A 144,179-nucleotide genomic window follows, 5' to 3' on the forward strand; every position below is an offset into this window, starting at 1 on the left:
TTTATAAAGAAGCCAGCCCTGTACCTTCCCAGGAGTCACCGGGCCTCCTGGAGCAGGATCGGAGGAGGAGGGAGTAGCGTGCAGTTTCAACGGAAGTTAGAAACTTGGACAAATGGGACTAATTGTTGAAATGAGACTGTGTTTTGTAATTTAAAGGAACCCCGGGACTTCTGGTACCAAACCGTGTGTGTGTAGCCAACCAGAACATTCAGGCCTATTGGCATTTTCCTCCAGGATCATGGGAAGAACTTTCCCCACTGAGTGCATTTAAAGGAACCTTCCCCAAAGAACAAAATTTTTAAAGTTTGCTATGTAGTTGATACGTTCCTGTTCAAATTATCAGTCACGTTGCATTGAAAACAAAAGTCACAATCTCCACCACCTTCCATGAACAATTGGAGATCTATTACTCTTAAACAAAAAGATGTTTGTTCCAGGGGCACAATGTTGGCAGTGATGTCTGCCAGCTCGTGATGGCTTCAGCAGACTGCCCTGTCCACCACACATGGCCTTGCCTCCCTGGTTTCACTGGACCTCACTTCCAATCACCATCTACTCACTTTCTGCATAGAGAACAGCTTAAATGTTTTTTTTTTTTAAAGTTTATTTATTTTTGAGAGAGACAGAGACAGCATGAGCAGGAGAGAGGCAGAGAGAGGATCCCAAGCAGGCTCCACGCTGCCAGCTCAGAACCCGACATGGGGCTCGATCTCACAAAATCATGAGATTGTGACCTGAGCTGAAACCAAGAGTAGGACGCTTAACCAACTGAGCCACCCAGGCACTCCAGCCATTTCTTATTTTATAAGCTTCTGACTTCCATACTCACAGAATAAGTCACTTTTCCTACAATGAGTGATAAAACGTTCCTTCTCTAAAAGTAATTCTGGCATCAACTGAAGGGACACTGTGGTTTTCATCCTGTACCCACTTGATGGCAACCAAAAGTGAGTCATGCGTTTATAAAAAATAACCCACTTTGTGCCTTTATAAGGATAATTTTTCCTTTTCAGTAAAAATTACATAGCTGTCAAAACCATGAAACTCACATATATGGGGAGACCGTGCTTGACTACAGTTCAGTGCTTTTGGTTCCTAGCAGTTTTTAGTGTGTTATATAAACTTCCTATTCACTCACAACTTCTGAATCCCTGTTCTTAAAACCTACTCCATCCAGCTGCAGGATTGACTAAAGTAAGTACTGCCATATTAATGACCAGGTTACCAAAAACGAGTAGCTAACATTTCCCACAGAACAAGGATCTGGATCTTATAAAACTGGGAAGCTTTCTACTATTTAAAACTATTCACCTGAAGAATGATCCATTAGTAAGTCAGAGATGATTGACAGGATTATTTTTATAACTCAAATGATCTTAGATTATGAAGAATGACATATCATTTGCAGCTGGCAAGGTAGTTACCACAGGGGGAGAAATTCTTGCCGAAGCTCCTTCTAGCTCTGGTTGTAACATCCCAGAATATTTCAGATTTCCTCGATGATTACTATAACATTGCAAAATATTTTCTCAGCAGATCTTTTTTACTTCCATTTTTTAAATATGCATGGAACATTTGTAACCATAAAGTAGGTTGTATGACTTAACTTTTTAACAATCCATACCAGATGCATTCAGATCAGTGCCAGGCCTCTAAGTTACCTCGGGAGACTCGAGTGATTACACTAACATTGCTCAAAGCATCTATGGAACTCTTCTTTGGAAACTTTTTTTTTACATATAATTTTTTTTTTTTTTGGTGTTTATTTATCTTTGAGAGAGAAAGAGTGTGAGCAGGGAAGGGGCAGAGAGAGGGGGAGACACAGAATCTGATGTGGAGCTCACACTCACAAACTGTGAGATCAAGACCTGAGCCAAAGTTGGACGCTCAACCGACTGAGACACTGAGACACCTCTGGAAACTGTTTTTAAAGTTAGTCTATGACTCTTAAAAACTGAGAATAAACTGAGGGTTGATGGGGGTGGGAGGGAGGGGAAAGTGGGTGATGGGCATTGAGGAGGGCACCTCTGAGCACTGGGTGTTGTATGGAAACCAATTTGACAATAAATTTCATATTTAAAAAAAAGAAGTTAGAAAAAACAAGCCATAATAAATCTAAAAAGTAGACACAAAGGACAAAAAAAAAAGGTCTATGAACTAGACCAAAAAACAAACAAACAAACAAACAAAAAAAAACCAAAAACATTAAATAGGTGCATCTTTCCACTGGTCTATTTTATATTTGTTATTTTATTTTATTTTATTTTATTTTATTTTATTTTATTAAGTTTATTTATTTTGAGGGAGAGAGAGAGAGAGAGAGCATGAGCAGGGAGGGGCAGAGAGAGAGGGAGAGAAAATCCCAACCAGGCTCTGTGCTGTCAGCACAGAGCCCAATGTGGGGCTCAATCTCACAAATGGTGAGATCTTCATGACCTGAGCTGAAACCAAGAGTCTGATGCTTAACCAACTTAACTGATCCACCCAGGCATCCCTTATATTTGTTTTTAAAAAGAATTCAGCAGGGGAAAACTAGCCCTACCAGACATTACAGCATATTAAAAAGCCTTTATATTAAAAGAATGAATTAGGATGCAAAAATAGACAAATAGACCAGTGGGATAATCTACAACAGGGGTCAGAAAACTATGGCTGTTTTCGCATAGACAATGTTATGGCATTGTCTATGGCTGGTTTTGCCCTAAAACAGCAGAGACTTAAGGGCCTACAAGCCTAAATACCTACTATGTAGCACTTGAAGAAAAAGTTTGATGACACCTAGACTAGAAGGTCCTGAAATAGTTTCAGATGCATATGAAATTTAGTATATAATAAAGTTGGCATCTTAAATTACTGAGGCAAAGATGGATTTTTAAATAAATGCTGCTGTGACAATTAATTAGCCAATTGGAAAGAGATAAAATTATATCCATACCTCTCATCATACATAGGAATAAATTCCAAATGGATTAAGAGTCTAAATAAAATAAAAATTAAACCATGCATGTATTACACAAAAATGTGGGTGAATATCTCTTCATACTCCAAGCAGGGAAAAGCTTTCCTTTTTTTAAAAGAATATTTCTTTTTTTTTAAGTTTATTTATTTATTTTGAGAGACAGCAAGCAAGGGAGGGAGAGAGAGAGTCCCAAGCAGGCTCTGCACTGTTAGCACAGAGCCCAAAGTGGGGCTCTATCTCATGAACAGTGAGATCTTCATGACCTCAGCTGAAATCAAGAGTTGGGCACTCAACCGACTGAGCCACCCAGGCACCCCAGGGAAGGGCTTTCTAATGATTCAAAATCTAGAGGCAATTAAAGAAAATATTGATAAATTTCACTACATAAAAATAAAAAACTTGGCATGGCAAACCCACCATAAACAAAGACAAAAGACAACTGCAAAACTGGGAGAAATATTTGCAACATATTTCATAGACAAAGGGCCAATAGCCTCACAGATAAAGAACTAAAATTTGAGGGACAAATGACCGTATATCTGATAGAAAATTGGGGAAAAGATGCGAACAGACAATTCATATATCTTTATATCAAAAGATATAAAAACGGCACTTACACATAAAAAAGATATTCAAAGTCAATCATACTTAAAGAAATGCAAATTCTGTATAACACTTCTCATGTATATATCTGTAAAATATCATGGGAAATTAAAAGTTATGACAGCACATTCTGTGATAAGGCTCTAGTGAGTCTCATACACTGCTGATGAGAATGCAGATCCTTTTGGAGCATAATATGGCAATATCTAACAAAACTAGATATGCACTTATCTTTTGATCCAACAATCCTAGGAATTTACTTCAGGAGACACCTCCAACAATATAAAAATACATATGTACAAGGCTGTATGTTGTGGCACATTAGCAGTTGTTTGTATTTGCAAAATACTAGAAACAACCTAAATGCCTATTCACAGAGAGTGGTTGAATAAATTACAGAACGTCCATCTAGTGGAGTAGTAACCGGCTGTAAAAAAAGAATGAGGAAGATCTTTATGAACTGATACATGGTGATTTCCAGGATATAACATCAAATGAAAAAAGCAAAGTTCAGAAAAATATCTACAGTACACTAGTTTTCATGTAAAAAAAGAAGAGTATGTAAGAATATTCATGTATCGTCGCATTTGTGCAAAAAGAAACACAGGAAATGTAATCCAGAAACTAGTCATTGACTGGTTATGTACAGGGCATAGGTGGGAAAGGAGGGGAAAGAGTGAGGGATGGAAAATGCAGTATGCCTGAGTATGCCTTTGTGTGTAATTTTGTCTGGAGAAGCAGTTGCCTCCCACCCTGCTGACTCCCCTGGAGTTTTCATCCTGCCGCTGACACCCCTGCTGCTAAGCTTTCTGCACCAACTCCTGGCCTGCCGGACCCAAGGGTATTACTCATTTCTCATCTCACTTTGCTTTCCCGTCTGCCACAACACCCATATGTGATTCTAAATAAATTAGGAATTATTTTGGTTGCAAGTAACAGAAAAGCAGCTCCCAAGTAAGGATTAACAAGTGTTAGACAAGTAAGGTTTTCATCTACTCGTATAACAAGAAACCTGGAGGTAAGTGGTGGCCTGTGTTCATTCAGCGGCTCAGCTCTGCGACATGGGGACCAGCGCTCTGCAGTTCTCTTAGCTTCTCCCTCAGGGGGCAGGAAGATGGTCCAGCTTCAGACACCTGGCTCAGTCAGTTGAGTGTCCCTCTCTTGATTTTGGCTCAGGTCGTGATCCCAGGGTTGTCGGATGGAGCCCCTTGTTGGGCTGTGGAGCTTACTTAAGATTCTCTCTCTCTTGGGGTGCCTGGGTGGCTCATTAGGTTAAGCATCCAACTTCGGCTCAGTGATCTTGAGGTTCGGTTTGTGCGTTCAAGCCCGCGTTGGGCTCTGTGCTGACAGCTCAGAGCCTGTGTCTCCCTCTCTCTCTGCCTCTGCCCTGCTCACACTCTCTCTCTCTCCCTCTCAAAATAAATAAATAAACTTAAAAAAAAAGAAAAGAAAAGAAAAAAGAAAAAAAGGGAGGAAGGGGCAGTGCCAGTCATGGCTGTCTCTTTTACCAGGAAAGAAAAGTTTTTCCAGAAACTCCTCAACATTCTTATATGCTGTCTTCTTAGCCAAGGGGGCCGGGATGGACCCTAATAGCCTTTCCAATATAAATTATTATTTAAAAATACATGTACATACAGTGATTTGAAAGAAGGCTATTTATGAACGAGACATCTTCTGGACTTCTGATGAAAAAAACTAAATAATGAAACCAATTTTGTTTCTTACAAGAAAACTCTGAACATTTAAATTTGAAGGAGTTGGAAATACAAAGCAAAGTCAGCATCGGTCCCTGCTTGAACTGGATTTATACGTGCTGTCCCGTGTGAGAACCATTTTGAATGTTACTGAAATGTTCTCATCTTTGTTAGCAACCAGCCCCGAACTGTGAGCCAGTGAGCCGAGGGCCATGTGGTGCCACAAGGTGACACAGCCATCAGGAAGGGCGGTCTGTGTGCCCACACGGCAGCAGCCATCACAAGTGTCAGTCAGAAGCTTGTTAAAATAAACTTGTTACAAAACAGGTTAGTTCAGTTCCGTGTCAAACACACACGTGCAAGGTACTCCTCTGCACCCGCTGAGTATCGACACAGCAAACTTAAACTTTATTTCCGTTTTCATCTTTATGTGATAAAGCTGTTTTACCCTTTTTCCTGTTTCAAGTGAGAAAATAATCTCCAGGATCAGGAGACGGTCAAAGACTCAAGTATGAAATAAAATCGGCTTTTTAAAAATATTTTCTGATTGCAAAAGTAATGAAACTCCCCATTTTTAAAAAATCATTGGTACAGAAATGAAGAAAGTAGAAAACGTAATAATCCTACCCTTTAGAGTGACCACTGGTTATAGTATGAGATGTATAGAAATCTTCTTACATGGCAACATTCACAAATAGGGGGGAAATGGACTCAGAGTGGAAGCCTCACTGTCTCTCCCAGGCACCAAAAGATGCAGTGAGTGGAGACTTGCAGAGTGCACTTAACATACTTAAGGACTTTGTGAACAGGTCATATATATATATATATATATATATATATAAAGTCAAGTTGGCTAACATACAGTGTATACAGTGTGCTCTTGGTTTTGGGGGTAGATTCCCATGATTCGTGGCTTACTTACAACACCCAGTGCTTATCCCAACAAGTGCCCTCCTCAGTGCCCATCACCCATTCCCCCTCTCCCCGGCCCCTGTCCGTTGAGTTTTAAAGTGCAATTCCTGGGGCGCCTGAGTAGCTTAGTCAGTTAATCATCCAACTCTTGATTTCAGCTCAGGACATGATCTCACAATTCATGAGTTTGAGACCCACATCAGGCTCTGTGCTGACAGCACGGAGCCTGCTTGGGATTCTCTTCTCCTCTCTCTCTGTCTTTCCCCCTCTCAGTCCCTCAATCCCCCCCCCCAAAAAAATAAATAAATAAACTTTTTTTTTTAAACTGCAATTCCTTTAAACTACCTCCCACCCTCAATTTCCAACACCTGGGAAAATTCTCAAGGTTCCTCAAGATTTCTGAAAACTGCCATGCATTTAGCTTTAAGTCCCCTTGTCCCCATGGGTGATGTCTCTATTTCACCTCCCATGTCGTCCTAGAAGGCAGAGCTCAACCCCACTTCTGGTTTGCACAAGAAATCTCTTCACCCAACGAATGTTATGTTTGAAAGTCCTTACCAGGGTTTGGAGGACGGCATCGTACAGTACCCAGCATTCTGCCACTTCCTTTGCCTCCCTCTGCTCTCATTTCCTCCTGAACCTCCCTTCCCCAAATTCTTCCCCCTCAGTTATTCAGGCAATCTCCTGTTTCTTGTAAGCCAATGGTTCCCAAAATTTGGGGAGGCCAAACTGTTCCCTCCAAGCTCTTAAATAGAGTTCACTGCTTTGCAAGCCATTAGAGGTTGGTCCTGGTGCTGCACCACCCCCACTGCTCTGTGGGCCCAGCTAGACAGTGGTCCTCAGTGCTGCATAGAAATGAGGCCCCATCTCCAGCCCTGTGCCCCTTAGATCCCAACGTCTCACAAGGCCCCTTATCATCCAGTCCTGCAGCTTCTACCTGAATCTCTCAGGGTCAGCAGCATCAGTACCACCCAAGAATGTGTTAGAAATGCAAACTCTCAGGCCCTATCCCTGATCTACCACATCAGAAACTCTGGGAGCAGGAACTGACAATCTGTTTTAACAAGCCCTCCAGGGGGGTCGATGCATGCTAAAGTTTTAAGCATTTCTGCATTCACATCCAGGGTTTTAAGGCTACCCCATATATGCCTGTAAAATTATTTTGTGAATAAAGGAACACCCACCCCCCACCAAAAGAGGAATTTTCACACCAGCTACTGAGAGAATAAGAATGTCCCCGTCTCGGGGCGCCTGGGTGGCTTAGTCGGTTAAGCGTCCGACTTCAGCTCAGGTCACGATCTCGCGGTCCGAGAGTTCTAGCCCCGCGTCGGGCTCTGGGCTGACAGCTCAGAGCCTGGAGCCTGCTTCTGATTCTGTGTCTCCCTCTCTCTCTGCCCCTCCCCCGTTCATGCTCTGTCTCTCTCTGTCTCAAAAATAAAAATAAATGTTAAAAAAAAATTAAAAAAAAAAAAAGAATGTCCCCGTGTCACTATATTCCACATCCATCATAATACATTTGCTTCTTGCTTGTCTCAATCTTCCCCTCTGATCAGATACCTTCTCTGCTTTCTGGAGGGAGGCGGAACCTGAGACCAGCCGTCCCTTTGACCTTTGAGCACAGCCTGATTCACCGAGTGGCCAAGCCACTCCAGAGTAACCTGGGTGGATCCAGCCCGTGGGTGTGTGACAGGCAGGGGATTCACAATAGGACACTTAGGTGAGGGCAAGGTGTGCATAGAATTAACCAGCAAACACCAAACTTTAAGATGCGAGGTTGAAAGGCTAATATAAATTAGGAGCACTCCCCCTAGCTAACAGGTAATTAACTTAAAGGCTTTGAGTTATTTTGGAGGAGCAGAGGAGAAATGGGAAGGGAAGAGCAGCCCCTCCCCCACCCCATCCTGCCCAGAAGCTTACAGACCAGGTCATAAATAAATTCCCCCAAGAGGTGGGGGACACCCTATTCTGCACAGACTGATGGTCTTTCCAGAGAATGGAAAGAGGCCTGAACTTCTCTGGGCCATCGCCTCCTAAGAAACCCAGCTGTTCTTTATGAGATCCGAATTTGCTTTCTCATTCCCACCTCCCAGTCTGCCTCTTCACCCCTCAAGTCCTGATTATCTTTGGTTGCTTCCATCTCTCATCAGACCTCCTCTTATGCATATTCAACACCTTATTCTTCTGGTCCTTCTTTCCCGACCTAATTTTCTACCATTCCACTCCCTCCAGAACTTTCCTTTCCCCTGTGACTTCTGGAACTTCTGTTTCCAGGAAAACAAACTCTCCTATAAACTCCTCTTTTCCACTAAAAGTTCTTTCCGGGCGCCTGGGTGGCGCAGTCGGTTAAGCGTCCGACTTCAGCCAGGTCACGATCTCGCGGTCCGTGAGTTCGAGCCCCGCGTCAGGCTCTGGGCAGATGGCTCGGAGCCTGTTTCCGATTCTGTGTCTCCCTCTCTCTCTGCCCCTCCCCCGTTCATGCTCTGTCTCTCTCTGTCCCAAAAATAAATAAACGTTAAAAAAAAAATAAAAATAAAAAAATAAAAGTTCTTTCCATTTCTGAAACTGGCTATTCTCAGAGGAGCCATGTCTCCTGCAGTTCCCTCCGAGAACTCTGCTCTCTCCCACGCCCAGGTACCCGGGCCCCCTCTCACCAGCCGTGGACACAGATGAGAACACTTTTTGTGCTTGCTCCTTCGTTCCCCAACAACAGCAAACCCTCAGCTTCCAAAGCTTCCCCAGTGATGTGCTGTGGCCTCAGAGGGGTCATTCACATGTACTCTTGCTGTTCCATCCGAGCTCTTACGTAGAGTTCACTGCTTTTCAGGCCATTAGAGGCTGGTCCTCATGCTGCCCCTTACCCACCCCCACACACACTGCCTGCTGGTCTCTGGGCCCAGCCGGCGGTCTTCTGTGCTGCATAGAAGTGAGGCCCCATCTGCAAACCCCAAAGTCTCACAGGCCCCTCATCATCCGTCCTACAGCTTCTACCTAAACCTCTAAGGGTCTCCATTTTCTTCATCTTTCTCCATCTCCCACACACCCAGACAACAGTATCTTTTTCCTACGTTTTATTGTTCTGTTTTTTTCTCCAGCTTTATTGAGATATAATTGACAAATAGCATTGTGTAAATGTAAGGTGTATGAAGTGATGATTTGATATATGTATATATTGCATGATGACCACAAAAAGGCTGGTTAACAACATACATCACCTTACATAATACATTTTTTTCTTTTTTCCTCTTTTAGACAAAAAAAAAGTTAAAACCATCCATGCATATTGAGATACAAATGGATTCCAGGGGGTGGGGGTTATTTACAGCCCCAAATGGCAAGTTTTACAGTATTTTACACCCTTAAGCATCTCTATCTTCTAGAAAGTATCTCAGTTTCGTCTTTCAGCATACCACGTGCTTTGATTTAACTCCTCCTCTCTGGCCGTGTCTTCTCTTTTGGGAGTCCTTTTCTGTGCCCATGTCTACAGGTCCACGTTCCCTTCTTGAGCCCCCCTTTCCTTGCGCTCCACACATTTCTCTCTGCCAGCCACACTTATTGTCCCAGCTTCCATTACCACAGGTAGGCTGCACAGCTGCATATTTTCCTGCTCATTGGACATCTATCTCTTCTTGGATGCCTTCCAGATACCTTATCATTAACATGTCCTAACTCACAGCCCTTCCCCACGCAGTAGCTTTTTGCCTTTGTTCCCCATCCCTGCACATGGCCCCATTTGGTTGCCCTGATTCCTACTTTCTGCTTTACGACCATGAATTACAAAGTCAGGAATCAAATCCTGACCTCATGGTTCAGGTCAATATGATTCCCTCTTGGATTTCCTATGTAATGGGGCTCCCCACCTAGAGTTTTGCTCTCCTCCAAGGCCATTCTTTCCAATCCATTTCTCATCAAGGACTCATGGAAAATGACAACTTCTGTATAGCATACTGGGATAACTATTTGAGGCTTCTTGAAGAAACCACCAGGTTTTGCCTATTGTCCCCAAAGCTAAAAGGTTCATAATCTGGGCTCTCTTTAATGTGATTCCTGCCACACTGGGAAGCTCTGGGCTAATCTAAAATTTCCTCCTAATGATTATTTTCATTTCTATAGTTCTTTCGCTTTTACAGTGGTATTTCACCTTCACTCACATTCGCTTCTTGAACATTTTCCTAATACATCGAATAGAGCAGTAGGCAGGACTTGAGATTTGGGGGTGGGACCTGAGAATGAGATCAGGCAGAACAGTACAGGAGGGAAGGAAGTGCAAGTTAAAATGTGTTCCTGCTTCAGCCAGTTATCATTTCACAATATGTGTCCCTGCAGATAAGATGATTTTTCTTCTGGCTTTAGAGTGAGGGGTGCCAGGGTTGTTTCGATAAGCCCGCCTCGCGAGGGTGGCTGCTTGCAGGAGGATGGGCCCAGAGCTCTGTTTTCTAGGAGGTAGGGGCATCAGTCCCCTGGGCTTCAAGGGTTAGAACTGACCGCCCTAGAGGGAATGGGAACAGTGGTCTGGGTCCCCCGGGGTGAGTGCCAGAACACAGCTTCCAGTGCAGGGAATGTCCCCCATGGGTCCTACAGACATGAAAGCTCGGGACTGGCACCTGGGAGCTATCCCCAAGTGAGGCCCTTCCTTGGCTAAGCCTAGTGCCGAGGGAAGGAGTGTCCTGCTTCAAAGGGTCACTTAGCCTTGTGGCCCACCTGGGTTCATGGGGCACAATCACTCAGAGGCCAACAGTAATAGTCTATGCTAATGCAGGACCAGCCTCAAAAAATGACACTAAATACCAGTGAGACACTATAGCAGCAATGGCTGTCTGGATTGAGGGACATGAGTGCTTTCCCAGCTTGAGGGGGCTGACACCCCTTCAAACAGGGCAAGCGCTTCTGCAGTCAGAGTGGCCTTCTAATGCACAGACTTTACCAGGTCACTGTCCTGCTCAGAATCCTTCTGTGATTCCATCAGCTCACGTAGCTCTTCACGATCTGTCTCTGCCTCCTTCTCTAGCCTCCTCCCTTGTTTTCTCCTCATCCCCTTCCTTGTGTTCCAGTTGATGACATTAAGAAATTTTGGGTTCAGAGTGAACAGCTAAGAAATAATTCTTCAGATGTTTTGGATGCAAAAAGGTGATTTTTTTATTATAGCACAGGGACAGGACCCCTGGGCAGAAAGAGCTGCACTGGGGTTGTAAGGAGTGACTGATTATATACTTTTTAATTAGTGGGGGTTAGGGATAGCATAAGTGCCTAAGGAATTTGGAAGCAAGGCTTGCAGGACCTTGAGGAGCTAACTGCTGTGAAGACAAGTTTACTTTTAGTCGTTAATAAAACATAAACATTAAAGCACTAAGGTAGCCATGTCCCTGAGGAAGGTCACGCTCCGCCTGTCTCAGGCGTGTATCTGTGGGCTGCAAGCTGTTAGGTAATTTAATTTAAGCTACATTTCTCTTGCCTCTGTTTCCCTCATCACAATCACACCAAAATTACTTGCAGCTCCTGGCCTCTCCCGTAACACCCTGTACTCCCCTAAGGCTGGCACTTGCTGCCGTCCAGCAAGGAAATTCATGGAGGGCAGGAACTATGCCCACAACTGTGCCTGACACCCAGTGAGAACCTAAACACTTCCCGAAGCGTGTGAGTGAATGCATGAGTCTGCTTTTGTGATAAAGCACCAAACCAGAGAGGAGAAACTTGGGTCCCTGCTGTGCCTCTGACCCACTACACCACCCTAGATACCTCCGTCTGGGCCTCAGTCTTCTCATCCATCAAGCGAGAGGACTGGTCTCTGAATTCCTTCCCAGCTTCAAAGGCCTGTGCTCCCCAAGGGCTCTCCGATCCCAGCTGTTCTACAAAACTGCCTAACTCTTGACCCTTACAAATAATGGAGGTTTAAATTTGTAACAATTGCTACAAATTTCCTCACCAGCAGAAACTGGAAAGTAACTAGATGTAAACAGTATATTTTTATAATATATAATACTTTTTAAAAATTCCACATTTGGGGTAAGTCAGCAATACCTGGCTTCCCCACCTGCCCCCCCACCCCCACCCCCACCGCACCAAACTCCTAGTGTTTGGGGTTTAGCTTGAGGACATAAGGTTGTGACTGTGGAGGAGAGAGGGTGTCAGAGTCTCTGTGCCTCCTCTCTTCCTGCTTTCATTCGCTTCCCCTCACTCCTCTGCCCAGTTCATTTGGTTGGAGGAAAGAATAGATACGCTATCGGTCTCAACGCTGACTGTGAAGTAAGATCCAAGTGAAGGAGGTGAAAAGGTAAGTAACACAAGGTCAGGGGCAGGCTCTTCTGTAAGTCCTTTCAAGATTATACTGATCTTCTCAGACCATAGTCACCAAACAAAAAGCTTTAGTCATCAGGAGGAAAATGGGTCACATTCATGCTACACTTTGTATTGGGCAGTGACTCTAAATTGAAAATGAAGCTAATAAATGACCCAACTCAAGAAGAAAAGAAAGGTCAGTTTTGCAAGGGAAGAGAAAATCGGCCATTTAAAAAGAATTTTTTTTAAGTTTACTTATTTATTGTGAGAGAGAAAGAGAAAGAGCACAAGTAGGGGAGAAACAGAGAGAGGAAGAGAGAGAATCCTAAGCAGGCTCTACACTATCAGCACAGAGCCCGATGAAAGGCTTGAAGTCACAAACTGCAAGATCATGACCGGAGCTGAAATGAAGAGTCAGATGTTTGGGGCATCTGGGTGGCTCAGTCGTTTAAGTGTCCGACTCTTGATTTAGGCTCAGGTCATGATCCCATGGTTTATGAATCTGAGCCCCACACTGGGCTCTGTGCTGACAGTGCAGAGTCTGCTTGGGATTCTCTCTCTCTCCCTCTGACTGCCCCTCCCTCTCTCTCTCTTTCTCTCTCAAAATAAATAAATAAACATTAAGAAAAAAAGAGTCAGATGCTTAACCAGTGAGCCATCCAGGCACCCCAGAAACTTGGCCGCTTTTAAGGACCTTTCATCCAGAAATTCTCTTAGTGTGTTTAAGACGAAAATTAAGTCTTAAAGTGATTGCTCCCATTAGGGTTTCTGCCAGGTAGAAATTTTATAATTGAAAGACCTTGCTAATAACCGCTAATCAAAATAATATTGACCATCAAATACTAAAGCATTGAGTTATTGTATCTATTGTGGTCAGGCTGAAGTCTGTGCTAGGGTGCATTCTTGTTCCTCTATATATTTGTTTCCTATATATTTTGTTTTGTTTGAGAGAAACTAGTGCTATACTAATAACTTAGGCACACACCCACACACACATACATGCATGTACATAACTAGTCCTCCGGAATATAATCTAAATTTTCCTCCTAACGATTATTTTCATTTCTATAGTTCTTTCGCTTTTACAGTGGTATTTCACCTTCACTCACATTCGCTTCTTGAACATTTTCCTAATACATCGAATAGAGCAGTAGGCAGGACTTGAGATTTGGGGGTGGGACCTGAGAATGAGATCAGGCAGAACAGTACAGGAGGGAAGGAAGTGCAAGTTAAAATGTGTTCCTGCTTCAGCCAGTTATCATTTCACAATATGTGTCCCTGCAGATAAGATGATTTTTCTTCTGGCTTTAGAGTGAGGGGTGCCAGGGTTGTTTCGATAAGCCCGCCTCGCGAGGGTGGCTGCTTGCAGGAGGATGGGCCCAGAGCTCTGTTTTCCAGGAGGTAGGGGCATCAGTCCCCTGGGCTTCAAGGGTTAGAACTGACCGCCCTAGAGGGAATGGGAACAGTGGTCTGGGTCCCCCGGGGTGAGTGCCAGAACACAGCTTCCAGTGCAGGGAATGTCCCCCATGGGTCCTACAGACATGAAAGCTCGGGACTGGCACCTGGGAGCTATCCCCAAGTGAGGCCCTTCCTTGGCTAAGCCTAGTGCCGAGGGAAGGAGTGTCCTGCTTCAAAGGGTCACTTAGCCTTGTGGCCCACCTGGGTTCATGGGGCACAATCACTCAGAGGCCAACAGTAATAGTCTATGCTAATGCAGGACCAGCCTCAAAAAATGACACTAAATACCAGTGAGACACTATAGCAGCAATGGCTGTCTGGATTGAGGGACATGAGTGCTTTCCCAGCTTGAGGGGGCTGACACCCCTTTAAACAGGGCAAGCCCTGAGGTTTTTAGCAAATTGTATGCTTTGCAATTCTTTCAGTCTGTGTGAAAGCCCATCTTCAAGTATTGAGAGAGTTCTTTTAAGGTCTCAGTTACTCTTGCTTGTTACACTATAAACAACCTATTTGAACAGAAAAACTCTGTGACAATTCTTACAGTAAGGCAGGAAGTAAAGGTGACATTGGAGTGGAAGCAGTCTGGAATTTACCAGATACCGCATTTTATCACAGGTAAATACCATTCTCTCTTTCTCTCAAACCGCCCCCCCCCATCTCTCTGTTTAAAAGAGGGAAAAGGACAGGAACCCTGGAGAGAACACTGTGGCCACCTGAACACTAGTTGGGGTCACTTAGAGGCCTTCACCTTTTCATCCTCTGGTGAGCTCTTCTCCATGCATCCAGTGATTAAATCTCAACGAAACCACTCACTCCAACAAAGACAGAAACATTGTAAACAAAAAACATTGCCCTGAATTTCTGCTTGTTCTCTCTTCCTTAACTTTCTTTTGGAGGGGGTGATGGATCAATTATTATAATTTACTTTGAAGGTAAGGAATTGTAATAAAAATTTTAAACAAAAAGTTTTAAAAGTCACAATGAAAAAAAGTATCCCAAAAAGTCATAACGGGGTACTTGGTACTATAGCTCTGAGCTCTGATGACTAAAGGTATATTAAGATAAATAAGAATATGAGTTCTTTGAATGTAGGGAGAAAATTCTTGACTTCCAGATTGGCATATTTCAGGTGTTTTTAAATGTTTGGAAGTCAAAATGTGTTTTCCTATGGGTATGGCAGGAAGTAGACAAATGAAGGAAGAAACATCATTTAAAAAAAAAAAAGTGGGTCTCTACGTATTAGAACAGAACCAGTTGGGATTAACAACTTCCTGCTAGGGAATTTGAGGGAAAGAAAGGAAAGAGTGGAAGGGTGGGGGCAATTCTCAGAGCAGGTCACGAAGCACAGAACCGCTTGATTGCTCTCCAGAATAATGGTTTACACAGGTAGCCACTTTCTTCATCTGTTGTCATACAAAGGTCTTTTATAAGTCACATTACTGTCCTTTGGCCATCACTGCATGGGCCGTCCAAAATCCCCATTCTAATCTCCAGTGTGGTTAAACTTGATACAGAATCTCTTCTCTAGTCTCATACATTGCCCAGAATCTTCATCTATGAACAAACCCCTCATTTATCTTTGGCACAATCACCCTTCTCCTTTAGGGTACAACAGAAATCTCACTTTTATAGAAAGAACCTTTCTGACTCAGGCTACAGGAACATCTCTACCACCATATTTTGACTCTACCTAGAGAGAGGTAATCTCTATTTTTGTACATATTGCTTAGGTACTTATGTTTCTTCTTTTATTTTTATTTTTTATTTTAGAGAGAGTGTGTGAGTAGAGGAGGGAGAGAGAGAGGGAGAGGGAGAGAGAGAGAGAGAAAAAAAATCTTAAGCAGGCTCCATGCTCCAAGTGGAGCCTCGTGCAGGGCTCAATCCCCCGACCCTGGGATTGTGACCTGGGCCAAAATCAAGAATTGGAGGCTCAACTGACTGAGCCAATCAGGCACTCCTCCTTGTGCTTCCTCTAATCTATATGGCTTCACAGTACTCTTGGAAAGCTTTTTTGCATCCTAGAGCCACTTAAGTTAGGTGAGCTTTCAAAGAATAGAGGATTTTTTTAATAGAACCATTTCTATATTAATTTTTTTTCTAAAATGAACTTTATTTCAAAGGCAAGTATTAAAAGTTGTTAAGTGTTTTATAAACTATCATTAATTATTTATTTATGATTAAAAACTAATCTTTTAGGCCAAATACACAGTGGAAGGGGTAGATAGATCCTTCTAAGGCTACTATGAATAGATAACAATTATTACAAATTATAGGAACAGCATTTAGAAAAAACAAACAACCATGCTAGTCATCACACTAGTTATTTAATGGCAACACATTGGCTTATTTAACGCCTAATGGTTTCTTCATATTCCATCACACAAAAGTACAAAAGCATGTAAGTATATGTAGTGAGTGGACTCCTCATTAAATTGAATCCAAGGAGTCATTAGGGAATCACTATATGTAATTTTATTTGTAGGAAAAAATCAAATTAGTAACCCCATCACTCCTGTTTGGGATTATTGAAGAAGATGAAAATTACATAAATATTTTAAAATGTACGTTAGTTTTAGTAATAAATAGCTGCTGACTTAATTTTGGATAAACCAAATCTTAGTTGGTGCTAAAGGACCAAGGCCAGTGGGTTGACATCTACTTGATGCTCATTACTCAGAGATTTTTTTTTTTAATAGCCATTGTCCCTCTGAATTATTCCCTCAGAAGTATGTGCCTGTGGTCAAGGGAAGCTAGCAGTGAAAAGCATGAAGGTGACTGAGAAATAACTCCAAGTATCCATCTTGAATGAATAGTCTTTGGTGCCTCCATATATGAAGAACATGTCATTTTGATTTTTGCATTTATATGGACATCCCATCTCATTTCCCAAAGGGTTTAAGGCAAACCACCATTCTTAATCCACAATTTTAAAACTGATACTTGAGGCAGTCATTAGACATGAGGGAAATATGAAAACAATTTTAAAAGTTGGAGTGTCTAGTATTCAACTGTCTGGGGTTCACCCTTGTGTATGATTGCTTCCCTCCCCTGAGTATGGGTGGGACCTGTGATTTGCTTTTTTTTTTTTTTTTTTTTAACACATTCATTTTTTTTTTTTTCAACGTTTATTTATTTTTGGGACAGAGAGAGACAGAGCATGAACGAGGGAGGGGCAGAGAGAGAGGGAGACACAGAATCGGAAACAGGCTCCAGGCTCTGAGCCATCAGCCCAGAGCCTGACGCGGGGCTCGAACTCACAGACCGTGAGATCGTGACCTGGCTGAAGTCGGACGCTTAACCGACTGCGCCACCCAGGCGCCCCAACACATTCATTTTTTTGAGAGACAGAACATGAGCAGGGGAGGGGCAGAAAGAAAAGGAAACACAGAATGTGAAGCAGGCTCCAAACTCTGAGCTGTTAGCACAGAGCCCGACGCAGGACCCAAACTCATGAACTGTGAGATCACGACTTGAGCCAAAGTTGGACACTCAATTGACTGAGCCACCCAGGTGCCCTGATTGCTTCTAATCAAGACTATGGCAAAGGGGATGGGATGGCACTCCTGTGATTACATTATGTTTCTAAGATTCCAACTTGCTGGCAGGCTTGTTCTCCATCTCCTGCTGGCTTTGAAGAAGCCAAGTTATGAACTGTCCGTGAAGGGGCCCACATGGCAAGGATCTGCAGATAGCTTGTAGGAGGCCTGACAGCTTCAAGGAACTGAGTGATCCTCGAGGTGGACCCTTTCCCAGTCAAACTTCAAGATGAGATTATAGCCCAGCCAACACATTAGTTGAGTCTGGTGAGACCCCAAAGCAGAGAACCCAGTTAAACCACACTTGGACTCTTGACCTACAGAAACTGTGTATGTTGTTTTAAGCTGGAAAAAAAAAAAGTGAAACTAAATAGGAATATTTTCATTTTCAGCAACTCTATATGCAGAAGGATTTTTAAGTTCCATAATTCTATCCTGTCCAATTTCCTAAAAACCTTCAGGCCTATGCTAAGAGAAGAAGAAGAAAGAAGGGAAATCAAAATGGCAAATATAGAAGGTAAGCTTAGCAATAATATTTAAGACATAAAGGAGACAGAACTAAGAGGGATTCTGTGAGATGACTAACCATGGTCATTCTTGGTAGCCACTTTTCACTATGTTTTTTTCTTTTTCCTTTTTCTCTTCCTCCTCCTATGTTCCAGAGAGGATGCTTGGCACTTTCATATATTACCTCATTGAATCCTACCATGAGATAGAACACATGTATTTTTCTCAGATTAACAAATTGAGGCTTGGATAGATTAAGTAGTTTTTCTTGTCTAGTACGTAAAGCAGAGGTAGGATTCAGGCCTGCTGAACACAGATGCCCATGTTCTTCCCACTGCACTAAGGTCTAAGCAAGGAATCAGAAAGTCTTAGTGTCTGAAAATACACAGGGTTTGGTAGACCGTCTCTACTTCCATAGAAGCTACCTCTTTCTTTTTTTCTTCCTCCCTTCCTTCCTTCCTTCCTTTTTCTTTCTTTCTTTCTTTCTTTCTTTCTTTCTTTCTTTCTTTCTTTCTTTCTTTCTTTTCTTTCTTTCTTTCTTTCTTCTTTCCTTCTTTCTCTACCTATAGCACTTTGTAATGATTCTGCCTTCAGACCAAGAGTGTGTTGGAATAAGGACTGTCGAATGCAAAAGTTGCTTCAAAAGGAGTTCACGTAAGAATACATATTTATACTTAAAACAATATTTTCAAAATGACTAATATGCATTATACCTTGCTTTGTGAATATATGACCATTAGAGTTAGCCCTGGACATCCATTTGCCTGGAAGAGAAATTAGGAATATTATTGGTAATATTAGCTTCTGACATTCAAAAATAAAATTCTGAAACAAGAGAATAGCCTTGTAAGACATGCTACACTATAGTCTTGAGAGAAACAAAGCATCTACAAATCTTTTATCTCCCCCATTAGCATATCAAGGATCAGACTTGGCCAGCTTTATGAGTGGGATGTCCAGAGAGGAAGAGGAAGGACCACAAAGTAGACTCTTTCTCATTTCAGTGTTAAAAGAAAATGTATCTGTGATGCATTAATTTGTGTAGCATCTTGCGGGCCATGAGATATCCAGATATCTAGTTAAACATTATTTCTGAGTGTGTCTGTGAGGATGTTTCCAGGAGAGATTAGCATCTGAATCAGTAGACAGAGTGAAGCAGATTGCTCTCTCTAATGTCGGTGGGCCTCATCCAATCCACTGGGGGCCTGAATAGAAAGAACAAAAGGGGGGGAGGAAGGAAGAATTTACCCTGTCTAATTGCTTGAGTTGGAACATCAGTCTTCTGTGCTCAGACAGGGATTTATACAATTGGCTCCTGGTCTCAGGATTCAGGCTTGGACTAGAGCTATACCATGGGTTTTCCAGGACCTCCAGCTTGCAAACAGTAGATCATGGGACTTATCAGCCTCCATAATCTACTGAGCCAATTCCTCATAATAAATCTTGCTCTCTACATATATGTATGTGTGTGTGTCTGTACATATATATGTATTTATGTGTATACACACACAGACACACATACATTCTCTCTCTCTTTCTCTCTCTCTATTGGTTCTGTTTTTTTGGAGGACCCTAATATAGTATCCTATAACTTGGATATGCAGAGAAAATGTACCTTCTTTATTTTAATCTCTAGCTGATCTAGCAGATCTGGTGATCTTCCCAATGAGCTTCCACCCACCTGTTACAAACGTAATATTTTTATTAAAATTTTTTAAAATATTTATTCATTTTTGAAAGAGAGAGAGAGAAACAGAGAATGAGCAGGGAAGGGGCAGAGAGAGAGGGAGACAGAAAAATCAAAGCAGGCTCCAGGCTCCGAGCTGTCAGCACAGAGCCCTACGCAGGGCCCTAACCCACGATCCACAAGATTATGACCTGAGCCAAGGTTGGACGCTCAACTGACTGAGCCACCCAGGTGCCCCACAAGAACAATATTTTTAAATAAAATTCCAATTTGAAGTTTAGTTCAATCTTGTCATTTAAAAAGTCTCTTTAGGTAGTGTTTGGTCTTGGAGAAACAATTGCTGAGGCTCCTTCTCTCTTTAAGGTGGGTCTGGATGATAAGGAGAGAAGTATTCCTTTGTAACTTTGTGCAGTCGGTTGGGGGAAGAGGCAAGGTCCTTAGAAACGTGTTCAGGTTTTGCTTTTGTACCTGGAGGCTCTGCAAAATCCATCATCTACTCAGTCCCTCTCTGTGCAGCTGGACTTCGTGGCTGAAGTCTGAGGCTGGTGTGAGTGGGGACTGGGCTCTCTCAGTGTAGGCAGTGCTCCCCCGGCTCCCCTAGCTGCCTGGCTTTCCCAGACCTTTCCCTGGCCTGCAGACCCCAGAGTCTGCCATATTCACTCTCCAGTCTTCTAGCCTTGTTCTCCACCCCAGGCTCTGGATGAGGGTGAGTCACCTTGCTCTGCCTCGCTGGGACTCAGTGTAGACCTGCAGCTCCTGCTTCCTTGTCTGTCCTGCGTGGGAGTGGAGAGTGGCAGCTAACCTGCTTCCGTCCAGCTGTGCTGGTCACTGCACTGACATGGAAGTTCCCTTGTGGGTATAGGCAGCCTGAGGCGGGGGTACCTTCCATGAGTCTGAACTAAGTTGTGTGTCCATCTTCCTCCCTCCCTATTTCCTTTTTGTTTCCACTTGAAGGATTTGAGGGAAAGCAGAAGTAATAAAGACCATCCAGTGTACCCAGGAGACTCTGTCCGTGTTCTCAGTAGTTGCTAAACAACTTTTAGGAAAACTGCTAGGGACCATGTTAAGGAGCCTTCATTAGGTTTTCAAAATCAAACTCAAGACACCACAGGATTTGACTGAGTAATCAAAATAGTCATTGGAAAAATCGCAGTTGGGCATCTGACTCTTGATTTCCGCTCAGGTCGTGATCTCAGGGCATGTAGGATCCAGCCCCACCCCCACCCGCATTGGGCCCTGCACTGACAGTGCAGAGCCTGCTTGGGATTCTCTCTCCCTCTGCTCCTTCCCAACTCACACACACGCTCTCTCTCTCAATATAAATAAACTTAGAGAGAGAGAAAAAAAAAGGAAGTGCAGCTCTCTAAGGAAAGGCCTGCAGGAAGAAGATGGAACAGTAGGAGAGGTGAGCAGGTGGACCTGAGGTGGTGCTATTCTTCATGTTACCCCCTTGATGTTTATGGCAAGTTTAGAACGGCGGGAGGCCCATAGCTGCCAGTGTAAACAATGGCCCTATGCTGACCCTGTTAACCTCTTCCTCAGACCCTTCACACTCTTTGGCTTGGATTTAGAGTTGCAACTGCAATGCCTAATAGTTAATATATCTGATATAGAGCTCATCCGGCTTTGCTCCCAGGCTGCACCTGCCGGCTCGCAGGCCTCACCAAAGGGTGCACGTGCTGGTTGGCTGGGCACCTTGGGCCCTGAGCCCAGCCCCCTCCACCACCTCCGGCTCTGCTCTGAGGAAGGGGCAGCGAGATGCAGCCCCCCCATCGCACCCACCCTTGGCCACTCCCTCTGCCCCCCCCCCCGACCCTGGCACCCCTCCCCCCCCCATTATAAGGTCAGGAGAGGAAGACAGAACACATCTTCTTTTTTAAAACTTAATTTGTAACATTTAAATAATTAGACATAAGTAATATTGATTCAAGTTTGTACTTTTCTTCCAGGCCTGACCAGAAAGAAAGGGAAGGGGCAGAGGAACTGGTGGGGAATGAGATCAGCACATCAAGGAGAAAGGCTAGCAGAGAGCTCCACCGTGAGTGGCCCAAGCGTATCTCTCATAGCGCTCCGGAAAACAGATGGTAGATGGGTGCTACTTTTCAACGAATAAGAGAAGCCCTTACCTGAACTTGTATACACAGAAGTTGATAAATCGTAAGTTCATATGGTTTATGGTGATTCCGTGGGCTGTTTGCTTTCCTTTCAATAAATTCCTTGTTGCTTAAATCAAACAGAGTACATTTCTGAACTGCAATGAATGACAAAGGCTAGGGATGACATGGTCTATAATAACAGATTAAAAAACAAACAAATCTGGGGCCAAGCAAAATGCCCCAAAACAGAATTTATAAGTAAATTATGGTCTATCCATACACTGCAATACTATGTAGCCATTAAAAATCATGGAGTAGAAAATTTTGTGACTTGAGAAACTGGTCATGATGTAAGTGAAAAAAGCAGGATATAAAACGACATGGTATATTATCAAGTATACTTTTAAAAAATACACCATATGCATACTGAAGAGACTAAAAAGAAATACATCATAATGGTAACAGTAATTATTTGTTTGGTGGATAATAGAAATTTATTTTCCCATATTTCCAAATTTTAGAGGTTGAGTATGTATTATAGTTATAAACTGTTATAAACACATATACACACACACACGTACATATGAGATCTGGGGAAAGGAAATAAAAGGCAACACTACGAGTTATCACCAGAAAATTCCATTTCAATATGGTGATGAAATGTGTATTTTCTGCATTTCCATGTGGGAAACTGTTGAAATGAAAATGTAGGAGCACATAAAGGAATAAACCCTTAGCAGTAAGGAGATTAGGTGAAGGAGTAAATCAATAGATGAGAGGTATCAAGTGATTTCAGGGAAAAAAAAAAAGTAGATAGGAGCAGGTTGGTCAGAATGGAAGTTGCTCATAAGTCTGGAGACTGGAGTGCAGATGGGGATTGACCTGGAAAGCTGAAGGAAGAGGCTCCAGGCCAAGAGTGGGCTGGTAGATAGATGAAGAAGGGGTCTGAAAACAAGGATAAACTGAAGGTTGACCTTTGGCCCCTTAAACTCCCCTCCCTACCCTTATGTGCAAGTAAAACAATTGACATTTATCTTGAGGGCAAAAAAAAAAAAAAAAAAGGAAAAGCAAAACAAGTGGGCTCTTAGCCAAAGAAAACGATCTGCTTAGGAAGAACTTTGGCTTCCTCTGTTTTCCTCCCCTTCCAACCTGGGCCCTGATCCCACGACCCTGGGATCGTGACCTGAGCTGAAATCAAGAGTGGAATGCTCAACCTACTGAGCCACCCAGGCGTCCCTTATTCTATCCCTTTTCTACAATATTTCTTAACCCCCTGATATGTAAGAAGAGTATTATCACTTCCACTCTTCACCTCTGTGCCCTTCTTCCACCTCACAACTTTTATTAGCTTTACTTAAAAAAAAATCTTGATTGATATATAATTTGCATGCCATAAACTCTACACATTTAAAATGTACAATTCAATGTTTTCTTTTTAAGTTTTATTTATTTTTTGAGACAGAGAGAGAGCGCGCGAGCGAGCATACACGCGCACAAGTAGGGGAGAGGCAGAGAGAGGAGGACTGAGGAGGAATCAGGCTCTGTGCTGACAGTCTCAGGCTGATAGCAGTGAGCTCAGTGTGCGGCTCGAACTCCAAACTGCAAGATCACGACCTGAGCCAAGGTCGTAAACAGTTGTGCAAGTATCACCATAGTGTAATTTTAGAACATTTTCATTACTCCCATACGCATTTGCAACCACTCCAGACTTACACAACCACTGATCTGCTTTCTGCCTTTATAGATTTACTTACTCTAGGCACTTCATATAAATGGAATCATACAATATATGGTCTTCTGTGACCAACTTTTTAAACTTAGCATAATGTTTCTGAGGGCCATCCATGTTTTAGCATGTATCAGTATTTCATTCCTTTTTATTGCTGAATAGTAAACTGTTGTAAGGATATACCACATTTTGTTGGTCTGTCTCAGTTGATAGACATTTTGGTTGTACCCACATTTTTTTTGCTCTTACGAATAATGTTGCCATAAACTTAGATTTATTTTTCATTTTATTCTGTAGCCATAATTGCTTTATCTGCCTTGATTATGGATTGATTCTAAAAGTTGAAAAATAACAAATAAGGTTACATTATTGTGGACATGTTGCTTACTATAGAGCAAAATAATTTGCTAAGATTTTATTTACTTCTCTATAAAACTAACCTCATAATCACCTTTTTTCCCCTGAGGCATCCCTTCCAGAGCCTTCCACCATCTGCTATAATGTAGACTCATTGCAAGTGGTAATCCAGGAATTGATCAATTCCTTCATGGATCCCATCTTTCTCTTTCTTGTTTATTCCTTTAGTTTTATATTCAAGTAGCTTCCTCAGAAATGGCTCATAAATTTTTGAAGTCTTTGTGTGTCTGAAAATATCTTTATTTTACCTTCACATTAATTTGATCAAATATAGAATTCTGCATTCAAATCTAGAATTCCCAAAGCCTTGAAGAAGTTACTTCACTGTCTTTTGGCACCTAGTATTACTGATGATAATTTTTATGACAATTGATTCTCATTCTTTTATTGGTAGTCTATTTATCCTTTCCTCTTTGAGCCTTTTAATGATCTCTTTATATTTGGCATTCTGAAACTTTATGATGATATATCTAGCGTGGATCTTGCTTCTTTTATCATATTTGGCAGAGTCATGTTTTTCTTTAGATATTAGAAATGTTTGTTATTTTCTCGATAATTTCTTCTCCATTTACTCTGGTCTCTTTTTTTGGAACATACATGCTAAACCTTGGATGCTACTTATCATCCCCCCCCCCTTTTTTTTTTTGCTTAACATTCTAGGAAGTTGGTTTGTTGTTTTTTTTTTACTTTATCCACAGGTCCTTTTATTAATTTCTTTTTTTACTTTGGCAATCACATGTATATTTCATTTTCAGTAGCTTAATTTGTGTTTCTGAATGTTTCTTCTTCCTTACATTCTATTCTTGTTTTATGGGTTACTGGCTTCTTACACCTCTCTAAATATTAATTTGAAGATTATTTCCTCCTCTTTTCCTGAATCATATTGTTTTGTTTTGTTTTTTTCTGTGATCGGGTGTCTTGCTTATATTGACCCTTATCTTTCTTGCCACTGGTCTTCATGTGGGTAGTGGTCTTTCATTTTCTCTTCATCTTTAAGAATGGAGGGTCAGACTGGTTGTGCCAGGTAGCTAGTGTGAGTTTTCTCTGCTGTTGCATTGTAGGTCCTTTTCCCCAAGAGGCTTTCCTTTTTTTTTTGATTTTTTGAAGACAATGTGGTTTTACTTGATCAGTGGAATGTGGTTCTTCTTTTTTTTAATATATGAAATTTATTGTCAAATTGGTTTCCATACAACATCCAGTGCTCATCCCAAAAGGTGCCCTCCTCAAGAGGCTTTCCTTAAGCTGCCAAGATGCAGAATTCTGCATGCTTTGGCTAGTTCTTGTCGACTGCAGACTTTGCCTTAGGGTATGTGGACAGGACGCTGATCCTCAGTCTGACATCGGCAACATTTCAGATTGAAATGCTTGGGATTCTCTTTCTCTGTGCCTCTCCCCCAATCTCGCTAAAATGAAATTTAAAAAAATTAAAAAAAAAAAGAAAATGGATAGAACTAGAAATGGAGATTTAATGAACAACTTAAAGCATAAAGATAACCATTAGAAGAATTCAAAAATAATGTATCAAAATTGGGAGGAGAGAGAGAGAATAAAAGTGTAAGGTGTTAGTGAGCTACGTCTTTGTCTTTCATATTACAAGGAGCATGTACTATTTAAAGTTGATAAAACTAGAGAGATGTGTATTATTGAAATAATACTATAGACTATTGTTATAAAATTAGGGGAATGAAGGGACAGTATTCACCATAGCTCCCCAAATATGCTATTTTGTATGAAAAACAAATTTTAGATATTTTCAATCCTCAATTGGATCCCTGAAAATTACAGGCCAAATGAAAACATTTCTGTCCTGAGACTAATTTAAAAATACTGCGTTCTTCCATAAAGCCATTAACACTGCCACCTTGTGGCAGGAAACGTGAAACTTTATGTAAAAATTATTTTTGTTTATATTATCCATGTGGTTGAAAATTCAAAAAATATATTTTAAAACATCATGAAATGAAAAGTGTCTCTCCAACACTGTCCTTTGGAAACTGGGTTTTTCTCCACAGAGGATCCAATGTTAATAGTTTCTTATGAATATTTTTCCACAGAGATTTTAAGCATATTCAAGCAAATGTGTATCTGTAGTTATATTTTTAACACAAATAATAGAATACTATATACATTTTGCATTTTCAGTCTTTTAATATTTGGGGGATTTTTCTATATCAATACACAAAGAGACTTCCTTAATTTTTTAGTAGGTGTATGATGTTCCCTTTATATGTATGTTGATTGATTGATTTAAACCAGCACCCTCTTGATGGTTAATTCCAGTCTCTCGATTTTTCAAATGACATTGAAATAAATACATTTGTAGGTATGCCATTTCTCACATTTTGGGAAGGCTATGTGTATTTATAATTTTGAAAGAATTGGTCAAAGTCCCCCCTACAGAGTTTGTATTAGTTTGTACTCCAAACAGCAAGGCAAACTAATGACAACACATTTTGTCATCCGGATTCTTGGTCTTTAACAATCAGGTAGACTGCAAATGGCTTCTTGCAGTTTTAATTTCACTTATGGTGAGGGTGGGGATGCTGAGTATATTTTCATATGTTTAAGAGCCTGTGTTAGTTTGCAAGTGCTGCTGTAGCCCAGTATTGCCAAGTGGGTGCCTTAAACAACAGAGATTGATTGTCTCACAGCTCTGGAGGCCAGAAGTCTGAGATCAAGGTGTTGGCAAGGTTGGTTCCTTCTAAGGGCCGTGAGGAAGGATCTATGCCTCTTCCTTAGCTGCTGGTGAGTTGTGGGCAATCCTTGGTGTTCTTTGGCTTGGAAAAGCATCTTTCTGATTGTTGCCTTCATTTTCACATGGTGTTCTTTCTTTGTGCAGGTCTGTGTCCATGTTTCCTCTTTGAAAAAGTTTTTTTTTTTTTTTTAATGTTTATTTTTGAGAGAGACAGAGTGTGAAATGGGGGAGGGGCAGAGAGAGAGAGGGAGACACAGAATCCAAAGCAGGATCCAGGCTCTGAGCTGTCAGCACAGAGGCCCACGTGGGGCTCGAACTCAGTGAGATCATGACATGAGCCAAAGTCGGATGCTTAACCTACTGAGCCACCCAGGCGCCCCCATATTTTCTCTTTTTATGTGGACACTGGTTATATTGGATTAGAGCTAATTTGATTATGTTTTAAAAAATGCTTTCTCCAAATGAGGTCATGTTCTGAGGTACTAAAGGTGAGGGCTTCAACATAGAAATTTTAGAGGAACACAGTTCAACTCAAAACAAAGTCATTTATATTTTCTTAAACTGTCTGTTCATATGCTTTATCCATTTTTCCATGGAGTCTTTAAAAGTTGATTTGTAGGACGTTTCATATGTTAGAATAATCGGCCCTTTGTCAAGAATGATTAGAATTATCTTTTTAGTTGTTTTTCTTTTGAAGTTTTCTTATGAAGATTTTCCTGCACAGATAATGATCTTTTATGTAAGTAAATTTATCAGTTTCTTGTTTATGGTGCTTCTGAAAGTTTGTATTATATCCAGAAAAATCTTCCTCTCTTTACAGTTAAATTTTTTTCTTTTAAAAGGTCAACTTTGGGGGGCTCCAGGGGGGCTCAGTGGGTTGAGCATCCAGTTTTGGCCCAGGTCATGATCTCGTGGTTCATGAGTTCCAGCCCCACATCAGGCTCTGTGCTGACAACTCAGAGCCTGGAGCCTGCTTTGGATTCTGTGTCTTCCTTTCTCTCTGTGCCCCTACCCCACTCATACTCTCTCTCTCTCAAAAATAAACATTTAAAAAAAGTTAAAAAAAATGATAACTTTTAATTAAATGTTTGTGTTCAACTACAGCGTTTTTTAAAAGTTTTTATTTATTAATTTAAGTAATCTCTACATCCAATGTAGATGTATGTGGATACATATCCAATGTGGATGTATGTGGATGTATGTGGATACATCCAATCCCATAACCCCAAGATTAAGAGTCACACACCCCTTTGACTAAGCCAGCCAGGCACTCCCAACCATAGCATTTTTTAAAAAGTGAGATATAATTTACCTACAGTAAATTTCATCCTACTTAGTGGGCAGTTCTATGAATTTTGACAAATGAATATAGTTGTGTAATCACCACTACACTAAGGATACAGCACTTCTCCGATCACTCTCAAAATGTCTCTTGTGCCCTTTTATAGTCATATTTTCTCCTCCCTAGGCCTGGGCAACCCACTAATCAATGTTTTATCCTTATAGTTTTGCCTATTCCAGATTATCATATGATTGGAATCAAACAGTGTTTGAATTTGGCTTCCTTAAGTGTAGCAGAACGCATCTGAAAATTCATTCATGTTGTGTGTATCCATTTATTTATTTTTATCGATGGATAATAATCTATTAGATGGATGAGCCAGTTTATCCATTTGTCAGGTGAAGGAACTTTAGGGTTGTTTATAGTTTTGGGTGATTACAAATAATGCAGCTATACACATTCATGTGCAGGTTTTTGTGTGAATGAAGTTTTCATTTCACTTGAGTAAATAAATACCTAAGAGCAGGGGTGCTAGTTGTAGGGTAAAGTCTAGGTTTGGCTTTAAAAGACACTGCAAACTGTTTTCCACAGTGACCGGCCTACATCGCATTCCCACCGGGAATGTAAGACAGCCAGTTGCTCGGCATCCTTATCAGTCCTTGGCAGTCTGTTTTTTGTTTGTTTTTGCTTTTGTTTTAACTTTTGCTACTCTAATATAGGTACTAGTACTTCATAGTTTTTACTTACATTTTCCCCATGATTAATGACGTTGAGCATCTTTTCATGTGTTTATTTGCCATGCATGTATCATCTTTCATGAAGTGTCTACAAATTTGTGCTCATTTTAAACTGGGTTATTTTCTTACTGTTTTGAGAGCTTACGTATTTTGAAATTACACTGATTTCCTGCGTTAATATTTTAAGTTCTCTTCACCTTAATCTGGTACATTTATTATAAAATTTATTCCTTGGATAAAATAGTTACTGTGAATCTAGTTTTATTATATACTCTATATACACACACACAATGCCATGGAAGAGGCCTGTTGGAGCTGCTCTAAAAGCAGCTGCCATGTTGAGAGAGCATGGCCTGAAGGCACAGCAGGAGCTGGCCCCTGGTCACCGGGCTCCAGGGGTAAATCATAAACACGGACAACTGGCATCCAGAAGTGTCTTCTTCCCACAATTGTTCTGTGGTGTCACTCCAGTGCTCTCTATTGACAAAGCCTAACATTGTGCCAGCTGGTAATGGAAAAATATTTATGGTCCAGCTCCAGTGTCACAAAGTAGTGCAAAGACGGGTGGATTTGGAGCTGAGAGACAAGTAATAATGGATAGGCTTCTAAATATTTTTTAGGCCATTCCTTCTTTTCTATTTCTACGATGCACTGCCCTGTTCAAGACCTCCTTATCTCGTGCTCAATTGCTCTAAAACTTTTCTAATTGGTCTTCCTGGCTCTATTCTTATCTTCCTAAAATCCACATTCAACAAAGTTGACAGTGATTTATTTAAAAATCTGAAAAGGACCCTCTCCCTCTTAAAAACGCCAAGTCTCTCTCCCTAAATAAAACATATTATATGTTGCTTGTTCTCATCCCTTCCCACCACTCCCTGATGTGAACTTTTAGAGTAAAAATGATTATAGGTATACCTTGAAGATACTGGTTTAATTCCAACCACCTCAATAAAGTGAATATCACAATAAAGTGAGTTGCATGAATTTTGTGGTTTCCCAAAGCACATCAAAGTTATGTTTACACTATACTGAAGTCTGTTAAGGGTGCAATAGCATTATGTCTAAAATGTAGATACTTTAATTAAAAAATACTCTATTACTAAAAAAATGCTAACCATTATCTGAGCTTCGGCTAGTCCTAATCCTTTTGCTGGTGGAGGGTCTTGCCTCAATGTTGATGGCTGCTGACTGCTCAGGGCGGTGGTTGCTGAAGGCTGGGGTGGCTGTGGCAATTTCTTAAAATAAGACAACACTAAAGTTTGATGCATTGACTGACTGTTCCTTTCACGAATGACTTTTCTGTGGCATGTGATGCTGTTTGACATCAATTTACCCACAATAGAACTTTCATAATTGGAGTCAATCCTCTCAAACCCTGTCACTGCTTTATCAACTAAGTTTATGTAATATTCTAATAAATCCTTTGTTGCCATTTCAACAACCTTTACAGTATCTTCACCAGGAGGAGATTCCAGCCCAAGAAACCACTTTCTTTACTCATCCATAAGAAGCAACTCTTTAGGTGCCTGGGTGGCTCAGTCGGTTAAGCGTCCAACTTCAGCTCAGGTCATTATCTCACAGTCTGTGAGTTTAAGCCCCGCGTCGGGCTCTGTGCTGACAGCTCAGAGCCTGGAGCCTACTTCAGATTCTGTCTCCCTCTCTCTCTGCCCCTCCCCTGCTCATGCTCTGTCTCTGTCTCAAAAATAAATAAAAATAAATAATAAATAAAATAAAAAAAGAAGCAACTCCTCATCCCTTAAAGTTTTCTCATGAGATTGCAGCAATTCAGTCACACCTTTGGGCTCCCCTTCTAGTTCTCTTGCTGTTTCCACCACATCTGCAGTTACTTCCTCCACTGGTCTTGAACCCCTAAAAATCATCCATGAGGGTTAGAGTCAGCTTCTTCCAAACTTCTGTTCATGTTGATATTTTGACCTTTTCCCATAAATCATGAATGGTCTTAATGGTATCTAGAATGGTGAATCCTTTCCAGAAAGTTTTCAGTTTACTTTGCCCAGATCCATCAGAGGAATCACCATCTATAGCAGCTACAGCCTTACAAAATGTATTTCTTAAATTATAAGACTTAAAAGTTGAAATTACTCCTTGATCCATGAGCTGAAGGACTGATGTTGTGTTCACAGGCATGAAAACAACATTAATCTCATTTTACATCTCCATCAACTCTTGGGTGCTCTGTCAATGGGCAGACATATTTTGAAAGGAACCTTTTTTACTGAGCAGTATATCTCAAAAATGAAGCAGCAGAAAGTGAAATTAAGAAAACAATCCCATTTAGAACTGCATCCAAAATAATAAAATATCTAGGAATAAACTTAACCAAAGAAGTGAAAGACCTGTACTTTGAAAACTTAAATACTGATGAAAGAAATTCAAAATGATACAAAGAAATGAAGAGACATTCCATGCTTATGGATTGGAAGAACAAATGTTGTGGGCTTAAAATATTCAGTAAACCATGTTGTAACCAGATGTTTGGTCATCTAGGCTTTGTTTTCCCATTTATAGAGCACAAGCAGAGTAGATTTAACTGGATCCTTAAGGGCCCCAGGATTTTCGGAATCGCCAATGAACACTAGCTTAAACTTAAAGTCACCAGCTGCATTAGCCCCTAACAAGAGAGTCAGCCTGTCCGTTGAAGTTTTGAAGCCAGGCATTGACTTCTTTCTAGCAATGAAAGTCCTAGATCACATCTTCTTTCCATAGAAGGCTATTTCATCTGTATTGAAAATCTGTTGTTCACTGTCGCCACTTTTACTACTGACCTTAGTTAGCTAGATCTTCTGGATAATAGGCTGCAGCTTCTACATCAGCACTTCCTGCTTCATCTTGCGCTTTTATGTAGTGGAGATGCTTCTTTCCTTAACACTCATGAGCCAGCCTTTGTTAGCATAAGCTTTTCTTCTGCAGCTTCCTCATTTCTCTCAGCCTTCAGGGCACTAAAGGGAGTTAGGGTCTTGCTCTGGATAGGTTTTGACTTAAGAGAATGCTGTGGCTGGTTTGATCTTATACCAGATGACTAAAACTTTCTCCATCTCAAAATAAGGCTGTTTTGCTTTCTTATCATTTGTGCATTCACTAGAGTAGCACTTTCAATTTCCTTCAAGAACTTTTCCTTTGCATTCACACCTTGACTAACTGTTTGATGCAAGGACCTTGAACGAGAATATTATGAAAAATTACATGCCAACAAACTGGACAACCTAGAAGAAATGGATAAATTCCTAGAAACATATAACCTACCACAAATTAAGCAAGAAGAAATAGAAAATTTGAACACACTGATTATCAGCAATAAATTGAATCAATAATGAAAAAACCCCCAACAAACAAAAAGTCCAGAAGCAGACAGCTTCACAGGTAAATTCTACCAAACATTTAAAGAGTTAATGCCTATTCTCAAACTATTCCAAAAAACAGAAGAAGGAAAAGTTCCGAATTTACTCCATAAGGCCGGTATCATACTGATACCAAAACCAAAGACACCATAAAAAGAGAGAGAGAGAGAGAGAGAGAGAGAGAGAGAGAGAGAGAGAGAATTACAGGCAATATCTCTGATGAACATAGATGCAAAAATCCTCAAGAAAATACCAAGAAAGCGAATCCAACAATACATTAAAAAATCATTCACCACAATCAAGTGGGAGTTATCCTTGGGATGCAAGGGTATTTTTTGTTTTGCTTTGTTTTACAAGGGTGGTTTAATATTCACAAATCAATGAGTATGGGGGCACCTGGGTAGCTCAGTTGGTTAAATGCCCAGCTCTTAGTTCTAGCTCAGGTCATGATTTCAGGGCTTTGTGGGTTCGAGCCCCACTTGGGCTCTGTGCTGACAGTGCAGAGCCTGCTTGGGATTCTTGCTCTCCCTTCCTCTTTGCCCCTCCTCCACTTGCATGGTCTCTGTCTCTCTCAAATAAATATATAAACTAAAACAAACAAATCAATGAGTATGATGCATCACATCAATAAGAGAAAGGATAAAACCATGTGATTATTTCAATAGATGTGGAATAAGCATTTGACAAAGTACAACATCCATTCGTGATAAAAACCCACAACAAAGTTAGATCTAGAGGGAACATAACTCAACATAATAAAGTCCATATATGAAAAATCCATAGCAAACATCACACTCAATGGGGAAAAACTGAGAGGTTTTCCCCCTAAGTTCAGGAACAAGACAAGGATGTACACTCTCACAACTTTTATTCAACATAGTACTGGAATCCTAGCCACAGCAATCAGACAAGAAGAAGAAGTAAAAGACATTCAAATTGGTAGGGAAGAAGGAAAACTTTCACTATTTGCAGATGACATATTATATATAGAAAACCTCCACCCCAAAACTATTAGAACTGATAAATGAATTCAGTAAAGTTGCAGATACAAAATCAATGTGAAAAAATTTGTTGCATTCCTATACGCTAATAATGAAGCAGCAGAAAATGAAATTGAGAAAACAATTCCATTTAGAATTGCACCCAAAATAATAAAATAATCTAGGAATAAACTTAACCAAAGTGAAAAACCTGTACTCTGAAAACTATAAAACAATGATGAAAGAAATTCAAGATGATACAAAGAAATGAAAAGACATTCCATGCTTATGGATTGGAAGAATAAATATTGTTAAAATATCTATACTACCCAAAGCAATCTACATATTTAGTGCAATCCCTATCAAAATACCAACAGCATTTTTCACAGAACTAGAACAAACAATCCTAAAATTTGTATGGAACCAAAGAAGAACCCAAAAGGCTAAAGCAATCTTGAAAAAGAAAAACAAAACTGGAGGTATCACTACTCCAGACTTCAACTTATATTACAAAGCTGTAGTAATCAAAACAGTATGGTATTGGCTGGCATGAAAATATACACACATACATCAATGGAATAGAATAGAAAACCCAGAAATGAACCACAATTATATGGTCAATCAACCTTCGACAAAGGAGAAAAGACTACACAATGGGAACAAGGAGGCAGTATGGAGATTTCAGAGAAAGTGGATGCTAACTTGAGGATTAGTGGCATGTCACTCACAGATGATGGTTTAAGTGTGACCATTTTGACAGATTAAGGGGAGTTTAATGTGAGAAAAGAATTTGGGTCAAGAATGAACTCTTTAAACATTTAATTACCAGGAAGAAGAATGTGTTAGAAAGGAGACAAAATGCTGGGTAGGCGTCTGGGGTGACATGAGAAAAGGAGGTGGCAATGACCAAAGAAGAAAAACAATGAGATATTGTGAGATTTAGTGGTCAAGTGTCTAATGTTTCTGAGCCAAGATAAAGAGAAAAAATTGTTCATTTAATTTAGTGAAATGTCGGCACTGGCGATTTTTCAAGGGCTTTATAGAGTGATGGGGCAAACAAGATTGTAATGGGTTGAGAAGTGAATGAGACTTGAGCAATTGGAGGGAGCAAGCAAACTCCTCAAGACAGAACTTTGGTTCTGATGGTAAGGAGAGGATGGGGTGGGAGCTGGAAGGGGAGTGCTTCACTTGCATTTTAAGATAGGAAGTAATTGAGCATGTTCAAATGTTAATAGAATCACACTGAAGGGGAATAGTTGAATAGAAAAAAGAGAAAAGCCTTAATGCGTAGTGTGGCATTCCTGAGAAGTAGTAAGAAATAGAATTTAAGACAATAGGACTGCCACGGTTATGAGGAAAGATATCTTCTTAAATGGAGCACAAAGGAGTGGATGAGTTACATATGTGGATTTCTAAGCTGGAAGTGAGCTGAGCAGTTCCTCCTCCCATACAGTTCTCTTTGCCATCTCTCCCCACCGAAATAGGAAAAGACATCTACTAAGAATGAGGAAGTGGGGATTGAGGGTTTGCAAAAAAATTAAGTCTGAATAGGTAAAGAAAGTCTGAAGTTGGAGATACTGAATCTAGAGATACTAAGCCTAAATTTTTTGTGTGCTCCATCCAACACTCTGATACTGTCCCAAAGCAGTGGGGTCTAACAAAAGTATCATGTACATCTATCATTGTACTTACTTTTTATCTGGTTATGACTGTCTCTCTCCCCATAAACCCTGAACAAGTGCTACATTTTAATTGGCTTTGTATCTCTAGCTCCTGATTTAAGGCCTAATCCAATGTGGGCTCCCAGATATTTGTCAAATATAAAAATGAATAAAGCTTCTGCCTTTATTTGAAGTAAAACTTGAAGGAAATTTTCCCTAGCTGCTATGAGTACCTATTATTTATTTACCTAGAATATTCTAAGTGCTTTACATACATTAACTCCTTCAGGCTATAAAATAACCCACTGAGGTAGGCATTAGGATTACTTTCCATTTTTCAGATGAATAGGAACATAGAGATAAGTTTGCAAGGTCCCACAAAAATTCAGAGGCAGAGCCGGGATTTGAAGCCAGATTATCAAATGTGCCAAGGTCTGAATTTGTACCAAAGGCCTCTACAATAGCAGTAAAAAAACGATTAAAAACCAGGGATTATCAGACTTGTTTAGATTAAGATTGGGATTAGACAAAATTGAGGGAGTTCCTTGTGCTTGCTCCTAATTATTTCTAGCAACCAAAATTTGTGTAATTGCTATTCAGGCAGAAGAAAGCCTATGTAATTATTTTAATCAATGAGCAGCGCAACAACCAAAAAAGCATTTTAATAATTTTGTACTACAGATCGACTAAGATAGCAATCACTTACCTTTATGATTTGGATAGTTTCTTTGTAAAACACCTACTGATATGATGCAAAGTTATTTCAACAAAATACATGTTTAAAAACATTAATTGCATCAATAGTATTAGATAGTAGGTTGCCTCTGCTTCATAGTACGTAAAACTGTTATTTGAAAACCCCATGAAGATCCATTTCACTATCTTATGAGTGTCAGATATCCAGATCTGATATTGGGTATAACATCAAAAATGAAGAAAAGGAAATTTTAAAATGACCATTCATCTAGCAAGGGATGAAATATCTTTCCTTCTGATAGGAAGCATTCTAAACCTCTGGTGCAATGAGGCAAATTTTTAAATTCTAATCGAAGACTGATTTTTGGAAGTAGTCCCTACAATCATTTTATCAGGGAGGATGCATCATTATTACTGCAAACCTTTATTGAGTCCCCATAGAACTCATGACACTTTCATAGGGTTTACAGAGCTTTGTTTATATGCAGACCTCCCCCTTAAGAAACTTACAATCTAGTGGAAAGAAAGATGGAGAAATGCAGATGTGATAAGAGCAATGACTGATAGTCTATACAGACTGAAAAATTACCATAAATGTAAGGCACATAACTGCAAAATAAGTTGATGGAGATGGCAAGGGTAGTAGATGGTACTGGACATACTTGGCTTCCTGAAGAAGACAGAGATCTGGAAAATTCAAGATACAAAGAGTGGAGTTGAGAAAACCAGGATGCAAACAAGACACTTCCTACCTGCTGCCTCTCTGCAGCTGGGCAAAATTGCAAAATGAGGAATATGGGGATAGAGAGAACAGGAAAACAGACTTTTCAGTTCTCTTAGCACTTCTGAGCACTACTTGACTCAGACTGGAATGAAGTTACTAAATCTAAGTATCTTAACAGCTGTCCTAACCATTTTAAATAGGTTCAAAGTGGGGGGAAAGGAAGTAAAAACCAGTTCCAGTGCACCTGGGTGGCTCAGATTGTTGAGCGTCTCTGACTCTTGGTTTTGGTTCAGGTCATGATCTCGCCTTTCATGGGTTTGAGCCCCACGATGAGCTCCACACTGACAGTATGGAGCCTGCTTGGGATTCTCTCCCTTTCTCTCTGACCCTTTTTCACATTCTTTCTCAAAAAATAAACTTAGAAAAATAATAAAAACCAGTTTTTCTGCACCAGTTATATAGTCACAAAGGTGACTGCACTGGGAGCTACTTGATTTGAGGCAGAGTGTTAACTGTTTATGGAGGAGCACAGTGGCAAGTACAAAGGGAACTAGAGGTAGAAAATACCTACAATAGGTAAGTTTTGTGTTAATGTGTTGAACAGGGGATGACTTGTAAAAAACAAGAGAAGTGTGGTAATACAGCAAGTCAAAATAAGCCTATGTTGATTCCTTCCCAATCCCACAATTATGAGCCAAGATGGGGAGGGTTTTTTTGTTTTTGTTTTTTAAGAAAAATCCTCCTGAGTCCAAGAGTTGGATATTTAGCATTGATAGTACGTCAAAAGAGCGAAAAGGTAACTATGTACAAAGGGTGGGGGAAAGATGGCTCACAAGGCTCAGAAACAGAGGAATGGAATGGAGAAGACAGGATGTTGAATTACTTATCTGGAGGGCAGGGCAGGTAACTGGAGATTAACAGCATCACAAAAAGGGTAATACAGGTTTAAGCAGACTATTAGACATTTTTAACAGTTGTTTGGAGAAAAAATAGATGGGAAATCTCAGGTAAAGTTAGAGAGTAACAAAGAATCCATCAGCTACACAAAACAGAAGACATGGGTAGGGAAAGTAAGATTCATGCTTTGAAGAATAACAGAAAGAAAAACTAAAGTGGAAAATGTTGTAAAAAATGTCTTCATGAAGAATAAAACTGGAAGAATGGATAGTCTGGAAAAGCTAAATAACCTGGAATAAGGACCATATTTAGAACTGAAGAATAAAAAATTCACGGAGAGAAGGGAGAAACTGGGGTAAAAATACAAGCAATGATAAGGGACTAGTGCAGTCCTCTGGTGAGAGGCAGATCAGAAAGAATTTGTAGGGCAGTAATTTTCACATTCTGCTGCCCTTATTCACAAGTTAGCAGCTGTCAGTTTTATAAACAGTACAACTTAACATGGACATTCTGAACCAAAATTGTCACCTAAGGGGCCTGAATTTAAAGGGAGTATTAAAAATTAATGGAAATGCTAGGTTAGGTCTTAGGGAAAAAATACTAAATCTATCTTCTCTGTCATTGTTGATACTTGACACGATAGTCAGCCCACAGTTGCTTCTTGTCACACTGGAATACAGACTTGACAAATCTTATTTTCATCTTCCTTCAATTTAGGAATTTGGATTTTAAGGCTGTCAACGTGCACCTTAATTTTGCTTAAAGGCATCTAAACATAACTTTTTTACTGTACTTATATTAAAAAACATTTTACTAATGTGTTTTAAAAAAGGTTTGTAGGTAAACTTTTAAATTTTTTAAAGTATGGGTCTTTTATGTAAAAAAAAATTTCTTAATGTTTATTTATTCTTGAGAGACAGAGCACAAGTGGGGTAGGGGCAGAGACAGAGGGAGACAGAATCTGAAAGAGGCTCCAGGTTCTGAGCTGTCAGCACAGAGCCAGATGCAGGGTTCAAACCCACGACCTGAGCAGAAGTCACTCAACCGACTGAACCACCCAGGCACCCCTCTTTTATTGCTAAGTAATCTCTACACCCAATGTGGGGCCTGAACTCATGACCTCAAGATCAAGAGCTGTACTCCACCAACTGAACCAGTTAGGTGGCCCAATGTGCTTATTAAAAGGAAGTTTTCTCCTTTAAATGTTCAAAATATCAAGTTGGCTAGGTATGGATTTGCTAGTTTGGGAATACTGAAACAAACATCTGGGCAAATTTTTCTTTCCTAGTCAGTATTAAATTACTGGCTCATATTTAATGGATTTTGCCAATTAGTAAAATAATCAAGAAGAGGTACAAAAATGTACCAGATTCCCTGACCTTCAAAATAGTCAATTCAACCTTTATACTTATGATGTTAACTTTTATACTTAGGTGAATAATTCACCAAACCTCAAAAGTTACTTGTGACTGCCTTTGATTCAAGCTAGGTTGGCCTGTTTCTAGTTCACCTCCTTAATATCTACAATGGAAAATTGTTTTGAAAACTCAAAATAATTTCAAAATTCATACTCAAGCTTTTACAAGTGTTACCATTCCTCAAAAGTTAGATCATTCATTTATACTCTGAAATTCATGGACTCCTACAGATTCCCTAAAAAGCTGTTAGCTTCTGCATTTGGGAGTAAGCTGGTCCAGAGTTTTCATTTAATTCCAATAGGTGGTCCCAAACCAAACTTGCAATATATTAGGGGGATCACTTCCAAATTGTTCCAGGGTCTAAAGACTGATAGTCCTTTGTGGTAGGCAGAACTCTAAGGTGGCTCCCAAGATTCCCTGGTGCACATACTTTATAATCACCTTCCTTCAAGTGGGGCAGAATCTGTGAGTATGATGGATGTTACAGGTTGCGGCATAGAGCAAAAGGGAGATTACCCCGGATGAGCCTGACTTAATCAGGTGAACCCTCTAAAAGGGGGGTTAGGGCCTGCTCTGAAATCCGATTCTCCCGCAGACCTTGAAGTAGCAAGCTGCTGAGTTCTACAGCTGAAATGAAATGGATTCTGCCATATAAGCATGGAACAGGATCCCCAACCTTGAGGCTGTGGCTCTGGCTGACACTTTGCAGCCTCGTAAAGCCTTGAGCACAGGATCTAGCTAAGCTGTACCTGGGCTCTTGGCATGTGGAAACTGTGAAATAATAAATACATGTTGGTTGAAGCCAGAAATGTGTAATAATTTGTTATAGAGCAACAGAATATATATATCACTTCTCTTAAAATACAAAGCTTAATTTCTCCTTTTTCTTGAGGGAAATGAGGCAATGGAGAATGCAAATAGGGTGTTCCACAAATTACATTGATGTTACAATTAACCCCATCATTTTACAATGCAAGGATACCTTTAAAGAAACAGAAACCCTATGAAATGCAGTTACCAGGTAAGCCTAAACTAAAAGTTAAAAGGTCTTCCAGAGTATTTTTAATCATTAGTCAATAATTTTAGTTATACAAAATGTCTGGTTTTGGTTCAGAGTAATGTGGAAAGTACTAATTCCATCAGAACACAAAACAGAAAGGAAAAAATATCTTTAAAGATATATTTTAGACTAGGGCTACTCACACTTCTGTAATAGAATATTCTTATTTTATGAGATGGGCTCAATGCTCCAAAAGGCAGTTTAAGATGTGAAAAGTCAAGAACATTAGGGCTTAGTCCATTAGTCCATTTTTTCCCCTCACCATAAATAATGCTGTATGTTAAAAAGGAATCAGTTTCTTTATCAGTAGAGAATAAAACAAAGAGTTGTGTTTACTTTTTTTTAATGTTTATTTATTTTTGAGAGCGCAAGCAGGGGAGAGGCAGAGAGAAAGGGGGACAGAGGAGCTAAAGCAGGCTCTGTGATGACAGCTGAGAGCCTGATGAGGGGCTTGAACTCATGAACCGTGAGATGATGACCTGAGCCAAAGTTAGATGCTTAACCAACTGAGCCACCCAGGCGCCCCAAAGAGTTGTGTTTAAATTCATAAACTGTGGTGAACTGTTAACTGTGCTGAAACAAATTTCAGACCCTGAAAAATCCTTCCAAGAATTCTATTAGAAAATCAATGTCCTATATGAGACCATAGGTAGAAATGAAATATTTAGGTCATCAGGTAGCCCTTGTATTCAGATGTTGATATCATCCACAACTAGGAGGTATTATAGAAATAACTATTTTATAAAATCATTTGGCTTCTTATAACTTTACTGGCTTACTCTGAGCCAGATTTTTGCTCACTAAGAAACAGGGATGATACACAATACCGTTATGTTCACCTTTTGTTCATTTAAGCCTTCTGTAAAAAACAAGCTTTGTATGTAATCTGCCATTTGGAGCCATGTGTTGAAGTTGAGTATTATGTAAAATATAGTTCAAGCTGTCTTTCTCAGTCCATTTTGCTGGAAGAATGAAGAAAGGTCAAAATCTTGGGTTGGACAGCAGAAGCAAAGATAGTGTCACCTGAACAAATCCAGCGGGTTAGAATATTACTAAGTCTGTACTAAAAGACATTTCTTCTGTTATTCTGGTTCTAGGTCAAAAGCTTACGGACAATCTAAAACAAGCCAATCAGTTATACTCTTAACTTTACATTAATATATATGTAATATAAAAAATCCAAACAGCACACACACACACCCCATGTAAAACATTGCTTTAAGTTTTAATGTTTATTTCCCCAAGACAGCCTAGCCTGCATTCTACTTGGATAAATTTTACAAGCTAGTTTTCTGCTGCTTCTAGTTTTAAACTTTAACCATGTTTCTGATGACAAGGAATGCTGCAAAAATACTCTAGTTCAACAAAGAGTTATGATCACAAAATAATTTTTATCCATTCTACAGTGTTTCAGAATTACCAGTTGATTTTTAAACACAAAGTAGATATAGATGCTAATGGTGGCTAATCTGGTATGTTTCTTATAGCAAACTGTTGTTCATGCAACACTTGTGCTCAAAGGGGAAGGCACAGGATTTCCTACAATGAGCCACCTTATAAAGAGTTCTTTTTGTACAAATTAATTTATGTCACATTTAATTTAGTGTGCATAACCTCAAAACTGAGGTATTATTCCAATTTATAAAAACCACTTGCATAACTTTTATGCAAGTTTTAAAAATACAAAGTTTTCTCCCTAAAGTGGCTCAAAATAGATTGTTCATGGCTGCCTACATCTAAGATAAAAAGATTCTAAAACAATTGAACAGATTAGGCATATTATTAAAGGTGTTCAAACCATTACTTGATTTGTACATCTACTCAAACCTCTTCATCGGTCTTTATTCAGCAGTACATATGCACCAAATTCCATTTTAGAAGTTTCCATATCATTTTCATAGAAAACAAAGTTTGAAAACAAGTAACATTTAAACACAGCACGGTATTCTACCACAACTGAAACTTTTTTCTTCTTCTTCTTTACAGGACTCAACAAAATCTAAAAATGAACTATGCTGTAGATTTACCTCATGCAAAGATCTTTATGTTGTCTCTGAAAATGAAAAGGATGGCTTTTTAAAGCACGTTTTACTGTTTTATACTATTATGGTAACTTGTGTACTGCAACACAGTCTATTTTGAGGGAAATTTATGATTTTTTTTCATGCAAAAATCTACACAAATTAGTTTTGATGATATGGAAAGCTTTTCATAGCATCAAACATTCATCTGGTGCAAATGCACAGGGAAACCTTCCTGAAAAGTTTTCTGACTTGAGAAGCAACTAAAAAGCCATACTAGGTAAAGTAAATAAAAACTAAAAAGAAAAAAAAAGGAGGGTGGGTGGGAAAAGGGAAGAGGGGGAATAGAAAACACAGGCTGCAGAGTAAACCAATGTCTGCTGCTAAACCGGTCTTTGTTTTCATGTCCAGTGTACATTAACACTTATGATCTCACTTTGATGATTTACTAGGTTTGTTATCAGCCCCCTGAAGGCGAATCAAGCTTGCATGCGTTCACATACAGCACCACAACCATACTCTCGTACACAGTCACTCCAGGACTAGGAGTCTGCTTCATGAGTGAAGAGCCCTAGATTTGAAAGATGAACCTGACTCCCTATCACTGAGCCAGACATTCATTCAACATTGTCCATTCACACATTGCTTCATAGCAAGGCCTGGGCTCGTTTTCCTTTGACTTATATGGGCATCATATCCTCTTTTATGCTTACAAGGCTTGAAGATGACAGTACTGCACTTTCCCCTCAATTGATACAGAGTAAGTCAATGTTCCTTCTCAGGCACGGAAGATCTGTGACCTGTAGCCCTTTTTACTTTGAACAACCTAAATAAGCATTCATGTAAAGTTTTCGTTACATTTTGCCACTCATTCTCACTCGCACCCACTCGCCATCTTGACCTCATTTGGGCATTTTCTGTGATTCCAAATGAAATCTTCACATTTTCTTTCCCGATTTAATGCAGCAGCAGATCCCATGAGCCAAGCTTGATGGATCAAACCTTTTTATATATATGTATATATATATATATATCTCAGTGCTGCATTGTACCTAACTTCCACAACATCTTTCTAAAACTGGAACCCTTCTGTTGGTACATTGGCAGATGAATTGAAACCAAATGTTCCACCTTGTATTGCCTCTGGAACAAGGCTAGGATCTTCATCAATCTAAAGGAAAAGAGAAAAAGCAAGTGATAATTAGTTTTAAAGGCTATATAAATAGCATTATAGAAATATTCTCATTTCCCATAAAAAAAAGTATGAGAAAGATGAGGAGAGTGAACACTGTCCTACCATCTCTTTAGAAAGCTGAAACATTCTGGGGTGTTTGGGTGGCTCAGTCAGTTGAGCGCCCAACTCTTGATTTCAGCTCAGGTCATGATCTCACGGTTCGTGGGATCGAAACCTGTTTGGAATTCTCTCTGCCCCTCCCCTGCACACACACTCTCTCTCAAGATAAATAAACTTAAAAAAAGAAAAAAAAAGGAAAAGAAAGTGAATATTTTGTCCCTTTTTCTTAAGGGACATCAAAATGAGAGGGAACTTAAGAGAATATGCAAGATAGGTATCTTCCAAAAGAGTGAAATATAAGAAATTAGAGATGGTCTTTTATATCTCAAACTGAGATGTATAGTTTCTCTTTTACCTGGGCAAATAGATAAAAGTTGATGACTTAATTAAAAAAATTAGGGGAACCTGGATGGTTAAGTGTCCCAACTTCAGCTCAGGTCATGATCTCACAGTTTGTGAGCCTGGAGCCTGCTTCGCATTCTGTGTCTCCCTCTCTCTCTCTGCCCTCCCCCTACTCACGCTCTGTCTCTCTGCTTCGCTCTCAAAAATAAACAAACATTAAATAAAAAATTAAAAAAAGAGAAATTAATGCTGTCACTTTTGCAGAGTAAATGTAATCTTTAGATACTTTTCTACTAGCAATTGGAGACAAATGACCTTTGGGCTTAAAACAGTAAAATAATAGCTATGCTATAATGAATAAATAATATTCTATATGCTCTATAGCTAAAGGTTCTTTTCTGAAATACCACAAAATCACTGATTTACAGCGCAGTTCCTATAAATACGCATTTGATTTGAATTATTCTTTTCACAATGTAAGAGAGTAACAAATAACTTCATGTTGAGGTATTAGAAATCATAAGGTCTTGTGTGTATCTATTTGCAAATTAGGACTTCCAAAAATCCAATTCTAAGACATGTGATACAAGATACCCTTAAGAGAGTATGTTTTTCTGGATTTTAGTTCTGATTTATTTAAATGGCATTACATTCTAAACAGAACTTAGCTTGATCATCTGTAGGTAAATAGTCTATAAATTTTTTTTCCAGTATTGTTATTGTCAGGTTAATGTTCAAACCATATATACTTAACAAAATGTTTCATTAACACTGAATTTTTTTTTTTTTTTTTTTGGATAATGTGGAAAGGTTGGGGGTATTATGACTTATTCTTTGAAAAGTTGAGAATCATCAAAAAAAAACAATCCACTGGTGGCTGTATCTAATTAAAATTTTCTTTTCTTAAAAATTTTATTTATTTTTTTTATTTATTATTTTTAATATTTATTTTTGGGAGACAGAGAGACAGAGTGCAAGCAGGGGAGGGGCAGAGAGAGGGAGACACAGAATCTGAAGCAGGCTCCAGGCTGTCAGCACAGAGCTCGACATGGGGCTGGAACCCATGAAGTGCGGGGATCATGATCTAGGCCGAAGTCAGATGCCTAACCGACTGAGCCACTCAGGTGCCCCTAATTAAAATTTTTAAAGGAATAACTGCTTTTAGGTTTATTTTTCCAAAGAGGCAATACTGAAAATAAGTTAATACTTTAATTTCAACTACCACATACTGACAAAATGAAGATACTTTTGTATACTACACCTTACATTATACAGTAACTTAACTTTCTTAATGATTTATTGTTTCCATTTTATCTATCCTCATATTTATTTCTGGTCTCCTACTAAAAATAATAGTGACAATATCTTTAAGTATGGGTTAACTAATTCCTGTCATAAACATTATAGAATATACTAGTGTCACTGCTCTGTTTACAAACATGTTATGCTATTAACTATAAGGATGTCAAGTGAAAATAAATTCTGACTTGTTCAGTGTTAAAAAAAAAAATCCTTATCATAACTCAATAGCAAAAAGACAACCCAATTAAAAAATGGGCAAAAGACCTGAGCAGACATTTCTCCAAAAGAAATATAAAAGGTACACACATACATGAAAAGATGCTCAATATCACTCGTAATTAGGGTAATGCAAATTAAAACCACAATGAGATATTACCTCACAGACGTTAAAATAGCCATCACAAAAAAGACAAGAGTTAACAAATGCTGGTGTGGATATGGAAAAAGGGAAACCTTGTGCATTGCTGGTGGGACTGTAAACTGGTACAGCCACTATGGAAAACAATATGGAGGATTCCCTCCCCCCAAAATTAAAAATAAAACTACCATATGATTCAGCAATTCCACTTCTAGGAATATATTCAAAGAAAACAAAAACACTAACTCAAAAAGACATCTCCACCCCCATGTTCATAGCACATTATCTACAACAGCCAAGGCATGGAAATAATCTAAATGTCCATCAACAGATGACTGGAAAAAGAAAATGTGGTATATATACACAACAGAGTATTATTCAGACTAAAAGGAAACCCTGCTATTTGCAGCAACATGTATCAACACTGAGGGAATTTAATGCTAAGTTAAATAAATCAGACAGTGAAAGACAAATACCGTATGCTCTAACTTATATGTGGAATCTAACAAAACAAAAAACAAGCTCATAGGAAAGATCAAACTTGTGGTTACCATAGGTGGGGGGAGGAGGAAGAAAAAAGTGGAGGAAGGTAGTCAAAAGGTACAAACTTCCAGTTATTAGATTAAAAAAAAACAACAACAAAGATACTTTACAAGCAAACCTTTCAGCGTCACTGCAAAATAAGAACATTTCATTCTATTTTTAACTATTAATGTCAATAAATTTGTAAAAAATAAAAAAAAATTCCTTATCTTTTTTTGCCCTTAGAACTAGTACTACATTTTAATGCCCTGAGGGACTTAAAAATTTTTTATTTTTCTTTATTTTTTTTCTTGAAGGAGAGAGAGACAGAGCACGAGTGGGGGAGGAGCAGAGAGAGAGGGAGACACAGAATTTGAAGCAGGCTCCAGACTCTATGCTGTCAGCACAGAGCCGAATGCGGGGCTCAAACCCACGAACCCCAAGTTCATGACCTGAGCCGAAGTCGGACGCTCAACCGACTGAGCCACCCAGGCGCCCCTGAGGGACTTCAAAATACTAAAATATTTATGTTTCTGGAGGTGACCTTACTACTACATACTTAATTCCATTCCAAAAAAATATATACATGTATGACCTTACTATATTTCTAGATTTATGTTTATACATAAAACTAAGAAAACTATAAAATTATTAAATACATCATCTGAAGAGAAGAACTGGTCAATGATCTCATAGGCCAACTTGTAGATGTCTTCATTTTCATGATTTTGAAGCTGTTCAATTTTCTCCAGTCCTGCAAGAAATTTTATGAAGTGAAACAATGGTAATATTTAAAATTCAGTAACAACAACAACAAAAAAATTACATTACTCTTGGGACCACATAATCTCAATTTTTGGATTGCAAATCTGTGATTTTTAAGGAATCTATTCTAAAGGTGAATCTTAAAAATAAAAAGGTTTTATGCACAAAGATGCAGCATATTTATCTTAAAAAGTTAACAACTTGAGTGTTTAAACGCATGTAAATGTTCAAGCAAGCAAAGGGGCACCTCTATTCAGAATACTACATAACCAATGTTTATAAGGAATAACAACATGGACTGCTTTTGTTACAAGTTAAAAGCAGATTCTCTCTACTTTCTAACCTCTGTCAAGTTTTTATAATGACCATGTATAAAAACAATGAAAATACTGGTGATTAATAAATATGAATGTTAAGACATCTGTTAAGCATTATAGAAAATGATCAAGATGAACTACAGTATTTAAGGAGAATCTTCCCTATAAACATTAATGAGTTTTTTAAATCATAGGCAGAAAAGAATATATAAAAAGTGATATGCAAATTGGATCTTGTTTTGTTTGACAGGAGTAATAATTTTAAGGCTTCTGAAATAAAGTGAAATTGCCCTTTCATGAGTGTTCTTCCTTTAATGCTTACAAGGGAGAAATTGTTACGGGCTCATTTCTCACTCTACACACACTTTGTGGGCCTGCACTTCCAAGTGAAAAGAATTTAGCTAGGAGGCCTGGCTAGCTCAGTCAGTACAGCATGTGACTCTCGACCCCAGGGTTGTGGGTTCAAGCCTCATGTTGAGTATGGGGATTGCTTATGTATAAAAGCTTAAAAAATAAATAAAATCTGAAAAAAATTTAGCTACTAAGATAGGTGAGGACCTGCAAATCTACAACTTCATTTCTTTTCTGAGCTTTAGATGCATAGAATTAAAACACCTGTATGATAATTCCACCAGACGTTTCATGGGTACTTGAAACTTAAAATGTCCAAAACACAATTTATTTGCCTCTCCTCAATTGAATTGTTCGATCTACTGTATTCTTACTTGGTGATAACAAACAACGTGAAATCTGAGAGAAAGCCCAAGTACCCCTTTCCCTCCATACTCTATCATCAAATCTCAAAACCTCAAAGTCTATCCATTTCTTGATGTCATCATTTATTATGGCCCAACCGCTGTATACTTTCCTAACTGGCTTCCTGCCTCTTGTCTCCAAAGGTACCAATCTCCCTGCTATCCATGCTCTATTTAAATATACCAATCCCCCAGGTAAAATCTTTCAATGGCTTGTAATACCCTGGGGCAGAATCCAATGGAGAAGCTTAAAAATACAGATTCCTGGCCTTACGTCTGTCTAGTGATGGAGGCAAGGCTCTGATCTACATTTTAATATATAAAAATACAACTTTTAATAATTATAATGTTTACATGGTAAAAAAAAAAGTAGTAAAAAATTTTTTAACTATGTTTAATTTTTCTGGTACTCAACTTCCTAATTAGGTTCCCTAACACTATTCTCCCTCTTCTGTTTCTAACTTGATAGTTAGGCATTATTTTTCTGTTGCTCTAATTGTCACGTTAGTAACTTTAAACATGCTTTTCTTATTAAATTGACTTTCAAGCCTCTGAACTCCACACCAAGCAAACTGAAGATTTGGTTCTCCTACTCTTATAGTTACTTCTCCTTTCATTTACTTCTCCACTTGTCAGAAATCCCTTTCCTTTTATGCTCATCCACGTTGGTAACATTTACATTTTGTTCCACGGCTACACTTGAGACTTCCATGTTCTATCTAAATGGCAATTCTAAGAGTTGAAAGCTAAGACATGCTGTTTACATTCTGGGTGGCTCTGGCACACAGTCACGTTTGGGAACCACTGACCTATAGAATAAAGAATCTGCTGTGCTACAAAACTTCTGTAAGACTGCAGACGCCTGGTGATTGGCTGTATCTACAGCCTCCTCTTTAAGCAGCCATCTACCCCGTACTTTGTGATTCAGCAACAGTGAACTACTTATTATTTGCTGAATGCTAGGTCTCACCTCAGACTTTGCTCATGGTGTTATCTCTGCCTGGAACACCTTTCATCCCTTTTTACTTTATTAATCCTTATTCATCTCTCAAAATCCAGCTCAGGTGTCACTTCCTGCTTCTTCCAGGATGGATAAGGTATTTCATTTTGTTGTACATTTCTATTAGGGTAATTAGCACATTAAATCAGTTCATATTTATCTCCATGACTAGACTACATGCCTTGAGGGCAAGGGCTGTGTCTTGTTTACCACTGTTTTCCCAGTACCTTAGCACAGTGCCTGTTCAATGCATGGCAGCAATTCAATTACCTAAGCATATTCAAGAAGCTGAGCAGGACTGTACATATAGAATATAGTATTTACTTTATTCTGTTACTTGATTATCTGAGAAAAATACAGAAGTGCTACATTAGTCAGAAAATAAAAGTAGTTACAAAAAGAACATTAAAATGTGAAATAATAGCCTATAACTTACCTCCACATTCTTCTATAAGATTGGCTATGGTTTCTGCCTCATCTTCAGCCATTTTTAATATATTACTTAGTCCATCAAGTACTACTTGCACAACTTGTGCATCTTTTACAGTCAGCAAGTTGCAAAAAGGTGGAATAACATTTTGTTGGATTAGATAGGCCACCTGAAGAATAAAAACACCATGACATAATAACTGAACTTTGTGTACCAAATGATCTCACTGAAATAATTTTGACTTTAAAATTTTGAGTAGGAAACATGACCTCATCTTTCAGGTTATGTTAGACTACATTAGACTATTTTATGACTTTATTGTTAGATGGTTTTATTATTAGATTCCTTCTCTTTTAAATGTAGTGTTTACTTTTCTTGAACTTAGAAAAAAAGTGAAAATGAAGGAATCACTCAGCTTCATATGAAACATATGCCATAAAGAGTACTTTCTTCAAAGATCCTTTCCTCCCCTTTAAGATTAAGAAATAATGAAATCTGTTAAAAGGCTGGATTTTTTTAAAGCTACAATTGTTCGTTGTTGGAGTATTCAATGTGAGAGTGCTACAACATTTAGTGCCCTCATAGCCACCTTCAATTCACTATTCAATTGGTTCAATTCAATTTTCATAATATTTTTCAATCATTTTATATTTTGTTATGCTGTTATTACCATGTACTATTACTTATATTCTGCTCTGGATTCCTTGCTCACCACCAGTCTACAGCTCACTTGTGACAATTACCAGCTTATTGTGTATCAGCTCTAAATTCACCCTTTTTACCTATCTGTAAAATTTATCTGAAATCTTTAAAACTCATTTTATTCTTCTAGTTTGGCACAATGTTAACCTCTGTCACCCACACAACTCTAGAATGAGTGCCTCTTTAAATTTTACAACCTAGGCACCTCACATTCCTTTCCCTAATTTCTAGTCTCAGCTTTTTGGTTTTGGTTAGTTCCCTGCCTTCCTTGCTTTGTCTGCTGCTGATAAATTTTTCTTGTTGTTTGCTTTCTTTTTATTGTTGATGTTCACTTGTTAGGAGAATCTGTGAAGTTGTTTCAGTCTGCCCTATTAACCTAAAAAGTCCTATTTTTCCCTAATACTGTTTAAAAATAAAAAACCAAAATCTCGACTACATGTGCTTTGATCTTACCATGGATTAGAAAATTCTTAGAGGCTAAGATGGTATAAAGAGAACACTTCTCATCTATGAAATATAACTAAAGGAAGTCAAGGTGACACTTTTATATGGGGCGAAAAAAATTACAGAATGCCTGTTACCTTGCTATTATTTTAAATTAGGATTTAACTGAAATCTAAATCTTAGAATTATCTGTACTGTTTTATTTTTACCAGTTTTGAGAAATAAATAAGAGCTGAACTTACTTGATCTTTCCTCCCACTAATTGTTAAGTTACTTATGGCCCAAGCAGCTTCTTTCTGAGTGCCAAAATCCCCCTGTAAAATCAAAGGATACAAACTTCAATTTAGGATATTGGGAAAAAATGTTGTCTGAAATTATTTTCAACTGTTTATTTCCCCAGGTTTTCCTCTAGCCTTTCTATATGCATATATAACTTTTAAAAGAACTTTTTAATGTCTATTTCTGAGAGAGAGAGAGTACATGCACAAGCAGGGGAGGGGCAGAGAGAGAAGGGTACAGAGGATCCAAAGCAGGCTCCAATGCTGACAGCAGAGGAGCCAATGAGGGGCTTGAACTCATGAACCAGGAGATCATGAACTGAACCAAAGGTGGGTGCTTAAGTGACTGAGCAACCCAGGTGCCCCCATCATTTTCATTTAAGAAAAGCTTTTCAACTCAATTTGCCCTAAACAAATGTAGACTCCCTTCTGCAGTCTCTCCTAGCAACAAACTGACTTGATTTTACTGTTCAATTAGATTAAATGAAGTCAATGATAAAAGGGAGGGGAATGTGCATTTCACTTTAATCAAAGAAATGTCAAGTTAAATTATCCTTTTAAACATAGTTTTAAAAATGATAATGTCCACCATTAAAATATATTTAAAAATCATTTAACAAGTCATACATATGATTTAGCAATATACTTAGTAATACTTAATAATATGAAGTTCTCATAGGTGAGAACCTTTGAGAATTTACCAAGAAAATAATTTAAAACCAAGTAATACTATGTATCTTTCTATATATATATTGTATTAGAAGCACACACTAGTCAAAAAGTAAAAGCCACTAAAATTCTCAACAGTGAAATAACTAATTACAATAAATCTAAATGGAATAATAACCAGTTATTAAACATAAAGAAGACTAGCGGGGCAGCCGGGTGGCTCATTTGGTTATGCGTCTGACTTCGGCTCAGGTCATGATCTTGCAGTTCCTAAGTTCCAGCCACTTGTGAGTTTGAGCCCCTATTGGGTTCTGCGCTGACAGCTCAGAGCCTAGAGCCTGCTTCAGATTCTGTGTCTTTCTCTGCCCCTCTGCCACTTAAACTCTCTTTCTCAAAAATAAACGTTAAAAAAAAAAAAAAAAGAACTAGCAATCTGGAAAAATGCTTGTAATTAAGAAAAAACTTATGTAAATATGAGGAATAAAAATTAAAGTTGCAGTGGGCATCTATTTTTATACATCAGACCGATAAAATCCAAGTATCTGTCAGCGGTAGGAGTGTAAAACAGTACAACCTTTACAGACAGGGATGAATATTACACAGCAAAATTTACATATATGTCTATCTGTAATTCTAGTATTCCCTAGTAAAATACTGAAAAAAAAAAACCTTAATCTTAGAAACATCTCAAATATCATAAAATAGTTAAGGTGATTGAATACATTATAGTACATCCATATAATGGAGTATCATACGTAGGTATAAAAAAGGATTAAAGAAGCTCTCTATATAATGCTATGGGAATGATCTCTGGGATACACATTTTTTAACAAAAAAAGCAATACCAGCTGTGTAAGAAAGGGTGGAATAAGCAAATACATAAGCATTTGCTGATATTTAAAAAGAAACAATAGAATAACCCAAAAACTAATAAAGACGATTATCTGTAAAGGAAGGAAGAGTATGTGAAAGAAATGGAAATTAGATCTTTGTGTATGTACTTTTAAAATAAGGCATACATTTTTTACCTGGAAACTATATAACCATTTGCTTTATATAACCAAAAAAACCCTAAACAAAGAAAAGTAACAATCCAGTGAAGAAATGGGCAAAAAACATGAACAGATGATTTTCCAAAAACATACAGATAGATAACAAGACACATGAAAAGATGCTCATCATGACTCATCATCAGGGAAATACAAATTAGAACCACAATGAGATACTGCCTCACATCTGTCAGAATGGCTAAAATTAACAACTCAGGAAACAATAGATGTCAAGGATGTGGATAAAGAGGAACACTTTTGCACTGCTGGTGGGAATGCAAACTGGTGCAGTCACTCTGGAAAACAGTACGGAGATTCCTCAAAAAAATTAAAAATAGAACTACCCTACGACCCAGCAATTGCACTACTAGGAATTTATCCAAAGGATACAAGAATAGCGATTTGAAGGGGCACATGCACCCCAGTGTTTATAGCAGCACTATCAACAATAGCCAAAGTATGGAAAGAGCACAAATGTCCAGTGCTTGACAAATGGATAAAGATGTGGCATATATATACAATGGAGTATTACTTGGCTATCAAAAAGAATGAGATCTTGCCATTTGCAAGAACACAGATGGAACTACAGTTTATTATGCTAAGCAAAGTAAGTCAGGCAGAGAAGGATAAATATATGATTCCACTCATATGTGGAATTTAAAAAATAAAACAGATGAACACAGGGGAAGGGAAGAAAAAGTAAGATAAAAACAAAGAGGGTGGCAAACCATAACAGACTCTTCAATACAGAGAACAACAACAACAACAAAAAAGAACAAAATAAAAAAAGAACAAAAAATACAGAAAACAAACTGACAGTTGCTGAAGGGGGAGTGTGTGGGTTTAAATGGGTGATGGACATTCAGGAGGGCACTTGTTGGGATGAGCATTGGGTGTTAAATGTAAGTGATAATCACTAAATTCTATTCCTAAAATCATCATTATACTGTATGTTAACTAACTTGGATTTAAAACAAATAAAATAAACTGAGTCTTGACCCACTCTGCAAACAAAAGAAAACAGAAATAATCTAATTGTATTTCATGTTGGTGACTTAGCCACACATGCAAAAAATCATTTCAAGTGATATATTACTTTTAAGTACATCATTGATGGAAAATATCCTAAAGACAAAAAACCGTCAAGGAAATCTTAAAAGTGGAGTAGTCATGTTGTTAGTGGCAATGTGATTTTGTTATTTTGATAAATTTTATATGTCTCAATATATATTGCAATCTTTTTATAAAGATTCCAGCATAAAAGAGATAAAAATATAAAATCGAAGAGAAAATAAAAACACTGTTTACCCTAAATACCCAGTAACAGCTGATAGTTTCCTTTCATTCATGATTCGTTTCTTATGAATTCTCATGTTCACAAAAATACTATATATTTTCTTTTCTTTTTTTTTTTTAAAGTAGGCTCGACGCCCAATGTAGGGCTTAAACTCACAACCCTCATATCAAGAATCGCATGCTCCACTGACTGAACCACTCAGGCACCCCTATCTTCTACTTAAAAACAACAACAACAACAAAGAAACACCCCTGATCACCTATTTCGTTCACTCAGGCCTAAAAACAATGACAACCTCATAACAATGGTCATCTTTAGGACCTGAACTATGGTCCTTAAATACTACCTGCTACCTAAAAGGGCATCCTGGAGAGTCTACATCAGAAAATACACAAAATAAGCTTGAGAATCATGTCATATTCAAAGGGTAGGAAGCTCTCATAAACTACTGAGGAGATGTAGAAAAGACACAGGCACTAAATTTAAGAGGTTCCCATTGGTCAGGGACAATTTGAGTGTTAAAAAAAATAACTACAAAATATAAATTCGTAATTTCCTAAGGACACTAAAAACTCCACCTTAGTCAACTTTTGACGTTGTTAGGGAACCATGTTATTCTAAAAACTGAGTGATAATGAGAATTTATCTTGTCTTTCTCATATGAAACATATTTTAGAGTAAACCAATAGCTGATAGTTTCTTATTGAAAAATCACAGGTAATACATAAAGTATGATAGAATTAGAATGTCACCATTTTGCAGTTCCTTGTAAAATAAGGGATCCATGCAATGATCAACACTGACTGATTACCTAAAAACCCCTAGGCAAAAGATTGGTGGATAGGTTTATAACAATCAATTGCAGTAGGCTGAGAACACCTGAGCTCACTCATCAATCTGAACAGGAGATCTAGGACATCTGGAGATACAGGACAAACAGTATGTGTCTTCTGATGTGAATCATCAGGAAATACAGAGTAGTGCATTAAGCCTTGCCTAAAAGACTGAACCTGATCTACCAGTCTACAGGAAACTAAGCCTTTACTATCAGCTTGTAGAAAATATGGAGGGAAAGAAGACAGAGGTATCTTCTTTAATTACAGATCAGTGTTCAGAAAAAAACCCTCAGGCTTTTATTTTCTCAAAAAAAGTATGAGAGATGATATAGGATCCAATTAAATAGCACACTTACTTGCTGTTTGATTTTGGGCAAATTTATTGGTCTATACCATAGTTTGGAGCTACAGTATTAAATGAAGTAATATATGTAGAGTGATGAGAATATGTAAGCATTTATAATCAGTAATAATTATGACCATGAACATTATCATCAGTAGTAATAATAATGTATTTTTAATAAATCCCAGGACGATGGTAATTTTGGTAAAAGAATGATACAGAAGAAGGGTCAGGGGTTCCTAAAAAATGTCTTTTATACATAAAAATCAATGGGTTCAAAGTTTTCATGTTAATACTACTTAACTATACTATTCATGCCACTGTATAGGTTCTAATTAAACAAACAGAAGAGTGTATTTGTTAAATTTAAACCCTTTTCTTCTTACCCAGATGCATGTAAGAGGATTTTCTTACCTTATCCAAAAGATGTATTATCATTGGTACAAGATTGGCATCAATTACTGCTTGAACCTGCTGCTGATTTCCTGCAGTTATGTTAGAGAGGAACCACACTGCTTCCTGCAGAACAAGACTCCGTCAATATTTCTCATTAAAAATTAAAATCTGCATCTGACCTAAATTCAGTATGTTTGCTACAATGTCCAAATGATTTTATTATGGACTGAGTTCCATAATAAAAATTTTAGGAATCTCAACTCCTCTATCCCCTCCTATATTTTCTTTGGACAAATTGTTTATGGCCCTGATCCAAGTCATAATGAACTAACCCTTCTGAAGAATTCTTAAGCAATGTTCCCAAACATAGGACTCGAAAGAAGCTTGGCTGAACAAATACTAAGGAATTGATGAGCTGTAATACAGATACAAATCCTGAAACTACTGTAAATGAGACTCAGCATCCCCCTCACATAATGTGCTTTATTCTCTATTCTATTGTGATCGAGAGTGCTCGCCAAAGTTGGGAAATCTCAATTATCCATGATGATGGAGACACAAAAGCTGAAAGAGTGGGTTGTTTTAGTATACTTATTTGTAAGTCATTCACTGTGCTATTTCTCTCAAGAGCTAACGTGGCACCAAATGTTTGATTGCTTCATTGGCCCACCTTAATGATCTTTGTGTGCTACCCTTTACACTACAGTGCTGCTACTTTTGCCAAGATGATGGTGGTCAGGTGTTTCACAAGTTAATACATAATACTTACATACTAAAACCAGTTAGCACGAAATAAGACACAAAGTATCTACCTACCTACCCTACATAGCATATTATAAAAATTATGGTAATTTATCAAACTTAATAAATTTATTATATTTATCAATGTAAAGGGAAACATTTTCTCTGTTAAAAAATTAGGAAACAAGTTTTACTCCACAAACTATTAGTATTAGCTAGTGTGAGGTAGGCTCTTTTGGATCAGATCACAGGGCCATGTTTGATGAACCTGTTAGAGATTTTAGGGTGCTAGGCTACTTAGGTGAGCTGTTCTTGGGTTATAATCATCGGCAACGTTGTAATCAACAATCCATGTATTTTTACAACAGCCTCAGATGCACTCCAATATCAGCATCACCAGTCAGTGCCCCCTTTCAATAGCCTCCATGAGTGCACGCACACACACACACACAAATGGCACACACACACACACACACTCTATTATCTATAAAATATTAAGCTTAATTACTTAACTTACATATCAAAAGTTTCCAATCACACAACATTCAACACCCAATTATCTCTATTTCATCATTTCCAAGAGAGCCAAATCTGCACTGTTTACTATCGGTTTTATATACAGAAAATCATAAAGATCCATGATATAAAGAGAAAAATATTGTATCTTCTCTGGATATCTAGCTGATGGTTTATATTAGTAATCATTATAGACACTTCTGAATCCCTAATTTTATAAATGAAAACTGCTGATACTTTATACATTATTATTATTAAGTAGTATTTAAAAATACTTACTTTATTAATTTTCTCTTTGGGATGTGTCAGAAGTGCTGGGAAGTGTGAAAGAGCATCACAGTTCAAAACTACTTGTGTTTGCTCATCAGTTCCAGTAACAATGTTGCCCACAGCTCTAAGTGCGGCAGTCTGCAACAAAAGATTTAATGAGATGTTCTATTATGAAAGATACATTCTTTCATTCACGCCAACTATGCTTTTTGAGCAAGTTGTGTCTGATACAGATTTAGGAACAGAGGAGTGATTAGGACAGCCAGGATTAGGGAATTTACATTCTTGTAGAAGACAGTCAACAAACAAATAAGGATAATTTTGGATAGTAAATTAGGGCCATAAAGACAGGAAGACAGTACTTTATATTTTTGATTCAGTGTTTCAATAAATTACAAAACAAAAACACAGTGCTCTTCTGAAGGAAAGCTGCTTACTACGAGATTTCAGTATTGTACGAATTTGAATTATCAATTATTTTTCTGTTGTTGTATTACACCATTTTCTGTCAAGTTACAGTTTTCTCGGGGGGGGGCAGGAGGAGCTAATTTTAATATTTACAAGACAAATGACTCTGTTTTCAACCCTCAATTGAGATATAATTCGTATTAACATAAAATTTACCCTTTCACAATGTACAATTCAGTGGTTCTTACACATTCAGAGTTGTACAACCATAATATAGAATTCCAGAACATTTTTATACCAAAAAGGAGTATCTGTACCCACTGGTAGTCACTCTCATTTCCCTCACCCCCTCAGGGGGTCCTGACAGCCACTATAGTATGCCTGAGACATCTCTGTTGATTTGCCTATTTCAGACATTTCATATAATTAAAATCGACAGTGGGTGGCCTTTCTGGTCTGACTTCCTTCACTTAACATCATACTTTCAAGGTCCATTCATGTTGTAGCATGTATCGATGCCTCATTCCTCTTCGTGGCCAAATAATATTCCACTGTATGGATATGTCATACCACCATTTCCACCTTTTATTTAACCATGCATTAGCTGATGAACATTTGGATTGTTTTCACTGTTTGGCTATGGCAAATAATAGTGCCATAAGCATTTGTGTGCAAGTTTTTGGGTGAACAGGTGTTTTCAGTTCTCTTGGGCATCTACCAGTGAATGGAAAATGCTGGGTCATATGGTAACTCTATATCTAACTTTTTGAGGTACTATTCAAACCGTATTCCAAAGAGGCTGTACCATTTTACGTGTTTATAGCAGGGTATATGGATTCCACTTTCTCTACATCCTTGATGAAACTTGTGACTGTCTTTTTGATTATACCACCCTGGTGCATACAAAGTGGTATTTCATTGCAGTTGTTTTTTTTTTAAGGTTTATTTTTGAGATAAAGAGAGCACAAGCAGGTGGTGGGGACGACAGAGGATCCAAAGCAGGCTCTGCGCTAACAGCAGTGAGCCTGATGTGGGGCTCCAACTCACGAACCATGAGATCATGACCTGAGCAGAAGTCGGACACTCAACTGACTGAGCCACCCAGGTGCCCCTTCACTGCAGCTTTGATTTACATTTCCTTCATAACTAATAATGTTGAACATCTTCTCATGTGCTTATTGATCACTTGTAGATCTTTCTGAATAACTATTTAAATGTTCAATATTTAATGGGGTTATTTGTCTTTTTATTGTTGAGTTGTATAAGTTCTTTATGTATTTTAGATAGAAGTCACTTTTCAGATATATGATTTGCGAATATTCCTTTCCATTCTTTGGGTTGTCTTTTCATTTCTTGATGGTGTCCTTAGAAGAAGTTTTTAATTTTGGGGTGCCTGGGTAGCTCAGTCAGTTGAGTGTCCAACTTCAACTCAGGTCATGATCTCGCAGTTCGTGAGTTCCACCCCGCGTCCGGCTCCATGCTGACAGCTCAGAGCCTGGAGTCTGCTTCAGCTTCTGTGTTTCCCTCTCTCTCTGCCCCTCCCCCACTCACACTCTCAAAAATAAATAAACATTAAAAAAAATTTTTTTTAAGTTTTTAATTTTGGTGAAGTCCAATTTATCTACTTTTCTCTTTGATTGCTTATGCTTGTGGTATCATATGTAAAAAATTGCTGCATAATGGATTATCACGAAAACCTATGCTTATGTTTTCTTCTAAGAGGTTTACACTTTTAGCTCTTACATTTAGGTGTTTATTCTGAGCTAATTTTTATATACAGGAGTCTAATTTCATTTGTTTATAGGTATATATTTAGTAAGTCTCAGCTACATTGTACAAATGTAGTTGAATCACTACTTCCTGAAAACACTATTCTTTGCTAAGTGAATTTTCTTGGCACCTTTGTTAAAAATCAACCGATCATAAATGTATGGGGTTTTCTGGACTCTTGATTCTATTTCACTGATCTATATGTCTACCCTTATGCTGGTATCACAAAGTCTTTTTCACTGAAACTATGCAGTAAGTTCTGAAAGTGAGAAGTCCCCAACTGTCCTTTTTTAAAGCTTGTTTCTGCTATTTCTAGGACTTTTGTATTTTCATATGGATTTTAATATTAGCTTGTAAGTTTCTACAAAAAGGCACGTGGGATTTTAACAGAAATTGAATTTAATCTGTAGGTAAATTTGGGGAGCACTATCATTCTAACAATACTGTCTTCTACTCCACAAATGTGGATGTCTTTCCATTTATTTAGTTAAGTCTTTAATTTGTTTTAAAAATGTTTCTAGTCAGGTGGCTGGGTGGCTCAGTCGGTTAAGCATTTGACTCTTGGTTTCAGCTCAGGTCATGATCTCACGGTTCATGGGTTCAAGCCCTGTGTCAGGCTTTAAGCAGACAGCGCAGACCCTCCTTGGGATTCTTTCTCTCCCTCTCTCTCTCTGCCCTTCAGCTGCTCATGTTCACATTCTCTCTCTCTCTCAAAATGAATAAACAAAGTTTCATAGTGACCCAGCTTCTTTAACAAATAAATTTAAGAGGGGAAAGAAAAATAAAACTGTAGAGTAACAGGAACATAAAAACAAAGCTACCAAATGCAATGTCAACCTTGTTTTGATATAGATTTCATCAAAGTGTGGAAAAAAAAAATGAAGCAATCAGTAAAATTTGGATACTGATTGGATTCTAATATTAACTTTCTTTTTAAGTTTATTTATTTGAAAGAGACAGAAACAGTGCAAGTGGGGGGGGGGGGGGCTGAGAGAGAGAATCCCAAGCAGGTTCCACACTGCCAGTGCAGAGCCCCATATGGGGCTCGAACCCACAAAGCTATGAGAACATGACCTGAGCTGAAACCAAGAGTCATACATTTAACTTACTGAGCTACCCATGTGCCCCGGATTTTACTAAGATTTAAAAGATACTCTAACAGTACTGTGATTATATAAAAACATACAGCCTTATTTTTTAAGAAAAGCTGATGAAATTATATACTATCTGGGACGTGTCAAAATAATTTGATGGGGGAAGTAGGAATATAGAGGAAACCTACATGGAGGTTCATTACAAGTATTACAACATTAACTTTGAAAGATGGCTAAAGAAAAATTCCAGCCCTATTTCTGAATGAAGTCCAATATTAAAACTAAAGATGCATTCTGAAAAAAAGAAAACAAAAAACAGACCAAACACCCATACCGAGATATAAGTATTGCACTTAAGAAATGCAAACTCAAGGGTACCTGGGTGGCTCAGTTTGTTGAGCGTTACCTTTGGCTCAGGTCATCATCTTGTGGTTCGTGAGTTTGAGTCCCACATCAGGCTCACTGCTGTCAGTGTAGAGCCTGCTTCGGATCCTCTGTCCCCCTCTGTCCCTCCCTCACTTGTGCTCTCTCAAAAATAAACAAACATCAAAAAAAAGTTCAAGAAAAAAAAATGCAAGCTTAATAATAGATATGTATATGAATATTTATTTTTTAAAGTTTATTTTTAGTAATCTCTATACCAGACATAGGGCTCAAACTCACAACTCTGAGATCAAGAGTCACATGCTTTTCTGAATGGGCCAGCTAGGTGCCCTAGTAAGAATACTTTAGTGAACCACAAATAACCCTAAATGGCAAACTACTCTATTAATTTCTTCTGAATTCAGCTCAGTGTTCCCTTTTTCTTTAAAGTGCTTTACATTTTAAGATAGTGTATCTCCATTCTAACTGTACATGAGAAACATCTGAAGAGCTTTTTTTTTTTTTTTTTAAATTTTTTTTTTTCAACATTTATTTATTTTTGGGACAGAGAGAGACAGAGCATGAACGGGGGAGGGGCAGAGAGAGAGGGAGACACAGAATCGGAAACAGGCTCCAGGCTCTGAGCCATCTGCCCAGAGCCCGACGCGGGGCTCGAACTCACGGACCGCGAGATCGTGACCTGGCTGAAGTCGGACGCTTAACCGACTGCGCCACCCAGGCGCCCCTGAAGAGCTTTTTAAAGCCCAGGTTTCTAGGAAATATCCCAGATTTACTAAAACAGAATCACCAAGGGTCAAGCAAGGGAAATAAAAAAAAAAAATTTTTTTCTTTAAGCTTCACAGTTGATCTTAATGTCCACCCAGGGTTGAGAAATAGTGCATTAGGTTAACGGTTTTCCTTATGCTATTATTGACCAGACTGTAAGTCATCATAAGATGAAAGCATTCTATTTACATCAGAAGGGTAGGGAGAGAGCTTGCTGTATCTCCCTTTACCACTGCAGTTTGACAGTTACTGCTCATAATATTTGTGTGAACTTCTCACCCTCTCTTTTTTTGGCTCTTTCTAGATGGCTTGGGATAAATATTTATATGGAAGGATTTAAAAATAATAAAAGGATAAAAAGTTAAGAAGATTTTAGGGGTGCCTAGGTGGCTCAGTTGGTTAAGCTTAACTATCCAGCTTCAGCTTAGGTCATGATCTCGTGAATCATGAATTTGAGTCCCACATTGGGCTCTCTGCTGTCAGCTCAGAGCCAGCTTTGGATCCTCTGCCTCCCTCTCGCTCTCTGCCCCTCCCCCGCTCTCTCAGAAATAAATAGAAACATTACAAAGAAAACAAAAATTTGAAATAATTAAAAGGAAACAATTTAGGAAGCTCCTGAGCAGCGTATTTCAGTACAAAGCCTTTATCACAGTGCCAATGAAGTTAAGCATTAATTAAACTTGCCAGGTGTAGTATGGCAGTTAAATAAAAAGGGGAAAAAAAGGAGTAGAGTAGGCAAAAAGAAACAGGACAAAAAGAAAAAATTAAAATATCAGTACTTATTTCAGATGCCACCATGTTATCACATAAAATTTCCTAAGAAATTCTTAGAAATCAGTAATTAACAAAGGAGTTGACCTGGGATGGGGTTTTTGGTGGGGTGGGAATAGGGGGACAGGGAAAGATTCTTGTTGACTTGTAGTAATCTTACCTCATTTTCTCCCTCTTTTTAAAAATTTTAGAAATTATTAAGTAGACTCCATGCCCCACATGGGACTTGAACTCATGACCCTGAGATCAAGAGTCCCATGCTAATGTACCTAGGTACCCCTCATTTTCTTCATCTTTAAAATGGGGATATAATTGGGGTGCATGGGTGGCTCAGTTGGTTAAGCACCTGACTTTGGCTCAGGTCATGCTCTCATAGCCTGTGAGTTCGAGCCCCACGTCGGGGTCTCTGCTGTCAGCGTGGAGCCTGCTTCACATCCTCTGTCTCCCTCTCTCTCTCTGGCCCTCCCCTGCTCACATTCTCTCTCTCTCTCTCAAAAATAATATACATTTTTTAAATATGGGGATAAAATTAATACCTCACTCCTTTCAAAGATATGTTCTTACTTTATTCCAAAAAGATATCTGCACCCCTATATTTATTGCAGTGTTATTTATAATAACCCAGATATGAAAGCAACCCAAGAGTCCATCGATAGATGAATGGATAAAGACATGGTATATACATAAAATGGAATATTAGTCATAAAAAGATGAGATCTTGCCATTTACAACCACATCGATGGACCCAGAGATCATGCTAAGTGAAATAAGTCAAAGACAAAATACCTTATGATCTCAATTATATGTGGAATTTAAAAAACAAAATGAACAAACAAACAAAACTCAAAAACAGATCCATAAACACAGAACAAATTGATGGTTGCCAGAGGGAAGGGAGGTGGGGTGATGGGCAAAATGGGTGAAGGGGAGTGGGAGAAACAGACTTCCAGTAACTGGATGAATAAGTCATAGAATACAGAGCACAGCATAGGGAATACAGTTAATGGTATTTTAATAGCATTGTATGGTGACAGATGGTAGCTACACTTGTGGTGAGCACAGCATAACATATAGAGAAGTTGAATCACTATGTTGTACACCTGAAACTAATGTAACCCTGTGTCAACTATACTTCAATAAAAAAATAGATTAAAATAAAGATGTGTTATCAGGCTAGAAATATACTTTGAACTAATGAAACTGGCCATTTTTAAATGCCATGCTTAAAGCAAATTAGTGGTAAAAAGCAGAACAAAACAAAAATACTGTATTATTAACAACAAACTCACCTGAACTTTGACTTCCTGGTGGCTGAGTAGAGGAACCAAGTGAGGGACTATTCCAGAGTCTATTACCATCTGTATCTGTTCATTGCCAGCATCAGTAAGGTAAGAGAGGGCCCAGACTGTATCTACCAATATCTAAGGGATAAAATGAAAATTCAAATAGCCTTTGAATATTTTCTAACTTTAATAATTCTTAACCATACAGACTAATCTATGATTGTTCCACTGCCTTTTTTCTTCTTCTCTCAATTCACTGAAATCTTAATCTCTATTATACTAAACAACATCATCTATCAATGTCTGTTATCAAGTATGTGAATCCTTTAGCCATATTCAGTATGCTTCAGTTAATTATAATCCTGACCACAGGTTGGTAGCTAATCTTAATTCACTAAGATACACAGTACACCATACAGGATATAGGAGAAAAAGACATTCTCTTTCTCAAATACTCACACTGACGCAGAACAAGTCCAAAGATATTGTAGTAAATACACAGAGTTGGAAAGACTATTAAGTATCCAACATACACAGCGATTCAAAACATCTGGGCTAGATGTAGATGTTCAAGTGTTCTCTAGTATCACCGGCATCATGTTGGTATGTCACGAGCCAGTACTTAAGTATTAGGAGTTAATAGCAATTTCATCTTTTCCAACCAGTTTGCTTTGCCTTATAAAATTGGAGGCAACTTCTCTAATAATGAAGTGTCCCACAGCTGCACATCGAGACATTAAAAACAACCATAGGTCAATCTGTGTGATCTATAATCAAAAACATTTTAGTAAAAAAAGAAAATGCATAATTTACAGCATGTGCCAAAACTACCTATTAAAAAAAAAAAACCCTCTGTAGCTAAATTATACTATAATTTAACCTATAATTTTTAATGTTATATTCTGAAGTTCAGAAGCCCATTGTGTTTCATCTTTCTTTTGTATTAAGTCTAATTAGTAGTTACGTCCAAAAGGAAGTAGGGCAACTGTTGAACTGCTGCATAAATAATACAGTTATTGACAAAGACACAGGAAAAGTAATTGTGCCTGGAACTTTACTTCCGAAGCCTTTCTGGAATATGAACTCTGTGTCAAAAGACAAGCCAGGAACATTTGAAACCTTTTAAATTCTAAACCAACATTATGTTTGAAACATCTGAGAATCTCCTGGTAGGAGAAAACAACACTTTGCTATTGTTTCTTTCAAAAACTAAAGAGAGCTCTTTGGTTATTTTTAATGTAAAAAGAAGACTCCAAATCAAAGAATTCACACACATAAGGTGGTATTGAAATACGTGAAAGAACTAAATTTCAACTTACAAATGTAAATCTTTTTTCTAGAGTTCCAACATATGCCAAAATTGGTTGATAAAGGCAAAGAATTTCAAGTTACTTGTCCATGACTGTACAGTTTTTTTAAAAAGGCCCAACACTAAATGTCATTAATATGCTCACATCAAAATCACAATTTAAACAGACTTGATCTCCTATATAATTTCTGTATTAAAGTTAGTGTTCTATAATAAATTTACTAATTATAACTACAGTATAATTTCAGTGTTTCACTTATGCTTTGTGGAAGCAGTTTTTTATTTTTATTTTTCATGGTCTGATTTAAGAATTTGCTAAGTTTACCTAAAAAGATTATATTTTTAATAAATATTATTATATAGTAAACAATATTACTTAGCAAACATGCTACTAAAGAATAATAAGACTAGCTTGAGAAATTTAAGATATATTAAAAGCAAGAAAGATGGAGTTACAATTTCAACTGGGTTGGGGTAAATGGAAAGAACACAATACATCTCTGAAATAAGGTCAATCAAGTTGTCAGGTTTTCTGGGAGAGGTATAAATGTTCAGACTAACTTTCCATGGAAATTTTTTAAAAGTATTAAAATTTGTAATTTAATAAAAAAACTTGGTATTACAGGAGCCAAACTCAAAAATGGCTTATATGTTCCTTTAAAATAAAACAAAACAAAACAAAACAAAACAAAACAAAACAAAACAACACCTTGGACTATTAGGATTGAGAACAAAGTATCTTTAGAGCAAAGATCATGTTAATTTAATGAATTTTGTACATATGTCACTCCTTGATGTAGTATTAATTCTAAGTTTGATTTGTTCCATATGCTTTAGACAGATCCTGGAAAAACGGTATTACCCTGGAAACTGTAAAGGAATGAAGCAGCTTATCAAACAATGGTCATCACACCAAGCTGTTTCTAAGGAACCACGTAAGTTCCTGAATGTTGCTGTGCATTGTATCCCTGTGCTTTCTTTTACCCATTATATTTCTAGCTTTTCTAATACACTGAAGGTGAGGCTGGTTTTGTAAGCAGTCAGGGCAGTTTCCCACCTCATCATACTTCCTGAGGTGCTTTTTCTTTTGCCATCTGTATTGGTGAGAATGAATAAGGTATATTGATTACTTTAAAAATCTAGTCTGCAGGAACTTTTTTTCTTGTTTGGATATTTATGAGTTTTCTCTAAAACATGTGAAGCCACTAAAAAGTCACCATAGATGGAAAAATATAGTGAAAATGAAATTAAAGAGCAACTGATGTTCTTAAATTGATATATGTATTCTTATGAATACAAACCCATACATAAAGGCACAAATATTTCTCTTTTTTAATCTTTCAAAAAATGAAAGTACAATTAGGCCTATGTATTCTCTCAAACACTGGTCAGGCTGTTAAAATGAGCTTCCATAAAAAGCTCTTGACCAAAGATATCTTCATGGGAGAGATCACTAACTGGCAACTTTAAAACTTCGAAAATGAGTTTTTGCAACACACACATAACACACACACACCTTTAAGAATTTTCAAAATGAGTTTTTAACTCCCCCTCCAACATGTTATTGCCCAAAACAAAATATAGTTAGGCTTGATTTCTTCACTGTAAATTATATTTTATGATACAGGAAAACACAAAGTAAATACAGTAATAGTAAGCTATTACAGCTCTTGAAATGGAAAAATCTGATAGAGTATACTAACATCATGTTCAGCATAAGATTTTCTTCCCTATGTCATAGAGGCAGCCCTAGACATACATACATACACACATAAAAAATACTCACATTTACGTCTGTGTGATGAATTAAGACACAAAGAGCTGGAAGAATCTGAAGAGAGAAATATACAGATTTAAAAACATATACATAATGGTATCTAGTTAAAAAACAAAAAAGAAAACACACAACACCTGTTTACCTCCTGAATGGTTTCCATTGGGGGTGGTGGGTCTTTGTGGCGACATAAGTTGACCATAACCCAAGTAACATTCCTTAAGAATGTTATAGGAATAGATGGACTTATGAAGGAAAGTAAAGGTTTCACAACTCCAAGACTTATGACATAATCTCTACATTGTGGCCCATCACCTGTAGGAAGGAGCGATTAATTCAATAAAATACACTGACAATAAGCAATTCAGAAAACATACGGCAGTGGGTTCAATATGCTGCTTTCTAGATTTTTAACTATTAGTTTTATATAAAAGTGTAGCTATTTAGTCTTACAAAGAAGTTTTAGACAACAACCAAGTTCTCATTTTAGGTCTTTTAGCCAAGAGAAGCAACATAAAGTAGTAACATTTTTTTGGTACATGATTTACATATTCAGGTTTATAAATTGTTCACCTATGTTTTTATGCCATCCAGAAATAGAAGCCTAAGGATTCTTCAGAATACTTTGTGAGCAGAGAACTGCTGCTTTTACCTTCTCTCACAATGGTACTCAGTTTAACAAACTTTCATGTAATAAAAACATATGTATATGTACACACATCAAAATACTATTAGAAAAAAAATCTGTAGAATTTATACTTGTGACCTAATATCAGAGTACCAAAAGTATTAACTGCAAATTATTTGACATATTTAAAAAAAAAACTATGTCAAAAATAAAGTTAAAAAATAAAAAACTATGTCAAAAAAAAGGAGTGGGTGGAGGAATGAACCAATATCCCTAGAGCAGTTCCCAAAGTAATTTTTGGGCCCTATCCCAGATCTGTTAAAACAAACTCTATGAATCCAGAATTCTGGGTCAAGAATTCAAGCCCTTATCATAGGATACTGAAAACAGTTAAAAGTTTGAGAATCATTGCCTTAGAGAACTGCCAAATGGAATTTCTGTATCTAGAGTATTGCCGTAATTTCTAGCATGAAAGTCATGTTAAGTATTACATTCCACAAATGAAAATCCTTTTCTTTGCACTGCAATATTTGGAGATAAAATCCCTGTTCTTTTGGCATCCATGTAGTCTAATTACTCTACGATGTCACAGGAATTGAAAACCAAAGATCAAGATACTGCATTAATAGCTCTAAATCTAAAATTTAGTATAAAAGCAAAGGGGTGAAGGAATTTGAATACACAAAAGATAGCATTCTTAACAGCAACAGATCATATGTGAATAACACTTTACGGAGAAATTCTCCCATTTTAAAACTCCTACTTGTGGGACACTAACCATCCCTCTGCATTCTATCTTGGTCCCCCCAAAGGGTAATATAGAAGAGGTACATTAAAGTAATACTGACTACTTCCATGCAAGAACAATGGTCTGTGGCAAAAATAAACTTAAAAAAATTTTTTTTAACCTTTATTTATTTTTTTGAGACAGAGAGACAGAGCATGAACGGGGGAGGGTCAGAGAGACAGGGAGACACAGAATCCGAAACAGGCTCCGGGCTCTGAGCTGTCGGCACAAAGCCTGACGCAGGGCTCGAACTCACACACCATGAGATCGTGACCTGAGCCGAAGTCGGATGATCAACTGACTGAGCCACGCAGGCGCCCCCAAAATAAACTTTAATACTAAGGGACACAATACAGTTCAGATTCCAGTTTTTTTTCCATTCTCCATTCACTGGAGGACAGTTTTTTAAATTTTGGAGTTTGAGTAAAGTTTAGATCTAGTTTAAAAACAAATTTTGAGGGGCGCCTGGGTGGCTTAGTTGGGAAGTGTCAGACTCAGGTATTGATCTCGTACCTTGTGGGTTCAAACCCCGTGTTGGGCTCTGTGCTGACAGCTCAGAGCCTGGAGCCTGCTTCAGATTCTGTGTCTCCCTTTCTCTCTGCCCTTCCCCTTCTCACACACTCTGTCTCTCTCTCTCTCTCTCTCTCTCAAAAATAAGTAAACATTAAAAAAAAAATTTTAATCTTGAAATATTAGAATTGTCTTTATTCTTCCTACAATTATGTCAAAGAAAAACTGAAAAGTACGGTAATCATGGTGTTCAACATTTAATGTCACGGTCTATAAGCTACAAACATCTTCTGTAGGATGACGACCTCACAATAATAATGGATAACATTATTGTATTTTACCATACTAAAATCTATAAAAAATACTAAAAATTTCCATTTATACTCTTTTTAGAACTGCCATTATGGAGAAAACTTATTGGTTTATTTTGTACCACCTTTTTTCTTAGTAGTTTCTATGACAATGGAGAGTTAAGGAATAAAATGGACACATCAACACAATAAAGGAAGGAGATACATATTTCATAATTACTCAAATAACTAAGATTGACTATATATTTTTTTAAAAAGCTGTCTATATATAAAAAGATATTACCGTATCATAAGCAACAAAAAATTCATTCTATTTACCATAGGTTTACACTTAAAACAGCTTAATTTCTATAAATTATTTCACAAAAATCAGTACTGAAAATGACAAATTGTTTCTCATTTTTCACTATTTGTAGTCATTTTTATTACACAGTATATGATAATAATTTTTGGACTAGCATTACAAGTTTTATACAAACCTATGATATTTCCCAGTGCCCACACTGCCTGCTCACAGACATTTTGATGGGGTGAATGTAGAAGCCTCAGGAAAAGTGGCACAGCATCTAAAGGAGGAAAATGTAAGTTAAAGTTTAAAAATAGTTTTAGAGCTCAATTTCAATAATATTGATTAAAAAAAGGGGGGGGGGGACTAAAGATACTATGCTCTAAACCAAAAATCAATCTGTTTTTGCTGAAACCTAAGAAGAAAGAAAGCTATCAAAAATATATTTGGGGTGCCTGGGGTGGCTCAGTTGGGTAAGCATCTGACTTCAGCTCAGGTCATGATCTCACAGTTCATGAGTTTGAAGCCCATGCTAGGCTCCATCTGACAGTGCAAAGCCTGCTTGGGATTCTGTCTCTCCCTCTCTCTTTCTGCTCCTCCTTGATTTCAGCTTTCTTTCTCTCTCAAAATAAATACACTTAAAAAAATTAATATATATATATATTTTAAAAATGTATTTATTAAATGTTTTTTTACTAGGGTAAGAATAATGGAAAAATTTTAACTAGCAGACCACTTAATTCACCATCAAAATGGCAGTTTCAACATAAAAATATCGTAACAAGTTGGCAAATTTTCATTCATAATTAAACCTGGATAAAATTCCAAATTAAAAATCAATCCTTATAAACAAACAGATAAATAAATTCCTTACAGATTAAGCATTATTCTCAAATTTGGAGGAATAAAAAGGGCTCCAGTTGTTGAAATAACTTTTGAATGTGGAAATGTGAAATAACAGGAGGGTGCAGTTAATACAGTGGCATAGTAAGATCCTGACCTCACCTTCCACCATGGCACATCAAACCTACAGCTACATATACAACAATGCTCTCTACAGAACTAGCTGAACAGGTCCTCTGTATCAAAAGATAAAAAGATCACACTGAGACAGGTAAGAGAGTCAGAGACTGCCTTCCTTACAAAGCCATTGCCCCCCACCCCCCCGCCGCCACTCCTGCCCACCACCGCAATAGGAGGGATTCACAAGTGGGATGGATCTCATAAATATGGAACATATCCCTGAGGAGGGGTTAGAGCCCCAAATCAGGCACCCAAACACTTGGGACCGACACCAGAGACAAACCCCCAAACCATCTGGCTTTAAAAACCAACAGAGCTTATGTCCAAGAGACCCAAAGGGCTGTAGGAAACCAAGGGTACACTCTTAAAAGAATCTGTTAAAAGACTCACTTGCCCCAGGACCCAGCACAAAAGCAGTAGGTAGAAAAGTACCTAGAGCATATGTAAAGGAGGTTCATTGGCTAAGCTTAAAGCCTAAGAGATGAGGGTCTTATGGAACTTTCTCCAAGGATGGAAGTGCTGGCAGGTGCCATTTTTTATACATACTACCTTGCTAGCAAAACTTGCACCAGCCCTTCACCCCAGCCCTGAGCACTGCTGTAGCCACACCCCACCAAACCCAGTGGGATGGCTCATCCTGGCCTAGCACTCCCCTGTGGCCCTGCCAAAGCTGGCAGGAGCACAAAGTCCACATAGGGGATACTCCCTGAATTCCTGGTACTGGTCACTGGGGTGGGGGGGGGGTGTCTTAAATTTGGGGGTTCCATGGAAATGACAATCTGAGACTACTTTTGACAGGCTCCACCTCCACAGCATAGCACAGATTGCTGCCTAAAACATTGTCTTCCTGTGACCATTCCTTCAAGACTGGGAGAGAGAGCCATTTCACCTAATACATAAAAAACAAACACAGAAAGTCAAGTCAAGTAAGTAAACTGAAGAACAGAGCCAAATAAAACCCCAGAAAAAAGCTTTACTGAAATGAAGATAATTTACCTGTAACGAGTTCAAAAACATGGTCATAAAGATGCTCCCCAATCTTGAGAGAAGAATGGATGAATATAGAATAAATTTCAACAAAACAGAAAATACGAGGAAGTACCAAACAAAAGTCACAGAGCTGAACACAATAACTGAAGTGAAAGATACAGGAGAGGCATTCAATAGCAGGTTAAGATAAAGCAGAAGAAAGGATCAATGATCTGGAAGACAGGGCAATGGAATGCACCCCAACAGAGCAGCAAGAGAAAAAAGAAATTTTAAAAAGTGAAGACAGCTAAGGGACCTACAGGATAACATCAAGTGGAACACATTCCCATAATGGGCTCTCAGGAGAAGTGAGAAAGAAAGGCACAGAAAATTAATTTGAAGAAATAATGACTAAAAACTTTCCTAACTTGGAGAAGCAAACAGTATCCAGATCAGGGAAGCCCAAAAAGTTCCAAATAAAATGAATCCAGAAAAAGCCACACCAAGACACATTATAATTAAAATGTCAAGAGTTAAAGATAGGGGCGCCTGGGTGGCGCAGTCGGTTAAGCGTCCAACTTCAGCCAGGTCACGATCTCGCGGTCCGTGAGTTCGAGCCCCGTGTTGGGCTCTGGGCTGATGGCTCAGAGCCTGGAGCCTGTTTCCGATTCTGTGTCTCCCTCTCTCTCTGCCCCTCCCCCGTTCATGCTCTGTCTCTCTCTGTCCCAAAAATAAATAAACGTTGAAAAAAAAATTAAAAAAAAAAAAAGATAAAAAGAGTAAATTAAGGAAGCAACAGAAAAACTTAATGCATATATGACAAGCCCCATAAGGTTATCAGTAGATTTTTCAGGATATGGTTTACAGGACAGAGGCATGATATATTCAAAGTGCTGAAAGGAAAAAATTCCCAACCAAGAATACTCTACCCAGTAAAGTTATTATTAATTGAAGGAGACAGACAGTTTTCCAGACAAGCAAAAACTAAGGAATTCACTACTACTAAACCAGCCTTACAAGAAATGTTGAAGAGACGTCTTTAAGCTGAAAAGAAAGGACATTAACTTGTAACAAGAAAAAATATGAGAGGAAAAATAATCAGTAGACAAAGGAAATATATGGTAAAGGTAGTAGACTAATTACTTCCAAAGCTAGCATGAAGATTAAAAAATAAAAGTAGTAAAAATAACTGTAATTACACCCATCAGTTAAAGGGACATACAAAATAACAAGATATAAAATGTGAGGCAGGGGGTAAAAATGGAGTTTTGGAATGTGTTCAAACTTAACCTGCTATCAACTTAAAATACTCTGGTATATGTAAAAGCTATATATGTAAGCCCTATGGTAACTGCAAAGCAGAAACCGGTAGTAGATACACAAAAGATAATGAGAATGGAATTTAAACATAACATTCAAGAAAAGGCATCAAACCACAAGGACGAGAGCAAGAGAAGAAAGGAACAGAGAACAACAAAACAGCCAGAAAACAATTAACAAAATGTCAGTAAGTACACATACTTATCTATAATTACTTTAAATGTAAGTGGATTAAATTCTCCAATCAACAGACACAGAATGTCTGGGGCGCCTGGGTGGCTCAGCTGGTTAAGCATCTGCTTTCAGCTCAAGTCATGATCTCAGAGTTTGTGGGTTCCAGCCCCACACTGGGCTCTCTGCTGTCAGCGCAGAGCCCACTTCAGATCCTCTGTTCCCTCTCTCTCTGACCCTCCCCTGTTCACATGCATGCACGCTCTCTCTCTCTCCCCACCTCTCAAAAAAGAAATAAACATTAAAAATAAAAAGACACTGAATGTCTGAATGGATAGGAAATAACTCTCATCCATATGTTGCCTACTAGAGACTCACCTCAAATGTAAGGATACACACAGACTAAAAGTTAAGGGATAGAAATAAAAGGGTTTCATACAAATGGAAACCAAAAGAAACATGGGGTAGCTATTCCATGTGTATCAGCTATGTGTATCAGACAAAATAGACTTCAAAACAAAGACTGCAATAAAAGACAAAGAAGGGCATTACATAATGCTAACAGGGTCAATCCAGCAAGAAAATATAATGTTTGTAAGTCTTTATGAATCCAATATAGGAGCACCTAAATATATAAAGCAAATATTGACAGATGTAAAGGGAGGAACTGACAGCAATAAATAGTGGGGAGGCTTTCATACCCCACTTACATCACTGGATAGACCATTCAGATAGAAAATCCGTAAGAAAACATTAGCATTAAACAACACATTAGACCATAATGACTTCACATATATATACACAAACATTCCATTCAAAAGTTATAGAACACACATTCTTTTCAAGTGCACATGGAACATTCTCCAGGACAGATCACATGTTAAGCCACAAAAGAAACCTCATGAAATTTAAGACCAAAAACACATCAAACATCTTTTTAGAACACAGTGGTATGAAAATAAAAATCACAAAACTGGAAAAATTATAAATATGTGGTGATTAAACAACATGCTACTGAACAATCAATGGGTCATGGAAGAAATCAAAGGAAAAATTTAAAAATATCTTGAGACAAACGAAAATGAAAGTACAACATGCTGAAGTTTATGGGATGCAACAAGAGCAGTTCTAAACCTGAAGCTCACAGTGATACAGAAGGACTACCTCAAGAAACAAGAAAAATCTCAAATAATCTACCTTTACTAAAAGAACTAGGAAAAGAGGAACAAGGCTCAAAGTTAGTAGAAAAACGGAAATAATAAAGATCAGAGCAGAAATAAATGAAATACAGACTAAACAGATAAAAGAAAAGATCAATGAAACTAAGAGCTGATTTTCTGAGAAGATAAACAAAAACTGGTGAACCTTTAGCTAGACTAAGGAAAAAAGAGGGTCCAAATAAATAAAATCATAAATTAAAGTTGGGAAGTTACAACTGTTATCAAGGAAAATTAAAAGATCATAAGAGACTTCTATAAACATTTACATGCCAATAAACTGGACAACCTAAAAGAAATGAATAAATTCCTATACATTTACCATCTTCCAAGACAGAAATGGAAAATCTAAATAGACCAATTGCTAGAAGCGCAATTGAACCAGTAATCAAAAATCTCTCAATAAAAAGTCCAGCACCAGACAGCTTCACTGTTGAATTCTACCATTCAAAGATTTAACACCTATCCTTCTCAAACTCTTCCTAGAAAGTGAAGAGCAGGGTACCCTTCCAATCAGTTGAGGCCAGCATTACTCTGATACCAAATTCAGACAAGGACATCACAAATAAAGAGTATTATAGGCCAAAATTTTTGATGAATACAGATGCAAACACCCTGAATGAAGTCCTAGCAAACCAAATTCAACAATACATTTAAAAAATCGTAAGTCACGATCAAGTAAGATTTATTTCAGGGATGCAAGGATGGTTTAACATCTGCAAGTCAATTATGATATACCACATTAACAAAATGAAGGATAAAAATCATATGATCATTTCAACAGATGTAGAAAAAGCATTTGACAAAATTCAACATCCATTTATGATAAAAATTCTCAACAAAGTGGGTACAGAGGAAATGTACCCCAACATAATAAAGGTCTCATATGATAAGCCCATAGTTAGTATCATACTCAAAGGTGAAAAGCTAAAAACTTTTCCTCTAAGATCAGGACTAAGACAAGGATGTCTACTCTCACCAATTTTATTCAAAACAGTATCAAAGTTCTAGTCAGAGCAAATAGAAAGAAATGCATCCAAACTGGAAGGAAGGAAAACTGCCACTATTTGCAGATGACATAATGCTACATATAGGAAACCATAAAGACTCCATAAAAAATACTACTAGAATAAATGAGTTTGGTAAAGTTGCAGGATGCAGAGTCAATATAGAAAAATCTGTAGCATATTTATATGCTACAAACTATTAGAAAAATTAAGAAAACAACTCCATTTACAATTTCATCAAAAAAGAGGAAAATACCTAGGAATAAATTTAACCAAGGAGGTGAAAGACCTATGCAAAAAACTACAAGACACTGATGAAAGAAACAGATGAAACAAATAAAAACAAATAAATGGAACAATATTCCATGCTCCTATCAAAATCCCAATGGCAGTTTTCACAAAAATAGAACAAACAATCCTAAATTTGTATGGAATCACAAAAGATTCTGAATGGCCAAAGCAATCTTGAGAAAGAAGAATCAAACTGGAGGCCTCACGCTCCTTGATTCAAACTATATTACAAAGCTACATTAATCAAAACAGTATGGTACCTATGTTGGCATAAAAACAGGGATGTAGATCAACAGAAAAGAAATAAACCCATGTACATATAATCAATTAATTTACAGCAAAGGAGGCAAGAAAAGACATTGGGGAAAGGACAGTTTCTTCAATAAACGGCGTTGAGATAACTGGATAGCCAAATGCATTAAGAATGAAACTAAACCAGAATGTTATACCATATACAAAAATGAACTCAAATGGATTAAAGACTTGAATATAAGACCAGAAACTGTAAAAATTTCTACTAGAAAACACTGGTGGTAAGGTTCTTGACATCATTCTTGACAGTATTTTTTTGAACCTGACTTCACATGCAATTAGCAACAAAAGCAAAAGTAAATGCAACTACATCAAACTAAAAGCTTCTGTACAGCCAAGGAGACTATCAACAAAATAAAAAGGCAACCTCCTGAATGAGAGTATATTTGCAAATCATGTATCTGGTAAGTGGTTAACATCCAAAATATATAAAGAATACCAACCCCCTCCCCCATTTGATTACAAAATGGGAATAGAACCTGAATAGACATCTTGCTAAGGAAGGCATACACATGGCCCACAGACATATGAAAAGATGGCTCAACATCACGAACCATCAGGGAAAAGCAAATCAAAACCATAAGGAGGTATCACCTCACACTGGTCAGAACGGCTAATCAAAAAGACAAGCAACAACAAGTGTTGGACAGGATGCTGAGAAAAGAGAGCCCTGGTGCACTGCTGGTGGGCATGTAAATTGGTGCAGCCACTATGGAAAACAGTGTAGAGGCTAATGAAGAAACTAAAAACACATGATCCAGTAATTCCACTTCTGGGTATTTATCTGAGCAAAATGAAAACAAATTTAAGAAGAGTACCCAGTATTTTCACCACAAGTATCTTTGCCACAAACACTTTCACCCTATAACTAATTGGCCATAACGCAATTATGCCATAAAAGAGGGGCATTCATTTAAAAGGACATAATGAGGGGCGCCTGGGTGGCTCAGTTGGTTAAGCATCCGACTTCAGCTCAGGTCATGATCTCGCGGTTCGTGGGTTCAAGCCCCACGTCAGGCTCTGTGCTGACAGCTCTGAGCCTGGAGCCTGTTTCGGATTCTGTGTCTCCCTCTCTCTCTCACCCTCCCCTGTTCATGCTCTGTCTCTCTCGGTCTCAAAAATAAATAAACGTTAAAAAAAAAAAAATTAAAAATAAATAAATAAAAGGACATAATGCAAAATGAAAAATGCATTAATTAAAAAGACTTTATTGCAAAATACAACATTTGAATACATTTAAAATGTGTGTAGATTCATGTAATTCTATGCAAATAACTGATTTTATTTTGCAGAGTAAGCACTTGTCCTCAAAGTCTTTCTTTCATAATATACATTTTTTTCCTTATTGATTCATCTCTTCATTTGGCATCACCTTTTCTCATTTTTTCGCTAAAATTTTTTCCTTAAGGGAGGTATTAAGTTTCTAAATACAAGGATGCATGCATATTTGTAACAGTTTTGTATGGCACTGTGAAAGTCTTCTACCTTGTTCTCTTTTCTCAGCATGCTGTCACACGTCTGTTGATAGATGTTTCAAAGTTCTAGGAGAAATGTGGGTTCAAAACTCTGTGCCACTGTATACACTATTATGAGGGCTAAGATTAATATAAAAATGGGAGTACCGTGTCAATGGAGAAATGAAAGCAAACTGTCAATTATTTGATGAAACAAACACACTATCAAATCAAACTGTCAACCAGTTATTCTGATAACTTTTATGGCAAAACTGCTTTACAGCCAATGCGTTTGTGGGGGAAGTGTTTTCAGCAAAGATACTTACGGTGAAATCGCTTGGAACCTTTGAAGATATATGCACCCCTATGTTCATTACAGCATTATTCACAGTAGCCAAGATATGGAAACAAAGTGTCAAATGATGGATGGATGGATTACAAGATGTGTGTACATGTACACATGTATACACACACATGCGTACACACAGACACAGACACACACACAATGGAATACCACTCAGCCATTAAAAAAAGAAAATAAATAAATAAATCCTTGTCCATTATGATGTCAATGGATCTTGAGGTACTAAGTGAAACAGGTCTGAAAGACCATGTATGATTTCACTTACATGTGGAATCTAAAAAACAAATGAACAAAATAAAACTCATAGATGCAGAGAACAGATTGGTGGTTGAGAGAGGGGAGGGTTTTTTGGGGGTGGGTGAAATAGGAGAAGGGGGCCAAGAGTTACAAACTTCTGGTCATAAAACAAGTCACAGGAATGAAATGAAATGTACAACATGGTAACTGTAGTCAATAATACTGTAATGCATATTATGTAATTTGATATGATGATGGGGAAACTAGAGTTACTGTGATCACTTCTTGATGTATACATTTTTTTTTGAGAGCAAGACAGCAAGTGTGACAGGACTGGGCAAAAAGAGAGGGAGAGAGAGAATCCTTAAGCAGGTTCTGCACTGTAAGTGCAGAGGCTAATGTGGGGCTTGAACTCATAAACCTTAAGATCATGACATGAGCCCAAGTTTGGACACTGAAACACTGAGCCACCCAGGCACCCCTTGGTGTATATACATACATTTTGAGTCATTACGTTGTACACCTGAAACTAATTTAATGTTATTTATGTCAATTACACCTCAATTAAAAACAAACTTCACATGTGTCTTTAGACAGGCCAGTGACTCCTGTACCACATAGCCCTTCTGAATCAAAAAGTGGTTCTGTTGCTTTAGAACAAGGATGGGAAACAGAGAAAAATCTGTATCTAAACAGAGTAATACTGCACTGAACACATGATTCTTCCATTTTTTCTTTCTTCTGATATTACTTTACTTTGAAAAATGCTATTTAAGTACATGTAGATCATGCTTTACTCATAAAAAATCATTCATTCATCTATTATATTTGGTAAAATAAGACAGACTGACAGTGTTAAAACCAATTCTAAGCCTCCTTCTAATCTTGAAAAAGCACTTAGGAAGCAAAATGAGCGACTAAAAGATTATCTTGAGATAATAAAATTTACTAGTCAATTATACAAAATAAAACCAAACATAAAAACCGAAACCCATTTAAACCTCAAATTAAGCCAATTTTATCATGATTTAAGGTAGTATTAATATTCTATGTAATATAAGAACAGAAATGTCTACAAAATAAAATGTTTACTTGGGTAAAACCTCTGTTCCCCTTTAAAATCATGTAGAAATTAGAGCTTAAGATTTTAAGAGGCTTAGACAAGCATCCTGCTTACACACCTGAGAAGCATTTTAGAAGTACCTTCTTTAAAATTATTAATTTCTTTGTTTGATAAGAGAATTAAATAGTATTAATGAAAACAATACTCAGGTTATTACTTCCAATAATCTTCCACTTACAACTTTTGGAACATAAAAGAAAAACAATCCTATTAAAATAGCAATGAACAAATTTCAAGCTATTTTTCAACAGGACTACTTTATAAAAGATTTCTCTAAATCGCATGATGAAAATCTCATTAAGAGAGGCCAAGAGGTAGTATGGCAATGGGAAAAAACACTTGTATTTGTATGAGGTCCTATAAATAAAGTGAAACTACAACAATATAATCGCTACTATACTTAGGAAATGTTGTCAGATTTAGCATCAAATCAATTTTTGGAAATAGAAAATGTCAGTCATTGGAACAGCATGATCAAAGTAATATACTTAAGTTGGTCTATTTCAACTACTCCGTTATTGGATAGATATTATTTTATAATATATTCTTTTAACAGAATCACTATTTTTTTTTACTAACTTCTTTGTTAGAAACCATAATTTGATCCGTCAATCACCAACTTACTGGACTGAACTACTGCTTGAGTTTGTTCAGAGGTTCCAGATGCAATGTTTGTCAGAGCCCATGCAGCTTCAAACTGTAAAGAAGGACTACAAAAAACAAATAATTTTAATGAAACAGTAGGGATTTTTACATTGGCCCAAATACACTATCTGCCAACCATTCCTCTCCTCGAGCATTTTTAAAGTATTAAATATTTTGTTTCAAAAGGTACCTATACATCTAGCTTTTTTTTTTGTTTAAACTTCCAATGACTATTTACAGTATCTCTTCAGTATAAAAAGCATCCAATTTCCTTGGGTGTCGGATTTTTAGTAAAAACTCTTTATTAACATACCTATATATTACTACCCAACAGTTTTCTTAAGTACTTACCGGCCAAGCAACTACTTGTCAATTCTCAAAGCTTAAAAGTTAAATGTATCATTCTTAAGTTCCTCTTTAGCCTTTATGTTCACCTCTTGGTGTAAACACACCTTGCACTGTTTTTCCCTTTGGCTTTTTCAGTTCCATCTTATAGCCCTTTTCTTTAAAGATCAAACTAACTACTAGAAAATCTTGTTTTCTGCAAAAGATAGATTCTAAATTAGTTCTTAAAATAATGTACTTACTTGTCATCTCTTTCAAGACAATGGACTAAAATAGGCAATATTCCAGATTTTATTAAGTCATCGATTGGTGGATTTCGATCACTGGACAAAAGCTTCCTATAAGAGACACACATACCCTTGTGAAATTTAATGACATATAATTAAATTCAAATTCATATTTGACATAGGGATGACACAAATCCTCACTCATTTGAATACCCTGCACAGCAATTTTATAAAAGCTTAATCAGATGATTCCTCTATATAAACCAAGTGATGGCTACTTATTTACTACCCAATAAATGAAAACTCTTTGCCCTAGCCTAAACCATTCCACAAGTTGGCTCCATTTTACCTAACTAATCTCATTCTCTGTAATTCAAAAATAGATCAGTTGTCTGTCCCACCATTTCAATCTCATTTCCAGGCCCTTCACATCCTAGTCCCTACACTTGGAATGCCCTCTTTTCCGTCTATTCAAACTCTTATCTATTCAAAGTCCATTTCAAGTTGTATGTTTTCACAGTACCCTCTCTGAATTCCAAGAACATTTACACAGCATATGCTTACATTTGCTATTAAGTATCGCTATTTTTAATACACTTCGCTGCCTTCTCAATTAGGTTCTAAACTTTTTACATAGCAAGAATTATACTAAATGCTTTTCACAGTATTTTCCACAACATGGCACAATTCTTAACACAAAGTAGAAAATAACCCAGTCTTTCTTAATCGAGGTTCTAGATTTAATAAAAGAATTTTACTTCATTTACTTTACTTCATTTTACTTCACTGAGGACATTCTTAAATATTCAGAAATGTCCTTTTTTTCTGAGTGCATAATGTTGCATATGGTATCTACAAAATATGAGATCAGTTTGATGCTACTGTCTTGATCTGTGCTAAGGTACCATCAAGTTTTACCACAGGTGCTTTTACAACATCACTGTAAATTGTTAGCATATTTAAAAAAGGCAAATAAAGTCTTAGTATTTTTGATAAATGAGTTTGATTTTGTATACTCCCCGAAGTTGTCTCAGTATCTCCTAGAGAGTCAAAGACCATCATTTGAGGGATGCCTGGGTGGCTCAGTTGGTTAAGTGCTCAACTCTTGATTTCAGATCAGATTATGATCTCATGGTTCGTGGGATCGAGCCCCCGTTGGGGCGGTCAACGTGGAACGTGCTTGGGATTCTCTTCCTCTCTCTCTGCCTCTCTCCTGCTTGCACGCACACACACACACGTGTACCCTTTCACTCTCAAAATAAATAAACATTAAACAAACAAACAAACAAACAAAAAACACAAAAAAACAAAGACCCTAATTTGAAAATATCTGCTTTAGGGGCCTTAGGGCTTTAATTATTTTGTAGAACTCCTATTGAGAAGAGTTGCTCCAAAACTATCAAATAATCAACAATGAAAAATGGTGAGCATAATGTATCAATTTTTTCCAGTTTATTTATTTACTTTGGGGAGGGGGGGCAGGGAGGAAGAGACAGAGACAGTGACACAGAATGAGAATTCCAAGCAGGCTCTGCACGGGAGCCCGACACGGGGCTTGAACTCATGAATCATGAGATCACGACCTGAACCGAAATCAAGAGTCAGACACTCAACCGAATGAGCCACCCAGGTACCCCTCAAATTTCATCCTCATTCTATCTATAAACATAATTTGCCATTTTGAGATGTGAATACTCCTATGATTTTCTTCCTACATAACCAAGTCCTCTCTAAGAAGTTCTTTTACCTGTAGTGGGCAATAGTGTTAATTCTATAATTTTCCTATCTGTTCTAGGGTTTTTAAAATACACAGAAGTAGGAAAGCTAATAACCTATTCATTAATACAAACGTCTCAGAAACAAGTTTTTCTGGTTCCCCTCTTAAAACATAGGAGCATACACCTCTAGACCACAGATTTCACAGCAGAAATATACAAAATAACATAATATTCCTACCTGGAAATCCACTGGGAAACTCTGTAGCCCTCAATCTTTTATCTTTTATTTTTAAAAACTTTACATCCAAGTTAGTTAGCATATAGTGCAACAATGATTTCAGCAGATTTCTTAATGCCCCTTACCCATTTAGCCCATCCCCCCCCACAACCTCTCCAGTAACCCTCTGTTTATTCTCCATATTTAAGAGTCTCTTATGTTTTATCCCCCTCCCTGTTTTTATATTTTTTGCTTCCCTTCCCTTGTTCATCTGTTTTGTATCTTAAAGTCCTCATATGAGTGAAGTCATAGGATATTTGTCTTTCTCTGACTAATTTCACTTAGCATAACACCCTCTAGTTCCATCCACCTAGTTGCAAATTATAGCCCTCAATCTTAATGTCTACTTGCCTGTACACTGCTATAGTAAGCTTATAACTCAATTTATTGTTTGATTAAAATAAGGACTGTGAAAAGAATTAGCTACCTGGGCAGGAGATGAAAAACCTGACTTTTTATAAAATTAAACCTATTAATAAAAAGTGAAGTTTTATAAATAACGTTTTTTGGGGTGCCTGTGTGGCTCAGTTGGTTAAGCATTCAACTTCGGCTCAGGTCATGATCTCACGGGTTCATGAGTTCGAGCCCCACGTCAGGCTCTATGCTGACAGCTGAGAACCTGGAGCCTGTTTCATATTCTGTGTCTCCCTCTCTCTCTGCCCCTCTCCAACTTGTGCTCTCTCAAAAATAAATAAAAACATATAAAAGAATTAAAATAAATAAATAATGCTTTTCTATTAGTTGCTAGCAATAACCTGTCAAATCAACTCTTTCCTAGCATCTATGTATTCTGCAACTTGAAACTTTATCTGAGTTTAGAAAAAACTGCTATCAATACACTAAACCAGAAAAAAAATTTTTAAGTAAATTTAGTCAGTCTATGGACTGTTCTTTATTGTTTGTCATCAAACTTGAGTCACAGTAGTATTACATAGTGAAAAGTCAAACAGAATTCTTGTGTAAGTTATGAAATTTAAATATGTCCTCAAAATTTAACTTACCTAGCAGCTTGAACTGCACTTAACTGAATTCCTTGGTTATCACTTGAAGCATTCTATAAAAAATTAAAACAATTTTTGATATAGATACACAGTAATTAGAAATACAAATGAAGACACGGGAAAACGCTCAACTTACTTGAACAATAGCTTCTAGAGAGGTATTTTGCTGTAAAAAAAATTACAGAGAAAACAAAGTTAAAAAGTCACCTTAAAATTCTTTATTTATGTAAAATCTTTCATTCGTAGTTTTATGTTACCAGAATAATGATAACTTACCACTCTATAATCGCCATCTATATCAGAATCTTCACAGATATCTTCATGTGGTACATTCCTTCTCTTTAAGAGATGTTCATCTCTTTTATTCTTAACAAAAAAATCAGAAAAAGAACTTTAGTTAAATAAAAAGATAGTTTCATACAAAGGTTATGCAATCCTGTCCTACAAAATGAAACAGGAAGTGCCTTTTAAAAGTAAAACGCAAATGAAAAATTAAACCAAATTGTGAATCAAACACTTAAGCAACACTAATTTGAGACCCAAACCCCAAATACTACATTTTTAATGAACCGTGAACTATATAAAAACAAACTGAAAAACAAAAAATTCTGATTAAAAAAGATAGTGTACAGTTTAAGCCAGAACCAAACATACATATTTATTTAAAAGTACTAAACCATTTTATACATCATCTGGGAGCTTCTCTTTATCACCTAAAAACAAAGTCAAAGCAAAAGGTGGGCAGTTCAAAATCAGACAGAAATCAACAATTCCTTACAAAAATCAAGGGCCACTTAAATTTCACTTAAAATGTGTGGGACAAATTTAAAGATATATATTTCCAACTATAACCCATTTTTCTTTTTTTACAGACATAACTTATTTTAATACTTGAAAAGTTGATGAAATTTGTAAGTAAAATAAGTTCTTTTCAGGGCATATTTACACCCGTAAATAGCAGAATTATTTAGTAAAACTGTATAGTTATGACTTACACTTCATATAAATTATTAAAAATTACAGAAGAAAAACACCACATAAGAATTCATTTATCTCTATTTCTGGATAGTGGACAAGTTGTATCTTGCCAACTTCAATAGCCTAAGTTTAGTCAAAATCCTTCAGTTTTCAAAAGAAAAAGAAATGCTAGGCACTTGAGATTAATATACATTTAGTACCTTCCATATATGCTATAATGTTGTTAGAATTATGCTTGGAAGTACCCAATATTAATCAGACTCACCTTCCTTAATTCAACTACAACTTCATTTCGTTGTCTTCTCATAGTCTACAAGAAATTAAAGAAAAATATGTTTTTAAAAACACCCCAATTTCCATCATCCAGAGAAAACCACTAGTAACATTTTAATGTACATCCCATAATCTTTTCTTCTAGTCATACATGTACATAGTCACATTTTACTCATAATAAAGATCATAGTATATATATATGATTTTCTATATTAGATATAAAATTTTAAAACTGTAGCATTTATAAAAATACAAAGATACAAAGAATAATAGAACCCATAAGCTCGCCTCCCATATGAACCACAACACTTAAGTAATACATGTACAAGGTTAGTAAACTCAACTGCTTAAAAGGAGGGGTGGGGGCATCTACCTGTCAATCCAGGTCTTTCTCTAAAGGTGACCAGTGTTAGATTTACTGTGATTCTGACACACTTATCGATTTATTTTGTCTTCACCTTATTTTTGTTTACTTAATTTATAGAGTTTAGAGCCCTTCCATGGTGGTATATACAAATATCTTCTATTATTATTATTGAGAGAGAGAGAGTGCACAAACACATGCATTCACTTGCACAGGGGAGGGGCAAGCAGAGACTCTTAAGCAGGTTCCACACCCAGCACCAAGCCTGAAGTGGAGCTGGATTTTGGATCTCACAACTCTGAGACCATGACCTGAGTGAGTCCAAATCAAAAGTAGGAAGCTTACCCAACTGAGTCACCCAGGCACCTCTCTTTTTCGTTATTTCTAATGACCACATAATTTTTTATCACATACTGTAACTATTTTCTTATTCTTTTAATATGAATTTTTCTCATTTTAAACTTACCTAACACATGGATACATGTTCACTGTAAAACATTCAAACCTTCAGATGAACAACAGAAGTTTATGTTCTTTTTGTATAAGTTCCCCTCATTCTTTCTAGTGACTGCATAGGTCAGGGCATACCAAGTAGAAATAGCAAAATCACAAATACTCAGATGTCTAATAAAGATCTCAAACTTATATCCAAAGCCAAACTTTTGATTTTTAACAAACATACATAACTCTATCTGATCTCACATGGTTCATATAGGGGGTGAGACCATGAATTCTTTTATTCTTTGTACCTTTTTATAAGCCTTATGTTACTGTTTAAAAAATTTATGACATACCCAGTATTATAGATCTGCTGATAATTTCAAAGAGATTTCAGTAAATGTCAACTCTATTCTTCCAGATGCACAGACAAAAACTTTAGAGCAATCCTGGATTCTTCTTCTTCTCTCATGTTACACATTCAATCTGCTAACAAATCCTCTGGTTCAACCTTCAAAACTTATCCAAAACCCAACTACATATCACTATCTTCTCTGCCACTACTCTGGTCCAACTCTCCATTATCCTTCACCTAGATTATTGCAAAAGCCTCTTAACTTGTATCCCTCTTTCTGCTCTTGCCTGCCTTCTCCCCCAGTTCATTCTTATCACAACAACCAAAGCAATCCTCACAGGGAATCTTAATTCTTGAATGCCACAGTCTCCTTTGACAGCTGGTGAAATCAATGAACACCTTCCACACGGTGTTTTAAAATACAGATAAGAAATACATAAGGTTACAAAGAAAAGCAAGTATATTGACATACAGTTGTCAAAAATATTTAAGCATGAAAAAACTGTAATATATGTACTTCGTTATTACATTAAACAGGTTCTAGCAGTGAGTCCAACAACTAGTATAATTTCAAAGTGATGATAATAATGATATCCTGCAAAAATGTTTTACTGGTGGTGACAAAAAGTCACAGGTAACTTTAATAACTGCTGCAGTTTACTGGCTACATTATTAAATGAAGGAAACACTGTTAGAAGTTAGAAGTTAGTGAAAAATAAAGATGTAATTTTTTCTAAGTTTCTAGGCCTTCCTAAATTCTACTTATAGACTCCAAGGGAGGAAGGACCCAGTAAAAGAACCCCTTTCTAAAAAGTCAGCCAGATCACGGACTTCATATTGTATTACAAAGCTGCAATCATCAAGACAGTATGGTACTGGCACAAAAACAGACACTCAGATCAATGCAACAGAATAGAGAACCCAGAAATTTACCCACAAGTGTATGGCCAACTAATCTTTGACAAAGCAGGAAAGAATATCCAATGGAATACAGACAGTCTCTTCCACAAGTGGTGCTGGGAAAACTGGACAGCGACATGCAGAAGAATGAACCTGGACCACTTTCTTACACCACATGCAAAAATAAACTCAAAATGGGTGAAAGACCTAAATGTAAGACAGGAAGCCATCAAAATCCTTGGGGAGAAAGCAGGCAAAAACCTTTATGACCTTGGCCACAGCAACTTCTTACTCAACACATCTCCAGAGGCAAGGGAAACAAAAGCAAAAATCAACTATTGAGACCTCATCAAAATAAAAAGCTTCTACACAGCGAAGGAAATAATCAGCAAAACTAAAAGGCAACAAAAAGAATGGGAGAAGATATCTGCAAATGACATATCAGATAGAGTCAGTATGAAAATCTGTAAGGAACTTCTCAAACTCAATACCCAAAAAAACAAATAATCCAGTGAAGAAATGGGCAAAAGACATGAATAGACACTTCTCCAAAAAAGATATCCAGATGGCCAACTGACACATGAAAAAATGCTCAACATCTCATCATCAGGGAAATACAAATCAAAACCACAATGAGATACCACCTCACACCAATCAGAATGGCTAACATTAACAACTTAGGCAACAACAAATGTTGGTGAGGATGCGGACAAAGAGGATCTCTCTTTTGCACTGCTGGTGGGAATGCAAACTGGTACAGCCACTCTGGAAAACAATTTTAAAAAAATTAAAAATACAACTATCCTACGACCCAGCAATGGCATTACTAGGTATTTATCCAAGGGATACAGGTATGCTGTTTTGAAGAGGCACATGCACCCCCATGTTTATAGCAGCACTATCAACAATAGCAAAAGTATGGAAAGAGCCCAAATGTCCATTGATGGATGAATGGATAAAGATGGGGTATACATATACAATGGAGTATTACTCGGCAATCAAAAAGAATGAAATCTTGCCATTTGCAACTACGTGGATGGAACTAGAGGGTATTATGCTAAGCAAAATTAGTCAGAGAAAGACAAATATCATATGACTTCATTCATATGAGGACTTTAAGACACAGAACAGACGAACACAGGGGAAGGGAAGCAAAAATAATATAAAAACAGGGAGGGGGACAAAACTAAGAGACTCTTAAATATGGAGAACAGTGTTACTGGAGAGGTTGTGGGAGGGGGGATGGGTTAAATGGGTAAGGAGCACTAAGGAATCTACTCCTGAAATCACTGTTACACTATATGCTAACTAACTTGGATGTAAATTTAAAAAATAAAATTTTTAAAAATCAAAAAAATAAATAAATAAAAAGTAAGCCAGATGATGTGATTTCCCTTTTCAAAACTATCAAAGGCTGTCTATCAAAACTATCAAACTCCAGTTTGGAGTAAAAGCCCAGTCATTAAAATGGTTTAAGTCCTCTCAAATCTCTAACCTTAACTGTTTTTCAATTACCACCTTTCAGACCTCAGGTTCTATCATTTTCTTGATTCACTTTGCTGTATCTGCACTAACTTAACTATTCTCCTAACACACTAGAAATTTTCTCTCTTCAAGGCCTTCACTAATAGACTCTACAGCAACTCCAAAGAATGGACTCCATGACCAAACTGCTAGAGTTTAATTTTCAGCCACACTACTTACTAGCTCTCAATGCCTCAGTTTTCTTATCTATAAAATGAGGATAGTAAAAATACCTATTGCATAGGATACTATATAAAGATTGAATAAGTTAATATATGTAAAGGGCTTAAACAGCTCCTGTCACATAGCAATATATGTGTTAGCTATTATTATTACTGCTACTGTGAATTCCTCAGGCTGTAACGCTGTTCCTTCACTATCTGCAGTGCCCACATTCATGTTTGAATCTCTCAGAAGTCACCTCCATGGTAAGGTCTTCCCCTTCCTAACCATCCAGCAACTCTCCAACTGGGTACTCTCTATTCCTCTTCTATGCCTTATTTTTCTCCATATCATTTATCACATTCTAATATGCTATATATAATTTTACTAATTGTTACCCTCTCCCTACTAGAATATAAATTCCATATATAGGGAATAACATAAGGAATAAATATTCCTTCTCAAAATGTATTGGGTAATCTTATATGTACAGAAATCTTTACCTCAATTTTTGACCAAACCAATTTATTCCATCTCTGTTTGAGTTTTTGATGATCATTTGAGCTTTGATACAGATATGTATTTAAAAAATAACAAAAGAATCAAACTGGACCACTTTCTTAAACCATCCACAAAAATAAACTCAAAATGGGTTAAAGACCTAAATGTGAGACCTAAAACCATAAAACCCCTAGAAGAAAACACAGGCAGTAATTTCTTTGACATCAACCATAGAAACATTTTACTAGGTATGACCCCTCAGGCAAAGGAAACAAAAGCAAAATTAAACTAGGACTATACCAAAATACAAAGGTTTTGCACAGCAAAGGAAATCATCAACAAAACAAAAAGGCAACCTACTGAATAGAAGATATTGACAAATGACATATCCGATTAGGGGTTAATATTCAAAATATATAAAAAAAAATGTCTACAACTCAACACCAAAAACGAATAAATAATCCAATTAAAAAATGAGCAAAGGATCTGAATGGACCTTTTCCCAAAGACATACAGATGGCCAACAGACACATAAAGATGCTCAACATCACTAATCATCAGGGAAATGCAAATTAAAACCACAATAAGATATCACTTCACATCTGTCAGAATGGCTAAAATCAAAACCACAAGAAAGAATAAGTGCTGGCAAAGATGTGGAGAAAAGAGGACCTGTGTGCACTGTTGATGAGAATGTAAATTGGTGCAACCACTGTGGAAAACAGTACGGAGTCTTCTCAAAAACCTAAAAATATCAATACCATACAACCCAGTAATTCTACTACTATTTACCCCCAAAATACAAAAACACTAATTCAAAAGAATCCAAGCACCCCTATGTTTACTGCAGCATTACGTACAATAGCCAAATTTCGGAAGGAACCCAAGTGCCCATCAATGGATGAATGGATACAGAAAATGTGGTGTGTATATATATATGTATGTGTATATATATACATACATATATATATACACACATATATATATACACACATATATATGCATATATATATATATATATATATATATATATACACACACACACAACAGAATATTTTTCAGCCATAAAGAAGAATGAAATCTTCCATTTGCAAGGACATGGATGGAGCTAGAGTACAATGCTTAGAGAAGTCAGTCAGAGAAAGACAAATACCATGACTTCATTCATATGCAGAATTTAAGAAACAAAGAAAAACAAGAGACAAAAAAAGAAAATACAGAGAACTGCTGGCTGCCAGAGGGAGGTGGCTGACAGGTGAAACATGTTAAGGGGATTAATGTACACTTATCAGGATGAGCACTGAAAAGTATATAGAACTGTTGAATCATTATATTGTACACCTGAAGCTAATATAACACTGTATGTTGATTATGTTTGAATAAAAAAATAAAAACCAAAATCCCTGCCAACTGTTTTCCAAACTGGTTGTATAACTGTCCATCCCAGTAACAGTAGAGTTTCCTTCACATTTTTATCAATATTTGAAATGGTCAGTCTTTTTCATGTAGCCATTTTAATACATATGTAGATGTTTCATTTCCCCAGATGATTAATGATACTGAACTTCTCATGTGTTTCTTTTCTATCTTATATTTTCATTCAGAAAGTCCTTCTGAATCTTTTGCCCTTAAAAAAATACCAAGATCAAAAAAATACAAATAAGGCTGCAAACTGAATAAAAATACTTGGCCAAGTACTATCATAAGAATTTCAACATTCACTATCTTCTAATTATTATAGCCTTAAGAGATAAAAACAACAATCACAACCACAAAACATTTCTTTCTTTTTATAAGTAAGAAAACTGAGGCCTAGAGAAGTTAAATTACTTAACTGGCCAAGGCCACACAGCTATAGTGGGACAGCTAGGATCAGAATTCGGACAGTCTCGGGGCGCCTGGGTGGCGCAGTCGGTTAAGCGTCCGACTTCAGCCAGGTCACGATCTCGCGGTCCGGGAGTTCGAGCCCCGCGTCAGGCTCGGGGCTGATGGCTCAGAGCCTGGAGCCTGTTTCTGATTCTGTGTCTCCCTCTCTCTCTGCCCCTCCCCCGTTCATGCTCTGTCTCTCTCTGTCCCAAAAATAAATAAACGTTGAAAAAAAAATTAAAAAAAAAAAAAAAAGAATTCGGACAGTCTCATACAAAGCCAATTAACCATTAAGCCATACAGATTTCCTCAAGTCTTAAAATCAAATACAGTTCAAGCCAATTTTAGAGCCTATGGCTCATACTAAAGAAAAAGCACTATCATGAAGACCGTGGGCTTTGCACTGTCTCACAATACAATAGCAATAAACAATTCTGGTAAACAACAACAACAAAAATTTGGTCCTAAAAAATTAGGTCCAATGTCTCACAGACAGAAAATAAAACTGTAAACTGTACTACTTAACAGATTATACAATAGACTTCTGAGGGACTGATATTTGTGGTCAAAAAAGGTTTTAATAAAAACTAGTAAGTATTCCATCTAATAAGCAGAATTAAGTTATAATGGGCTTTAACTTCTTTTCAATAAAGCAAAATATTGCACAAAAAATAAAATATTAAATACACACTATTACACAAATATTTTATTTACACTCAAAGAATTTTTCCCATTACAGTACATCTTATTAAATTTGGAGTTTCTGATAATTTGGAACTATTAATAAAGGATTTATCAAACCAATTTAACATTTTAGTAGTGACACAAGCCTTAGGCTACTACTACCGACAGAAATTTATTTACAAAATAGGAGATTTGACAATCTATTACACAGCAAGAGAGCAAGAAAGAATTTTCTTCTCTTGAGAAAAAGCTATTACCTTCAAGGTAAAGAGAAGACCGAATGAACTAGTAGAAAGACTTCCTATGCACCAGTGTGGCAGCATTTACCGTTTTTTATTGAAAAAAAACCATGTCTTAAAAGTGGAATTAGATATTTAGACAATTACAAGTCACAACTCCATCTCAAATAAAGGACTTTTATTTCTCTGGGGCCCCATGAAAGGGGTATAGAAGGCTTATTTTTCTAAGTCTTATCTTAGAGAGTTTTCATATACTACATGCAAATATAATAGTTGTGATATCACATGACTTACACTGATGCAGTGAGCTGTCAATTAGAATTCCAAAAGGCTGACAAACTGGCCAAAGACTTATTTATAGGCCAAAGAGCTATCTAAAGGACAAAGGCAGTCAATGGGGGGATGGGGAGAGAAGCAGAGAAAGGCTGAGTAAGGAGTATAGTTTAGGCAGATAACCCAGAATTTTTATATTTCTTTGCTTGTAATAAATATAGTTACAAAATCCTATATTCAGGCAAAAGGGGACAAGAAATTGTCAAAAAAAATTCAAACAAGTGAATCTTACAGAACACAAGATAATTTTTTAATTTAACAAATTAAAAATAGTTATGATAGTGTTCATCACTATCATAATTCTAGGGATTAAACACCTTCCTCTTATGAGAACAGGGTTCAGTACTTCCTTTTCCAATTTATAGCTATTTGATTTCTAACTAGTGCCTACTTAATTTCTAAGTCACTTTTTACCAATGTATAGTTTTTTTAAAAAAAACTCTAAAAACTAGTAATTTAAGATGTGATGATGTTATACTGTATGAAATTTTAATACCTTAAATTTTGAGTAAAATATGAGGGTTTAGATTAATTAGTAAGGACTCAACTCACCTCACTGAAGAAAAATTCTAAAGTTGGTCATACAGAAGATATGGCATATAATGCTGTGATTTTATTTTATCCAGCCTATCTTGATACCCCAGGGATGTTAACATAGCACAAAAAAAAAACAAAAAACAAAAAACAAAAAAAAAACAAAAAAACCACACCAAGAGAAAATAAAAAGTTAAATGATTAATCAGGCATGAGATATTTTGTGGGGTGATGGGATATATTCTATAACCTGGATTATAGTAATGGTTGCAAAACTATGAAAATTTACTAAAAATCATTGAACTGTACACTCAAAATGGGTTTTAAGCAAAATAAATTACATCTCAATAAAACAATTTTTAAAAAGTTATACATACACAAACATACATAACCTTCCCCTCCCCTTGTAGCATGAGATTCTACAGTATTATTATTTACAGCCTGCTGGGAAGCATTCACTCAATCATTCAAATATTTATTAATCACCTACTTGTCAAGCACTAGAAATACAAAGGCGGATCAGATATAGCATTATCAATGGCTTTAAGGTGGCAGTTCTTATGACAGAAAAATATAATTTAATAGAGTCTAACATTTTGCAAACATTTGGTGCCAAACACCATTTAAAACACATTACTTGACTTTACTCATCTAATAAATGTGTTACACATGTACTGTTTTTGACAGTAAAAGGTTTAAAGTAAGCGAAGAAAGACTGAAGATGAAATATAAGCTGAATCTTTAAGAATAAATGAAAACTGATCTAGAGACAGGCATTCCAGGTAGAAAATATAGCATATACAAAAAGAGAGGATTATAAAAGATGGTGCACGCAGGATCTGTTGAAGAATGTCAGAAGCCAGAAATGGAAAAGTAGGCAAGGAACCAAATCAATCACATCATATAAAGCTAACCTACACAACAGTTCAGAGAAAAGCAATTTACTGGCATTTTCAACCCAAATGATCATCACATCTTAAACATACCTGGTAGGTACAACAGTTGTTCGACCCAATAAATATGGTAAACCAAATGCTAAAATGTGTAACTACAAAAGTCTGTTTTCCCATTCCTTTCCTATTTCTACCTCCTTCATTTCCACTTGCTGATCTCTCCAGGAGGAGTCATCATGGTACTTATCCATGCCTTTGCTAAATATGTATGCTGGCAAATAAATCCCAATTTTACATTTATGACAATAAAAGGGACATTAAAAAAAATTTTTTTCAATATTTATTTTTGAAAGAAAGTGTGAGTGGCAAAGGGGCAGAAAGAGAGGGAGACAGCATCTGAAGTAGGCTCCAGGCTCCATGCTATTAGCACGGAGCCTGACGCAGGGCTCGAACCCATGAGCTGTGAGATCTAAAAGGGACATTTTAAATGCTTAATGTTAAATGCTTACTAAAACAGCGATTTCTCAGAGATAGTATTTATTAATAGTAGTAAAATTCTAATTAGCACCACTAGCGATGGGCAAGTCTTCATAAGAGAATCATATTCTTACCTCTAACAAATAAAAAGATAACTCAAGACTGAGTGTAAGTCTGAAAGTAAATTCAACAGGAGGCCAGATTTAACTGTGGCAAGCTACAGTAACAGTTTTTAAAAAGAATTCTACTAAAAATAATAATACTTTAAAATGATCCTCATCTAGGGGTGCCTGGATGGCTCAGTCGGGTAAGTGTCTTACTTCGGCTCAGGTCATGATCTCACAGTTCATGAGTTCCAGCCCCGCATCAGGCTCTGTGCTGACAGCCCGCTTTGAATTCTGGGTCTCCCGCTCTCTCTGCCCTGCCCACCCCCCACACTCACATTCTCTCTCTCTCTCTCTCTCTCTCTCTCAAAAATAAAAAACATTAAAAAGAAAATTTTAAATGATCCACATCTAAATTATAAGCACTGAAATAATTAGTACATAATTATAATTTAAAAATCACAAAAAACGTTAAGAAATTATTAACAGTTGTTAACTCCAAGGAATGGGGTTACAGTAGGTTCACTGTCTAATATTTGAACAATAGGGAAATGTATTAAATTCAGAAGTTATACATATCTCTTTGGAAAAGTCAGAAAATAAAGAACAGAAAAAAATTGCATTTCTAGTTTTTTATATTCACCTATTTTGTACAAGACACACACACACACGTCTTTGGTGTCATACCCAAGATATCACTGTCCAATCCAATGTCATGAAGTTTTTGTCCTGTTTTTTTCCTAAGTTTTGTTTTAGGTCTTACGTTTAGGTCCTTGATCCATTTTGAGTTTAGTTTCTAGTATATGGTGTTAGGTAAGGGTCCACCTTCATTGTTCTGCTTGTGGATATCAAAATTTCTCAGCCCCATTTGTTGAAAAGATGGTCTTTTACCACTGAATGGTCTTGGCACTGTTGTCAAAAATCTCTCACATTAAAAAAAAAAAAAATCTTACATGCAAGAGTTTATTTCTGGGCTCCCTATTCTATTCCACTGGTCTATGTATGACTTTATGTCAATACCACACTGTCTTGAATACTATAGCTTTGGAGTAAGTTTTAAATTAGGAAGTGTGAGACCTCCCCAACTTTTGTCTTTTTCAGGATTGTTTTGGCTATTCAGCGTTCCTTACAATTCCATATGGACTCTTCTATTTCTACAAATAACACCACTGGGATTTTGATAGAGACTGCATTAAATCTGTAGATCACTTTGTAGACACTTAACAGTAAGTCCTCCAACCTATGAACATGCGATGCCTTTCCATTTATTTGTGTCCTCTTTAATTTCTTTCAGCAATGTTTTGTAATTTTCAATGTAAAAGTCTTTTACTTCATTGGTTAAGTTTATTCCTAAGTATTTTACTCCTTTTGATGTTACTGTAACTAAATATGTTTCTCACTTTCCTTTACAGATTGTTCCTCAGGAGTGTATGCTGATTTTACATCCCGTAACTTTGCTGAATCATTAATTACTGCTAACATTTTTTGGGGAGGATCTTTAGAGTTTTCTACATAAAAAGATCAAGCCATCTACAAACATAGTTTTACTTCTTCCTTTCCACTTTGGATGCTTTTTATTTCTTTTTTCTTGCCTAACTGCTCTGGCTAGGACTTCAAGACTATGCTGAACAGAATTGGTAGAAGTGGGCATCCTTGTCTTATTCTTAGTCTTACAGGAAAAGCTTTCACTTATCATTGAATATGTTGTCTGCTGGTGTTTTTCATATTTGATCTTTATTATGTTGAGGGTTTTTATCATGAGGGAGTACTGATTTTTGTCAAATGCTTTTTCTGTATCAATGGAGATCATGTGTGGTTTTGTTCTTCATTCTTGTTAATGTGTTATATAGTACACTCATTTTCATATATTGAACCATTACATTACATTCCAGGAATAAATCCCACTTGGCCACAGTATATAATCCTCTTAATAGACTGTTGAATTGTTTGCTACTTTTTTGAAAATTTCTGCCGACACTATTCATCAAAGATATTGGACTGCAGTTTTCTGGTAGTGTCTTTGGCTTTGGTACTAGAGTAATGCTGGCCTCATAGAATGAATGTTAAAGTATTCCCTTATCTTCAGTTTTTTGAAAAAGTTTAAACAGGATCGGTGTTAATTCTTTAAATGTTTGGTAGAATTCACCAGTGAAGTCCTCTGAACCTGGGCTTTTCTTTGTTGGGGGATTTCTGATTAGTGATTCAATCTTTTTACTAGTTATAGGTCTGTTTAGATTTTCTGTTTCTTCAAGATTCAGTCTTGGTACGTTGTATGTTTCTAGCAATCTATCCATTTCATCTAGGTTAATCAATTTGTTGGTGTATAAGTCATACATACCCTTTTGCAATACTTTTCTCTACAAAACACACAAGTGAAAACATTACCTTACATGAGGAAATACTAAATGTGGGTACATAAATAACTACTCTAAGAGTTCAATGAGTGATCAATACAAATTGTTGATGAGGAAAATCTGTATGCCAGACTCTGTGATGAGAATTCAGAGTAGTATACAAAATAGACAAAGTCCATATTGAACCGACGCCTCCAATTCAACTGAGGCTTCAGTGCAACCTACAAATATAAATCAGAAATGGCAAAGTAAAAGGAAAACAAGAAGGTGTTTCCAAGGGATCCACTAAAAGCAAAGATAAGACAAGCAAAACTGAGTGTTAAAGTTAAGGTGGATTTACCTGCCCAAGTGGCAGAAGAGTCTAAGATGAAGTTATACAAATGGGGGAATTATAAACTAAAAAGGTAGGAATTTAAAAAAAATTTTTTTTAATGTTTATTTATTTCTGAGACAGAGAGAGACAGAGCATGAGCGGGGGAGGGGCAGACAGAGAGGGAGACACAGAATCCAAAGCAGGCTCTAGGCTCTGAGATGTCAGCACAGAGCCTGACGCGGGGCTCCAACTCAAAAACCGTGAGATCATGACCTGAGCCGAAGTCGGTCGTTCAACCGACTGAGCCACCCAGGCACCCCAAGAATTAATTTGCTGTTTAGTGTTTGCCCCTTCCCTAGTATTTATGTAGGAAACACTCAGATATCTGCTAAACCGAACTGACAGCCTGAAATATGTGACTTATTAAAAAATTTTGACTGACTTTATAGACAACAGAAATTCATTGAAGTAATGGTGTTCTGGGAAATCTACTGAACTTAGTGAATCCCAACAGTTCTCATCCAGGGAGATTTTCCCAGTCAGGGAACATTTGGCAATTTCTGGAGACAATTTTGGCTGTTAACACTGGGAGGGAGCATGCTACGGGCATCTAATAGTAGGGGCAAGGGATGCTGCTAAAACATCCTACAATGCACAGAATGGTTCTCCCACAGCAAAATATCATTTGGCCCAAAGTACCATTAGTGTCAAGGTGGAGAAACTTGGCTGTATTCTACTATGAGTTATTCTCATAAGAACCCAAATTAAGTCCAAATATATTTGAAAAGCTGTACACAAGGAAAAGGAAACATTCTAAAAGATTAATAGCAGTAAGATTATGGAAGATTACTTTATTTTCCCATTTTTCTGAAAGACTTCTATAATTACCATGCCATTACCATTTCAAGAGACAAAAATTACCTTGACTTAAAAAATTTTTTGATTTAGCCATCAATTCTAATCAGAGTGCACACACACATCTTTTTTTAAGTTTCATTTAATTCCCTCAAGTATTTACTTAAGTGCCACTTACATGCCAGGCCCTGTAATGAGAATTAAGAAAAGAGTGGTATACAAAACAGACAAAGATTGTACTCTCACAGAGCTTCTAGTCTGATGGGAGAAATTAATAGTGAGTGAACCCACTAACAAATTATCATCAGTGTTCTTAAGAAAAACAACAAGGGGGGTTAAATTTCAATTAGCTCAGTGGGGGGTGGGGAGTTGGGAGGATGGCATTTCTAAGTAAGTTACATTGAAGACTCAAAGAATGAGAAATAACCAAGCAGTGAAGGAAAGGGGATGCAGGTAGAGGGGGTGAAAAAAGCATTCAGATAGACCAGCATGTGTCAAGAGCCTAAAGAGGAGAGAGCTATTGAAGTGTTAGAGTTCAAAAACTGAAAAGAAGATGAGAGTATAACAACTAAGGGAGAAAATAAAGTGACAGAGGTAGGAGAAATAGATAGGGACCAGATGTGGCAAGGCCTTGAAAGTCTCAGTAAAGAGTTTGGAAGCTAAATGTGGTGGGAAGCTACTGAAGCAGAGGAGGGGCATCATTTCATTTTTTAAAAGAACCATGCTGATTGTTTTATGAATTGGACAAGAGCAAAAGCAGAAATAAGGCAATCACTGTGGAGATGAGATTAATAATGAGGTAAATCATGTGCCCCAGATTTTTAACAGTGAGTAGAAAGTTAACAGAAAAGTAAGAATGGAGTGACATTAGCTAAATAATGTCATACTTACAACCCTAAGAGAAATTTCTCTTTCCAGGGATGCTGCTGCAGAAGCAAGCAAAGGCTGTTCTTTATCATGTGACATCCCCCCTTTCACATCACTGCTGACTGGGGTGGGGTGAAGGGAAAGCACTTGACTCAGGAAAAGCCAATCCACAAGCAGGCCAGTAAAAACAATCTGTTTCACCTTGGGCAGAGCTGTATTAGCTCAGATTCTCTCAGTAATTGAACACAAAACTACATAAAGACTAATAAGACCATTGATATCTGGGAAAAATAAAACTTAGCAACTGGGTTAGTGGCTGGCAGAGCAGCACAAAGAGTATCCATGAATTCCTACCACCAAGACACTCTTACCTGAGGTATGCTGCATAATGTGAGAATTGGCTCCTTAATTTTCCTAACATCCCACCTTATTTGACCTGGTCCAAATAAAAGGTGTTCTCTGCATTCTTAAAAGCTTAATCAAAGCAAGTACCTATTAGGTGGATTTTAATTTTACAGTAATTGAGGTTAAAAAAATTTATTAGGCTTTCCTAATGGCATACAGTTATTAAAATGTAACCCTAGGTCTTTCCACTCTAAAAATCCAGCATTTCCACAAACCTCAAAGGAAGAGTTACTGGACAGTAAACATTTAGGATGTCTTTTCTGTTCATGTTTGGGGCGAATTTGAGTTTAGGAAAGAAAGATAAGAGATCTACCACAACACCAGCTCAATTTATGTTAGGTTGAATATCCCCACAGGGTCAGTTTAGAGCAGGAATCTGAGAAATCTTGACTTGCTAGAATGTAAACTCCATGATAATTTAGCCAGTGTTATTCATTATTCTATCCTCACTGCTTACAACAGAACCTCAGACACAGGAACTGAATAAATATTTGCTGAACAAATAAATTCAACACAGAGAAGGGCAGATGGAGAAGTCAGTAAAAAGAGATAACAGGAGTTCACCTGTGACCCTTCGTTAGTGGAACGTTGTCACAGTCCCTATTTACTTCTAGTAAGCTTTTTTAAAAAGACATACAGCTTTATTGAGATATTCACACACCATACAATTCACTTAAAGTACAATTCAGTGGTTTTTTTTTAGTATAAAGTTGCACATAAACCACCATCTAATTACATCTAATTACTGTCTTCACCATAAAAAGCCCCCATACCCATTAGCAGTCATTCTCCATGTGCCCCTTGTCCCAGGCCTTGGGAACTATTAATTCACTTTCTGTCTCTATGTGTTTGCCTATCCTGGACATTTCATATAATTGAAATTATAGAGTATGGGATCCTTTATGACTGGCTTCTCTCAGGTAGCATAATACTTTCAAGGTTCATCATGGTATAGCATGCAGTGGTACTTCATTCCTTTTTATGGCAGAATAGTATTCTATTGTACGTATAGACTGTATTTTGTTTAGCCATTCATCAGTTGATGGACATTTGGGTTGTCTCCGTTTCAGCTACAATGGATAATGCTACTAGGAACATTCATGTACAAGTTTTTGTGCAGACACTTGTTTTTAAATCTCTTGGGTGTTATACCTAGAGGTGGAATTGCTAGGTCACATGTTAACTGTATAACTTTTTGAGGAACTGCCAAACTACATTCCAAGGTGGAATGCAACATTTTACATTCCAATCAGCCATGTATGAGGGGTGCCCTTTCTCCATATCCTCACCAACACTTTTTATTGTTTTTGTTTACTTACTTTAATTTTCATACTTAAAGAACCCCTTCTAGCAGGTTGAAATGGTATCTCATTATGGTTTTGATCTGCCATTTCCCTAGTGAGTGACAATGTTGGTCTTTCTGTATTTGTTTATTGGTCCTAATTAAGCTTTTCCATCATTTGAGGAGAATACTATTTTAAAGCAGGAGAACAAAAGGGAACTGGGAAAAATTATTCAAGACATCAAGAGAAAAAATGTGAACACTCAAAATTTTGGAGAAAACAGTTGATCAACAATGAGTTCAATTTTATAGATACGCTTGTAATACAACAAACATTCCCACATAATATTCAAAAGCAAAATAAGGAACCATTCTACATCTGTATTGAATGGTGCTGCTTTATAATTTTGTCTTCAGTAAATTTTTTCTTCCTTTCTTACTTACTCTTAACAGACCCCTCGTTCTTGTGACAAATCTGAGGGTTAAGTGAAATTACCAACATCCCTTCCCATCTACCACACACACACACACACACCTGGACACATGACATGTGACTTTTTGCTGGCCAATCACAGAACCGTATTTCTCTACCCAAAGTGATTGAGGCCTAAGCATGCAATCAAATCTTGATCAATCAGTCTTCCCTAGACTTTCACTAGAACTCTTATCACAATTAATGTCAGTTGTGGCCCTGGACTTACTGGGTTATGAAAGCTTATGTTTCAACTAACGTGAACTGGGTTTCTTTTCCCTAAAACATAAGTACATAGTATAAAAATGAGCTCTCTCGACCTAAAGCTATCAGACTTAACTTTTCACACTAACAACATTATGAAGAAAGAGTTCAGGGTATCCTTAAAGCCACTATTTAGAGTAAAAAAAGACTGGGTTTCATACTTACTAAAGAACCAAGAATAATGTAACAATTACTTGAAAATATTAAGACTATATTTTGCTTGCTTTTCTGGACCAGCAACAGCTGAAAGTGAGTACAAAGGACCAGGGTAAAAAGGCAGGATGGGTGGCAAAGAGGATAGGGTCATTCAGTACAACCAAGCAGACACTACTTGTAAAGCTATCAGGATATAATTACCATTAACTAAATAAATTTATGTAATACCTACTTTAAGGAATCACAAAGACATTCTATAAAAACTAAAATAAGTACTTGGGGTGCCTGGGTGGCTCAGTCTGTTAAGCATCAGACTCTTGGTTTCTGCTCAGGTCATGATCTCATGGTTTGTGAGTTTGAGCCCCACACTGGGCCCTGTGCTGACAGCCCAGAGCCTGCTTGGGATTCTCTCTCCCTCCCCATCTCTGCCCCTCCCCACTCGCTCTGTCTCTCTCAAAATAAATGAACTAAAAAAAAAACAAAAACAAAACAAAAAAACTAAAACAAGTATTATGAATAAATACTGAGCAACTAAACTTTTTTTTTCAATTACATTTCTTTATTTTTGAGAGGCAGACAGAGACAGAGCACCAGCGGGGGAGGGGCAGAGAGAGGGAGACACAGAATCCAAAGCAGGCTCCAGGCTCTGAGCTGTCAGCACAGAGCGCAACGCAGAGCTCGAACACACGAAACGTGAGATCATGACCTGGGCCAAAGTCAGACACTCAACCGACTGAGCCACCTAGGCGCCCGGGAACTAAACTTTTCATAAAAGAATAGGATGGGGTGCCTGAGTGGTGCAGCTGGTTAAGCGTCTGGCTCTTGCTTTCAGGTCAGGTCATGATGTCACTGTTTGTGAGACTGACTCCCACAAAGGGCTCCGTGCTGACAACGCGGAGTCTGCTTGGCATTCTCTCTCTCCCTCTCTCTGCTCCTCCCCTACTCACTAGCTCTCCCTCTCAAAAATAAATAAATAAACATTAAAAAAAAATAGGAAACTGAGAATATGATTTGCTTTCCAATATTAAAAATATGTCTACCACCAAATTATAAAACACCGTATTATCTTAGAATTCTGACTTTTGTTAATAAAAGTTTAATAAAATACAGGTTTCTCAAAACAAATTATTGAAATTGTAATTTATGTCAGGTTTCATGTACAGTAAATTTACGGTAAAAGTGACAGCCAAAAAATTTTGTTCTAATAGTAAATAAACAGTAATAGAAAAAGCTTAGATTTTAAATAGTCAAGCTACTCTTATATCACCAGCATGTCTATCACCTTAAGTCATTTTTCATCACAGGTACTAAACACTGTGAATTAGAACTATTTTCTGATTAAATTTACAATCTTGTGGAAAAACAGTTACAAACTACATAAAGTATTTACTAACCTACTTACAACACAGAATTAAAGAAATGAAGTCAGAAACTAGTAATTTTGCCACAATTTGGTTGAAGCACACAGGAGAAAGGCTTTCACTTGAGTGCTAATGAAGGGAAAAGGAAGCCTTCCCCAATTTATGTGATATGATTTGAGTTATGGTACACAGTGGTAAAAAAGGAACTGCAAACAAAATATTATTCTGACAGGGAACACAAGGGGTTATCTGGATAAAATGAACGATGAAGCAAGCTGGAAGAAATTTAAAAAAAGCCTCCATTCACTCTGCATATACTATATGCCAGGCACTATTAAGCATTTAAATGGTTTAGAAAGATTAAGTTAACTTCCATAACTATTAAATGGAAGAAATAGGGTTCATGTCCTGGTGTGACTCTATAGTCCATGTTTTTTAACTGTGATACTACAAAGTCTTTTAAGAGCTTTATTAATTAAAAGTGACAGTCACCTCTTACAGAAGTAACGCTAATCAACAAAGACAACAGTACTCAAAAGTGTTATCAATAGGTCCCTGTGGGGACATTGGAAACCTCTTCAGAGGGTCCACAGATCAAAACGATGTTCATCTTACTACTAATATTATCGTGCTAATATTTGCACTGCAGTGCAATGCAGCGGGTGAAACTGCTGGTGCTTGAGCATTAATTAAAGGCAATGTCACCAAGCTGTATAAGTACTCACTGTATTTCAGTCAAAAAAAAAAAAAAAAAAAAAGCCAGTTCACTTAATGTCCTTGATTAAACAGTAAAAAATTACCTTTATTAAAAACCAGACTTTCTAAAATTTTGTGATAAAATGGGGATTACACATAAACCTCTTCTGCAAAATACCCACTTCTGCCATACGAGGACTGTCTCAAGGAGAAAGTTTTTGTGAGCTTGATTTGCAAACTGAACTAGTCATTTTTTTCATGGAACACCATTTTTACTTGAAAGAACGACTGACAGACAAATTATGGCTATTCAGACAGAGTCTGGCAGATGTTTTCACAAAAATGAGCAAAGTGAGCTTATGGCTTCAAGGGAAACAACTACAGAGTTTCTTGCTAATGATAAAATTTAAGCTTTCAAATGAAAGTAAGAATTTTGGAAAACCTGTATCCACCACTGTGAGCTTCACAAATGCCTAATATTTAAGATTTTTCTGATAACCTATTTGGTGACACTAACTGACAATAATTGTGAATTTTCATTATATAATAAAATGTGTCAGTATTTGGAAGATCTATATAATTCTGTGAACTAATATTTTCCAAATGACCAATACATGCTGTTACAAAATCAGGCATGGGCAAAAGATACATTCCAAGTGCAAGACAGACCTATAAATTCTAACATAACAGTATGAAAGGTTCACTGATGTGGCTTCAGATTCCATATTGCAACTAACCCTTAAGAAACTATTTTGTGGAGTTACTGTATAGAATCAAAAACAAAAATTTCCATAATTATCTGAAAAGCCTATTAAAACATCCTCCCTTTCCAACTGCCTATCTGTGTGAAGCTGGATACTCTTCATAAACTTCAACCAACATTAGCACAAAAGACTGAATTCAGAAACAGACATGAGAATCCAACTATCTTTTCTTGTCCCATACACAAGATACACTTCAAAAAAAGTTAAACGTGGTCATTCTTTTCACCAAATTTTTTGGGTTTTGGGAAATAAGTTATTTTTCATTAGAAATTTATGTTTCTATAAAATAGTTTCATGATTTTTTAGGAGTTAATCTTTTTTAAAATTCTTAGTTTTAATTTCTGAAATGATAAATGTTGATAGAAACCCACAAACAAAGCTCTTTGAGGTTCTTAATTTTTAACAGCATAAACACATCTTATGTTCCCAAAGCTTTTGAACTGAGGCCCTTAGAAGCACATACAGTATGTATCTGTCCTTATTTAACAGGTGCCAATACAGAGGTTGTTCTCACATTAACTGTAAAAAAACCAGGAGTCTCCCCTAGCCCTTTTACTAAATCTAAATAGCCTATAAATGTGTTCTCTAGAGTTTAAAGGTCACATTAGATATACTATTTCCAAAACTCTCTTTGGGAGAAAAGGAAACACTTATTGAATATCTACTATACCCATTTGACTATGCTTTTACATATAGCCTTTTAATCAACTTTCAGACCTGTATGAAGGCTGAGAGAAGTTAAAGACAAGTAATATGGTATGGTATAAATAGTACACACTTTACTTTGACATGTACCTGAATTAAAATCATTCCTTAAATATGATGCTATTAAGTCACTTAACTGTAGAGATTTTTCTTCTATAAAATGAATAATTAATTCCTACTTATTAGAGTGAGAGAAATGAGAATACAATTAAAAGCATATACAGTGTGTGCTCAAAAGTCAGTTCCCTTCAATCATACTTCTCTGCTCCAAAACTAAACCAGCAACTACCAAAATCATCATTCAAGGTTAGACCTGACCACAAGTTGTCATTTTATCACTATAGGCCTTAATTAAGTATATGAATGCTGCTCCAGAAAACACTTAAAAATATTCTGAGGACCCACAGTCACTAACAGGTATTAGACATCAATGCCTAAAAACTACCTACACATTTCTTCTAAAGTAATTTCATTCTTTTACAGCTAAATCACTCCTAAAATTCTTCCCAATCTTGTATATTCATTTGACTATGAAAAACAAAGACATTTTGATATCTCAGAGAAGATTATCAATGAAGCAATTCTGAAATTGACTGTCTTATAAACCAGGAAAGCTGGCAGGAAGCACAAAAACAATTATTTAATTCCTAACTATACTTCCATCAGATGTTTCATATTGTCACATGCTTGGACTATTATATGAAAAATTAGACAGTAGTTATTTTAAGTATAGTAAATATGTTCCAAGATTTGTGATGAGAGAGGTCAGTCTCTAAAAGTTAACAAGACTTAATAGCTTAACAATGCTTTTCACTCTGTACAGTTACAAACTACCAAAGCCATTTAACAACAACAAAATAGCTGATCAATTTATTAAACTCTTGCCAACCAAACAACTATTTATTTCTAAAGTTCAAGCTGACTTCATACTTTATGTTGTGTGGACAATCACAAGTTTACAATCACATAACATTTTATTATTCTTTAATATTTAGGGTTTTTTTAATTGTGTTTTTATAAGATCTAATTATTTTCTAACAGAATTTATGCTCTATTAGGCCCTGGATACTCTCAGAACTTGTATAAAAATCATGCAGATTTATTGGAAAGTCTACAAAAGAGTCGACCCTCTACTTTTAAAACCTAAACTAGATGAGCTTAATTTGCTATATTTTGACATATACTTTATTTGAAATTTGGTCACTACACATTTCCTGTGTTGCATTCAGTGTACTCTTTCTATGGTTACTTTTCTTAAACTAATAATGATGATCCTTTGCCACACTGCAAGAAAGCATCTGAGTCTTGAATATTACCTGAGATTCCTATAAATTATTTTACATGGATACTGACATATGCTTTCTTTAATGCTTTTGTGTTTCAAGAAGTTAGCATGACCACATTTTGGAACAGCCAGAATGGTAGGATGAAAGGTAAGAATCAGTGTCATATTTAAATCTCTAAATCAGTTTCAACTTCTAAAACTTAGAAATTATGACTTTAGAAGGGTCAATAATTCCCTGTGGCCAAACTGCCCTTCAATGAGCAATTACAGATCTCTACCTTAAAAACTTTCCCTGTTAATTATAAGTTCAATGTAACTTAAATTCTGTATGGACACGGAGGAAAAACAAAGAGCCAACTGCAAACTAGGGAATAAAAGAATCAATTACAATGAATCCTATTAAGTCACCCTAACCCCCTAGCAGAACAGCTAAAAGAGATAAAATGCTCAGAGAACTGCTAGGCATCTTCCTAACATTAACCCATTAATTTTCACAACACTCATGAAGCAGATGTTAAGTACCTCTAGTTTTACAGATGAGAGACTCATAAACCTGACTCTCTCAAGGTCACACACAAATTTACAGAATATGAGATTGCACTAAACTCTAAAACTTTGTACCCTATTAATTTCAAATCAAACAATGTTAGATCAAACTGAAAAGTGGTACAATTATCTCATTCTATATGCTATTCTATTTCTGTGCTGTCCAATAAGACAGCCAATAGCCTCATGTGGTTATTAAGCATCTGAAATGTAGCTAGTCCAAACTGAGATATGCTTTAAATGTAAAATACAAACCAGATTTTGAAGACTCTGGATGAAGAGAATATAAAATATCTCAATATTTTTTTACATTGCTGATGTTATATTGGTATTCTGGATGTACTGGATTAAACAAAATGTATTGACTAGCACTGGTCTATACTTTTTAATTAAAAACCTCCCAGTGAAACAGATGGCATCATTAAGACCTAAACCAAAAAGCAGTATTTTCTTAGAAACCGTTGTAGCAAAACATAGTAACCAATTTGTAGGGGAAGATTATGGGCATAGTAATTGTTCTGAGGCACAGACATATATGTAATTAATAAATACACAAAACAGGCCATTCTAGTGTTCTCCAAAGATAATAAAAGATGTTTCTATCTCACTACAGGTGATGTGACTAAAGAAGTGAGGAGAAAGTATGATTTTCCATTAATGTCATTTCCTTAGGTGGAAAAGTGAAAATATCACTTTCCCTTTGTACACACATGGTTATTAAAGTTACCAAAGGATGCATTTAAGGCACTATAAACTTCTTAAAAATATTTGGTTAATTTACATTTATTTAAAATTTTTTTTATTTCAGAAAGAGAGCACGGAAGGGAGGGAGAGGGGAAAGAGAGAAAGAAAGAGAGAGACAGAGAGAGAGAGAGAGAGAGAGAGAGAGAGAGAGAGTGAGAGAGAGAGAAGAGAGGGATTCTCAAGGAGGCTCCACACTCAGCAAGGAGCCCAATGTGGGGTTTAATCCCACGAGCCTGGGACTATGACTTGAGCCAAAAGCAAGAGTTGGATGCTCAACTAACTGAGCCATCCAGGTGCTCCTATTTATGGTTACTTTTAAAAATCACTCATAATATTGTTTGAATAGAGACAGCACAATCTGACTAAATAAGAGATTCACGATAAGAGGAAACATCAATTTACCAAAACAAACAAACAAACAAAAAGTCACTTTAAACATTTTGGCAATCCCAAGAAAGGTTACACATAAAGTCACCCTATGATCCAATTAATTCCACTCCTCAGTATATAACCAAAAGAAATGAAAACACAGTTCCTCACAAAATGTGTAAGTAAATGTTCACAGCAGCGTTATGAATAATAGCTACAAAGTGGAAACAATGCAAATGGCCATCCACTGATGAATGGATAAACAAAATGTGATATATCCATAGTTTTGAAAATTATTTAGCAATTATTCAGCCACTAAAAGGAAGGAAGCACTGTTACATTTTCGTTACATGTGTGAACTTTGAAAGCATTATGCTACCTAAAAGCAGCCACTCACAAAAGATCACATACTGTATAACTCCATTTACAGGAAATGTCCAAAATAGACAAATCTAGAGACACAGAGAGTAACTGGGAAATAGAGATTGCTCATGAGTTAAAATTTCTTTTTGTAGTGATAAAAATGTTCTAACATTGATTGTGCTAATGATTGCACAATTATGTCAAAACACCAAAACCACTTTAAATAAGTGAATGGTGTGGTATATTAATTGCATTTCAATGAAGTTGTTTAAAAAAAAATTGCCAGAAATGTAGAGGGGAAAGGATTAGAACCTGTCAAGCATCTAATTGCTATTTTTTTGGATTCTGTCACTAGTGGTATTTATACTTTTAAATTCTGTAATTTTTTTTCATTCTAAATACTGGTATTAGTAAAAAAATTTCCTTCACATCATTACACAATGAGGTAAACTTCACAAGAAAATCACAAACTGGACACTTAAAATGGTGATTATTATAGCATATGAATTACCTCAATAAAGATGTTAAAAATTTTCATTTAAAAAAAGGGATCACAGGATAATGTCTCACGTTAACCTTAAAACACTCACAGAATGAAGAGCCACAGTCACAGCTCCTCAAACTATGAAAACCACTAAAAACAGCACCAACTACTTTAGAGACTGAATGGCTTTGTGAAAAGCCCAGAAAATAGTTACTATCTCAGTCAAGCAAATGCTCACAGTTCAGAAACAGGTGATGGGAATCTGAAGATCTCAGTATAAAAAAGTACAGAGGAACAACATAAAAAATACTTCACTTTCTTTTCAAAGCTAAATTCCTGATTCAGACGCAGGATTGAACTATTAAAAAAAAAAAACAAAAAAAAACCCACCTCGATTTACTTAGACTCTTAAAACTAAAGCGAAGTCTTCTATCGAAAATCTGTGTTGTGTGTGTATGATTTCACCCTCACACTTCATGTAGCCTAACAACCTCAGGAGCAGCTGTATCGAAGATAATGAAGGGTGGGTTTTTTTTTTCGCCCTTTTAAAATAATAAAACGTTATGGTGCCATTCCATAACCCACCCCATCCCCCCACTACCACCACCAGCAGGTGGAGGGAAAGGATACTGTAGACTAGAGGATGACAGCTTTGTATAACCCTGTGGACTTTATATATAAGAATGCAGCTGGTGGTCTCTCAGGAGGGGATAAAGAGATTTGTGAGCAAGCTGAAATAAGGGGTATTCTTTGCCTGGAAGAGGGCACACCGTGAGCCACATCTTGAATCAGCTATATCCAGAGTAAAACACAGGCCGCTGGAAGGCACTGTTAGCATCACCAGGATGGCCTCTCACGCCGGGGGTGTTTTTTTCGACGGAGAAGTTGACTCCTGTAGTTTGGATATTGGGGGGAGGCAGGGGTAAAGCGGGAGTCGGGAAGACCAGAAAAAATGCCTTTAAGTGGAGACGCGGACCCCGCAGGGGAAGTTCCGAGCCCCACTCGGTCGCCACACACTTGTCCCCCCACCTCCCACCGCCCTCCTTTTCGCGGCGCTAGACGTCGGGGCCCGGGGGAGAGCCGGAATATCCGCTGCTGCCGGGGCTGGGGCCGCAGCCCGGCCGAAGCGGCGCGGCACACGCACGCCTCCTCCGCACTCGCCGCGCCCGGCCTCCCTGCCGCGCGGCCCAGCCCCTCGCACCCGCGCCGGGCCGGCTCCCCCCGGCAGGCCTAGGCCGCGCCGGCCGTACCCCAGCACCTCGCTCCCCGGCGGAGGTGGACCAGGCCCGACACAAACTTCCCGGCGCGTTCACAGAGGCGTCACGGACGGGCCGGCCCCCAGCGCCATTCCCCCGCGGCCCGGCGGCGGCACCCGCCCCTACTCCCCACACTGGGAGTCCCGGCGGAGATCGGCCCGAGGCCCAAAGCCCCCACCCCTCCGGCGCCCCCGAGTTTACCTCCAAGTCGCGGCCTTTGTTCTTGAAATTCTTGAGCCGTTGGTTGTCCAGTTTCTCGTTGTCCGCCATGGCCGGGCCGGTGACTCCTTCCCCCGCCCGGGCCCCGCGGGATCCGCCCCAACCACCACGCCGCACCGACACTCCCAGGAACCGGGCCGCCGCCTGAGCTGCAATGCTCGCCGGGCCGCCGCTTCCTTCCTCCTCTCACCTGCCTCCGCCTTGGCCTTCTCCTCCTCTCCCCGCCCGCCCCCCCCCGCCCTAACCCCAGCGCGACGGCAGCTCCAGAGAAGACAACTGCGGGGCCGGGCGGCGGCAACGGCGGCGGAATGTGCTGCCGGCTGAGAGGGGGAGGCAGCCTCGATCTGAGGGCCCCGGAGTCGCGGCCACGCCCATCACCGCCAGCCCAGCTCACCGATTGGTCAGCCAGGCTCCCGTGCGCTCGACCAATCAAAAAGGACGATGGAGAGCGGGGGCGGAAGAGAAAACGGAAAGGGGAAGAGAGCGGCGCCGGGAGGGAGGGCCGGAGGACTGGAAGGCTGGGAGGGGCGCGGCGGGGGCAGGGCGGGGAGGGACCACGTGCCTCCGGAGCAACCCGGAGGAAGCGAAAGAGAATTGGACGACTTGAAGGGAGGCGGGGAAGGGGAGGCCGGGGTAGGAGTTGGTTTGCTCTTGTCGGGGCTGCCCCAGACCTCTGTGTTCCAGGATTGCAGCAGAGTTAAGTACATACTTCTTTGTCGGGTGCGCCCTCTCTTCTAGGGCATTCCTTTCGCGCTCTATTGGCTTTACAGGAAGTGGGAGCTGCGCCTCGGCTCAGTTCGCCGGGACACGCCTTCCCGTCCTCCCAGCCCCCAGCCGGCCCCAAACCAAACTCCATTCCCAGGTTGGGGGGTTCCCGCTGTGTGAGGGCTGGGCCTCGGGGTTTGGACCGGCAGGGGTTTGGACCGGCAGGGGTGACGTGCGTTCGGGAGTCGCAGCGGAAAGCGAGAAAGGCAGTGGGTGGAAAAGGGAAAGGATGCATTTGACAAATCTGATTCATCTCTTCAGACCAAGTCCCCGCAACAGGTAGGAACTTGGAAGCGCAGATGATACGGTGATGGTACCGCCTCTTAGGTATTTCGTTTTAGAAAGTTAAAGAAGCTACTTGGCCACAAAGTACTAACTTCTGGAAGACGGGATTGTGGCACCTGACATAATATAGTGTTGTAACTGTTGAGAAATGAAATGAATTCCCAAAGAAATACATTTCTATCAGGAATGTTATTACTATAGGCAGAAATAACACAAACTACAAAGGAACGTATTCAAATGCTTAAGAAAATGGGAGAAGGAAATGGTTTAAAAATACATTTACCAACGAATAGCGCCTCAAATGTGCAGGGAAACGAAGTAGGCAGCAGCAAGCAACTCTGGTCGGAAGGAAAGGGGGCGGTGTAGGAGTATTGGGCGCGTTTAAATTTGGCAAGGTATGGGGATTTCTTCCGAGAACTTTTACTCCTCGCCCGCCTCCTTCCCTCCTACTTCTTTACTAATGTACATATATATATATATATATATATGTATATATATGAGTAGAACAACGTACTGAGAGATAAAACCTTTAAAATGAGAATAATACTTGCAAAGTTCTCAGTACTTAGTATACTTTCAACCGCCTAGGCAAACAGAAGCTGTACCTGGAAATAATTCACCCTGAAGGTTAACTTGAATGTAAGTTCATTGCCGATCTTAAAATATAAATGAAGTTCATTATAGATCCTTATTCACCAAAGAATAATTTAATTGAAGTAACATTGCACACTGGAGCACTGGTGTTTTCAAAATAAGTTTAGTTGAAAAGCTGGAATATATGTGTGTGTCACCATTACGGATTTTTGTCATGAGCAGGATTCTAGAAAACCTACTGCTGGTGAATTCCCACGCTATGAATAGAAGTTATCTTGTCAATATGCATGTATAGATGAATATTTTGTACTTCTTGGAATAAATTCCATGATAGCTTTCAAGATAAAGTTTATGAAATCGTCTATCATTCTATGTCTTTATTTCTCGCAGCTACAACTGATTGTCTCCGGTAGTTAAACAACTTCGCAAAACTCTTTGCAGAATACTCCTAAGAGAAGGGTGTGACCACAGTTACCCACTGTAAAAGAGGCAGTACAAATAGGGAATAACCACAAAGTGATTTACTTTCTATTATTATTATTTAATGTCTTTCGAAGGTCTTTGGCATATCTCCGAAGTCAAGGAACGAATGTGTTTTGTTCTCTATCATGTATTCAGAAACTAGTAGTGCTTGGCACATAGTATGCCCTCAGTGACTTTGACAAATATAGGACTTGAATCTAAGTTTCTTTGAATGTATATTCCATAAGTTAAAAAACAAGCTAACACTTCTTGATTAAGAAATGGATTGAGGGTCGTCTGGGTGGCTCTGTTGGTTAAGTGCTCAATTTGATCTCAGGTCATGATCTCCTGGTTCTTTGAGCCCTGCATCAGGCTCTGCACTATCAGTATCTCTCTCTCTCTCTCTCTCTCTCTCTCTCTCTCTGCCCCTCCCCCACTCACTCTATTTCAAAATAAATAAAGAAACTTAAAAAAAAAATGTGGATTGAGAGGTGCCTGGGTGGCTAAGTTGGTTAAGCATCCCACTCTTGATTTTGCTTCAGGTCATGATCTCACAGTTTGTGAGATTGAGCCCTGTGTCAGGCTGAGAGCACCTAGCTGGCTTGGGATTCTCTCTCTCTCTCCATCCCCCACTGGCCCGTGCCCTCTCTCTCTTTTTCTCTCTCTCAAATAAATGAAATATTTTTTAAAAAAAGAATGTGGATTGAGTTGTTATTGCTTTTAATTTATACTGGGTCCCTCCTAAGAATTCTTAATTTGGTATCTGCTTCTTCCAGGGATAAAGCTTAGGGAGTAGATCAGACATAGGTTTCAGAACAGACCCCCCAACATGTTTAAAAATAGTTGTGACACACTTTGGTAAGAAGAACAATTATCCTTAATTATAATGCTTAGGTAGTCTGTTTGATGGCCTAAATTTTTCATTTGAAATTATAACTACCTGTTCTGTACTTCCAGTCCTTCCTAAATAGAATATACACAATTTATCAGACGGGTAAAGAAGTTCCTCCAAGAGTTGGTAATAGCTCTTAAATGCAGATTGGCAACCTAATTGGCAAGATATGGTAGCTCTAACTGTAGTTAGGAGATTTCAGAAATTTAATTTGCTGAATTAAGGAAGTATATGCAGCCATTAATACAGTTTCAACAGACTGTTTCACAAATGTTTTTGTGTATATGAAATATAGTCATAATCAAACTACAAAACTTATATATAATATATAACACCTGTTTTTAAATAGGATATTTAATGTCTGCTAACTTCATATCTTGACTTGTTACTACTTTAGTGTAAAAAAGTCTAAAATATTATAGAGCATGAATGTATCATGAAATTCTCCTTAGTCACTTTCAGAATAAAAAAACTTTCTTTGTTCTGCAGCAGAGATTTGTGAAAGGATTTGTGAAGCTTTACACAAGTTTTAGTTAATCAAATGTAATTTTAAAAAGAATTATAATTGATAATTCTTTCATTTAAGAAGTTTGGAGTATTCTCATGATACATACATTAAATTGAAATTAGCAGAGTGTTTCTTTATAATATGGATCTTATGGTTTCTGTTTGTGGAATTATATACTGGGTTATGTACTGGGTACATACAATTATGTACTGGGTAGTATTTGCTGAAACAGGAAGCAATTATATATCTTGCTAAATTTTTTTAATCAGGTTTTTTTTTAGATTTGAGAGAGAGTGTGTGAGCTGGGGAGAGAGAGAGGGAGCGAGAGAGAAAGAGAGAGGGAGAGAGAGAAAGAATCTTAAGCAGGCTGCATGCTCAGCACAGAGTGCAACACAGGGCTCCATCCCACGACCCTGGGATCATGATCTGAGCCAAAATCAAGAGTCTCACACTCAACTGACTGAGCCACCCAGATGCCCCTGTTGCTAAATCTTAACTAAAATGTAATTTGTGTTTTTTATAGTTAGACTCGTTCTTTTTTTGAAAGACAAACACTGGACCTTTGGTAATATACCTTAATTTTCTTAGGAAAACATAGTTCATCAAGAATTGGGAGACTTCATTCATTCCTCTTTATTGCCAAGACTTTTCTGACTTACAACTTAAGGAGCTTAGGAAAAAACAAGCAAATAAACAAAAAACTACCTCTTTACTTGGACTGAAGTTCCTGAATGGTAAGAGATGATGAATTAAAAAGCTAGCTGTTGGTGTTAATTTGATTGAGAGAAATGAACCACATAGTTTTTCTTTAACTTAGTTTTTAAGTTTATTTTTTACTAATTAATTGGAGGAAACTTATAATTAATATGTGTATAAGTCATTGATGACTAGTGGATATCTATTTGTATTGCTACTAAGCAAACATGGTTAGATTACCTAAAGCTTTTTTTTACTTGCTTTTTTATTTGGGCCTAAAATATGTTTTTAATTTTTAAAAAATAACTACTACAGCCATTTAAGAAGCCAAATAGTCAGGAAGATTGATCATGTGATATAGAAGTGTTTCTCAAACAGAGTTTTTGGAACTCCCCAAACTTAGTAAATGTTTGTTTAAAAAAAGTTTCTTGGTCTAACAATTTTAGGAACTTAGAGAGTGGGTGGCAGTGGGAACTTTAAGACATTAGTGTTAAGCAGAACACTATTTGGAAACTTGAAATCAGTGAGCCTAGAATGATCATTATCACTCAATTTAAAAATTTTGTGTTAATAGCATCAACTAAGTATAATAACTTACAAATTGGTAGTGTTTCAGAAGTTTGCTTGAAGATTAGTTCTTTGAAATATGTCCATAGAACATAGTCACAATTAGTGGGTAGGTGTCCAGGTTAGTCCACAAAGGCTTTTTTTTTTTTTTTTTAAGTTTATTTATTTATCTAGAGAGGCAGAGAAGGGCAGAAGGAGGAGAAGGAGGAGGAGGAGGAGAGAGAATCCCAAGCAGGCTCTGCACTGTCAGCAGAGCCCAGTGTGGGGCTCGATTTCATGACTGTGAGATCATGACCTGAGCTGAAATCAAGAGTCTGACACCCAACCGACTGGGCCACCCAGGAGCCCCCACAAAGGCCTATTTATTTAATCTATAAAGTACTTATGTGAACATCACAGAACCTAATCACATTATGTGGCAATATTTCTATGAGGAAAATATTTGGATTTACAATTTTGATCCAGAAGAGCACATCTTTTTGTCTTTGCCTTTGTGCACAAGGAACTGTGTTAGGTAATGAAGTTACAGGGATTACAGTGTTCCTTACACTAGAATTCCATGCATCAGACATTCTCCAAGTTCATACCTTACCTGATATTATGGGAGCCTGGCCTAGTTCTCACCAGACTCCCCTGGCTTCCAGTAGCCCACATTGGTAAAGAGGAAGGTTAGGATTCTAGGGACTGATAAATAAGGAACTGGGGGTGGATGAGGTGCCCAACCTCTTGCCCCAACACTTCTCACTTCAGGTAAACTCCCTACCCCTATTTTTTTTTTCACTTTTTTTATTTCTAAATAATTACAGATTCACAGGAGTTAAAAAAAATGTACAAGGAGGTCCTATATACCCTTCACTCAGCCCCCCGTCTATTGGTAGCATCTTGTATAACTATTATACACTATCAAAACTAGAAGATCGATATTAATACAATACACAGAGCTTATTCAGACAGGAGGAAAGACATTAGAATATAAAGAATGTATGAAAGTGTCAAGGGCTGCCCATGTACTGGAACCTGTTATAACGCTATGCTTTATAAGAAAGAATGTTGTAATGACAGTAATAATTATATTGAATACTTAGCAAACTCTAGGCCTAGGTGTTTTATGTACATGTAATATTTTATTATTATCATTGTTTTCATTTGTATTTCTAGTCTTACAAACAGGTAATTATTGAGCAATTATGTGGCAGGTAGTCTTCTAAGCAATTGATACATATTAACTCATTAAACCCTCACAACAACCCTGTAAGGCAAGTATAGCATAACTCACTTTACAGATAAGAAAATTGAAGCACAGAGAGGATTAGTAATTTGTCCAAGAACACACTGTAAGGAGAAAAGCTGGCATTTAAACTGGGCCTGATGCCAGAGCCCGCATTCCTGATTACCATGTAGGCACATAATCTTCATAGTGTTCATAGTAACCTTTCAAGGTAGGCATTATTCTTTCCATTTTAAAAATAAGGAAACTGAAGTTCAGAGAGATTGAGCAACTCGCTCAAAACCCTACCCAGCTGACGAGTGCTGGAGCCGCAGTTTGATTCCACGTCTGACTAGCTGTAAAACCCCCACTGTTTCTGGTTGACCATTACTGGACTGCATGATTGTGTCCTCCTAAAATTTATGTGTTGAATCCTCATCCCCAGTGTGATGATGTTTGGAGGTGGGGCCTTTGGGAAGTAATTAGGTCATGAGAATGGAACCCTCAATGGGATTAGTACTCTTAGAAAAGAGGCTCCTGAGAGATCCATCATCCCTTCTGCCAAGTGAGATTAGTGAGAAGGTGGGGTCTATGAAGAAATGTGTTCTCACCAGACACCAGATTGGCCACTGCCTTGATCTTGGACTTTCCAGCCTGCAGAACTGTGAGAAATAAATTTCTGGGGGCACCTGGCTGGCTCAGTTGGAAGAATATGGGACTCTTGATCCTCAGGGTTATGAGTTCCAGCCCTGCTTTGGGTGTAGAGATTACTTAAATAGGAAGGAAAGAAGGAAGGAAGGGAGGGAGGGAGGAAGGGAGGAAAGAAGGAAAAAAAGAAAGAAGAAATTTCTGTTTTTTAGAAGCACTGCTCTGTGGTATTTTGTTATAGCAGCCTGAACAGACAAAACCACCATGCTGCCTCCCTGGCCTATAATACAGCTCTCTCCTGGAGCTCTGTGATATTGTGGTTTATATTAAGAAATATATATTTGGTCCTCCTCCCTGGTTCCTGGCAAATAACTCCTAAAACCTTTGTAATTTCTTAAGTGATAAGAGTTATAGGGGCATCTCTCTTTCTCAGCTTCTGAAATAGCTCCAGAATGAAATGGATGTCTTTTGTTATTCATAACAAGCCCCTTTCAGCCACATCTGAATTTATATTAATACAATGACTTTTGGAAAGTCCCTAAGGATACTGGGGGCTGGTTGCCAGGGGAACCAACTGTGTGATTAGTGGGTTGGAACTTTCAGTCCCACCCCACTCTGACCTCTGGTGAGGGGAGAGGAACTACAGGTTGACTCAATGGCCAATGATTTAATCAAACATGCATTCTTAATGAAGCCTGCATAAAAACCCAAAAAGGATGGATTTGGAGAGCTTCCAGGTTGGTAGACATGTGGAGGTGCTGAGTGGGTGTCAAGCCAGAGAGATCATGGAAGCTCTGTGCCCCTTTCCCCATACTTTGCCCTATGTATGCATCTCTTCCATCTGGCTGTTCCCAAGTTATATCCTCTTATAATAAACTGGTAGTCTAATAGGTAAACTGTTTTCCTCAGGTCTATGAGCTGCTCTAGCAAATTCCCCAAATCCCAGGAGGGGGTTATATGAATCTCTGATATATAGCTGGTCGGTCAAATGTACAGGTGACAACTTGGACTTGTGATTGGTGTCTTAAGTTGCCTAGTGTCTGCAGTGCTTAGTCTTGTGGGGCTGAGCTCTTAACCTGTGGGATCTAAACTATTTCCAGGTAGTATAAGAACTGAGTTAAATTGTTCTCACTCAGCTGGTGTCACACAATTGTTTGGTATAGGAAAAAAACTACCACACATTGGTAATCAGAAATGAGAATAGGACTGTGAATAGACAGAAAACAGAACAGTATTTTTTTCCTAAACAGACTCTAAAGACATCTAGTTCTGAAATGCCTGAGGCCATGGTTCTCAAACTATAGAGTGCTTTAGAACCAGCAAGAAGACTGAAAACCCGGATTGGTGGATTCCATCCCCAGTTTCTAACTCAGTAGGTCTAGGATAGCATGTGAAGATTTGAATTTTTAACAAGTGCACACTCAATGCTGATGGCACTCTTTCCTGGAACATAATTTGAGAACTACTAGATCCAGACTTATATCTCATGTATGAAGTGGTTTCAGTCTAAGGTAAGGACAGAATTAAAATAAGGATAAACAGCCTTCACAGTAATAGATGTGATGTGTTATACAATATTTCAAAGTATTGCACATGTGAAATAATGGTTATATAGCTCTCACTAAAAAAATGTACAAAATAATGTTTCAAGGACAGAAATTTACAGGCTAGTAATAGCCAATTCCATTTTACTTTTTAAAAATGTTTTCTTTATTTTAGAGAGAGAGAGACAGAGCATGAGCAGGGGAGGGACAGAGAGAGGGGGGAACAGAAGATCTAAAGTGGGGTCCGTGCTGATAGCAAGAAGCCCCATGCAGAGCTTCAACCCACAAACTGAGATCATATCCCAAGCCAAAGTCAGATGCTCAACTGACTGAGCCACCCAGGTGCCTCCCATTTCACTTTGAAAAATATATATGTTTGTTTATTTTGAGAGAGAGAGAGAGAGAGAGAGAGAGCAAGCGAACAGGGGAGGGGCAGAGAGAGAGGGAGACAGAGAATCCCAAGTGAGATTAGTGCTGATAGCTCGGAGCCTGATATGGGGCTCAATCTCATAAACTGTGAGATCATGACCTGAGCCAAGATTGAGAGTCAGTATCCCCATTTCACTTTTTATCTTATTTTATTTTTTTATTATTAAAAAAAAAATGTTGGAGAGAGAGAGTGCGAGCAGGGGAGGGGCAGAGAGAGGGGGACAGAGGATCTAAAGTGGTCTCCTCGCTGACAGCAGTGAGCCCAATGCGGGGCTTGAACTCATGAACTTTGAGACCATGATCAGAGCCGAACAGACACGTAACCGACTGAGCCACCCAGACGCCCCTCCATTTCACTTTTTAAATAGATTTATGTAATATTTTCCCAGGTCCCTTTGTGCCTCTAGTTTTTCTCTTGAGTTTTCTCAAATGCCATTTTCTTTTTTACAAATACTTATTTATGAGAGGGGGTGGTAAGGGCAGAGAGAAGGAAAGGGAGAATCCCAAACACGTGGGGTTCAATCCCATGAATGGTGAGATCATGACCTGAGCCAAAAATCAAGAGTCAGCTACTTAACCAACTGAGCCACCTGGGTACCTCTCAAATGCCATTTTCTTGATGGCATTCTTCAAAAAGACTGACTCCATTGAGCCTGTGACATCTAGTCTGAGTTCCTTGTTTTTAGCTTAAACTTTATATCCTCTGCCAGTGCCTTTCGTAGTTCCTTGAAGGCTCAGGCCTGTCTCAGTTCTTGAGTGAATTCCAAGAGGCAGAATGTGTCTCCTAACGGTTCTTCCTCTGCTCAATTCCAGCCCATTTGCCAGACGTTCTGGTTTACGTCTACAAACCTCTGCCTCAGGGCCATGCCCTCACAGTTACAGTCAGGAGTGCAGTCTCCTGCCACATCCGGGTTGATCTCCTGGAACCATCTCTGATACCAACAAAGAAGTTCAGTGTTCTCCATGTTTAGGCACCCTATTCAGAGTGGATTCTTTCAAAACAACAAAAAAAGAAAAACCTAATGGTGCTAATGTACAAGTAGTTTCTGAAGCTGAAAATATTGGTGTTTTTTTTTAAATTGCTAAAAAAAAAATTTTTAGCAAGAGAGAGAGCATGTGCATGTGAGAGTGGGGGAGAGGGGCAGAAGGAGAGAGAAAGAATCCCAAGCAGTTTCTGTGTTCAGCACAGAGTCCAATGCGGGACTCAATCCCATGACCCTGGGATCATGACCTGAGCCAAAATCAAGAGTCGGACACTCAACCAACTGAGTGACCAGGCGCCCTTGAAAATATTAAGTGTTTTTGATATTTTATTCTTTTCTCCTGGGTTCCATGTTCAAACAGTGGCAACTTGTATTGAATAAATATAATATCTTTATGGTGTCTCTCTCATTTGCCTCCTTTCCATTCTTTGCTCATCCTCTGTCTTGTTCAAGACCGGTAAGAATTGTTTTGTGTTCATGATGTCTCAGAGTTAGAAGAGAACACAAATATTATCTTGTCCAACCACCTATTTTGTGCTTGAATTCTCGCTTCAACAGTTTCATCGTGTGCAACACATTTATCAATGGGGAACTCAATATTTCTTGAATCATAGCCCATTCAGTCTTCATAGGATATCATTACAAAGTTCTTTATGTCAAACACATGTGTATATAATATCACTTAAAAGAAAGTCATTGTAATATTTAAGGTAGAAGCAGTTAAGTATACAGAAAACAAAGCAAAAGTGCATTAAATAGAGCTATTTTTTGCATTTGTGAAAATGATAGATTTCTATCAACTGTAATAGCTTATACCTGTATTATGGGTCCTGTTTTGAATTTTGAGAATAGTAGTGCTAGGCAGCCTGATGAAAATTCTCAAGAATATGAGTGATTTTTAGTAGTTTCAATAGAGACAGAACTGATACCCTAAAACAGATGACCACCATGGATAATTACACATAAGGAGGACTCTCATGTATATATTAGTGGTTTTTATCCATTACTGAGCATAGATTATATGTGACGTATGGTACCATATATACACATATAATTCAGGAAGATGAATTAAAAAATAATATAAGATTGAAGACTTTGAAGTACAGAAATTAGTCTTGAAATTCACAACTCATAGGATTTATCAGCTTTCTACTTACAGTTCTGTCATTATCTTATACAACACCCTGAAGTCTTGGAGAACTCAAATAGCTTCAACACATTCTCCAGATGCCTATGAAGTCAAAGGTCTGTAGCTCCTGGTGTGTTATTTAGACTTTGACCTCTGATTACCGTATGATGGAGTGCAGAAAAATATTTAACAACAAATCTTTTAATGTTTTTCTCACCTTTTCCCTATTTGGTTGAATCCTGGAAACCTTTGTCCTCTCACCTATATGTACTTATCCCAGCATCATCAGAGGCCCTGTTAAAAGTTTTTGTCTTTAGTGAAAATCAGAGTCTGGTAAGATTAAACCATCTTATTTAGAGCCCATTAGATATTAGAATGTCTTGTTCTCTTGTATTTTGGCTTTAACCCTAAGATCTGCCTAATTAAACCTTGATATTCTACATGGCAGAACATAAGCTGCCACGCTGATCCCAAATTAGATCTCTTGGTTTTTAGTTCTACTTATAAATAGAAGCATCAGAGGAAGCATTTAACTTGTGGACATATGAAGTCAACTAATAACTAGTAATATTATTTGGTTAATTCAAGGAGATCACAGAACCATTTAGAGCTGTAGAAAAATATCCATACATGGGTGGCCCAGGAGAGCTATTTAATTCCTAGAAATCAGAAATTTCTGTTATATTTTTATTCCCATTTTTTTCTTATACTTCTACTTCACACATGAAAAAAGGAAAGAAATTACCTATCATTTATCACTTATCTGTCCTGATAGTCATTATCATAGAACCTCATTAAAAGTAATTAAAACGTGCCACAGAATTCTCTTTGGAGGGCTGCACATCTCTGTTGAATTTCTGCTAGTCCTCTGGAAGGCACTCTTGTGGCATGCGAAGTGATCCAAGGGGTACACCGGCACATTGTTAATCTCAGCACCCTTAATGTGTTAGCTCTTTTTAGGAATAATTTACACACACCTTGGATTGCCCTTATCACAAAGTGCTGCTCTTATTACAATACCCAAAATAACAACAGGAGGGGGGTGGGGCAGAGATAGACAATGTGTATATCTCTAACCACCTATCCATATATTACCACTACTGTAGTGTATGTCTTAGTGTATATCATATAGTGTAATGGATAGAACAGTGTAGCATATATCTAAGTGGAAAGCATAGCATATAGCCAGGGTCAGCTTCAAGGGCACACCGCTTATAGAGTCTCACAGGGCCCTGCACTTAGAAGGGCCCCATACCTGGTTGAATGCTCAGCTGTCCCCATCTTGAAATTTTTTATTTTTTAACAAGAGGCTCCACATTTTCATTTTGCCCTGGGTCTTGCAAATTATGTAGTCTGCCATGGATAATGAAGTGTATATTCTTCTAAATACCTACCTACCGACAATTCATTTTAGCATGTATTCCTTCAATCTAAAAAATAAAAAGACCTATAAAATATTTCTATTTCAAATGTAAATAAGTAATGTAAATATACATAGGAAAATACATACTAGTTTTGTTTTTCATTTAATATATTATGGATGTACTGAAGAATACTGTTTTGTATGTATCAATCATAATTTATTTAACTTCCTACTGATGGACACATATATCTCCGGTTCTTTGCAATGACAGAGTGAACATCCTTGAGTATACATCTTTGCTCACTTGCCCACTATTTACCTAGGATAGACTTCTAAAAGTAGAACTGCTGAGTTAAAGGGTAAAGGCTTTTTTTCCTTTTGAGGAGAGAGTGGGAGAAGGGCAGAGAGAGAGGGAGACAGAGAATACCAAGCAAGCTCTAGGCTCTGAGCTGTCAGCACAGAGCCCGATGTGGGGCTCGAACTCACAAACCTGAGATCATGACCTGAGCCCAAGTTGAACACTTAACCATCTGAGTGGCGCCCCACCCCACCCCCACCGCCAAGGGGTAGGAACATTTAAAATGTGATACATACTACCTGATTGTTCCTCAAAAGATTGCACTAGTTTATATCAATCTAAATCCCACCCACAGATTACAAGCAGATGCTCATGATTGCCCCACATGCTAGCATAATAATTTAGATTCACCTCTGCCAATCTGATAGTGCTGGTATTTCTAATGGCATTAACCTGAATGATTAGCTCACTAGGATTTCATTGATTCTGCTAATATGGGATGGAAGTTTACCTATCAAAGTGAGTACCTTTAGTTAGGGAGAGATTTTGTAGAGGTCTCCTAGCCAAATATTTGAGGCACTCTAAGCTCCCACCTTTTCTTTCAAAATAAGAATTTTGTGTTCTGAGTGTAACATTCAAGGATGTTGTAAGTGCTCAAATAAACCCTTAGGATGTTGACCTTGCTATCTTTCTGCTCTTAATCTCCCCAACTTTTAAAACCGTTTTTATTTTATTTTATTTTATTTTATTTTATTTTATTTTATTTTATTTTATTTTATTTTATTACTTTTTTAAGCATCTTTTTTTAAATTTTTTAAAATTTTTTTTCAATATATGAAATTTATTGTCAAATTGGTTTCCATACAACACCCAGTGCTCATCCCAAAAGGTGCCCTCCTCTATACCCATCACCCACCCTCCCCTCCCTCCCACCCCCCATCAACCCTCAATTTGTTCTCAGTTTTTAAGAGTCTCTTATGCTTTGGCTCTCTCCCACTCTAACCTCTTTTTTTTTTTTTCCTTCCCTTCCCCCATGGGTTTCTGTTAAGTTTCTCAGAATCCACCTAAGAGTGAAAACATATGGTATCTGTCTTTCTCCGTATGGCTTATTTCACTTAGCATCACACTCTCCAGTTCCATCCACGTTGCTACAAAGGGCCATATTTCATTCTTTCTCATTGCCACGTAGTACTCCATTGTGTATATAAACCACAATTTCTTTATCCATTTCTCAGTTGATGGACAATTAGGCTCTTTCCATAATTTGGCTATTGTTGAGAGTGCTGCTATAAACATTGGGGTACAAGTGCCCCTATGCATCAGCACTCCTGTATCCCTTGGGTAAATTCCTAGCAGTGCTATTGCTGGGTCATAGGGTAGGCCTATTTTTAATTTTTTGAGGAACCTCCACACTGTTTTCCAGAGTGGCTGCACCAATTTGCATTCCCACCAACAGTGCAAGAGGGTTCCTGTTTCTCCACATCCTCTCCAGCATCTGTAGTCTCCTGACTTGTTCATTTTGGCCACTCTGACTGGCGTGATGTGATATCCGAGTGTGGTTTTGATATGTATTTCCCTGATGAGGAGGGACGTTGAGCATCTTTTCATGTGCCTGTTGGCCATCCAGATGTCTTCTTTAGAGAAGTGTCTATTCGTGTTTTCTGCCCATTTCTTCACTGGATTATTTGTTTTTCAGGTGTGGAGTTTGGTGAGCTCTTTATAGATTTTGGATACTAGCCCTTTGTCTGATATGTCATTTGCAAATATCTTTTCCCATTCCGTTGGTTGCCTTTTAGTTTTGTTGGTTGTTTCCTTTGCTGTGCAGAAGCTTTTTATCTTCATAAGGTCCCAGTAGTTCATTTTTGCTTTTAATTCCCTTGCCTTTGGGGATGTGTGGAGTAAGAAATTGCTACGACTGAGGTCAGAGAGGTCTTTTCCTGCTTTCTCCTCTAGGGTTTTGATGGTTTCCTGTCTCACATTCAGGTCCTTTATCCATTTTGAGTTTATTTTTGTGAATGGTGTGAGAAAGTGGTCTAATTTCAATCTTCTGCATGTTGCTGTCCAGTTCTCCCAGCACCATTTGTTAAAGAGACTGTCCTTTTTCCATTGGATGTTCTTTCCTGCTTTGTCAAAGATTAGTTGGCCATATGTTTGTGGGCCTAGTTCTGGGGTTTCTATTCTATTCCATTGGCTGTGTGTCTGTTTTTGTGCCAATACCATGCTGTCTTGATGATTACAGCTTTGTAGTAGAGGCTAAAGTCTGGGATTGTGATGCCTCCTGCTTTGGTCTTCTTCTTCAAAATTACTTTGGCTATGCGGGGCCTTTTGTGGTTCCATATGAATTTTAGGATTGCTTGTTCTAGTTTCGAGAAGAATGCTGGTGCAATTTTGATTGGGATTGCATTGAATGTGTAGATAGCTTTGGGTAGTATTGACATTTTGACAATATTTATTCTTCCAATCCATGAGCAGGGAATGTCTTTCCATTTCTTTAAATCTTCTTCAATTACCTTCATAGGTTTTCTATAGTTTTCAGCATACAGATCTTTTACATCTTTGGTTAGATTTATCCCTAGGTATTTTATGCTTCTTGGTGCAATTGTGAATGGGATCAGTTTCTTTATTTGTCTTTCTGTTGCTTCATTATTAGTGTATAAGAATGCAACTGATTTCTGTACATTGATTTTGTATCCTGCAACTTTGCTGAATTCATGTATCAGTTCTAGCAGACTTTTGGTGGAGTCTGTCGGATTTTCCATGTATAATATCATGTCATCTGTAAAAAGCGAAAGCTTGACTTCATCTTTGCCAATTTTGATGCCTTTGATTTCCTTTTGTTGTCTGATTGCTGATGCTAGAACTTCCAACACTATGTTAAACAACAGCGGTGAGAGTGGACATCCCTGTCGTGTTCCTGATCTCAGGGAAAAAGCTCTCAGTTTTTCCCCATTGAGGATGATGTTAGCTGTGGGCTTTTTAAAAATGGCTTTTATGATGTTTAAGTATGTTCCTTCTATCCCGACTTTCTGAAGGGTTTTTATTAAGAAAGGGTGCTGGATTTTGTCAAAGGCCTTTTCTGCATCGATTGACAGGATCATATGGTTCTTATCTTTTCTTTTCTTAATGTGATGTATCACGTTTATTGATTTGCAAATGTTGAACCAGCCCTGCATCCCAGGAATGAATCCCACTTGATCATGGTGAATAATTCTTTTTATATGCTGTTGAATTCGATTTGCTAGTATCTTATTGAGAATTTTTGCATCCATATTCATCAGGCATTTTGGCCTGTAGTTCTCTTTTTTTACTGGGTCTCTGTCTGGTTTAGGAATCAAAGTAATACTGGCTTCATAGAATGAGTCTGGAAGTTTTCTTTCCCTTTCTATTTTTTTGGAATAGCTTGAGAAGGATAGGTATTATCTCAGCTTTAAACGTCTGGTAGAACTCCCCTGGGAAGCCATCTGGTCCTGGACTCTTATTTGTTGGGAGATTTTTGATAACTTTGATATTTGATATTTGATAACTTTGATATATTTTTGATAAGTTTGATAACATTTATTTATTTTTGAGACAGAGAGAGACAGAGTATGAACGGGGGAGGGTCAGAGAGAGGGAGACACAGAATCTGAAACAGGCTCCAGGCCCTGAGCTGTCAGCACAGAGCCTGACATGGGGTTCGAACTCACGGACCACGAGATCATGACCTGAGCCGAAGTCAGCCTCTTAACCGACAACCACCCAGGCGCCCCCCCTTTTTTATTTTAAAATAATTTCAGACTTTCACTAAAGTTGTAAGAGACTAGTACACAGAATTTTCATATACCTTCCCCCAGATTCCCCAAATGTTCGCATTTTACCACATTCACTTTAACATCCTTGCTCTTTCTCTGAACTCTGAAAATAAGTTATATGCATGATGCCTCTTTACCCCAAATGTTTTGGGTTCATTCTCTTATAGAATCACAGTGTATTTATCTAAGTCAGGAAAATTGATATAAAATTATTTTTACACATTTTAAAAATTTCATTAATTTTCCCAATAATTTTCTTTATAGAAAATGAAGGAAAAAATTTCCAGTTCAGGATTCAAACTAGGGTTACACATTATATTTAGTTGTCGTAAGTTCCCCCCAACCACACACACTTTTTTTGTTGGTCATATTTTCCTAGATATATTCTAAGCTGATATTAAAAAAAAAAAAAAAAAAAAAAAAACCTTTTGGCAACCTGAATTTCAAAAACCTGGTTGGTTACCTTTTTTTTGGTATTTGTATTTTTTTAAAGCAAAGTTGCTTAAAAAGGAAAAAAATAAGATCCAACAGGTTAAAGAAGTGACACACTGACTATAAATAATAGAAATTTGAAGCAGTAAATCATAAGCTGTAAAAAATAAAAATATCAAAACCCTTTTAATAATGCTCTGGACTTTTAAGAAAAGTCTTCTCAGGGCCTTTCTAAAAAGATTGCCACATTTGCTAATGGTACCAGGTATTAAGAAGTCCTATTTGATTATAAACAAATAAAGTGACCTCTTAGTTCCTAGAGAGTCAAAGGAGGGAAAAAAATGAAGTAGATATAATGAGAAATGAGTAAATTCTGGAGACAGGGGCAATTGCATTCCTAGTAGGAGAATCCTAAGCTGTTTTGTTTTCTCTTGATAGTTTTTATTAAAACCAAAATAGTGTGAGGTATGTTAACCAGGTAAACCAAAGCTTTAACTATGGTTATCACTTGAGTCGATACCCTGAGGCAGTCAGGATTTTTGATAGTTGCCATCAATTGACCTGAGAGCTTCTACAACTTAAAGTAAGTTCATAAAGAAGGTGCAGATGGGTGTTTTACTTATTAAACCAACTTTCAAAAAGTCATCACAGCCTGTCAAATCGTGTTTTAACTACTTTGAATGAAACCTCATTAGGCTATTATTTTTCCCATTTTACCAATGGGGAAGAGGAGGCACAGAGAGGTAAGAGCAATTTGTCTAAGGTCACGCAGCTAGCGGGTGACTGGGAAGCTGAGAATCTCAAGGGAACACCTATAGGACCCAGGGTGGTTTAGACCCAAGAACTCTCAAGACTGACCCGTTTGTTTTACCTGGAGGCTAGGGTCTCATGCTGAGGATAAATGGCTGCGAGCACAGTCAAAATTCAGGTGGATGGAACAGTGAAGGAGCAAAGAGAAGATCCAGACTAATGTGGGAAAGGGAAACACTCAGAAAGCCTCGGAAAGCAAACTGCCCTATTTTTTATCAAAGTTATAAATGTCTATCTGAACCTGTCTTCCTGCTTAAGGTTCAGGAAAACGAAATTCACATAAAAATGAGCAATAAAAAAAATCACGATCTGATGCCAGATGAAGTTATAAGAAAAAAGAATAAGGAGTTAAATAACAGCCATATAGACAATAAAAGCATACCAGAAAGACAGGCCCAAAAAGCAGGTCCAAAGCACTGTTTTAGTTCAAAATGAAGTTAAACCACATGAAGAAAATTATATAAGAAATGAAAGAGCAAAATAAATGGGAATTCAAAAAGGAAGTGACAAAACCTCAAGAAAGAATTCAAAATTAAAGTAGCAGAGCTGAAATTCCTACTCTGGAGCCTGGCTCCAGGGCTCCTGCCCTTTAGACCCAGCACAGGGCTCCTGGGGCAGCTGCCTCCAGGTTTATTAATAAAGCTGCTAAATCTCTTTACTTTCAAAAGTCGCCTTAAAATATTTTTAAATAATAAATGTTGAGTAATTCTAGTAAAAATTATTATTTTAAATAAAATATGAACCTTTTGTTTTATCGTATCATGGGTGCATCACTAGAGAATGAGAATTTCAATCTTAGACCCTGTGGCTTCAATCCAAAGATTGTGGTGCCTTACTATACTAAATGCAATTTTGTGAAAAGTGAATACATTTTTTTTGGAAGCCAGAACCATAAAAGTGGCAGCAATGTCAGTTAATAAATGGCAGCAAATGTCACAATATATTATGGAGACATTATACTTATGTAAAAACTCACTCAAAATTTATTTGAGCAATCCTTTGTAATGCGTTATTATGAATTGGAATTTTACCATCATAAAGGTGTGAGGAATATGTTCAGGAAAAGGATGCTGTTAGCAGAACTGAATGGTAAACTTAGAACAATCATTCTCAGGGTGGGAGACCATGTGCAATTTTAAGAAATGAATTAAATATGACTATTGCTCTCCTAATACAACCCAAGGAAATTGAGCTTGATAAAATCTGTTCTGCTGGTGGATGAGTTGTTCAACCGTGAGAAGGCACTATAATGGAATAGAATAAGTCTGACAGATAGTGATATAGACCCTGATGTGTGTGCATGTGTGTAAAGAGTACACTGGAGGTGTATACAGACTGAATATATTCAAATCACTGTGGTAGATTTTCCAAACTAAGAGTACCCCGGCAAAGCCCATCCTGCCCTAACTGAAAACCACAAATATGAATTACTAAGGTGAATTGGAGAGATATTTGGACTATGTGCAGAGGTTGTGTATTCTAGCATAGATAATCATGGAAATTTTTCCAACCTCTAAATTTGGTTACATAAAACATCAAGTTAAATGCATGTTGAAAAATCTTAAAGAAAAGGGATGGCTTTGTCAGCAAGTTGTTTTTAAGTTCTTCATAACTGGTTTCATTTCTTTGAGCCAACATAGAGCTGAAGGAAAAAAAATGTTTTAACTGGATTTTGATGAACATAGAGGTCCTAGGACTTCTCGAAGACAATTTCAAATCCAGTCTTTGGATCTCCAAGTGGGCCTTCCTTACCAAGAAGGGAAATGAAGGCGAACTAGACCTTTTTTTGCCCACTGTTCATAATAAGTTAATTTACTAGTACAACTGAGCCACAGATGAGCACAGGTAACATTAACCACTTTATCTGGGGCTCATTTCCAGTGTGAATTTGGACCCTGGACTCCAGGTGACTTGTGCCTGTGTTGTTTCCTAGCACCTTAACCTCAGAGCCTAACACAGCCAATTCTTTCTTTCTTGCCCAGTGACTGAATCCTTTCATGACTTGTCCAATTCTCTGCCCTTTTTCTAAAAAAAAAAAAAAAAGCATTTTCACTGCTCATGGCACATTCATTGGAGCTTGGAGGTTAAGAGATGAGAATATTTAACTCAATTTGACTCAGTCCATTTTATTTTTTGTTAGCAGCTTTTAACATAAAGTTTGTTGCAGTATGATCAAAATATTTGATTAAAGTGAGACTTGAATTTTGAAGAGTCCAGTTTATTGTTGATACCATGACCCTGGGAATACGATAATTAATTTGTTCTTATTGGCTATATAGACATTCAGCTTTGTTTTTACATAATACAATAAAGAATTTTGGGGCTTCTGGGTGGCTTATTTGGTTGAGTGTCTGACTCTTGATTTCAGTTCAGGTCATGATCTCACAGTTCGTGGGATCAAGTCCCGCATCAGGATCTGAGCTGACAATGGGGAGCCTGCTTGGGATTCTTTGTCTCCCTTTCTCTCTGCCCCTTCCCCATTCGCATGCGTGCATCCACTTTCTCTCTCAAAATAAATAGGTAATATTAAAAAAATACAATAGAGAATTTTATAGTAACAATATTAGTAAATTCTGTGGAACTTCGGGGAAAGCACCATTTCCAAAGCAGATACAAAAAACTACTTCTGTAGTTTAAAAAAATGTAGCTGTTTTTTTTTTTTTAAGTTGTGGTTTGTGGTTATTGTAAGGTAATCAATAATGCATGTGGTAAAAATACTTAAAGAAAATCAAACAGTAGGGAGTTATCAAGTAAAAAAACAAATCTTCCTCCCAGATCTGCTCCCCAGTCTTCAAGGTTCCCTCTAAAAAAGACTGTAACAGTTTCTGAAGCTAAGATTGATGAGCAGGTGGTGCATTAATCCCTTTGCAACTCAATCTTAGTCTTTTAAAGACTTAAAAGACCAGGTTGGGCTATGAAACTTTGCACTGTTGGAAAAAGCCACACAGCATTGGTTTCCTGAGAGTTATCACTGGTGTTGCTTACACGTAAAGTGGATACCATCCACAGTTTACAAATGATCGCACAATAAAAATTAGAATGCCCTGTTGTGGATCATTGAATAGATACTGTTCAGGTTACAGTTTAACCATCCTAAAGAAATCAAACTATGGAAATAAATGGTAATAAGTGAAACATGCATCAGAGATTTAAAACAATTTCATTTCAATTTATGGTTTGGAATATTCCCCCTCCCTCAGTGTTACAGACTCTGAATGACTGTTTAAGGTAATTGTTACCAGGGGCACCTGGGTGGCTCAGTTGGTTGAGTGTCTGACTTCGGCTCAGGTCCTGATCTCATGGTTTGTGAGTTCAAGCCCCATGTTGGGCTCTGTGCTGACAGCTCAGAGCCTGGAGCCTGCTTCAGGTTCTGTGTCTCCATCTCTCTCTCTCTCTCTGCCCCTCCCATGCTTGCACTCTGTCTCTTTCTCACTCTCTCTCAAAAATAAATAAACATTAAAGTAATTGTTACCTTGATAGTTTTCAAAGAGATAGATGTGCTAAAGATAAATCCATTTTTATAAGCCAAATTATAAATATTTATCTTTTCATTCACCACTTTTTCTTTTTTTTTAAAGTTTATTTATTTTTGAGAGAGAGCAAGTGAGGGAAGGGAAGAAAGAGAGGGAGACCAAGGATATGAAGTGGGTTCTGCGCTAGCAGCAGAGAGCCCCATATGGGGCTCAAACTCACAAACCGTGAGATCATGACCTGAGCTGAAGTCGGATGCTTAACCAACTGAGCCACCCAGGGGCCCCCATTCACCGCTCTTTGATATATATTTTTTTCACATAAGAAATTCCTTGTCTTTTCATGGTCAATACCTGCTTATCTTTGATATCTGAAAACTACATTTCTTTTCTTTTTTTTTTTTTTTTTTTCAACGTTTATTTATTTTCGGGACAGAGAGAGACAGAGCATGAACAGGGGAGGGGCAGAGAGAGAGGGAGACACAGAATCGGAAACAGGCTCCAGGCTCTGAGCCATCAGCCCAGAGCCCGACGCGGGGCTCGAACTCACGGACCGCAAGATCGTGACCTGGCTGAAGTCAGACGCTTAACCGACTGCGCCACCCAGGCGCCCCTGAAAACTACATTTCTACATTATGGTGAATATAGTCTCCCTTTACAGTTCACTGCATTAAGCTACAATCCTAGAGAGAATATAGAATAGATATTTTCTATAAAAAAGTTATTTATGTTCTAGATTATTTCTTTGGTTGTATTTTGATAGCCCAGAACCCAATATTTCATTAGTGTGATCTGAGTTATTTTCTTCCAATATATTTCTCTTAACACTTGTCCACACTGAATTCAGTTGTCATATTTCTGCATTTTTACAGCCATTATTGATCGTCACTACATTTTACAAGCCACACAATAAACATTCATTTCTTTATCCAGTAAACATTCATTGAATATGCACTCTGGCTCAAAGTTGGATAAGACATAGTGCCATTTTTAACTGTCTCACAGTGTTTGGCTTGAGAAGCCAACCAACATGGAACAGTAAAACACACTTGAACGAATCAATTTTAGAAAGTGTTAATACAGACGATACACTTACAATCAGGACACCATGGTGAAACATAATAATAATGTTGGCAGAATACACTTTACCCTTAGAGAAATAGTCACTTGCTATCCTCAGATAATTGGACAAGAGCTCAGAAATGTTATTCTGTTATATTCAGAATAGCAATGTTTGGTCATTCACGATTTTAATTTGTGTCATACAAACTCTGAAAGAATTGTTTCATCCTAGTTCAAAAAGTTTTACTTTCTGGTAGCTACTCCCAGTATGGGGAACTGGGGGTGCTTGGTTTGTTTAGTACTAACTTGCTAGAGTTGATTATGGAGAACATTGCCAAACTAAGACAGTGTCATTCGCACTTCCATTCAGGAATAAATTGTAGAAAAAGTCTCAGGTTCCTCTGTAACATCATGGTCTGCTTCTGTAGTAGATACACTCTATCTCCTAACTTTTAAGTCCTATATTGTATTGAAAAGCAAAAATCATGTGGTTCAATTGTTACCTAATCACTACAATCTTTTAAAATTATTATTACCACCACCACAGGCAATAGAAAGGAGCATCCTGCATCTTTCAACTGAAGCCTCTAGAATTTGTCCTCAAATCTATTCCCAGTTAGTTGTTCCTTTTATCAGTAAATGGTAGCTCTGTCCATCCAGTTGCTTGTGGTAGAAATGTGGTTGTCATGCTTGAAAATTCCATCTTTTTGTGAAGTGTACTTCACATCCAATCAGTGACTTTTCTACTTTCAAAATACTTGTTGAATTTGTCCACCTCTCTCCATCTCATTGTCATTGCCCTAGTCCAAGCCATGAATGTATCTCTCTGGCTGATGGTGAAAACCTTCTCACTGGCCATTCCATGTCCATACTTGCCCCTTCTCCAATCCAATTCTCAACAGCTATGAGAGTGACAGTTTAAAGAGAGATCACGTTATGCCATTTGTCTTGGTCTGTTGTGGCTACTGTAACAAAATACCACAGACCAGTTAGCTTATAAACAACAGAAATTTATTGCTCACAGCTCTGGAGGCCTGGAAGTCCAAGATCAAGATGCTTCTGGTGAAAGACTTCTTCCAGTTCATAGCTGGCAATTTCTCACAATGCCATTACATGTTTGAAGGGCTAGAGATCTCTCTGGAGTCTCTTTTCTACAGGCACTAATGCCATTCAGGAGGGGGGTTCATGATCTAATCGCCCCCAAAGTCCCTACATCCTAATACCATCATCTTTGGGAGTTAGGATTCTATACATGAATTGGGGGGAGGGGTGACCATACCAGTCATTTCTCTGCTTAAAATCTTTAAGTGGTTTCTCATTGCCCTTAAGATAAAATTTAAAAATCCTTAACATGACCTCCCAGGTCCTACGTAATTGTTACTGTCATTCTGAGCTCTTGCTCACTCACTATGCCCCAGCCATATAGACCTCCTTCCTCCTTCCATATCCCTCAAACTCCTTCCCATCTCAGGGCCTTCTTATGTGTTGTTTCCTCTGTTGCCTTATCCTCATGGTGGAGAAACCCTCCTTCAAGTCTCAGCTTGAATGTCACTTTTCCTGATCTGGCAGGCTAGATTGGGTTCCCCTGTTGTATTTTTCTCAAAGCACTCTATCCCTGTTCTTTATAACAGTCACCAGTAACAACTATATGGTTATTTGTGTAATTATTCATTCAGTGTCTATCTTTTCCACTATTATAAACTCCATGAGAGCAGAGACCTCACCTGTTTTTTGTCACATTTTATTCAAAGTACCTATAGCATTTCCTAGCATGATAACTGCTCAATAAATATTTGTTGGAAACAAATGAGGGTAGATATCAAAACATAACAGAGTTTAATTTATGAGAGTTTTGTTTAAAGTGCATCTATAATCAACTGAATCAGTAAAGAAATTAATCAATTAGTTATCTTTTCTGAGTTTTGATAGCCATATACTATGGCCTAGTCAGTTTTGTACAAGTCAAATACCCCTGTATTGTTGAGTTGAATACAGATTGTCTTTTTATCTTTCTGTCTCTTAAAAGGATTGTTTTTAATGTTTATTTATTTATTTTTTTTTTTTTTGAGAGAGAGACAGAGAGACAGAAAGCGAGCAAAGGAGGGGCAGAGATACATGGAGACAGAATCTGAAGCAGGCGCCAGGCTCTGAGCTATCAGCACAGAGCCTGATGCGGGGCCCAAACTCACGAACCATGAGATCATGACCTGAGCCAAAGTCAGACATTTAACCAACTGAGCCACCCAGGCACGCCCCTGTCCCTTTCAAAGCAGTCACAGAGTCTGTCTATCTTGTCTGGCCTTTTACTGGAAAGTTTTTTTGAATCTCTGAGAAACTTCACCATGCACCCACATCTCTCTTGCTGTGGTGCTGACCAGAATGTTTTCCTCCACTGTTGCTAACCTCTCGGGGCAACATTACCAGAACTTCCTGAAGGGAAGTACCTTGTCTTACTCTTAGATTCCACCAACACTGTTCTAGTTATTTTTTTTTTAATATATTTTTATTTTTGAAAGAGAGAGATAGAGCACAAGCAAGGGAGGAGCAGAGAGAGAGGGAGACACAGAATCCAAAGCAGACTCCAGGCTCTGAGCTGTCAGCCCAAAGCCATTGTGGGGCTCAAAACCATGAGCTCTGAGATTGTGACCTTAGCTGAAGTTGGACACGTAACTGACTGAGCCACCCAGGCGCCCCAAGACTGTTTTAGTTGTTGCTTCTGTGTCTTTGTTCTCAGATGTAAGTCCACATACAGCTTGCCAATGACGTTGCTACTGTTGCTGCTTGTGATTTCCATTTACCAGTCTTTCTTTACTTGTTCCCAGTGTCATGACATCTCTAGAAAATTATTTTCTTTGGAAGACTAGGAAATTCTTTTATTTTTCTTCTCTTCCAGATCATTTGAAACATATAACTAAAATGGTGCTTATAGTTCCTTTGGGCACCACTGTGGTACCTCTCCCTAGTTTTTATCCCTAAGCCAGTTCCCTATTACATAGGGCAGACTCTAAGGAGGCCCCATGATCTCTACCTCCTGGTATTCATGTCCTGTGAAATCCCCTTCCCTTGAGTGTGGGTGGATCTATGACTTGCTTCTAATGAGTAGAACACAGTAAAGGTGACAGGGTGTACTTGGTCACATGGATGTGATTACTTCATTTGTTTTTAAGTTTTTATTTTATTTGTTTTTGAAAGAGAGCATGTGCATGTGTTCACATGAGGGGCAGGGGAGGGGCACGTGCCCAGGGGAGGGGCAGAGAGAGAAGGAGAGAGAGAATCCCAAGCAGGCTCCTTGCTGTCAGCATACAGCCCTACATGGGGCTTCATCCCACAAACCATGAGATTGTGACCTGAGCTGAAATCAAGAGTTGGTCGCTTAACTGACTGAGACACCCAGGTGCCCCATGGATGTGATCACCTACTGAGGTTGTAACATCGGTCTTGCTGGAAGGCTTTTTTGCAAGCTGCCATGTTGTGAGCTTTCCTAATGAGAGGACCATAAAGCAAGGAACTGATGGCAGCCTCCAGCCAACAGCCAGCAAGAAATTGAGGATCTCTGCCTGGCATCCTGAAGAAATTAGATGCTGCCCACAACCATGGGTATAGAAACAGATCCCTTCCCAGTTGAATCTCAGGTGAAAATCCAGGCCTAGCCACCACCTTAATTGCATCTTACAGAGAATCCAGTTCAGCGGTACTCCAAAACTTAACTCACAAAACAAAGATAATAAATGTATGCTGTTTTAAGCCACTAAACTTACAATAATATTGTTATGTAGTGATAACTAATGAATATGTCCATCCTTGACTGAAATGCTTTTCTGACATACTATTTTCCCATCCATTTATTAATATCTGTCAACATGGAATTTGGTCACAATGAACTTTGAGAAAATAGATATTATAGAGTCCTTTTTCTACACTTAATTATTTACCTACAAAAAATGTCTAATCAAGTATGACTTTTGCCTTAAGAATTCTTAGAATCATTCCTTCTGTTCCCCGGGATCACGTATATGTACATATTCAGAAGTAATACCTTTTATTTATTTAATTTTTAAATGTTTATTTGTTGATTTTGAGAGACAGAGAGAGAGGGAGAGAGAGAACACAAGTGGGGGAGGGGTGGGTGCCAGTGGGGGGGGTGCTCCATCCCACCAACTGTGAGATCATGACCTGAGCCGAAATTATGAGTTGGACACCTAACCAACTGAGCCACCCAGGCACCCCAGAAATAATACCTTTTATAATTGATTCCATCAGTTTCCATTTCAAGAAAATAAGACTACAACTACTCCTTCCTGGATAAAACCTCCATCATGAGTAGGACAACTCCTATTCTAGCACAGTGTAATCTAACACAATGCCACTTGTTGAGTGTACAGTCTAAAGATATTTCTCTGGAGGGGCACCTGGGTGGCTCAGTCAGTTAAAGCATCCGACTTCAGCTCAGGTCATGATCTTGCAGTCCGTGAGTTCGAGCCCCACATCGGGCTCTGTGCTGACAGTTCAGAGCCTGGAGACTGCTTCGGATTCTGTGTCTCCCTCTCTCTCTGCCCCTCCCTTACTTGCACCCTGTCTCTCTCTGTCTCTCAGAAATAAATAAACATTTAAAAAAAGATATTTCTTTGAAAACTGATGTCTGAATGTTTGGTTCCATGCCATGTATATTATATTAGCAGTGTGTCTGAATTAGAATCTATCTGATCCTAAAAATGGCTAGATGCATAGTGTAAGTTGTAGGTTAGCATTGTCTAATGGAAATATAATGCAAGCCACATATGAATTTTAAGTTTTCTAGGAGCTACATTTAAAAAGTAAAAGAAAAAGGTAAGATTGATTTTAATAATATAATTTATTCAGCCCAAGATATCCAAAATAGTGTAATTTTAATGTGTAATAATGTAATAAAATTTATGAGATCTTTTCCTTTTTTTTCAGTGAGTCTTCAAAGTTCCATGTGTTTTCTACATTCATAGCATATCTCAATTTAGACTAATCTTGGTTTATGTGCTCCGTAAACACATGCAGCATGTATTGAACAGTATAGCTTTAGAGCTTTACATGAGCATGTTAAACCACAGACATACAATAATCCACACAAATTCTGCTTCAGGCAGCTGGATTCTTTTGGATTAAAAATGCATATCCTATATATACATGTAAATATAAGATCTGAGTGGGTAGGTAGGCATGGATCAAAGAAGGGAGCCTACCTATAGAAGGGTAAGTACTCTAATAGTTGCGCAATGGGTCCTTGGCATGTGCAGATTTTATATTTGTAGTATTACCTGCCCAAGAGTGACTCTTGTGAATTTGCTGTAGTTCTTATAAATTTGCTGTGGTGTGAATTTGAATTGGCCTGACTATGGCACCAGTTCCTTTGCTGGTATTTAAGCCTGTCTGACCTCCCTTGTCTGTATTACTGTACTTATCTCACAAGTGTTAATGTTCACTAAAAGCCTGAAGGAGTCACTTAATTTTTATCATTTATGTTTGTGGCACTTTAAGGAAGAGATCACATGTGTAGTGAATATACAGACTTGGGGGCATGCTTGTGCTAAGACTGAATCCTTCCCCAATGTCACATTTTGATGGAGCTATGAGGGTCTTGTAAGACTAGATTGTGTTCTTCTGTCGGATCCCATTTAAGCAAAGTCCCCATGAAATGTCATGCTTCATTTGTTGAAAGTTTTCTTCGTAGCATACTGCCAATTTTTCTTTCTTTTCTAGATATTATGCTATCTTAATGATATTCGTTAAATTGCTTAATGAGCCAAAGAGAAAACTGTTACTCTTAATGTAATAAATTATTCCTTTCAGAAACTTTCCATTTTAAAGCTCTGTGAAGGAGGAACAAAGGACCTTTACCTGAAGATTATTAAGTACTCTTTCATCAGATACAACTCATTCTCAGTTATAGAGGGCTAGAGTGTTTCTCAAGAATGATCTAGACTCATGGCTTTGTCTCTTTCTTCTTGATGTGGATAAACCATGTTATGAATATGTCTTAAATTTTAGTAGTAAGTATGTGGATATTTATTATATTTTAAATATGTTTAAATAGTGTATAATTAAAAAAAATTTTTTTAAATATTTATTTTTGAGAGAGAAAGAGAGCACAGGGGAAGGGCAGAGAGCAAGGGGGACAGAGGATCCAAAGTGGGCTCTGTACTGACAGCAGTGAGCCCAATGTGGGGCTTCAACTCATAAACCATGAGATCATGACCTGAGCTGGAGTCAGATGCTTAACCGACTAAGCCCCCAAGTGCCCCAATTTTTAAAAATGTTGATGAAAGGGGCGCCTGGGTGGCTCAGTCAGTTGAGCATCTGACTTCGGCTCAGGTCATGATCTCATAGTTTGTGGGTTGGAGCCCCACATGAGGTTCTGGGCTGATGGCTTGGAGCCTGGAGACTGCTTCAGATTCGGTGCCTCCTTCTCTCTCTGCCCCTCCCCAACTTGTGCTCTGTCTCTCAAAAATAAATAAATGTAATAAAAAAATTTTTTTTTTAATTTTTTGACAAAAGTTCATTCAACTTTTTAGATTTCTTTCCATTAATATAGGGTTTCTTCATCATTGGCACTACTGATCTTTGGGCCAGATAATTGTTTTTGATGGCTGTCTTATACATTGTAGGATCATTGGCCTCTGTCCACTAGATGTTGATGTCTTATGTTCTGCCATTTCTGTTCCTATAGTCGTTGTTAACTTAGGGCCCTCATCACCTTCCCTAGATTCCATTTCAGTCCCTAAACTAGCCCATATATTCAATATCCTACCTTGCTGATAGACCATCCATATTGCCATAAAAATAAATACCTATAATTTATTTAACCTCTCCTGTGTGCCATGCAAGTGATGAGGGCTTTTCATTTGTCAGCTTTCATCTGACAGGATGAAATTGAGAACAAAGAAGTTAGGTGACTTGTCCCAGATGACACTGCTAGTGAGTACAAGATAAGATTCAAATTTACGTCTGCTTAACTTTTAAAGCCTATGATTTTTATGTTATCACACTGCCTAAATATAATTCCTCCTAAAACATGAGTGAGACTTGTTCCTTCCTTTTCACAAATTTTCAGCATCTTGTATGACATGTCTCAGGCAGCATGACTTGTCTGTTCCTTTTGACATCCTGCTCCCATAAGTATTTCCATGCACACTGCATTCTTATCTCACTAGATGGTGACCATTTTTGCAAATTTGCCACACATATTCGTGTTTTTATGCCTTTGCTCAAGCTGTTTCCTCAACCGGAAATGCATTTTCCATCTCTTTTTCTTCTCCAAAATTCTAATCATTGTTCAAAACATAGCTCAAATATGTGTTGGGTTTTGTTTTTTTCTTTCCCTGTGAAACTTTTCCTGATACGCCCAGGATGAATTGTTTCTTCTACACTTCCGTAACACAATGTTTGTTACACAGAGCTTTTAGATCATCCTGTTCTATTGAGGACTTTCCTACATATCTGTCTGTAAATACCTGGAAGGTATTTATACTCCTTATTTATACTATGCCCCATTAAAAAAGATTGAGGTGACTAACTAGAGGCTTTCTCTTTGTAGCTCTATATTTCCTAGAACACATCACATAAGGGTTTTAAGAACACACACACACACCTTGCTAAGAATTGGTTGAATACATGGACAAGTGAATGAGTGGATACATGACAAATATTTATGAGTTCTTTCCCTGACTATGTGCATTATAGAAAGTTTACAAAATACAGGGAAAAATAAATAATTCACATACTCATCACACAGATTTTGGAAAATGTCCTTCTGGGTAGCTGATGTTGAGAAATAGCTTAGAAAATCATCTCCACGTGCCCTTTGGTATAGAGTAGACCTAACAGACAGAAGGCCACAGATGCACAGACCTGAACTCTCAGAGAAACATACTTTTATCAAGTGAGGCTGGACACATCAAGAGATTGTATAGGTATTTTTTATGAATAGATATAAAATTCAAAATCTACAAGAGATATAGAGTGAAAGGAAAGTAAATCTCCCTCTACTCTTATCTTTCAGCCACCTAATTCCCCTTTCCAAAGGCAACGATTGTTATCAGTTGATTTTACAGATTGTAAAAGTTGATTATTCCAAATAATACTTATTTTTTATATATTACTCTTATATCTTGGACAAAAGATGCTATTAACAAATAAAATATCTAAATAATAACCCCACTTTAGCTAGAATTACCAGTAAATTAATTTTGTGAACTAGCAATTATTTTTAAACATAGGGGAAAGAATAGTCTTGAGGCTGCAGTAACATGCTATATTTTATCCATTGCAGTGACTTTGCTCCTGGAGAAAAATCGCATAACCATGTAATTTGACATCTTCAAAACTGTCCCCAAATCATTTTTCCAAATCATCTCTCTCTCATGTGTGGGTATTTTAAAACTTTTGAATTTCTCACATCTTTGACTCTGTCACATTCTTCCCTTACTTTTTTTTTAAACTGAAACTCTTAAAAATTTTTTTAAATGTTTTTTTTATTTTTGAGAGAAAGAGAGTGTGAGCAGGGTAGGGGCAAAGAGAGACACACACACAGACTCCTAAGCAGGCTCCAGGCTCTGACTTGTCAGCACAAAACCTGACTCAGGGCTCGAACCCACGAACCATGAGATCATGAACTGAGCTGAAGTTGGATGCTTAACCTGACTGAGCCACCCAGATGCCCCTCTTCCCTCACTTTTAGCAGGTGACTTTGCCTCTTCTTCATGGGGGAAAAGAAATCATCATCAAGGTTTTCAGATGCACTCATGCAAGTTTTGGAAGGAATGTATCACGGTCTATTTTGTCCGGAAGGAGACACCCTGAGGTGTGGATCTATACTGGTTCATGGGAAAAACTAAGTCAGGTCATAGAAAAAAAAAAACAGATTGAAAGGCTGTAACAAGGAGATATGGGGAAAGAAATGCATAGATGGACATCTTTAGATTGTGTCCAGACTACGAGAATAACTGTGTCCCATGGATGCTTGTCAAGGACTACTACGGAGGATACTCTCAATGTTCCCAAACTGGCCTTTTCCCAGGCATCTAAGTGTTTGTTCAATAAGCTTTTAAAGTCTTGATAATGGCAAGGAAGGAGATTATTCCTAGGTTCAATATTAACACCACCCCCCCTCCCTGGGGCTGACTTGGCTACTACAATTCCTGAGTGCCTAACATACCTGCCACAGTGACCAACAGCTGGGTCCTGATCTAGCCCTCAGTCCTGGAATATCAAACAACCACCTACTGCCAGTTTGACTACATAGGCCTCTTTCCATCATGGACAGGGCAGCAATTTTTCTCAGTGCAAACACATATTAACTATAAATACAGGTTTACTTTCCCTGCATGCCAAAATTTTACCTGCATCCTTATCTATAGTCCTATTAAGTACCTAATTCAGTGTCATGGTATCTTTTTTTTTTTTTGTCGTGGTATCTTATTAACCATTGTTTCTGACCAGGGAATCTATTTATTGGTGAATGAAATAAAGCATTGGGCTAATGCTTTTGAGATTCACTGGTCCTACCATGTATCCCATCACCCAAAAGTAGGTGGGCTTTTAGAAAGGTAGACAGTCCTTTGGGAGACCCAATTAAGATACCAGCCATGAGGCTGTATTGCTGTCAGTCAGGATGCACTCCATATATATCTTTCATGGCCACAATACATAGGGTCAGAAACCAATGGATGTGAAGTAACAGTGACACCTCCCACTAATAAGCTTAATGACCCACTCTCAAAATTTTTCTCTCTATCCCTGCAACTTTCAACTTTGCTGGTCTAATAGTCTTACTATCCAAGGGAGGAATTAGTTCATTGGAAAACACAAAAGTGGTTACAGTGAACTGGAGGTTGAGACTGACACCTGGTCTTTTTGGATTCCTCATGTTTCATGAACAAGGCAAGGTGGATTACATGTATTGGCTGGAGTGCTTGATGTAGATTTTAAAGGGGAGATAGGGCTTCTACCACACAAGGAAGGCAACTGTGCCCAGTGGAAAAACCTCAGGGATCTATGTTTGTGGTGTGCAATTTTAAGGGGAGAAAGATGAACAGAAGCCGAATAATCAAAGGGATGGACAGTGGCAAACATTACCAACTTTCTCATTCTACACCTTTTCTATCCATTGCAGCATGCCTTTTTGGGCTCCCATGAAGTATAGCGAGGGTTACTCATGCTTTCTGCCAGGCAGATGCACCCCTGCCAGACTTGGCAGGCAGAAGTGAGCATCACGAGGCAGAGGCCACATAGTTCTGGCAAGCATAGATGTAGAGGCTTTTGTTTTTTCTACTGCAGCTGTTGTAGAGATTCTAGTGACCAGATCCTGATTCATGGGTATCAAGCATCAGGTGGTGACAGCAAGAACTTTTCTGTTGGAAAGTTTTCATGGTGTGGTTGGGCTTTTCTCATGGCTATGTTATCAATGAGCATACAACAACCGAGCTTGGTTTCTTGGCCTTCCCAGATATACTGTAAATTAACCAATACCCTTGAATAAATCTCTTTCTACTTAAACTAGTGAGTGTGTACTGTGCTGTGTAAAACTAGTACAGTAAAACCTTGGTTTGCGAGTATAATTCATTTCTGAAACATGCTTGCAATCCAAAGCACTTGTATATCAAAGTGAATTTCCCCATAAGAAATTATGGAAACTGAGATGATTCCACAACCCCAAAATATTCATATAAAAATGATTATAATACTGTAATATAATACAAAATAATAAAATACAAAATATAAAGAAAAAAATTAACCTGCACTTACCTTTGAAAACCTTTGTGGCTGGTGTGAGGGAGACAAGAGAGAGGATGGTTACTGTGTAGGATGACTTTCACTATCACTAATGGAATCACTGCTATCTATTGACTCAATGGAATCTTTTCCTGCATGGGGGGGCCATTGTATACACTTACACGGATATTGACTACAGTATAGTATTAATAAACTCTTTTCATATACTGTATTTAAAGTAATTGGCAATAAGGCAGCAGAGGAAAGGGTCTAAATCAGCAGGCAGCCTGACCTAGAATGAAGCAAAGCATCCCTAAGCTTACTCTTGTATGGAAAAGCAAAGGACTGTCCACAGACGCTTTGAAGTGACAGAAAATACATGAGTGCCAGTTGTGGACACCTCCCAACGTTCTGGAAAATCACCAATTTCTGCTAAACATCACAGCCTGAGACCGAGCATCTGAGCATGGGCGACAGTTACCCACAATCTCCAGTGAGAGAGAGAGAGAGAGAGACAGAGAGAGAGAAGAATCATTGGCTCAATTGTGATCATGTGACATCCTGCATCACGCACTACTCATATTGCAAGACATTGCTTGTTTATCAAGTTAAAATTTATTAGAAACGTTTGCTCATCTTGCAGAACACTCACAGAACAAGTTACTCTCAATTCAAGGTTTAACTGTACTGTAATTATTATGTGTCTACACTAGTCAGTAGCCAGAAGATTAGGATTCTCCAATTTTGGAGAGGGAGTGGGTGTTTGAGAATCAGACACAGTAACCACCTCACCTCCCATTCAGTCCTCAACCACTGCAATTTGGCAGCTACCTCCTCTGCTACTCATCTTGTTAAGATCACCAAGACTTCCCTGATATAATCTCTTCGCAGTATTTGACCCTGTTGCCCACCTAACACTCTTGGAAAAATCTCCCTTCCTTTAGCTTCTGTACACACAATCTTCTGGTTTTCTTCCTTTTTCTTTGTTCCTCCTCAGTATTCTTTGAGGGACCTTCTTTCTCTTCTGCTTTTCATTTAAAGGTGAGTATTCCCCTGTGTTGTATACTGAATCTGTCAATCTTTTAACTCTACATATTATTTAGGGGTGATTTTAGATTTTCTCTACTTCATGGCTTTAGTTAATATCCGTACAATGCTGACTTCCAAATTTATGCCTCCAGGACAGTTATGTCTCTTAAGCACCAACTGCACTCTGAATATCTCTACTTCACTGTCTTCAAGCACTTTGAACACAGGATAGACAAAACAGAACTCATTAGCTTCCTCCTCAAAATCTCTCCAACTAGAAAACTAGAAAAATAATACTCCTTATTATATTCCCTATCCTGGTGAATGGCATCATTGTCAACAGGGTGACTTAAGCCAGCAACCGGGTGTCAACCTTCATTTTTCACTCTTCATTGCTTAGCCAAACAATCTTCAAGTCCCACTATTTCTACTTGCCCAAATATCTCTCAATTCATCTCTACTGCCTTAGTTTTAAATACCATTATCTCCAGCTAATTTACTGCAATGGCCTCCCAACCTGTCTCTCTTCCTCCAATCTTGCCTCCCTCTAGTTCATTCTTCACAATTTTCATTCTAATGCATCTAGAATATATGTCAAGTTATGTCTTTTTCTTATGCACATAATAAAATCTTTCCCCCTTTCACAGGGTTCACAGGGTCCTCCATGGGTTGGCTTTTTTAGTATCATTTATTGCATTCCTTGCTCCCTCTCCAGCATACTTTATGTCCATACATATTCAACTTCTCTCAGGTAGATATTCCATGCCCTCTTTGGCCTGTGGAACAGCATGCTATCCCTGCTCTAAAGGAACTAATTTCAGCTTAGATACTAGTTTCTTTAGCAAGTCTTTCCCTTCTGGGTTGTTGTTGCCTCTGCTTTGTTCTCCAATAGCAGGGTGGTGCATTCTACTTTCCCATAATACATTTGTGACATGCAATTGTAACTTTTTAAAAAAGTATATAGCCATGTCTATTCTCACCCAGCAGAAGTCTAAGGAGACTTCTCAGGAGAGGTCTCTGAACTGCAGGATACCAGGCACCCTCACCCTAACCCTCAACCCTACATCTAACCATGAATGGCTTCTGAATGTATGAAAAGAAAAGCTGAGAAGCAGCTAACTTTTTCTAGAGAAGATCCCAAACCTTTAAGAATTTGTAATATTTCTGGGAGCACCTCGAATGGCTTAATTGCTTGAGCATCAGACTCTTGATTTCAACTCGGGTCATGGTCTCATGGTTTGTGAGCTCAAGCCCTGTGTCCAGCTCTGCACTGACACCATGGATCCTGCTTGGGATTCTCTCTCCCTCTCTCTCTGCCCCTCCCCTGCTCATGTGTGCTCTCTCTCAAAATAAATAAACATTAAAAAAAAAGAATTAGTATTTCTGAAAATGGATGTGAAGGTAGAGATAAAAACAGAAGAAACAATTGAATGTCTATTTAAATGTATTTAGAGCCCCAAATCCCCTCCTGGCCTCAGTTCAGTAGATGGCTGACATGTATTCACACCCCAGCACATGCCTAGGATTTTTTTTCCAAGTTTTTATTTAAACTCTAGTTAGTTAACATACAGTGAAATATTAGTTTCAGATGTGGAATTTAGTGATTCAACACTTACATACAACACCCAGTGCTCATTACAACACAAGGAGGGTATTAAGTGCCCTCCTTAATAAGCATCACCAATTTAATCCACACCCACCTCCCCTCCAGAAACCCTCAGTTTGTTCTCTATGGTTAGGAGTTTGTTTCCTGGTTTGCCTTTTTTTTTTTCTCCCTATGTTCATCTGTTTTGTTTCTTAAATTCCATTTATATATATACATATGATACATATATCATATATATACATATTATATGTGTGTGTGTGTGTGTGTGTGTGTAAATATCACATCTTGTTTATCCATTCATTAGTTGATGGACATTTGGGCTCTTTCCATAATTTGGCTGTTGCAGATAATACTGCTTTAAACATTGAAGTGCATGTACCCCTTTGAATATATATTTATGTGTCTTTTGGGGAAATACCCAGTAGTGCAATGACTGGATCATATGTTGGTTCTATTTTAAAATTTTTGAGGAACCTCCATACTGTTTTCTAGAGCACCTACACCAGTTTGCATTCCCAACAACAGTGTAAGAGGGTTCCCCTTTCTCTGCATCCTTGCTAACACCTGTTGTTTCCTGTGTTGTTAATTTTAGCCATTCTGACCGGTGTGAGGTGATATCTCATTGTACTTTTGATTTGTATTTCCCTGATGTTGAGCATCTTTTCATGTGTCTGTT

At 37.8% G+C, this 144,179-nt stretch overlaps 1 protein-coding gene and 1 non-coding gene across 2 annotated transcripts; both read right to left on the minus strand.

The window, feature by feature from the left end:
- Positions 1-40,586: 40,586 nt before the first annotated feature.
- On the minus strand, positions 40,587-108,529 carry KPNA4 (karyopherin subunit alpha 4). The gene is made up of 17 exons (XM_047098943.1): positions 108,176-108,529; positions 83,052-83,096; positions 82,085-82,174; positions 81,945-81,974; positions 81,809-81,861; positions 78,828-78,923; positions 78,220-78,305; positions 68,301-68,387; positions 65,731-65,900; positions 65,598-65,642; positions 62,509-62,640; positions 56,037-56,165; positions 54,519-54,623; positions 49,875-49,946; positions 48,493-48,655; positions 45,879-45,973; positions 40,587-42,572 (listed from the first exon to the last, which is right to left on the minus strand). The coding sequence occupies exons 1-17, from the start codon at positions 108,242-108,244 to the stop codon at positions 42,474-42,476; spliced, it is 1,566 nt and encodes a 521-aa protein (XP_046954899.1). The 5' UTR covers positions 108,245-108,529; the 3' UTR covers positions 40,587-42,473.
- LOC124527448 (small Cajal body-specific RNA 7) lies at positions 55,477-55,820 on the minus strand. The gene has a single exon (XR_006965897.1). It is a non-coding gene; the product is annotated as a small Cajal body-specific RNA 7 (non-coding RNA).
- Positions 108,530-144,179: the final 35,650 nt, after the last annotated feature.

This window comes from Lynx rufus, unplaced genomic scaffold (genome assembly GCF_022079265.1).
Source record: "Lynx rufus isolate CCGP_SWC_20201006 ecotype Redwood Valley unplaced genomic scaffold, mLynRuf1.p SCAF_5, whole genome shotgun sequence".
NCBI classification, from domain to species: domain Eukaryota; kingdom Metazoa; phylum Chordata; class Mammalia; order Carnivora; family Felidae; genus Lynx; species Lynx rufus.

Coding starts and splice junctions, on each gene's coding strand:
- KPNA4 (XM_047098943.1), bottom strand. CDS start 108,244: ATGGCGGACAACGAGAAACTGGACAACCAACGGCTCAAGAATTTCAAG. Junction 68,388..78,219: donor TCAAGCAGTAGTTCAGTCCA/GTAAGTTGGTGA, acceptor TTCCTCCTTTAG/ATGCTGTGCCACTTTTCCTG. Junction 42,573..45,878: donor AGTTCTTCTCTTCAGATGAT/GTATTTAATAAT, acceptor CTTTTCCTTTAG/ATTGATGAAGATCCTAGCCT.